The sequence below is a fragment of the Lissotriton vulgaris genome, chromosome 5 (assembly GCF_964263255.1).
Source record: "Lissotriton vulgaris chromosome 5, aLisVul1.2, whole genome shotgun sequence".
NCBI lineage: Eukaryota > Metazoa > Chordata > Amphibia > Caudata > Salamandridae > Lissotriton > Lissotriton vulgaris.
Window position 1 is genome coordinate 1,048,114,766 of NC_141693.1, and position 144,179 is coordinate 1,048,258,944.

General features: G+C 45.2%; 2 protein-coding genes across 2 annotated transcripts; one reads left to right on the forward strand and one right to left on the reverse strand.

The window, feature by feature from the left end:
* Window positions 1–7,706: 7,706 nt before the first annotated feature.
* On the reverse strand, window positions 7,707–64,741 carry LOC147711973 (uncharacterized). Its single transcript, XM_086919571.1, has 5 exons — window positions 64,694–64,741; window positions 22,671–22,817; window positions 13,758–13,934; window positions 11,807–12,935; window positions 7,707–8,308 (listed from the first exon to the last, which is right to left on the reverse strand). The coding sequence occupies exons 1-5, from the start codon at window positions 64,739–64,741 to the stop codon at window positions 7,707–7,709; spliced, it is 2,103 nt and encodes a 700-aa protein (XP_086775697.1).
* Window positions 64,742–101,388: 36,647 nt separating this feature from the next.
* LOC147711974 (uncharacterized) lies at window positions 101,389–104,362 on the forward strand. The gene is made up of 3 exons (XM_086920271.1): window positions 101,389–101,826; window positions 102,177–102,392; window positions 104,078–104,362. Exons 1-3 carry the CDS (start codon window positions 101,389–101,391, stop codon window positions 104,360–104,362), a joined length of 939 nt encoding a protein of 312 aa, XP_086776397.1.
* The last annotated feature ends 39,817 nt before the right edge of the window (window positions 104,363–144,179 follow it).

Consider the following 144,179-nt stretch of genomic DNA (forward strand, 5'->3'; position numbering starts at 1 on the left):
TTTAAGCTATGTTTCTGTATGAAGAACTTCTATCTCGGTGGTCGTTCACATTCAGGCTAAGCACTGAACAGTATGCGTGCGGAGGGAACAAGGACTAAATATTGTAGCCATAATGATGGATGTGGGAAGCATGGAAAAGGAGATGCAGGAATGGAGGCTTGCCATGGTGTCTGCAGACGGCAGTGTGAGTGACAGGAATTCCCTAAAGCAGGAGATATGGCATGAGGAACAAGAAGTCTTCAAGTGAAGTTAGCTTATCCAGCTAATCCCACCAGGTATGCAGCCTGGGAGCAGACTTTCTGGCACTCCACTGGTATAAGCCCACTGTGCGGCCCTACCAAACGTGCCATACAAAAGCCCCATGGGTTGCTTTCCTGGCCTTTTTATCAATTTTAGCAGTTTAATATGCCTGTATCATTAGATACTTTGCTCCTCCCTCCTGTCAATCTTTTTTAATGTTGCGTTGTTTATGTTTATGGTTGCTGTATATTTTTAATATGATTTTACTTTATTCAGTTGTGTTTCTTCTTTTATGTAGTTGTGTTTTGTTTCCCAGTACCCGCATGGTGCTGAAGGAGTTTTTGGGCTCTTTTTTAGGTCTCGGCTGGTAAAAGCAACGCGCATGCGCTGGTCTCGTCATACGAGAGATTCTTGGAATCAATACAGATTCCAAAGCTCTTGGAGGCGGAGTTTAAGCCCCGCCCATCTTTTTATTTGACTTGCGTGATCTTGCATGCAAAACGCTGGCTTCTGATTGGAAAGGAGGCTTCTTAGTCCCTCCTTGTTGCCGCCTGGTCTCCGTTTGACCCCGCCCACCCGGATTGGATCATTTACCTGCGGCGCGACACTCTCTCCTTCATTAGTCCCCACACACTTTTTTCTTCTCACTCAGCTTTAGCAAAGTCAGCCACGTGTTTATTTTCGCATTGCGCTTTCACTTAAAGTGAAAGTGGGATGCGAAAATAAACACGTGGCTGACTTTGCTTTACCGCGCTCATGCAAAGGATTGTGAAACATATTTATAGTCTCAGGTTTAGTTCCTCTCCCAGACAATCATAACCTTGATGTTTCATTTACTTTCACTTGTCATTTTTATTCTGAATTTCTGAATGTGGCTTCAGTACTTTCTTAGTCTTATCATAAAATTATTCGAAACATTTTATACTGAGCCGATTTGCTGTCATAATGCTATATAATGTTTCTAACGTAATCAGAACCCTTCTCAAAAGATTACCAATGAGGATAAATCCTGGCTTAGTGGCCACATTATGCCATAGCAACAACATACCAGGGTCAAATGTAAGTGCCCCCTTCTAGCTCCTTCTCTCCCCCACAATCAAGCACACACAATCAAGCAGTCACAGGCATCCTGTTCCCCAGTCCAGTCTGTGCATCAGTTACATACAGGGCTGCAGCTTTGATCCTGGCTCCTTACTTGGCATTGTTTGTGGGTTCCAAAAATGTCTCTGCTAGGTATGCAGTGCAGGCAGCAACAGGAGGGAGCTGCGGGCCCTCGCTCCAGGCAGCCATGTAGTGATAAGACTCAGAATGGCCCAGGAGCCTGATCTGCAAGAGGTAAGTCTCTGCTCTCTGCCTAGCACCCACATGGAGTATAGAATACTTGTGCTTAATTTGTAAAAGCATAAGTGCTGAGGTCCATGGTTTTGCTCAGAAGCACCTGACTGGAGCTATTGAATTTGAGTGTGTCACATTCCAATGCTGTGCAGCCTCGATTCCACCTCATGCCTCATACATCCACCACCAGACACCCCCTGCCCTCTATCCCAGTCTTGCTTTTTCATTCCTGACGTCATGGTTTTCCATCTTTCTCTTCCTCCTTCTTTCCCCTGTTTGTTTTTTCTCTCCCTCTTGTTGTAGGACAAGTTAATGAGGAACAAAAGTGGGCCACCATGTGGGTGAAAAAGAGAGGAAGGAGGCTTGGGAGAGAGGCCACAAATCGACATGTGCAGGTGTTTTGAAGCAGAATATGACCACCTGCTCCTTGAAGCCATATAATCAATGCCCATGGAAGGGTGGTCTCGGAACTTCTCAGCAACTCCTTGTTTCAGCAGACTCGCTGACTACACCCCAGCTTGTCACAAGCCAGAATAGGTGGAAGCAAGGCAGGGACCACTGGCTTGCTTCCTCCTTCAAGAATGGCTGCAAATCCCGATATACGATGTAGAACTGTAATCGTCAGTCTTGTCTTTGCAGGGATTCAGTGGGGATCTCTTCACAAGTCTGTGCACTGTTCGACCCCCACATGTGCCATGGGCCTCTCTGCTCTTGTGCAATGCAGGCTGGCAGCTGTTGCAGGTGGAAGTAACAGACAGTCTCATGATGTTCACTGTACTTAACAGTAATTGTCTGTTGAACAAACAGTAGGAAAGCGCCTAAACACCCATATGGAGAAACCTTCACTGAAAGAGTCTTTAAATGCACTGAGCAAGTCTGGTTGTTTCTTTTTCACAGCGATTTGTACAGAACTTTGTACAAGTTTCTGAATTGGATTTTGTATGTATGTATGTATGTATGTATGTATGTATGTATGTATGTATGTATGTACGCAGTACTTTTATAGCGCGGACTGTCACCCCAAGGGTATCCTGACGCTGCAACTTAGCATGTGACAACAGCAGGCAATGAGCCAGACTATCAGTGGAAGGTATTGCTTTCATTCTTGGGGAAAAGCCAGGTTTTCAGACTCTTTCTGAAACATAGCAGGGAGGTCACCTGTCTAATACTCAGGGGAAGATCGTCCCAGAGGCGTGAAGCCGCTATGCCAAAGGCCCTACCGCCCATCCTGGATTTCTTGAATTTAGCAGTTGTTACCAGATAGGCGCTCGAAGAGCGGAGATGTCTTACAGGCTTGTACCAAGTAAATCTCTCCTGCATTGAGATTGGGCCAGTGCCATGTACCGCTCTGAACACAATACACAGAGATTTAAAACAGAGCCTCTCCTTGATGGGGAGCCAATGAAGGTCTCTTAGAGCCAGAGTGTTGGAAGATCTGCGTTGCCTGTTTAGTGCCAGCTTTGCCGCTATAGACTGGACTCTCTGCAACCCCTGCAAGATGTATTGGGGGGCTCCCAAATATAAGGAGTTGCAGTAGTCCAGTCTAGATAGAATTATACTCCTCACTACCAGGGGTCTTGTCTCCTCAGGCCACAGTGGAAGTATCTGTGGCAATGCCTTCAAAAGAGCAAAGCAGACTCTGATCGTTTTATTGGCCTGTGACGCCATTTGAAGGTTGTCATCAATCAAGATGCCCAGGTTACGCACGGTCTTCACTGGAGCCAGAGGGTCATCCCCAGGAGTGAGTTTAAACTCTAGCAGCAGATGTTGTACCCTTTTGGCAGTGGAGCAGTATACCACCTCTGTCTTTCCCCCGTTAAACTGCAAAGAATTTTCTTTAAGCCAAACTGCAATCTAGTTTATGCATTCCTGAAAGGTATCCATGGTCACTGCCTGCTTCCCTTCAAGGGAGAACACCAATTGGGTGTCGTCAGCATAGTTTATCAGGTCAATCCTGAATGATTTTATAATGGGATCAGAGGGTGTAGATATATATTAAGAATGGGGCTTATTGCCGATCCCTGTGGCACCCCGTATCGTACCACAGACTTAGCGGAGGCAAACGGGGTCATAGTTACCACCTGATGTCTCTCTGACAGGTACGATTGCAGCCACTTCAGGGCTCGGCCTTTCACACTCATTTGCTCCAGCCTACCCAGCAAAACCTCATGGTTCACTGTGTCGAATGCGGCCGACATATCTAGTAACACTAGGATAGATGAATTATCATTGTCGGCACGCATTTGCAGATTATCCAGTATGGTGGCCAAGGCTGTTTCCGTCCCATGTCCTGGGCGAAAACCGAACTGATCCCTGTCCAGCAGGTTGTTCTCTTCAAGGTAACCTGATAATGACTTGCTGACCACCTTTTCCAGTATTTTTATAGGATAGGGCAGAAGGGATATGGGCCTAAAGGTTGCCGGGTTTGTGGGATCCAGAGAGGGTTTCTTAAGCAGGGGGGTTACCACTGCCTGCTTCCAAGCCTCTGGTAACACTGCGTCTTCTGGAGATTGACAACAAATCTGTTGCATCCAAGGAAGTAGTTCTTGCCCATATTCCTTCTAGATCTTATGAGGGAGCGGGTCTAGAGGAGAACCAGATGAGACGCTTTGAGCACAGCTGTAGAACAGCTCCCTGATAAGGGGGGAAAAATGTTCCAGAGATGTTTCTGCCCTAGGTTCCTCAATCAGCATCTGGGATAACTATTAATGCTTGGATCGAAACTTCCAATAATTATGGCGATCTTATCTTCAAAGTGAGTGGCAATCTCATCGCATCATTTCTGCAATGCAACCACTTTATTGCCCAGGCAGGCAGGGCCAGAATGGTCACCTATGATGTTGAAAAGGGCTTTTGTGCTGTTTGGTGCATGTAAGATGGTTTTGGCAAAGAAAAGTGCTTTGGTCTTAGCGATAGCCTCTTTATACTGAGTCTGTGCCGCTTTCAGCACTTTCCTATCTCCTTCTGAGTGACACCTTTGCCACCTCCTCTCAGCCTGTCTACATGTAATTCGCAGACGTTTCAGCTTCTCGCTGTACCAGGGGGCTGATGGCTTCCTTTTATTCTTCATCTGTTTTATAGGGGCATATATGTTAAGCTTGTTAGTGATGTGGTTGCAGTAGGTTTGATAGTTCTTATCCACCGGGTCATCAGAAACAAAAAAAGTCTGATTTGCGTATATAGAGTCTGGTCTACTTTTTAGTAGTTTCACCCAGTCTCTTCCCCTGCGGTGGGTCACTGAGCAGTTGATGTTATTCGCTACCTTCGCTACCTTAGGCAGAGTAGTCCTAAAATGAATTAGTGAATGATCCGTCCAGCTTTGAGGCAATACACTGATCACCTCCGTCTCAATCTGATTTGCAAACAGTAAGGTCAACACATGTCCTCCTAAATGGGTAGGCTGTCGGACTAGCTGATATAGACTGAGGTTCTCACATGCTTACCTCAGGTCTCTCAGATGATTCCCTAGGGTCCCATTATCCCACAGGTTAAAATCCCCTAGGATCATCATTCTGGAATGTGTAAGGGTCAGGGCAGCGATGATATCAGCCAGATCTTGACACTGAGTATCTAGGCCAGGAGGTCTATAACAGACCATTCCAGTTAGAAGCCTTCCCCTTGTCGCTTGTAGCGAGAAGCCTAGTAGCTCAATCCCAGCAACCTCTTCAACCTGGAGTTGAACAAAATTCCATCTTTCTTTAAATATTACTTTTTTTTTTCTTTAAATATTACCCAACTCCCCCACCTCTTCCAGAGGCCCTGGGTTTGTGAAAGATCTTATAGCCGTCTGGACAAGCAAGGCCTATCTCGACCATGGAGTCATTGCTAGTCCATGTCTCTGTGAGAAATAATGCATCCAGATCTATGTCTTCTAGCATGTTTGACACCTCCTGGTAGTGTTTTATCAGGGACCTGCAGTTAATCAATCCACACTCTAATGCAATACTGACTGCCTGTGGCTGGGCTACTTGATGTTCCCCTCCGCAGCCCTCTCACTGATGTTGAGCAGTTCTTCCCTGTAGTAGTTTAGCATACCGTAGCTGGCGCAGGCAGCGTGGCTGGCGCTGAGCGCGGGCAGAGCGCAGACAGGCGCAGACGGGCTTGCCTCTGGCGCGACTGTGGCGCATCATCGGCGTGCCCGCTGCGTGCTTGCATTGCCCCTCCTAAAATAGGCCTGCAAATGTGGTCGTCCAAACGCTACAGAGCTACCCAAAATGGCGATCCCAAAGATGGCACTAAGGAGTATAGAGTTCCTACTTCCCGCTAAGTAGCGAGATGGAGTGACACATTTTTAGCGTGCGGGTAAGCTTGGTCTAACAGATTTATTAATTTCAGTAATAAAAACAAATGTCATAAGTTAAAAAATTGTGGCGAGCCCCCCTGTCCCTGATCTCTCAAGCAGCGGCGGTGCAGGCAGCTTGTTAAAAGATTTATTTTGAATGCGAAATATCAGCCGAGACAATCAGCGCGTAGAATGCAGTGTGTGTCAGAATCTAAGTTTAGCTCAAGTAAGACGCGCTTGCATTGCCCCTCCTAAAAAGGCTGGCAAATGCAGTCGTCCAAACGCTACAGCGCTACCCAAAACGGTGCTGCCCAAGATGGCACTAAGGAGTATAGAGTTCCTATTTGGGAGGGAGGGCGAGGGGTGGGAGAAAAGTAGACCAAAATTGTTTGTGTGTGTAAAAGGCCGCTTTATTAGGAAACAGGTGCACATTACAAATACAAACCTTGGCAACGCCTTACAAAACTAAACCTCACTAAATAAATAAATAACTGCAAACTCAGGCCCCCAACCCCCACCCCTAAAATATTTGGGCCCTCCCAACAATACATCAATAAACATTATAACAGCATTATAACATTACGTCATCAATAAAACATTACGTCATCAATAAAACATTTCGTCATTGATCAAACATACGTCATCATTAAAACTTTATTCGTCAAACCACAAATGAAATAACAACGGTCATGTCCTCCATAGCCATAGACCCTGCCTGACCCTGCACTCCTGCAGATACCCCCCTCCCAAAACTGAACGGTCAAACCATGACCAACATACCCCAGCACCTGTCAAAGAAATACTCGATCGAATACTCAACCAACAATCTGCCTAAAACCGTACTGATACACAAAAACACCGCACAGCACCTGTTCCTAGCGACAAATACAATTACAAGAAAAAACCCCTGCACACCGGTAACCCACAAAACAGCCTTTTGAAAGAAAAATGTGACAAAAACCCAAAAATGGGGAAAAAACGGGGGAGCGAGGGGAAGAAAAAGCTAATGAAAAAACGGGAGGGAGGGTGGGACAAAAAAGCTAAAAGCCCTCCTAGCCACCAGGTCACCAAACCTAAAATGGTGGCGGGTAGGCGGGAATGGGCAATTTATACTTGGGCTGGCTGGTCCTACTAGACCAGCCCAAAACTAGAACGTTCTGGCAACTTCTGGAAAGAACCCCTCGCAGCCCTCCCAAACCGCCCGGGGGAGGAGACCTCCCGGCGGTCGGCTCCCTCCCCCAAGCCCCCCTTGGGAGGGAGGGCGAGGGGTGGGAGAAAAGTAGACCAAAATTGTTTGTGTGTGTAAAAGGCCGCTTTATTAGGAAACAGGTGCACATTACAAATACAAACCTTGGCAACGCCTTACAAAACTAAACCTCACTAAATAAATAAATAACTGCAAACTCAGGCCCCCAACCCCCACCCCTAAAATATTTGGGCCCTCCCAACAATACATCAATAAACATTATAACAGCATTATAACATTACGTCATCAATAAAACATTACGTCATCAATAAAACATTTCGTCATTGATCAAACATACATCATCATTAAAACTTTATTCGTCAAACCACAAATGAAATAACAACGGTCATGTCCTCCATAGCCATAGACCCCGCCTGACCCTGCACTCCTGCAGATACACCCCTCCCAAAACTGAACGGTCAAACCATGACCAACATACCCCAGCACCTGTCAAAGAAATACTCGATCGAATACTCAACCAACAATCTGCCTAAAACCGTACTGATACACAAAAACACAGCCACCCAGAAAGGTAGGCGGGGGAGACACTCCACGCCTCCCTTTCTGCCCCCCAACACGCGAAGCGAAAAAGAAATGAGAAAATCAACGCTGCATAGCCAATGCCCGCGCTAACACCTCGCGAAGCTCCAACAAGTAAAGATCCATGCCCACACGGGACAAATGAACCCCATCATCCCTAAAAAACTCAACTGACTCAAACTTAATGTCCCTGTGTGAGATCCTGCTGAAACCAAGGCTCCTACAGCAACGAGACACCTCTGAATTCACTTTCTTCCTGGCCCGGTCAACAGCCCTGGCGTTCACAGCTCCTCTCCATATCCTGCGCGGTATCAACTCCGTCCAAAAAACATGACACCCAGCCCAAAGATCCTTGATGAGGCCTAAATCTCGTTTCATAGCTCGCAGCAAAACCACACTTTTTGTAGCACAGAGATCATTTTCTCCCAAATGAATAACTAAAATATCCGGGCATAAACCGCCCACCATGTTGTTGTTCAAACAAGGGATTAACTCTCTCCAGAGCATCCCACCTTTACCCTTCCAAATAACATTAAACATTCGATCATTAAAACCAAGTAGTTCTCCAAAGTAACTTCGTGCTGCCTGGACTCTGGCCCACTTCACGAAGGAATGCCCCACTATCCAGACCGTTACCACCGAGGAGCGAGGCCCAGCAACAGATCCTGAAAAAGAAAAGAAAATTAGAAATCATGTGAAGGAGGACGACGCATGCGCCTCCTCTGCCGAGCTCCTCACATAACGCTGGAAACAATTGGAAGACCAACGCCCCAATCGCATAATATCCCTCTCAGTCCAACCTCTGTTAAAGGCCTCAGTGGCTGCACCTATTCGAAAAGAGTGAGTCCCATAGAGATTGCTATCAAGACCAATGTGCTGCAGAGCTTTGCGCAAAACCATTCGTAACTGATAAGTTGTTACAGGGGTGCCATTGATATGTTGGAAAACAAGAACCTCATCACCACCCCCGCATAATGAACGCCAGCGCCGCGCCAGCAGTAAAGGGCAAGTAAGCTTTGGAGCACGCGCCTGTAACCACACACCTTTTCCCTTACCCGTCTGATCAGTTTTGGAGCTGGCCAACCAGACATGCACTCCCTCATCATAACAAAAAACGTCTTTCCAATACAATCCACACTTATATTTCGACCCCAACAACTCCGAGACCCTGAAAGCTCCAAAAAACATGAACGCCATGAGCATAGAGAACACACTTGCCTCAAAATCATCCGAACAAACCAAAGGCAGAACTGTGATTAGTCTGGCAAGAACTTGCCAAGATAGGGGAGCCCTGGATCTACCAACGTGCCCTTGCTCCCTGGCCCAACCCTCAAGCATCCTCCTGCCAATTTCCCCCGCTGACGGAGTATAACCCCACAACAACTTCCCCATGAAAGCAATCCCCGCTAGTTTCCCAGCAATGGTTACTTTGGTTAGACCCTTATCCATGAGGTCCAATATAAAATTGACCACATCGTCCGACCGACGCGACAGATCCTCCCTTCTGACAGCACCAGATTCCAGGAATTCCCTCCAGGCCAGGGAATATGCAGAACGCGTAGACACAGACAAAGAACCTACCACCAATTGTACGACCCGACCTCGCCGACGTGCCACAGATGAATCGGCATCGGAGTCGGGGATCTGTCTGCGTTCCTCGCCAGTCCACGGAATCTCCCCCACTGTGAACGAGACAGAGCATCCGCAATGTCATTGTCCACGCCAGGAATGTGTAAGGCACGAAAATGAATGTCGTGTTTCAAACAACCCAGAACGAAAACTCTCATAAGTTTTAACACCTGTTCGTCCCTGGCAGACTGTCGGTTCACTATCTCTACAACAGCCATGTTATCCACACGAAACAGCACTTTCTTGTGTGCCAATTCCTCCCCCCACAGGGTCAAAGCGACCAATAAAGGGAACAATTCCAAAAAAGTGATGCTGCGACCACCATTCAACCATTCATCAGGCCAACGTTCCGCACACCATTTGCCATTCCAAAAGAGCCCAAAACCATCACTGCCGGCAGCATCCGAAAACATTTGGACATCCCACTGAAAGTCAACATCTCTTACCAAGGGGACACCATTGAAAGAATTCAGGAAAAACTTCCACATTCTCAAATCCTCCTTAACACCAGCAGACAGAGGAACACGATGGTGGGGCAAGTGATGACCTGCCAAAGCCCTGCCCAGTCTTCTACAAAAAGTTCTGCCCGCTCTCACCACTCTGCAAGCAAAATTCAAATGGCCCAAAAGCACTTGAATCTCTTTCACCAGCACTTTCCTTTTTGCCAACATTACCTCCAGCAGTTCCACCATGTTGACCCTTTTGTCCTCGGGCAGGCGAGCAGACATAAGTACAGAATCTATTTCAATACCCAAAAATGAGAGGATAGTGGCAGGGCCCATTGTTTTTTCGGGAGCCAGAGGAACTCCCAGATCCTCCATGAGCCCTTGGAATGTGTCCAGAGCCTTCTGGCACTCTGCGGAGCCCGGGGATCCGACAAAGAAAAAGTCATCAAGGTAGTGTGTTACCAGTGAATGACCGGACTGATGGGAAAAATACCATTGCAGAAAAGTACTAAAACACTCAAACAGAGCACATGATATGGAGCAGCCCATCGGCAGAGCCTTGTCCACGTACCATTTACCTGCGAATTGTATACCTAAAAGGCACCAATCGTCCGGGTGGACAGGCAACAGCCGGAAAGCAGACTTGATATCACACTTGGCCATCTCAGCGGCTGCGCCCGCGGTCACAACAAGTGACATGGCCACGTCAACCGAAGAGTAAGATACTGACACTGCCCCTGGGTCAATGAAATCATTCACCGATGACCTTTCAGGCCACGACAAGTGTTGAATAAGTCTAAACTGTCCCGGCTCTTTCTTCGGGACCACTCCCACCGGTGACACAATCAAATTAAGGATCGGCCAATCCTGAAACGGGCCAGCCATCCTTCCTTCATGTACCTCTTTATTAAGTTTGTCTTGTACCACTGTGGCATGTTCCGAAGCCGATTTTAAATTGGCAGACCACCTCCTTTCCCGAGAGCCTAGGTAACCTAGCCGGAAACCAAACTGAAAACCCTCCAACAGTTTTAATTTTGCTGACTCATCTTCGTAACCGTGTAAAGCAATGCGCAGCCTCTCAAACTTAACTGGTGTACGAGCCCTTGGACCCAGCACCCTTAGCACCTCTGGATCCCCTTCCCCCTGAAAACTGTGAGGGCGTACTGGCATTACCTGAACCTGTTTGCTTACCCTGTTGGCTCCCCGATGGCTGGTTGTCCCAGCATTTGGACAACGGGTGTTTCCTTCCACAACCAGAGCATTCATGTTTAAATTTACAATACTCTCTGGTACAGGAGCCCCTGTTAAATTCCCAACAGAACCCAGACCCTGATTGCATGGTTGTAGTTGCCCCCACCCCTCCCCGGGTGGGCTTCCCCTGAAAGGGCCGGTAAACTAATGGGAAACCACTGGCCGTAAAAATGGTTTTCCCCCCTGACGCTGACCCCATTGTATGTTGCCATAAATCCAAATCAAGCTCCCCCCACTTAGCCTCGGGATCCCAAGCCACCCTGGCCCTAAATTCCTCATCATATTGAGACCAGGCAAAACCACCCCCGGTGATCTGCGCCTTGCGAATGACGTCCATGTATTTAAAAAGGGACACGCTGCGCTCAGGGAACTTCTCACAATATACACTAGCATAAATCAGAAACACAGCTGTCCAGTTTTCAATATTCAAAGGCACTTTAGGGCGTTTAGCCAGCTCAAACTCCTCCTCCTTAGACCCTTCCTTAGACCGGACTTCCCGGTGCAGTAGCTTAAGGAGTTCTACATACTCACCATTCCAAATACGTTCCTTGGTACTTAACATCAAATGAGCACCTAAAGGTTTCGTAACCCCCATGTAAGGCAACTTTTTGATTTTTAACTCCTTACTGGCCACTGGCTCTTTAACATTGCTGGAAGCACCAGCCATAACACCACTTTCCACTTTATTAATTAATTCTACCACATCATCGGTACCAACTGCAGTGTCTCTTACGTATCGTCCTTTGACCAGACGGCCATCACCAATAACCACATCGGTTTCACCACCTGTACCCACAGACACCATAATAGGTTTGGCCTGTGTGGCTGATTGCTCACCTGGCAACAGAGAGACCACTCTCGATGGCTCCGCCCGTGGCGCCGAGGTCAATGCATCCGGTCGGCGAGGCGCCCTACCCGATGGGCCGTGCTCTCTTCTCCCTTGCACTTGACTCTGGACCACTGGAGCCTGTAAAACACTACGGGAAGCATGAGAGGGCACCCCCCCTTCAGGATCCCGCACTTCACCTTCTTCAGGACTCTCTTCATCGTAGTCCAACACCACTGAATCAACACTGGTATGCAACAAATCACCACGGGTCTTACCCAACCCGGTATCAACAACTGTGCATTTTAATGATTTTGAAACTCCAGGAGGGGGAGCAGACTGTACACGCCTGTACCTCCCTGCGCGTTGACTCTGCAGCTCCATAGCCGCCGGTAAGGCCTGCCACCTATACCTGCTACTCGTTGGGGTCAGCGGGGTCACGCCAGACCCTCGTGTGCTGGCCGCGGCGGGATCCCTCGGAGGAACAGAGAGGGCCGCGCTAGGCACTCTCCTCACTTCCCCTTGGCGAAATGGGACTGGACCGCGCCCTGCCAAGTCTGGAACTCCGCGCCTAACCTCTTCCTGCAAAGAAAAAGTTTGGACTGGTGTGCTAGGATTCCTACCATCCACAATCCAACCAGACACATTCCCCCTCCAATTTGAACCAACATCCATTCTCCGACCCCGCTCCAAAGAACGACCACGTACATCCGACCTTAACTGCACCTCCCGCACCGGGGATCCACCTACAACCTCCTCATCTCCACTGTGATCCAAATTATCACATGCCAATGCCGTAGAAGAAGATTGCCGATAGGCCCTCGCTAGTGACTCCTGGCCTGAAACCTCCGTCTGGAAACTACGCTGCGCAAGCCCCGCTGCGCCAAAATGCTCCCACCCCGGGGAACCACACATAAAATAAGGACCCCCCCCAGAAGCCCCAGACAAGCGAGGAGCTGTACTCCTGGGCCCTTGCGCTGGCCCGCCGCTCACCTGGCCGAAGCCCTTATCCGGACCCAACAACGTGCCCTGGAAGCCTACACCCCCCGCACTCAATGCCCCGGGAGCATGGAACCTTCCCGAACCCATAACTGAAGCGCCAAATGCCGCAGAACCCAAACCAAAAGCTGGCTGACGAACCTGCAAACCAGCGTGAAAAGATCCACCATCATCATGGCCCAGAGAAACACCACCACTAAAACTCCCCGAGCGCGGATCTTCAAAAGCCGTATTCGCGCCACAAAACGAACCTCCTTCGCCCATTTGGGCCCATTCGCCCTCGCCTCTAGAGCCACCTCCCACAGATACAACTTCACCCGCCGACGAGCCCGGCGTCGAAAACAGTAACGGGCTCCCTACATTACCCCCAACATCACCCACACCCGCAACAGCATCCCGACCAACAACCTCCTGACCACCCATCGGAAGGAAACCAGAAGACAAACCAGCCCGAGGCCTGACCACATTACCATCACGACCCTCCCCTGATTGAACCTCGTAAGAAAGCTGTCTTGAAGGGGTTAACAACATCCGCTGAGCAGCCTCAGGTACAAACTGAGTTTCTTCAACGACCAACATGGCGTCATGGGCACCATGATCCACCTGTTCCCGCTCCGTATCTTACAACACAAATTGAACCGATCCCCTAAGCCCACCGTGCACAGGGGCCCCGTCCGAAGACTGCCCCCGCCGCTCAACCAGCGGGTCCGAAGCAGAGCGTTTCTTGCTTCCGCCCCGACCACCCCTACCCCTCTTCCCTGACACCTGCACCTGACTTACCATAACCGGAAATCCCCCCGCCCCAGAAACAACTCCCAACTGAGGAGCCGGAGCTAGGGAAGACTCACCCCCCCCCACACTCAAAGCCCCTTGAGTTTCTGGCGCCTCCGCTGTACCGGGCTCCCCTCGAACCATCCTTTGAGAGGCCGGCTTCCTAGACCGGGAACGGCCCCTCTCGCTTACCTGACTCGAGCGTCTCTTCTTCGGCGACGAACATGCCATCACCGCGGCCACCACACCAGCTGAAGCCTGGCGTTGGGGCCTAGCCTGCCCACCTCCTGCGAGCAAATCCAAACGGCCGGCATCCGCCAACAGACGCATCGCCTCAATGACTCGTGCATCTTCCATTATATCTAAGCTCTAAGCAATAAGCACAACCACTAAAGACCGAAAAAGAGTCTCACAGCCACACAAGACACTCTCTCACAAAAAAGCTAAAAGCCCTCCTAGCCACCAGGTCACCAAACCTAAAATGGTGGCGGGTAGGCGGGAATGGGCAATTTATACTTGGGCTGGCTGGTCCTACTAGACCAGCCCAAAACTAGAACGTTCTGGCAACTTCTGGAAAGAACCCCTCGCAGCCCTCCCAAACCGCCCGGGGGAGGAGACCTCCCGGCGGTCGGCTCCCTCCCCCAAGCCCCCCTTCCCGCCACGTAGCGAGATGGAGTGACACATTTTTAACGTGCGGGTAAGCCTGGTCTAACAGATTTATTAATTTCAGCAATAAAAACAAATTTCATAAGTTAAAAAATTGCGGCGAGCCCCCCCCCCCCCCTCCCCCCTGTACCTGATCTCTCGGGCAGCGGCGGTGCAGGCAGCTTGTTAAAAGATTTATTTTGAATGCGAAATATCATCCGAGTCAATCAGCGCGTAGCATGCAGTGTCAGAATCTAAGTTTAGCTCAAGAGGGGTGTCTGGATGGGTCTTTCTTAGTAGAGGGGTGTCTGGATGGGTCTTTCTTTGTAGAGGGGTGTCTGGATGGGTCTTTCTTTGTAGAGGGGTGTCTGGATGGGTCTTTCTTTGAAGAGGGATGTCTGGATGGGTCTTTCTTTGTAGAGTCTGGCTGAGGAACTTTCATACTGGTGGTTATAGGGTCTCCTTTCCTGTCGATGCTCTGTACTCTCTGGTCAGCAGTGCAGCCAAGCTTACCCTAAAGTTCACCTGCACCCACATGGGGCTGCTCCGCATCAGTGATTTTGTGACTGGGTCTTGCTGACACCAGGAGTTACTGTGACTAAATGTGATGCTACATATGCACACAGGTGTAGATTTACGAGCATTTCTTGCACCCAGAAAGTTTGTTTTTAGGTCTCGTGCCTAGCGTTGCACAGCTAGTGATTCATGTGGGCCGCGTTTCACTAATGAAAGCGGAGAAGTGTCCTTTTAAGCATACGTTTAACATGTTCATGTGAATGGAGAAAAGTGTGGTGGAGCTGCAGAATTCATAGCTGTCAGGCGACACCAGGTCATGAGTGTGACTCTCAGCCAGCCCTGGTTTTTGAGCCCACAGCTCTATGCATGCTGGGACTTGTAGATTCACATTGCCGATTAAAGATAGGGCCTAACACGAGTTAATGAAAAATGAGGGGGGGGACACTGTGTTGCACTCCGGATAAGACCAATTCTGTCAGCAAGTGGCTAATTCCTTGACGAGTTTATTGTATAAAAGTTAAACGGTGAACGTATGCTCATATGTGTCCCACCGCTGTATTCTTCAATCTGCCCTTAACTGTAACTGACTTTCCATTCCATAGTCTAGTATAACGGAATTATGCGGCAAGACAGCACAGAATTATGCAGCAGTTTTGGCTAAATTATGGGGAAAGAAAAGGCCAAATATGCAGCATAATGCAGCACATTTTTTAATAGTATTTTTTCGTTACTTTGACAGTTTTAAACACGGTGATACTGTCTGAGCAAATATCTCACCCCAACTCAACAACCAAATGCATAAATAAGCAACAGAAAAATGACTAGTTAACCTTTACAAAGGCCCTTCCAACACGAGGCGAGCACATAGCGCCACGTTCCTATCGTTTGAGCAAGATATATATATATTTTTAATTATTTTTATTGAGAGTTCATAAAGACAAGATCAGCATTACAAAATACATTTGTAAAAAGCTTTAGTACATTACATGGCATATGAATATGAATAAATAATGGACGATCAGGTGTCCACGACATGATTATAAAGTGCAAAGAATAATTATAAAGTGCAAAAAGTGCATAAAAGTGCAAAAGGTGCATAAAAGTGCATATAGGCAGACTGGTGATTATGAAGGTATCTTTTACAATTCAAACACACTCCAAAACTTTTCATATTTTTTGAACGCCCCTGATCTAAGCGCATATTTTCTTTCCCTGCCTTTGATTCGTAATAATTTAGCCTTCCATGCCTGAAAGGTCGGTACTTGGTTTGTTTTCCAGGACTGCAGTATAAGTGATTTAGCTATTAGAGAAGCTATGAAAAGAACTTTGTCATATTGAGTGTTGGTCGCTGAACAGCCTAGAACAGGGACTAGGGGCCCGATGTAGGTAAACGGGATTTTCCGATTTCAAAATACCGAGGCGGGCCGAATCGGTATTCTGAAATCGGAAAACGAGATGTAGGAAAAAAATACCGAATGAAAACCGATTCGGTCGGCATCGGTAATGAGATTCGGTACGTTCCGATTCAGCTCGGTCCGAATCGGAAATTACCGAATCGGCCAACAACGAATCGGAAAACACCGAATCGGCTACCACCGAATCGGATATTTCCGATTCGGCGAATACCGATTCGGTAAAAGCCGATTCGGTAAAAACCGAATCGGCAATCATAGACCCATGGCGAAAAAGCCCATAGGAATGCATTGCATGAACCGATTCGGCTTTTACCGAATCGGATAATACCGAATCGGATTTTACCGATTCGGATTTTACCGAATCGGTAAAAGCCGACTCGGCAATAGGCGATTCAGCCAATGAGGTGGCTCCCCCTCCCCCACCCAAACAGGGAGTGGCAACCCTGGCAGGTGCAGCCAATTAAGAAGTTTCTAGAAGTTTCTGGAAAGCCTGCCTGAGCCCAACACACAGTTAGCAGCAGTGGGAGAAGGAGGTTGCAGACTGAGCAGGAGCTGGAGAAAATGGCAGATCAGGCAGGAAGCCAGAAGTCCTCCCAAAAGAGGAAGCCCAAATTCACCACCACAGAACTTCAGGTGCTGGTTGAGGAGGTGGTGAGGGTGCACCGCCAGCTCTTTGGCAAGCTGTCCCTCAACGTGCCAGACAGCACCAAGAGGAGATTGTGGGCCGACATCGCCCAGAAGGTCAATGCTGCTGGAGTCACCCCCAGGTCCATTGAGGAACTTAAGAAAAGGTTTTATGACCTCCGCAGCCTCACGAAGAGGAAGCTGGCCGACCTCCAAAGGCAGGCTGGACACACCGGAGGAGGCAAGAACCCGGCGCCACCCCTCACCGAGCTGGAGGAAATTGTCTCCAGCACCATCGAGAGGGAGAGCATCGTAGGGATCGGGACCCTGGACAGCACTGCGATGGCCACAGCTACAGGTAAGAAGCATGCGCATCATGACACACCCTACCAGACACCTCCCCATTAGACACAATGCATAGGCAAACACCAGCACTGTACTGTCACCAACATACAAGAGACAAGCATCATGGTACATGTAGTCAGCAGAAGTTAGCCAAATATGTCAGTGCAGAATCACAAGACAGGAAACAGTGTGACACGGTGTAAGGAGATGCAAGGACATGTGGAATGCCATAATTGTACTGACTGTAATACATCGGCACTCAGTTTACAAATGCTTCTTTGTACCTAGGGGCACCATCAGCCGGCACCACTGTGGCAGCAGAGGGAGCTTCAACATCAAATACTGCAGTGGCAGGGCCGAGCACCAGCCAGCCTGGCCAGGAGGAGGAGGATGAGGATGAGGAAGGAGACACCCCAGGGCTTGGAATGGAGGGAGTCCTGGTGATTGATTACCAAGCAGTGCACTCCCCAGTACTGGCCAGCACACCCCCCTTGCAATTTTCACCTGAAAACTCCCCTACAAGGCAGACCATTCCGCCGACAACAGCACCTGCCACAACCGTGGCCTTGCCACCCGTCCTACCTGTCCTGGGAGCAGGGGCTCCGGGACCGGCCAGCACCACACCCCCACCAGTGGCACCCCTGCCCACTCAGCAGGCCGGAGGCAGCAGTGCCAGACGCCGTGCCACCACCACCACCACCACCACTGCTGCACCAGCACGGGAGGGCAGTGTGTTCCTGGGCCTGGAGGGCCAGATGGTCAAAATCCAGCGCCAACAGGCCAGATCCACCATGGCCTGCCAACGCCAGCTCCTGCAGCACAACCTGCAGATGGGGGAGTTGGTGAAGGGCTTCCAGGCTGTTGTGGACAGCAACAAGGAGGTGGCAGCAGGGTTGGGCAGGCTGACCACTGCCATCACCCACTCCTCTGCCAGGCAGGAGGAGCATGAGGTTGCGCGCAGGAGGGATGCCCGGGTGCTCAACCGGGCCATGGCCCGCCTTGCAGCGGCGACCGCGCAGCTGTGCCATCGAAGCTCAAATCAGGAGTCGGTGCTCAGTCAGCATACGGCTGAGCTGACCAGGGGGATGGCCAGGATCACCACGGCCATGGAGGCCATGTTAATATCAAACGCCGCCTCCAATCCTGCCCTGGACCTGGGTGATGCTGGAGACAGCAGCAGCCGCAGCAGCCCGGCCAGCGCTGCATCAGAGCCAAGGAGGAGCACCAGGCGATCCGCTGATGCTGCAGGCCATTCGGAGGGGGCCGAGGGACACCCCAGTGGGTCTGGAAAGCGGGCCAAAAAATAGGCTGGCAAGGGGGGATGTGCAAACCAGTGCCCTGGACTTTATTTGTTTTTACAGACTCCATTTTTTGATGCACTTCAGTGATGTAACTGTGGTGCATCACTATTAAAAATTTTATTTTCCAAGCAACATTTAGCTGTCTTTGCATCTGTACTCAGTCAGAAATAGTTCTCAGTGATCTCCTCACGTCTGTATCTGCCATCACATGGCGTACACACCCCAGCTGGCTGTGTCAGTGGCACAGCTTCGTCGTCGTCATAGTCCTCGTAGTCAGACAACTCCACCTCAGTGCCCTTCTTGACCGCAAGGTTGTGTAACATTGCACATACAGCTATGATCTTGCAGCAGGTGATGGGGGTATACTGCCTTGCACCTCCACTCTTGTGCAGGCATCTGAATCTACTTTTCCAGATGCCAAAGGTCCGTTCAACAACATTCCTGGTGCGTATGTGGGCCCGGTTATACCTCCTTTGGCTGGGTGTGGAGGGGTTGAGGTAGGGGGTGAGTATGAATGAGCGGAGGGCATATGCACTGTCGCCTGGAAGAGAAAGGGGTCACATTAGACACATGCATACATGTATTACACCTACCTACTATGTGTTATGGGGGTCTGATGATGTGGCTCACCTAGGAGGTATCCTTCTCCAAAATCGCCTGCCATCAGCCGTGCATATATGCCGCTCTGTTGGAATATATAGGAGTCATGGGTACTCCCTGGAAATTTTGCTACCAGGTCTGTGATGGTGCACTTGGCATTGCAGATCACCTGCACGTTGATGGTGTGTGTCGATTTCCGATTGCGGTATATGTATTCGGTGTCCGCTGGTGGGCAAATCGGAATATGCGTGCCATCTATGCAACCGATGATTTGGGGAAAGTGCGCCATCTGGTAGAAGTCTGCTTTGGTTTGTAGCAGTTCTGCGTGGGTTGCAGGGAATGAGATGTATTGGTCCATCCTGTCTATCATGGCGTCAAGGAATATGTGGAAGAACCTTGACAGGCTGCTCTGGCTCACCCCTCCTGCTGCTGCTACTCCACTTTGATAGCTGCCAGACGCTACCAGGTGTAGGCTGCATAGCACCTGGACGTGCGCAGGGATGGCGTGTGCCCTTGGGGTGTGGTGGTCCAAGTATGGCTTAAGGTCCCTGATGAGCTCAAGTATGGTGTCAGAGTCCAGCCTGTATCTCTGTAGGATCTCAGCCTCAGTGAGCATGAACAGGGTTATCCTCTGTCTGTAGACCTGTTCATTTCTTAGCCATTCCCTCTGTCCTTCCTGCTGTAGCCGTAGCCGCCTCGCAATGACATAGAAAGCTGCCATCCTGCAAGTTGCAATGCATTTTGGGACTGTTTATATGGGTTGGAGTTGGTTACCACCTGATTGCAATCCATGGTAAATACCGAGTGAATTCTACCGATTTTGAGCCGATTTCGGTGTTTCTGTGCCTCCCTACATCTCCCCAACTGTCGGAATCGGGGAATTTCCCGATCGGTGAATCATACGAATCGGCATGATTTCCGATTCGGCTCATGTCCGAATCGGTATTTTTTCCGAATCGGTATTTTTTCCGATTCGGTACATGGACCGAATCGGTGATTTTCCGATTCGGTGTCACTAACGAATCGGTAGTAGGACCGAATCGGCGATTTTCCGATTCGGTGTCACTAACGAATCGGTAGTAGGACCGAATCGGTAATTTTCCGATTCGGTGTCACTAACGAATCGGTAGTAGGACCGAATCGGTGATTTTCCGATTCGGTGTCACTAACGAATCGGTACATGGACCGATTCGGTCTTTGTAACCGAATCGGTGTTTTTCCGATTCGTTACATATCCGATTTTCGGTATGTACGTATCGGATTCTTTCCCATTCGGTACTCATTCCGAATCGGTTTTCTGTCCGATTCGTTCTGTTTTTGGTTCCCTACATCGCGATGGCTGTTTACCGATCGGTAAGGGCCAAAAATCGGTATTTTCGGCCGATACCGATCGGTAATGCCCTACCTACATCGGGCCCTAGATCATTGAATATTATAGGAGCTTTAAGCTCAAAGGAGAGGTATTTTACAATTTCATTCCAGAGTGGTTGAATTTTAGGACATTCCCAGACAATGATTTTTTTTTTAACTGATGCTTATGCAGCCGATTATGGATTATGTGGCAAACGCGGCAAACCCTTAATAATGCGAAAAAATCCTTGGCCGTAGAATCTCATAATTCCAGTGGCCCTGAGCATAGATGAAACATTCTGATACATGCCAACATTTTGAAAATTATGAGAGAGTTCAAAAAAAAATTACGGGCAATTGAAGTCCTCCACTGGTTTACATTTAAGAGGAGATTTGAGGTAAGAGACACAAAATACATCCTCAGGAGTCTCTCGCCAGAATCGAGTCGGTTGGCATTTCTCCATTCTACTCTCAATGCGTGCGCCGCGTGGCCGGCCACACGCACGCGCTCACTTACATCACCACACACAACATTAAAGATTCCTTCTTTCGTCTGTGAAGAGCACAACATGCACAGCACATATCCGCACATGCGCTGAAGAGCTGTACGGCTTGCATGTTAACTTGCTATTCTGGAATAATGTGCTATTTGTGATACTTTGCTGCTTATCGTCTGCTCAGCTGCTCTTCAGTGCTTTATTTGTGACGGTGCGTGCAGGTGGTCCTCAATTTTCTGGACTGTGACTTGTGTATCCTCATCAGACTTGGTCCGAGAGCAAGAGAGGAAGAGAAAGCTAAGAAAACTGTGAAAAATAGAGAAAGACAAGGTGAATATGAACCAGCAAGAGTGGGATAGACCGGAAGTGTAGGGTGGCGGAAGAAAGAAGAGGTGGAATCAAGACCAGGCAGCCCTGGGGTGAAAGTAAGAAAAGCTTTGGGCCTCTGCACTGCTCACATGTTCCCTGCTTTCATGATGATGGTTTGCATGGCTCTGTCAACAGTCATAACTTTTATCTTGTGTTGAGTTTAAACAGTGCTAGGTATGTTGAGCGGGAGCATTGGCATAATAATGTTCCTTCAGTGGTCTGTGTGCTGTTCACTAACCCTCCCCCAACTTTGGAGATAAGAGGTGGGAACGGGTCGGGCTTGTTTTTCATTGAACCTCGGATGTTGAACATACAGAAAAGCTGTTGGTTTTGATTTTTAATTGTGCCCCTCTTGCTGCACTTACGCATTTTATAATCACTGTAAATTGCGGGTGTTAATGTTCACCAATTTAATGGTACTCATTTTATCGACCTCGGGAGGATGGAAAGGTGACTAGACCTCTTCGACAGTCTGTCTACCTGCAAAGGGGTCTGCCTTAATCAAGCGTCTCCATTAGGGCGAAGGGAGCAGCTAGGGTCACAGCAAAACATGAGCAGTTAAGAGCTGGGGAGGTTAGGGCATGTCAAAGTATTAATAATTGTCTACAGCACGCTCTAGGCTCTCCATTACCTTAGCAGTAACCGATATTCAGTTCTGGATAAAATGTGGTGTCTACATATCCTGATAAACTGATCCTTATAAAGGGTGCAGCATGAGTTTTTTTTGTTTCTGCCGTTTTTTTCCATTGTAAACATGTTCCCTGCTTTTGTGATGGTGGTTTGCACGGCTCTGTCGACAGTCATGACTTTAAAGATACAAGTTTTTTTTTACCTCAAAATTAAAAGACCTGATCGTTTGCATCGCCGAGCCTCCAAAGAAAAGACCTAAACATATAAAACATTTATGCAGTTTTGTAAAAGTCTCGTTTTTCAAACTGAATACAACCTGCCTGGCTGGAAAGTTTGCAATCAGGTGAGTTGTAATGGAACACTGAGCTTGGTATGTCACAACAATGGCAAAATAAGCTGAAGAAGAATTTGCAATGCGATATGTCTCGCATTTACGAGAGTTTAATCTATTGGTATTGTAAATGTTTTAAAAAACAACACGTAAATAAAAGGCATTGCCATTTACAATGCCAATAGCTTAAACTCTCGTTTTTTCTTCTTTTATGCACCCCAGCTCCCAAGGTACAACGCAGACCACAGCATGTATACATAAAAATGTATGTAAAAGGATAAAATAATACCATGTGATGTTTATGAATCTAAAGCCATAGACTTCTTCTACCAGTGGCATCTTAAGAATTGCAATTCTCCTATTAACATGACCAGAGTATCTGGATTTCATTAAAGACACGGAGGCTGACATTATGCATTATCCTTTAATGCAACTCACAAGCAGCCGTACTACATCACAAAGGATAAAGTTCTAGAGTTTACATAACACAGGATAAAGGATGTAACCAGGAAACGTTCAGCAAATGGCGAGATCCAACTTGAACTTGCAAATGGAGAAGAACTCAGAAGGGAAGGAGCAAAGCGATGAGCCTTATAAGGAGACAGGATCAGACCATTAAACGGAATTACCTGTAAAGGAGACAAAACAGGTTAAGGAACCATTTTAAGGAAAAAAGGTACAAGAGAAAAAACAAGCCGAGAGAGAAAATTCACATGCGGCATTGATGATGACAATACATTTCTCAACAATTGATGTTGATCCAGCGCCCCTATAGACAATCTGTCTCAACAACACTACCCAACACCATGATACTCACCATTAATCATAAACTCTCACAAGGCCCATAAGTAACCGAGACATATATTGGGCAACTGAATCATGTGACCTAATTAACCAGAACTGTTCACAAACTATTTACACATTATTTACAACTGCAGTTTGTCATCATCATAATCATGAAAATATAAAGGAACATTTAATTAAGTCACTTAGGTAAATGGATCAACTGATGGTAACTAGACTAAGAATAAACAAGACCAGCTTGTCATTTCAAAATCTATTTTATTAATTTTATTATCAGACAAAGAGCATTTTAAGAATATGAAATCTTTTTTATTAGCAATTTTGAAAGCATAATTTAATCAAATAAAGGCATATTAGACTGACACTTTAAACAGATCAGCCTGCAAAGAATTAAAGCAGTAAAGGTCTCATCCCCTAAATTCTGTTTCCCTAACTAAACTTATTTAAACCTAAAAGGAAAAGTCATTAAATCAGCTATCCTTACGTGTGTGTCAAAAGTCCGACAGCACTTCACGCTCTTCAGGAATCAGGAACAAGCCATCCGACCTCCTCTCATGAGGTCAGGTTTTATACCTTTTCTCTATCTAAAACTTACTAATTCACACTAAAAGAATACTTTTCCTCCGTCATTCAGCATTTCTATTGGCTGACAGCCGTCAGTCCATATGAGATCATAACCTTTTCAATCCAAAGTTGTGCCTTTCTAAAACATCTTTGTCCTTTATCCACAGGCGACATTAGTTTCAGAGAATTTTGCAATATCTTATTAAATAACAGTTCGCTGCTTCCTCAGCTTGGCTGATCTGCCGCTTCCTGTCCTTGAAGTTATTCAACCCAGAGCACATCTTGCACAGTTCCATTTATTTATTTTTCTGATGAACGTCATTGTGGCAAAACTTTTCCACTTTCTTAGCTGTGCTCGGCTCATCACGACAGGATTCCAAAAACCCTTTTAAAAAGCTAGGCCTCAGGCCTCTTTCTTGAAGGCTAGTATTCAAAGAAACACAAAACATTAAATTCAAATCAAATTTATTTATTATGTTTTGGCTCTCAAAGAGGGCCACATAAACATATACAATACTCAGCAACACAAACACAGAAAATACAAGAGTTTAAAAAAACACAAGATTCGATCCGCAATAGCTATACCACAGACAATCAATCTAACAAGGCCGGCCAGACAAAGTTTCTCCAGTGATATTAATAAATAGCTAAAAATCCTTTAAAAAAGTTAAAAATATAAGAACAAAACATTTCGTTCGGAGGGCAATAAAGTGCATGAAGAAAATCCTTTAAAGTGACAATGCCAAGGCGGAGACAGATTACTTTTAGCCATCGATTGCGCAAATTACGTAACATAGGACAAATCAATAATACATGCATACAGTCCTGGTTGTTCAGTTTACATAAATTGCACAAAGCAGAAGTGCCATACCATTTGGATAGCAGTAGATTAAGTGGAATTAAATCATAGCGTAATAAAAACCAAAACCTACGTATCCCATGTGGTAGATTCCATAGGGCATAGGGTTGTGGCTGTTTCAACCTATAGGAGGAGATGAGAGGTTCCACGTTCCTTTTATCACCAACTGATTTTTTATCGGAAAGGAAACAAAACTCCCACGAGGCCTCCTTAAGGACATGTTTTAACTGCGTGGGGGAGTAGGAGAAAAGAACACTTTCATCAAGTTTAAGTATCTTCACAGCCCTTCTAAAGTTGCTTACGAGTTTAGAGAACTCCTTAAAATTGCCCAATAGTTCGTTTTTGAGGAGAACTCGCAGGGTGCCAACTCCCGCTCTAGCCAAACTGGCCACCCATCTTATTAGGGCGCATTGACCCTGAACCCAGGAACTCCTGAGTCCAAAGTCCAGCCTACAGGCGGCCAGTGGGCAAGCATTGTTAAGAGTCGAGAGGGATCTTAAGAGTTTCCCCTCAATCTTATGGCAGAAGTCCCAGTTTTTCACCTCTATTAATTCAATACCATACAAGATAGTTGCGGGGATTTTTGCTCTAAAAACTTCTAGAAGACTAGAAAAATGTCTTTTCCCCGTTGCCTGGTATAGGGACTTTAACCCATTGCCATGGGCGAGAGCTTTGCGGGAGCAGTGCTCTATATGGAGTTTCTCACTCATATTGGCCAAAAATATTTTTCCCAAAAAGGTATAGGAAGTTACGACCTCCAATCTATGCCCTCCAATAGCCCAACCATAATTTGTCGAGCGGCACTTCTTCTTACCAGCTATACACATCACTTTGCTTTTAGTAATATTAATCTTCATGAAATGCTCACCAGCGAAGGCCTGGAGAGCCTGTAGCCGATTTGCAAGACCAGTTGGAGTCAAGTCAAGAATCAGAACATCGTCGGCATACATCAGGCAGGATATTGGAGTCCCTCCTATCATCGGTGCAATCCCCTCACTGGCAGACACGGCAGCAGGGAGGTCAGCCGTATATAAGGAGAACAAAAGGGGTGCCAATAAGCAGCCTTGTTTAAGGCCATTCCGAGATGGTATTTTGGCCGAGAGCCCCCTTTCGCCCCCCATTAAGACCCTGCACCAGGTCTCAGTGTGCAGAGCCCGGACCAGTTCCAACAGGGGAGTAGGGGCACCCAGCGTCGCCAATTTTCTCCACAGCGTTCCACGATCTACTTTATCGAACGCTGTGGAGAAATCAATGAAGGCGGCGTATACCACTCCTCCTCTCACCTGGACATATTTATCTGTGATCACCTGAAGGGCAGTCATGTTGTCTAGCGTGCCATGCTCCCTTCGGAAACCAGTCTGTTCAAACGGCAGAATATTGCCGTCCTCGACCCAATCAGAAAGAGCACTAAGGAGACATTTCGCAAAGACCTTTCCGATGGAGTCGAGGAGAGCAATTAGGCGGTAATTACTAGGGCTATCCCTTGTACCCTTTTTAAAGATAGGGACCAAAATACTTCCTCTCCAGGAAGCAGGAACAAATTTGGAGAGGTGGCACGCCTTAAACAAGGGGTACAAAATTTTACTCCAACATAAGGGATCTTGTTTAAGGACCGTCATCGGAAGCTCATCCGGTCCCATGGCCCCAGAGGGTCGCATATTTTTTATAGCCGTCTCGATTTCGTTCTCAGAGGGATGGAAAACCAGGTCTTCAGGGGCAACATACATAAAATTATCAACCCCTGTGGTCCCGTTCCCTGCATAGAGCTCTCGGATATGAGAGGACCATACCTCTTCTGGTATAGGAATGGGAATAGGGGAATGGCGTGTACCACATCCCTTCCCAATTATTGCCCAAAAGTCTTTAATGTTACCATGTGCAGCAGATTCCCTCAGTTTAATCCATACTTCATCCTCCCTATCCTTTTTAATTTTTTGCTTAAGTCTGCTTCTCTTTCTTTTTAACCTGGCGATTTCTTTCCCACGTTCCAGGACCCTTTCAACATACTGTTCGCGAATTAGTTTATTTAATTCCCTATTCAAAGTACGCAATGTATTGGGAACTACCTCTCCTTTCCTAGGGGGAACAGTTTTTTTTGCGTACAATAAAATCTTTCGCATAAATTCTTCAAAATAGACTAATTCGCTACCATTCCACTCGTTTATTACCATAAGGGTATCGGCCAATAGGTCCTGCACCCCATTAATGGCGGCACAGTTCCAGAAGCACCTTCCAGAAGAGGCATGGAAGGTAGCCTCATTGCCATTAAGCGACCAAGACGCCGTATTTAAAGAATTTAAAGACACTGTTAAAAACAGTATACTATGATCGCTGAGTGACGTAGGTATAATCTTTAGGTCCAGAATGTGGGGAAACAGGCCATAGTCTGCAATAGCATAGTCCAAAATTGACGACCCAAAGGGGGATTTGTGAGTATAATTAGCGGGGACGTCAGATGGAAATCTTCCATTTAAGATAATACCACCCCCAATCGCTAGTTCTTTTAACAAAATCTTCCCTCTTTTATTTGTCATCAGGTTCTCCGGAAAAAGCGTCTGGGGAATAAAATGTACCTCTTCCTTAACTTTGTTCCTGAAGAGTTTCAGACTAGCATTTGAAATTTTGCAATTCAGATCACCTACAAGCAAAATTACAGGGGAGGATGGGGAATTTTTTATCTGTTCCATACATTGGAGAACCCGCTGCAAACTATCATTAAAACACTCCTCAGGGGGTATATACACATTAACAATTACCATGAGATATTGTTTACCATTATGGAACAGATTTTTTAGAGTTATTGTGTGGAAAAGTCTACTGGGATCAATATAATGGGAGAATCTCCATTGCAATTTATTTGACAATAAGCAGGCAATCCCCCCCCTGGCATGCCCTTTCTTTGAGGGCGCAGCTGGTACTTCCAGGACGTAAAAATCTTTTGGTGGAGTTAGCATATCAATGCACCATGTTTCCTGAATGCATAATATATCAGCACCCAGGGTAGATAAAAAAGCAAGTTTCTCTGGGCTGCTGTGGAATCCAGCCGCATTCCAGGAGATTATATTTAATACGGTGTTAAAGATGGTGAAACAATTTGGGGTTATCCTTTGTTTTTGTTGATAATGCACTATGGAGCCAATTCCACCGGTTATTATCATCTATGAGTGAGGAGTTCTCAATTAGTGGAAGTGGCTTCACATGCGAAACTGAGCGTTTTCCCCTAGAAACCCAAATTTTCAGGTCTCTCAGGGGAGAGGTTACCCCGTTTTGCTCACCACCCCCAAACCCCTGATGACATAAAAGATTTGGCTTGCCTGGGTTGGAGATCGGGAGAATGTCAATACCTAAGCGCTGGAAGTTTTCGGCTTGTTCTAGTATCAAGTTTGTTATAATAGGCGAATACAATTTCACCCGTATACTCAATACCCTACTTCCACCCAACAGAGACACCAATTCTATGTCTCTAGATTGAATATGGTAGAGACTTTCAACCTCACTAAAACGTTTGAGAAGCCAAGCTCTATTTAACAAAAGGTCAGTATCAAATAAAGGTACAAAATCTAATACACGCACATCCACCGGGGCCTTAGTAATATTTACAGAACGGGCCGGAGGACAATAATTTTCCGATTCAAGTGTTACAGCAAAGGGGGGGGCCAAAGGGTTAAGAGCCCCAGATGGATAAGAAATTGGCGCTCCTAGTGTGCTCCGTGAAGGAGAGCATGGGAGAGAGCCCCCTATTTGTGGTGTAGCTTCCTGCGTAAACAGACTACGTTGTTTATTTTCCCCCTCTACAGAGGTTAAAGTAGTTAAGTTCTAGTCAATGTCCACCTTTAAGGAAGTAGAAGAGGGCTCCACATTCATTTCATCATTCTCCCTTGCCGCTGTAATATTTTGGAAAATAATCCTCCGCTGCTTTTTCTTTCTGTATTTTCGAATTGGTTTCCTCTTGTTGCCTTTGTTAATTTTTTGTTTACCATTTTTTCCCCTTTCTTCTTTTACCTCCGGTTTATCGTCCTGGGGTTCTTTTCCGCACTCAGGTACGAAGATAGGAAATAACTACTGGACCGTTTTAGGGCCAGGCAAGGCTTTATCCTCCTCCTCTATCTCCAGAACTATGTTTTTGATACAGTTGGGAGCTGCAGTAAGGGGCATATCCTTGTGAGGATCCAGAGTAGGCGATTCAATTTTCCTATCCAGTTCTCCTCTAGTATCTCTGGTTTTCCCCTCAGACAAGCAATGCTCAGACTTGGGGGGAGAGGCCTTCCTCATATCCGGCGATTTCTGCAGCAATGTCTTTAAAATTTGAGTGACTGATTCAAGGATACAGTCCGAGCTGCCTACAAATTTCCCTAGAAGCAGTAAGATTGAGGCTAGGAGTTGTTCCAGCGCGATCATGGACTCAGAGATCGGCTTTTCTCGTGCTTCCACAATGCCACCATTATCCAAGAGATTAAGATCGGGGCTCCTGGAAATATTTAACAAGTCAGATATTTCATGGCCATTTAAAGAAGGGGTGCTACTATACAGCAGTAGCCCAGAAGGGGTGGCACCCCCTGGAGCTTTAAACTGCTCCAAAGATTCCACTTTAGCTGGGCTTACGTAGCGTCCCCAAAGTTCCAGGTCAATAGATAGTGCAGACAAGTCCCCCCCCGGCCTGTCATTCATAGGTGACTGAGGGATCGGTGGTATATGCACTGGATCACCTACAGTCGTCAACTTCCCCTCTGTGGAGTCCCGCAAGGGAGACCCCTCTACCATTGATTGTGGGGCCCCATGCTGTACCAGAGGTGGTTGGGGGTCTATGGTAGCTGGTGAATGTGATTCCAGAGCTTTAGTATCTGGTCTTTCTGGCGTAGCAAGTTTGGATTTTTTTAGACCAGATAGATCCCAAAGTTCAGATAGTTGGCATTGACCTTTCAACGGTGGGTTATTCACTGATTTGTTTCTTGTGCGGGTGGTAGTTAATTTTCGGCCAGGTTTTTCTCCCACTACCCTTCCTGAGCGTAGAGTTTTAGACATTTTCCACACTATTTTCCACAGTGATAAACTTAATCAAGGAATGTAAAAAAGTAAAAAGAATAAAAGTCTGGAGTGACGTCAGCCCCTGACAGGCCAAGTAGGACCGAGATACAGTATAGCTATAACAGTACACGAATCATTCACACACCTACTCAAGTGGACACAAGTTCAATCAGGAGATAACAAAATGTAGATGACCGGGCCCAGCCCAGCCTACCTCGGCCACTGAGGGCCCGCCCTTTGCCCGGGCTTAGCCCGGCGTCGCCCGCGCGCGTCCCGCGATGCGCGGTCTCCCAGCGCTAATGAAGGCAGGTGAGGGGGGCGTGGCGGCGAGATGTAGCTGGCCCCGCTGACTTGTGGGCGATGTGGTTTTCCTCCCACTCGAGCCGCCAACAGCCTCACCCAGCGAGTGTTTCCCGCGGAGCGGGAAACGCGAGCAGTAACTCCCTATGCGCTGCCAGATAGCGCTTGCAGGTTAAAGGCGCTTAAAGTTCTTTCCAGAGCGCTATTTCTTTTCTGTAGCAACGAACACGCTCTCAGCAAACACAGCAGCACTTGGTAAGTGATTCTCCGCTCCACAGCGGTCTCCCAGCGCTAATGAAGGCAGGTGAGGGGGGCGTGGCGGCGAGATGTAGCTGGCCCCGCTGACTTGTGGGCGATGTGGTTTTCCTCCCACTCGAGCCGCCAACAGCCTCACCCAGCGAGTGTTTCCCGCGGAGCGGGAAACGCGAGCAGTAACTCCCTATGCGCTGCCAGATAGCGCTTGCAGGTTAAAGGCGCTTAAAGTTCTTTCCAGAGCGCTATTTCTTTTCTGTAGCAACGAACACGCTCTCAGCAAACACAGCAGCACTTGGTAAGTGATTCTCCAAAACATTAATTAATTCAAGTAATGAAGATTATTCTGTTACCCACTCCCTCGCTAAAAATTAACCCGGTTAATTATGTTACCTAGCCATAGCACAAAAAGCAGCATAATAAAAACCTTCTTCTTATAGGCCTCCAGGATTCTCCACGAGCCTATGCCACATATAAGACACGACATAGACAAAAGCACATTTAAAATAAGCACATGCCATTAATTAAACAGCCGCAATTAATGTTGACAAAATCAATAGACAAGGTTAGTTCATTATTTTTCAACGTACTTGCAAGTGCAACATAGAGCATATGAATTAGTCCAGTGTGTCATGTATGTATTTTATTCTAGGTTGATTAGTACATTTTCGTGCATAAACTCATTAATACAATTAGTCATTATGGAAGTTTAACTTTGTGAGACAAAACATAATTCATTTCTGAAACTCGCTTCATCAACTCCCTCATCTGGTGATTTCAAAATCACCAAACAATACCCAAAATTTTACCAAAATGTTTACTTTTGAAGACAACATGTTTTGAACACTCTTATTGTGCTTTACGAACCTCTTCCAATTCTTTCTCCTTCTCCTGTTCTTTTCTGAGTTTATAAATCCTTCTCTTTTCCCTCACATACTTCTTTCTCTTGTGTATCATGCAACTAATTTTTAACAAATGTGTCCCTATGACTATGATTATTACAGGATAAAGTATTTTTCCAATGATTGAACTGCCAATCTCTCGAAACCAGTTTCCAATTGCTGCAAATCTTTTGCTCAAACATTCTGAAAAATTGTCATCTTCTAGGGGTCCTATTTCTGAATGAAATTTAGTGATGTTTTTAATAAGCATTTCTATATTCTGGCTCTTATTTGGGATATAAGTACAGCAATGCTGGACATGTAAAATCCCACAAACTCCTCCTTCTTTTGCTAGCAGAATGTCTAATGCAAGATGGTTCTGCATTACCATACTTCTCATGGCAACAATTTCTGTATTAACTAATTGGAAACCACTTGCAGTGTCCGTGGACAATCTATCTACAATTGTGGAAACTTTTCTGATTTTGATTGCATTCAGGGTTATTCCCACCATAGGAATTATTGCACCAAATAGATCACCCATGATTTCTGAAAAACTTTCCCTCCTGTACCTGTTCAGATGTTTGCCAATTTCAAATGAACCTTCTGCATTTCTGTCCACATGAATTTTGTTTTGGAAAAACCAAACCAAGATAACACGTCCCATACCAATGGTCTGGGAGGTTAAAGTAAGCTTTGTTCCCACAGACAAAATAAATTCCAGGAAAAATTGGGTCTTTGCCACCTTTAAATCCCCATCCCCCTATGATACGATAAGTATCCTCACATTGACTTGCACCCACAAAGAAATTATCATACAAAGTATTGTCTCTCCTAATAGAGAATTTTCCACTAACAGGTTCATCTATGTGAATAGCAGCGTATCCATTTCTACCATTGAGCTTTTCATCCTCAATTTGCCAAAACTTTGATTTAGTTTGTTTCAGCATCTCATTTCTCTTGTAAATCGCCCTTCTCTCTTCAACCAAATTTAGAAATGATTTTTCTTCAGCTCTCATTTTGCAAGTTAAATTGTTTTTAAAAGCGTACTCATAGGTAAGTTCATTAGTTACTAAAAAGAATTCCCTCATCTGTTTAGCAGGTCTTACTTTGTTCAAGCTATTTACAACTTTCAAATTTGCAAACATTTCGTCATAATCTGAGTAATAGTACTCCAGACGACCTGTTTGATAGAACAAACTAGCTATAACACTGCATGTAATGCCATAAGTAAGGGGAAGCATGTTATATGTAACCCCCTCTGAAACAGAAGCAGGAAGCTTCACACAGACGTAACAGTCCTTCACATCCATAACTTTTACATATTCTGACAAGAGTCTTGAAAAAGAATTACTAGAAAAATCCCCAACAGATCTATCTTGGTGGATCTCTGGTTTATGCTCAATAACTTTGTTAGTTTTGCCATTTTTGCCATTATGTTTAACTTGTTTAGTTACTACTTTACTTGTCATGTTAGCTTTGTATTCTTCTTTATCTATCCCAAAAGGAAAGATGACTGCCAAAATCAACCAAACCACATTTTTTTTACTAGAGTTTTTTACTTAAATCAAAAGCAAAAATTCTAAAACAAAAATTAAAAATACTTTTTATATACACCTCCCCTTTTTAAATTATTATTTGTTTTTTAATCTTAGAAACCCTCTAACAGCTTTTCTTCGACCTTGCGTCTTACACCAATGTGTTTTTCCAGCTAACACAATTTCTTCGACCTTATGTCACCTAACACAATTTCTTTAGCCTTATGCCAAAAATAAACCTCAGCCTAAAAGAAAACAACTTCAATCATTGTCACTCGTTTCTTCTAAATCCTCCTGACTACTGCTACTGATTTCCGCTACTGGTGGAATTATTATATAAGTCCACTCAGGGGACTCATACTTTTGGTTTGGCTTTAATGGTCTTTTTCCCCTACTGCTAATCACTTCTATTTTCTTTCCTGCTTGGTCTTTCTTATCAGAGTCACCCTTCTGACTTGATATCTTATTAACTTGCTCTTTTGACTTGTTCACCAATTTGAATTTAAAATTTTCTTTTGGCCAATTATCTCCTTTTCTTATGAATTTCTTCTTTGGCTCAGTTTCGTTACATTCAGCTTTCCAAGTTCTTTTTCTGAATATTCTTATTTCAGAATCTTCATCACTTTCATCTGAATCAGTCTCAGAGACTTCGAATTTATATCTAGGATCTTCTCTTCTTTACTCAGCAGTTTCACTCCATTAGGAACATCATCCTTATAACTGGTACTCGGTAATTCGTTTTCTTCTTCTTCCGTAATTACTTCAAACTTCCCAGTTTCAGAATTCTTGTTCTTTTATTCTGATTTTCAATACTCTCCTAATCTTGATTCTCTTTTGACTCAGATTCTTTTTCTGCTTCTTTTTCTAGCAAATCTTCATCATTTTCTGAATCTAGAATGACAATCTCTAGATCTTTTTCATTCAATGCCTGACTCGCATCTGAATCTTCCAGATGTCGACCCTCTTGTCGATCTTCAGAATCTAGATTCTCTTCAGGTTCTTCTTCAGAGTCTGAATCAGTTGTCGTGTCACTATCCTCATCAGGATTATCAGGAGGTGGTACACGAATGGTGTGACTCGCATGCACCCACGTTTTCAAACCTTTACATTTAACTGCATTTGTTGTGACTAATATCACCTGTCTTGCTTTTTGCCACCTGGGTACTAAACAGTTTCTTCTCCTGTGTACTTTTGTTCTCACCCAGTCTCCTGGCAACAGATCATGAGCTTGCTCCTTTTCTTTTGAAATCACATCAGTTCCCACCTGATGGAATACAGAAGTCACCACATCAGACAAGTTCTTGCAATATTCCATAATTGCACTTTCATTAATACTTAATAGCTTCTTAACTGAAACAAATGCTTGTCTCATGACTCTGCCCATGAGGATCTCATGAGGGCTTAGACCTGTCTTTTTATCCGGTGTAGTTCTCAAAGACATTAGAACAAGTGAAAGTGCATCTGTCCACTTCATTCCAGTAGCTAGGCACATCTTGGCAATTCTATGTTTTATTGTCCCATTAATTTGTTCAACAACACCTGACGCTTCTGGTCTGTATGCACAGTGTAGCTTTTGTTTTATATTCAGGGTTTCACAAATCATTTGTAACAATCTGTTTTCAAAATGTGTGCCACGATCACTTTCAACTGTAACTGGAAATCCATACCTAGGTATGATTTCTCTCAAAAGCAATTTTGCCACAGTAACTGAGTCATTGTGACGTGTTGGGAACGCTTCCACCCATCTTGAAAACAGACAGACAATCACTAGGACATATCTTAATCTGTTGTGGATTGGCATGTCAATGAAATCCATTTGCAACCTGGTAAAAGAACCACCCTCCCGTCCTATGGTTCCCATGCTCACAACTGTTTTTCTGTTTGGATTAATTTGTTGGCAGATCAAACATCTCTGGCAAAGTGATTCTGCAATAATCCTAAATTTTGGATTAAACCATGTTTGCTTAAACAACCTGATCATAGAGTCTCTTCCTAAATGTCCTGGACCATGGTACATCCGTGCCATGCCAGCAATCATGCAATTTGGCATTACTGGTCTGTCATCTTTATAAACCCAAACCTCATCTTCTTCCCGCTGTCTGCAACCTGCTTTTAGCGATGTGTCTTTTACTTCATCATCTGCCTCATCTTGTAGATCTTTTACTCCTTGCCATGTCTCAACTACAGATATTAGCATAAGTGAGTTCAAAACATGTTCATTGTCTTTTTCCAGATTAATTGAAAAATTGTTTTTCGCACAGTATCTTGCAATTTCCTCAGCAAAGGAATTACCTTTAGTAATATAGTCCTCGCCCTTTTTATGAGCTGCACATTTTACAACAGCAATTTTCTCTGGTAACTGAATGCCATCAATCAATCTCTTGATCAATTTTGCATTCCTGATCGGTGTTCCCGCAGAAGTCAAATAACCTATTTGAGACCAAAGCTGGCCATAGTCATGGACTACGCCATATCCATACTGACTATCAGTCACTATGGTAATCTTTTTTCCTTTTGCTCTTTCACATGCTTGAATTAAAGCAATTCATTCTGCCACTTGAGCTGAACGAATTCCCTCAAGAGAGGAACCCTCAACTTCTCCTGCAACTGTACAGACAGAATATGCTGCTCTCAGAATGCCCTCATCTGTTCTCAGGCAGGAGCCATCAACAAAGTAAACAAAGTCGGATTCTGGCAAGGGTACATCTTTTATATCTTGCCTGGGTTTAGTGCAGTAATCTAAAACATCCAAGCACTCGTGGTCAACATCAGTCTCGTTTTTGATTTCAGTAACAGTACCATCAGGCAACAATGTGGAAGGATTTAAATTCACACATCTTGCAATTGAGACATTATCTGATCCCAGAATAACTTTTTCATATTTGGTCAACCTGTTACTCGTCAGATGCTGTGTCTTGCTTCTGGTAAGAAGAATTTCAACTGAATGAGGTACATACACTTTTACAGGAAACCCCATTATGATTCCTTCACTCTGCTCAAGGCTTACACTTGTTGCAGCCACTACTTTTAAGCAACATGGCAATGCTTTTGCAACAGGATCAAGAACAGCTGAGAAATAAGCTATTGGCTTTCTCAGTTTTCCATGTCTCTGAATCAGAACAGATAATGCACAACCTTCCCTTTCACTGCAGTACAGCTCAAATTCTTTGTCATAGTTTGGCATTTCCAATGCTGGAGCTTCACACAAACTCTTTTTTTAACTGCTCAAAAGCCTCTAACTCAGATTTTGTTAGGGTAATTGCGTCTTTTATGTCTGCTTTTGTCAGTCTCTGCAGTGGTTTTGGAATTACTGAAAATCCACTAATCCATTGACGACAATAACCTACCATTCCTAGAAACATTCTGACTTGTCTCTGTATTGTTGGAGGTTGTATTGCTCGAATCATTTTTATTCTCTCAACTGTCACTTGTCTGATTCCCTTTGCAATCCTGTGACCAAGATATTTTACTTCTTGTTTGCAAAACTGTAATTTTGCTGGTGACACTTTATGTCCCTCATCTGCTAAACGATTCAAAAGCGTAATGGTGTCTGTTACACAATTTTCTCGTGTTTTTGCAGCCACTAGAAGATGGTCATTATACTGCACCAATGTTAATCTACCAGGCAAATCTAGATCTTCCAAAGATTTCTTTAGCAACTGATTAAAAATAGATGGACTCTCAGTATACCCTTGAGGGATACGACACCATGCTAAGATGCGATCTTGGAATCTGAACGCAAAAATGTGTTGGCTCTCTGGATGCAGTGGAACTGTAAAGAAAGCATTACATAGGTCTATGACCGTGTACCATTCTGCATCATGCAGAATCTGATATAGAATTACCGCTGGGTTTGGTACGACTGAACAACATGGAACAACTATCTGATTAACCTTTCTCAGGTCCTGAACTATTCTGTAAGTTCAGTTTGGGTTTTTGATCCCCATAATCGGTGAATTACATGGGCTGCTCTCAATTTCTTTTAAAACACCTTGTTTTATACATTTTTCAATTACAGGAATTACTCCCTCAATTGTCTCAGCTTTCATTTTATACTGAGGAATATTCGGATAATCTGCTCCTTGTTTTACTGTAATTTGCACTGGGTCTACATGTTTCATTAAACCCATTTCATCTCCAGTTAAATCCCAGATGTTTGCATTAACTGTCTCTTTCAGTTCTTCAGGTAAATTATTTTTATCAAAAGCAGGAAATAGTTTATTTTCTTCTTCAACCATTAGCATTGTTAGCTTGTACAGACCATCCTCTTCTAAAATTTGAAGCTCAATACCATCCGGTGAGCAATATATTTTGCAATACATTTTGCATAAAATGTCCCTCCCTAATAGGTTTACAGGACTGCTGTTACAGACTACAAATCTATGTTTATCTTTAAATTTTCCAATTTTGACTTTAAATGGATCAGTTAAATCTGTTTTAATCTGTTGATTTGCTACGCCAACTACTTGGATGGTATCACCAGAGAGAGGAAGGTTTTCTATTTCCACTGATCTAACAGTAGAACGGGTAGCACCAGTGTCCACAAGAAAAGTGATTTCTACATCATTCACTTTACCATTAATAAATGGACCGGACTGATCTACCTCAGGAGTGGCTCCAAGCACACACTCTTCTTCCTCTCTCAGGCACCCTCATGAGTAATCTTCTGAATCACTTCCTTCATTTTCTTTTAACCAAAATTGTTGAGAAACATTTGACACATTCACTCTTGGCGGTCTGTTTACCTGTTCACCTCCGCAGAATCCTGTTTCAGGACTGAATCTTTGCCCATTCACACAGTTTGGAAGTGGTGGTTGTGGAATTTGACTTTGCTGATTCACTAACTGTCGCTTTAGCTGTTTCTGCTGACTTATTTCATTTAACTGTTGCTGCAGCTGTTGCTGCTGATTTATCTCACTCTGCATCTATGGATTTAATGATGTATTTTTTTAATTTCTGGGCGGATTCTTACATTCACGCTTCCAGTGTCCAATTTCGCCGCAATTAAAACATGGGAGCTTCTGCTTGAGCTCTTCAATATTCACATTAAATTTCGGTTTATTGAAATTTCCTTTAAATTTGCCTTTATTCTGGTGAACATTTTCATTTTCTAAGGTCGATATTTGCTGTTCAGCTACCTTTACCTGTGCCCACATTGCTTTTTCCTTAAGCTTCTTTTGCTTAGCATCTATCTCGTCACTGCAATATTTTGCTTTTCTCAGAATGTCGTCTACTGTTAGTGATTGCAAGCCAACAATTCCATTTCTAATCATTTCACCAATTTCAGGTCTCAAGCCATAAACAAACCTGTCTATGAAGTGGCTCATGTCTTTCTCACTTAATTTTTCATAGCCACTGTTTTGTTTAAATACCAGCAGTAATCTTTCATAAAATGAATGCACTGACTCTTTTGGTTCTTGATTTGTTCTGTCAATTTTGACCCAATCTACTTCTTTTGGGGCAATTTTATTTTTCAACCACACAATTACTTTGTCCTACAAATCCATGACATCTGCTGAAGGAGCACCTGTTATTTTATCTCTAGTTGGTTCTTCTTTGGGCCAACTTACAGAAATGTTACATTCTATCCAAAGATCTGATGGGACAACAATGTCAAAGAATCCATCAAGATCAATCCAAAGAACTTTTGAAACCTTAATGAATCTGTCTACCTGGCAATACCATTCTACTGGCTTTTCTCTCAGCCGAGGAAAATCATTTGTAAAAAGTAAAATGTCCTGTCTTGTCCAAGGGACATGAACATACCCTCTACCAGCTATTTCTCTCATAGGAAACTCATTTGCAACTTCCCCTCTTTCTCTTTTTTCTTCTTCTCGTTTCTTTGTCCATTTCACTCTCCATTTACTTAATTCACCTAATCTTTTCAGAAACGCAATTAATTCTTTTACATGAGTTATCCTACCTGTGGTGTTCAAATTTTCAATATCTTTTTCAGAAAAATCCACTCTGTAATGTTTTTGCAATTGTTTCTGTCTACTCAAATCTATTTCTAGTTCAGCAGCCATTTCCTCTAATTGATCATACTTATTTTTTTGTTTTCCATTGTATGCTTTTACAAATAAACAATAATTCATCATCCTGATATTGCTTTAAACTGTCAGTTCCAATTGTGCCAATAATTCATTCTTCCAAATCTGCTTTCAATTTTGCAACATAAAGTAGTTTAAAATCAGGGGTCTGTAGGGTCTGTGGAATCTGTGTTAAATCTATTTTATTCATGCTTTTTTCTGGAGATCCAGAATCAGATCCTGCAACAGATGGTGTCTGATCATTTGACAAACTTCGATTAAAAGTTAAATCCGGCATTGTTTTTTCTCGATGTATTTCTGATAAATCTGAATAAAATTTTTCAGCCACTTTCTGAATTTCCGCATTTAATGGAACAGTCAGAGCTGAGTGTCTATTTTCTCTTTGGTCAAAAACCGGTACAAGAGGACCAATTGTTACTGGTACTGTTAATGCATCCATCCCTTTAGTTAATTGCTGTATTAATTCCTCTTTTGCTCTTAAATATTCTGAAATTTCTGGTATATTCCCAAGTTTCTCTGTTCTTATTACATTCCTTGAGAATTCATTTCTCTGCTCTGGAATCTCAGGATAATTTTTGTTCTCTTCTGATAAACTAGAATTACTTCTTGTCCCTACTCTTTCAGGTAATTTTTCGTTATTCTGATTTAAACTGGATGAATTTTCATCAATTTCTCCAGGAGGTGCACTTGGAGAGGTTCCTGAAGAAATTCTCGGGGTAGACCATGAACAATCTGGTTGATAAAGTGGCGGTTTGAGTTTTGTAGTATAAATTTCTTCTAAAACCGCATCATCTAATTCTTCATCAATATTATTTTTCTTTTGAGTATTCTTTTGACCTGGTGTTTCAGTGATCATCACTCTTACTGGGTACAAACCATCACACATGTCTGCTTTTCTCCAACGTCGTACTCTATCTTCATAAGTTTCCCTATTAATGTATAATTTTGGGCCTCTTGTTATACCTCTAGTCTCTCGTTCAAGCTCAAACATTTCAACCTCCCATTCAACTAAAGCCTCAAATTGAGTAGGTCTAGGTTTTGGCACAAGAGCCGTCATTTTTTCTCTCAAGTTTTTCAAAACTTTAATATTAAATGACCCATCTTCTGGCCATGCCAATACACCATCATCTTTGGTATATTGCATCCAATTTTCAAACCAAAGGACAGTATGATAACCATATTCACCTTCCAGATACGCTGCAGGTGTTTTGTACTTATGAAGTAATTTTCCACCACGCGTTTCAATTTTCTTATCGGGGCTGAATATATTTTTCAATTTCTGAAACCATGTAGGCTTCTTTTCCTCTTTTCTGTACCAATAACTCATGTCTTAAAACTATTCCGCTTAATTTGGAAAAGATCGTAAGTATTTCTTTGTCGTTCCGCTACTCTAGCCAATCCGTGCGCGAAACTTACCAACAAGCCAATCAGGTTAAGCCACGTCACTACCTTGCTCAACCAATGGAAGTACTGTTTTCAGAAAGGACCAATCAGCTATCAGCTCGATTTGGTCACGTGAACCAATCAGTGCGCTTGCTGTGACGTATGTTAACCAATCACAGTGCGAACCTTGTGACGAATACTGCCGCTGCAGCTTCGCTGTCTCCACTCCGTAAACTCACCCCTCCTTTACAAAATATTTTCACAGCGCCATTTTGACAATTCTTTCGATGAAATTCAATTAGTAACTACAGAAAAACAAACCATTTGTCTGTTTCACTAAATAAAGCAATAGTTTTCTCAATCATTCGAGTATTCTTTCTCGTGAAATAGGCAACACTATTCTCACAAAATCATTTATACACATTCAAACAGAAAACCCTAACCATGTATGCGTGGTTATCTTTGGTAGGACTTTAACCTGCCAATAGAAAATCCTCATTCGCCAGTAAGAATAGACGACGCTTCCTTACCCTTCACTCAAGCTTGGATAAATCCTATTACTCTTTTCACAGCGAGTTTTAAAACAGGCTCTTAGTCCCTATACTCAAAGATACGATTTCATAGGCAATCCTCACTATACATTTTACCTATCACACCTAAAATCCCTAAAACTTGTATTGTACGTCCACCGATATGTCAATATCACTATTTTGAAACAGAACAAATGCACTGTGTAACTTCACCTGTTACACTACTCTTTTGCCGGCAACCAGGAATTTTCACACTGCTGGAAAAACTTTTTGACTACATATAACAAGAGAACAAACTTAACATGTTTTAGACAAGGATCCTATGTTACTACCATGTAGCATGTCCGTTACCATAGTAACCATAACTCTGCTACCAAGGAATTGATCCAGCGCCCCTATAGAAAATCTGACTCAACAACACTACCCAACACCATGATACTCACCATTAATCATAAACTCTCACAAGGCCCATAAGTAACCGAGACATATATTGGGCAACTGAATCATGTGACCTAATTAACCAGAACTATTCACAAACTATTTACACATTATTTACAACTGCAGTTTGTCATCATCATAATCATGAAAATACAACGGAACATTTAATTAAGTCACTTAGGTAAATGGATCAACTGATGGTAACTAGACTAAGAATAAACAAGACCAGCTTGTCATTTCAAAATCTATTTTATTAATTTTATTATCAGACAAAGAGCATTTTTAGAATATGAAATATTTTTATTCGCAATCCTGAAAGCATAATTTAATCAAATAAAGGCATATTAGACTGACACTTTAAACAGATCATCCTGCAAAGAATTAAAGCAGTAAAGGTCTCATCTCCTAAATTCTATTTCCCTGACTAAACTTATTTAAACCTAAAAGGAAAAGTCATTAAATCAGCTATCCTTACGTGTGTGTCAAAAGTCCGACAGCACTTCACGCCCTTCAGGAATCAGGAACAAGCCATCCGACCTCCTCTCATGAGGTCAGGTTTTATACCTTTTCTCTATCTAAAACTTACTAATTCACACTAAAAGAATACTTTTCCTCCGTCATTCAGCATTTCTATTGGCTGACAGCCGTCAGTCCATATGAGATCATAACCTTTTCAATCCAAAGTTGTGCCTTTCTAAAACGTCTTTGTCCTTTATCCACAGGCGACATTAGCTTCCGAGGATTTTGCAACATCTTATTAAATAACAGTTCGCTGCTTCCTCAGCTTGGCTGATCTGCCGCTTCCTGTCCTTGAAGTTATTCAACCCAGAGCACATCTTGCACAGTTCCATTTATTTATTTTTCTGATGAACGTCATTGTGGCAAAACTTTTCCACTTTCTTAGCTGTGCTCGGCTCATCACGACAGGATTCCAAACACCCTTTTAAAAAGCTAGGCCTCAGGCCTCTTTCTTGAAGGCTAGTATTCAAAGAAATACAAAACATTAATTAATTCAAGTAATGAAGATTATTCTGTTACCCACCCCCTCGCTAAATATTAACCCGGTTAATTATGTTACCTAGCCATAGCACAAAAAGCAGCATAATAAAAACCTTCTTCTTATAGGCCTCCAGGATTCTCCACGAGCCTTTGCCACATATAAGACACAACATAGACAAAAGCACATTTAAAATAAGCACATGCCATTAATTAAACAGCCGCAATTAATGTTGACAAAATCAATAGACAAGGGTAGTTCATTATTTTTCAACGTACTTGCAAGTGCAACATAGAGCATATGAATTAGTCCTGTGTGTCATGTATGTATTTTATTCTAGGTTGATTAGTACATTTTCGTGCATAAACTCATTAATACAATTAGTCATTAGGGAAGTTTAACTTCGCGAGACAAAACATAATTCCTTTCTGAAACTCGATTCATCAATGTTAACAATAAACTTATCAGCAATTTAAAAATTGAAACTTTGAAAAAGGGAGGAGAGGGTGGGATAATGTCAGCCTCCGTGTCTTTAATGAAATCCAGATTCTCTGGTCATGTTAATAGGAGAATCGCAATTTCATTACAAGACCGATGCTACATTATGCATGTTCGTAGCCCCGAAGGACAACATCAGACATATGCTCGATAGGCTTGTAATAATGACGAGCAAAGGTGTTAGCATTTGACTAGTCAGCAAACTTCAGGATATCGTCCAATTTACCACCAGACCAAAAGGACTTACTGGCCATAGCTCCTCTAATAGAATGTGCCTGAAATCTGAAGAGATCAATATCAGGTAGACTCATAGTTGACTTGACCCATCTAGCTATGGAGGAAGAGGCAACAGGTTTAAAAGGCTCAACAAAGGAAATCAGAAGTTGATTAGCATCGCTAGGGCGAAGGTCACTCATTCTAGAGTCATACTCTTTCATACAAGCCACCACACATAGCTTAGGGAAAAGGTCAAAACGAGGGTAAAAGATAAAATCTGACATGGTTTTAGTTCTCCTTAGAATCTCAAACTTAACGCCAAACATATCATAGCACCTATTTGAAATATCTAAGCTTTTGATGTCAGAGACTCTTCTACAGGAGATTAAACATAAAAGAGTAGCAAGTTTGAAGGAGAGAAATTTCCTGTTAAGTGAGGAGTTATCGGGCCAGGAGGAGAAAAGGTCTAGAATAGCTTTGACATCCCAAAGAGTTTGGTACTTAGGTCTAGGGGGTCTCCTTAGCCTAATACTCTTGAGGACCCTACAAATAATAGCATTCTTACCTACCGATTTACCGTTGATGGGTGAATGGCCCGCAGAAATTGCGGATCTAAAACAATTATTTGAACGATAAGAGAGACCTCTGTCAAATTGTTCGACAAGAAAGTTCACGATATTGACAACAGGAGTCTCCACGGGATCCAGACTCCTTTCCAAGCACCAACAAAACCATTTTCTCCAAATGCTGTTGTACCTAAGGTGTGTTCCCGGGGCCCAGGATTCCCCGAGAAGAGAGAGAGCTGACAACGAAAGTCCAGACAATTCGTTAGATTGCCTGACACTTTCCAGGCAAGAAGGTTCAAATTTCCCGAGAGGTAAAAGGCTAAAATAATACCATGTGATGTTTATGAATCTAAAGCCATAGGCTTCTTCTACCAGTGGCATCTTAAGAATTTTGGGGACCCTGGGCAAGAAATATTTTCAAGCCCTTGTTTGAAACAGCTTTTAATTTTATTACAGATTTTACAGTTATTCATGGCACATGATGACGAATAATCTTAACTTAAATGTCAAAGGATGCAGTATAGAAACAAACAGAAGTGAAGTGGTGAGAAAGTTTAGCTTCCCAGGGCACACCCCTCGGAAGGTGGAGGGTGGGGCAACTGTGCAAATTATGTTTTGGTGAATTGTGATTACGTTTTTTTTTAAAGCTGGTAGGCAGATAGTATGTTATTGGGAACCTTAGACTAGAATAGTAGTAGACAAGTACTAGGCTGCAAAAAAACCCCAACATCATTTAAAACGCCAATAGCTCTAACTTTCACAAATGTGAGACCTATTGAATTGCAAATGCTTGTTATAGTAACTGACCTGCAAATTCTAGATAGGAGAAAGCAGCCCTTGCAGCACAGGCTCAGCAGTATGGCACCACAAACTTCTTTCTAGTCATTCACAATTTAGGTGGTGATTATAATGGCGGGCGGATCACCACTGCCTGGCGGCGGTGGCGATCTGCCTGCCATCCCAACTTGATTTACCCCGCCATATTATCATGGTGGGGGGTACCATGGTGGACAGAAAGTTCATCCGCTGCTTTTCCGCTGGTCGGCGATTGTTACGATTGCCGGCCGGGCAGAGCTGGGGCATAATATGGTGGCAGTGCCTGGAAGGCACCGCCATCCATATTATTATGGAAGTGCTGGCGGGAATGTGCTTTGGGGGTCTGTTGCGGGCCCCCAAGGGGTTGGGGGGTACCCATGGTACTCCTCTGCATTCCCATGCACAACGTGGCAGGCACCGCGTGGTGCCTGCCACGTTGTGCATGTCAATGCGCAACATGCCATTTCACCATTTCGGCGTGTGCTGCTCACAGCAGCACCCGCCGCAATGTTAGAAATGCGGAATGCGACTGCCAGGGTGGCAGTCGCATCCTAATTAGAGGAACAGGACCACCGCATGTACGGCATACGGTCCCAGTACCATTAGGATCGCGGGCAGACTGAAGTCCGCCCGCCATCCTAATGGGCCCCTTAGGGTTCTGAATTTAAGGCACTGACATTTGTCGGATCAATGACACATTAAGTATTTGGGAACATTCTTTTCCTGGTCTTAGACAAATATGTGAGCCTTGAATACCACATTACTTTCAGTGGAGGCTGGTATGGAGCGGTGGTGAGGGAGGGTGGTTGGCGAATGGCGGGGTAATTAGGATAAACATTTTTTTTTAATTACCTGCTGGTGGCGTCGCCAGCCGCTGCCTCTCCTGAAGCAGGAACAGGCAGCCCCAGGCTTCCAGACTTCCCTAACTAATCAGGACCCTGCTGACTACAGCATTGTGATTGGTCTGAGCGCTGTGGTTTTGATACTCAGAGAGGGAGTGGTAGCCTGGGCATGTTGTCCACCCAGGCTGTAATGCAGCCCGCATTGAGAACATGAGAAGTGCGCACGGCAGTTGGCCTGCCTGAGATGGCCCACCAAACAGCCAAGTACACTTTAGGTGCAGCATCAGCCACTCTTCCTCTGCCTTTGTACACACTGCTACAGTAGACAGGGTGTTGTGCCAGTGATTTCTTGAAAAGATATTTATGCAGTGACAGCAATTCACGTACTGTGTCAAATATTTCCTCGGTAAGCCTAAATACATGCTCTTATAGCAGTGCCCTCTCAATAATTCCCTGGGAAGGCCTGTTTACGTGCTATTATCAGTGACGTAATGCAAAATGATGCCCCCCCCCCTCCCCTGCACAACGTAATGAGGGGCCCCTGAGTCTCTCATATAACTCAGATATTCATTGACCTTGACCTGAATGGCCCCCCCTGAATTGCTGGGGGGGGGGGAAGAAGGGGTGGGAGCCGGAGGGGCTGTAGGGACTTGTGTTACGCCCCTGGCTACTATACAGTCTTAGTGCTGCAGCAATGATTTCTGATGAGGCTAGCATACACACTGCTCCCCTAGCCAAGTTGTAGTGTGAATTATTTTTGGCGAGCCCTGATCTCATGCTGTTATTACAGTAGTCCAGGTGTGCCAACATGCACGCCTTAGTTATAGGCTTTTATGAAGCTAGCAAGGGAGACATCAATACTGAAGACTCAGTCAAGATCCTGTTTCTGATTTCATGACCAGTATCATCGAATTGGCCAGTATTTAATGTATTGTTAGTCATTCATTTAAGTTGTTCTATAGTAGCTTCATATTCCTACTGTATGTTAGGCCACTATAGAGGATGTGACCAGAGTACATTATAAGGCATACAATAAATAAATGCTATAAAACAAGGACGAACTGTGCAAGTGTATGACAATTTGTCAAATTAGAAGACTGAGACACTGTAATTTCCCTGTACAGGTATAAGAGGCCGGGGTCTGGTATCTAGCCAATAGATGCGCATTGAGATATGTTATGCATAGTAGATTGTCGAGCAGGGATAGCAAGGATTTATTTTGAAAGTTCTCCCGCCTGAAATTGCATTTCCTACAATAGAAGTCAATGGGGAATTTTATTCTCCCGATTTTTTTTTCACTTGGGTTATGACAACTTGGGTCTTGCTTGACGCTTAGTCGCATGCATTCCAGATCTTTGGACCAAAACTCACAGGAAGCGGGCGGAGGTTTAGTTCCTACAAATTATTTCAAGGTGGAGAATGTTGGTTCTGCCGGAGTAGCAAAATGTGTTTGTTTTTCAGATACGGTTTCAGTTTCAGAGCTTTGGCAAGAAGGCGGCTCTGAAAGTGCAAAGTACTGATAATCTATGTTCCTTGTAGGCTACACGCATGCGCAGTCTACCTTTCTCCAGCGCCCATTGTCTCTCCATAAGCGCCACAATAGCCTGCATCGAGAGAGTGTGAGAGCTGATCAGCCACTTGTTCAAAAGAGGAGCGGCCTTTCAATAATATTATTTTCTTTTTTTAGTTCAGCCTGAAGCATTTTTAAGTTATGGCACGATTTATTTCGTGCACAGCTTAACTGAGAGCACTTAAAAATGTCAAATTGACAAGGCGCAGTCAGACCACAAGCAGCGGCGGTGGAGCTGGGGCGGGTGGGGAGGTAAGTGGACAGACGATGGGATAGGGAAAGTAAATTAAAACAAGCATTGGCATAGCCAATAGGTCTCGCTTTGGAACCTTCTAAGTATTTAGTTATGCAGCACAATATCCTTGGTGCAACAACATCAAGTGTTGCGTGGTTAAACACTTATAAGGTCCCAAAGGTGAGATCTATTGGCTATGCCATTGTTTGTTATTTTTTATTCTTGGGCGAAACCGGGCTAGTGCCAGGAGGGTCAAGGGTGAGTGGCAGGGAGGTGAGGAGTGAATGCCAGGAGGGACAAGGGTGACTGTCAGACCATGGGGGTGAGTGCCAGAGAGGTGAGGAGTGAGTGCCAGGGAGATGAGACGTAAGAGTCAGGAGGGTCAAGGGTGAGTGCCAGGGAGGGGAAGGGTGAGTGCAGAGAAGGGGGAAGTATGAGTGCAGAGAAGGGGGAAGTATGAGTGCCAGGGGTGAGGGTTAGCTGCCAGGCCAGGGGGGTGAAGGGCTAGTACCAAGGAGGTGAAGGTTGAGTGCCAGGTCAGGGGGATGAAGGGTGAGTGCCAGGGAGATGAAGGTTGAGTGCCATGGAGGTGAGACGTAAGAGTCAGGAGGGTCAAGGGTGAGTGCCAGGGAGGGGAAGGGTGAGTGCAAGGGGTGAAGGGTAGCTGTCTGGCCAGGGGGATGAAGGGCTCGTGCCATGGAGGTGAAGGGTGAGTGCCAAGGGGGCGAGTAGTGAATGCCAGGAGGGACATGGGTGAGTATCAGGGAGGTGACAGTTGAGTGTCACGTAGTCAATGCTGAGTTCCAGAGAGGGAGATGGGTGAGTGCCAGGTGCGAGGAGTGACTGCAAGCCTGAGGGGTGAAGGGTGAGTTCCAGGGAGGTGAGTGGTGAGTGACAGACTGCAAACAGTAGTGAACTGGGGTCTAGAAGGAGGTGCGGAGATCATCACCCGGTGTGTGCCAGGCTGGGACGCACCAGTGCAAGGCCAGGCTTGGGTGGATGCAAGAACCTCTGAAAGGCAGGTGGCAGGTCACTAGTAGCCATGGTTTAGGAGTGGGGTGAACAGGAGAGAGTAACATCTTAAACCAAGAAACTATTCAAAATCCTGAATACTCATCTTCATGGTCTTGCAACCTTATGTGGAAAATAATTAGCAAATGAACGGGCTTCCGTAGCGGACATGCAGCTTGTTACAGCAACGTATTGAGATAAAGTTTGCGTTGCAAATAAGCCAAAGCTAACACAATTTGAATTAGTAACAGTAAGATTCGCAATGAACTACAGTTAAAAATGCACCCCAGAATTGAACCGAGGATACAGAATAATAAAAATGGAGGCAATATTGGTCTCCTTTTCACAGCTGACAGCCAAAAAAACAGGGTGTTGTGGAGGACTCGGATTCTGGATGAATCAGAATTTTGAAAAGAGTCAATTTTTCATAAAACTTTTTGTTGCGGTTGTGTGTGTGGTTGTGGTTGTGTGTGTTTGTGGGTGGTTGTGTGTGTGTGTGTGTGTGCAGGTGTGTGTGTGGTTGTGTGTGTGGTTCTGTGTGGTTGTGTGTGTGGTGGTGTGTGTGGTTGTGTGTGTGGGTGTGGGTGTGGTTGTGATTGTGATTGTGTGTGTGATTGTGTGTGTGGTTGTGGTTGTGTGTGTGTGGTTGTGTGGTTGTGTGTGTGTGGTTGTGTGTAGTTGTGGTTGTATGTGTGTGGGGTTGTGTGTATGGTTGTGGTTGTGTGTGATTGTGTGTGTGGTTGTGTGTGTGGTTGTGTGTGTGTGTGGTTGTATGGTTGTGTGTGTGTGATTGTGTGTGTAGTTGTGGTTGTGTGTGTGTGTGTGGTTGTGTGTATGGTTGTGGTTGTGTGTGGTTGTGTGTGTGGTTGTGTGGGTGTGGTTGTGTGTGTGATTGTGTGTGTGTGGTTGTGTGTGTGGTTGTGTGTGTGTGATTGTATGGTTGTGTGTGGTTGTGTGTGCAGTTGTGGTTGTGTGTGGTTGTGTGTGTGGTTGTGTTTGTGCTTGTGTGTGTGGTTGTGTGTGTGGCTGTGTGTGTGGTTGTGTGTGTGTGGTTGTGTGTGTGTGTGGTTGTGTATATGGTTGTGGTTGTGTGTGTGTTTTTGTGTGTGTAGTTGTGTGTGTGTGGTTATGTGTGTGTGTGGTTGCGTGTGTGTTGAAGAACCGGGTTTTAGAACCCAGCGGCGCCAGGGGAAACGCCCGAAGTCTTCGAGTTCACCTGTCTTAGAATACAGAGACACGGGATACTTCTTGGTGGCGTCAAAGATCAAATTTATTGGCTGCAACCAGGAACAGAAGTCCACGAAGTACGACACGGGTAGTTCGCTAGAGACTGCTCAATTTTCGTATTGCGAGACATCGTCTTTTATGCTAAAAATCACATTCCTGACAAACACCAATTATTTACAAACTATCCAATCACAAATGACATTGCAATAGGTATCACATAACGATAAGCCCATTTTTCAGTTGTCCAGCCCACCATCAATTACACGGGAAAACCCAACATTCTTGCTCGGACAGGCCGGACGAACCCATAATAAAAGACCACAACCCAAACCATAAACATGCCATAAAAGAAGGAACAGAAACAGATTGAAGCAAGATAGAAGGGTGTGTGCGTGTACCATAAACTCAGCAATGTCCTGCTCTTTTATCTCTATCTTGACCAGCTTTCGGACAAGGAACTGGCTCAGCAAGGTTAGCTTCAGGCAACAGAGTCAGTTCACTCAGGTCATTCAAAAGTCAACTAAAGGTGTACGTGTCCCAAAGACTCGTTCGGCCGTAGTCATCGGCCTATGTGAGGGCAACCACAAAATGGCTGCCGCACACAAAATGGAACCCAAAGGTTCAGAACGAAATCTCTAATTTCATAGTGAATCCATCAATCGAACATGACGAAAACACTTGTACTTGCCGCACTCGTCATTTGCGGTTCGCTACTACCAAAATCGTAACGATATCATGACCTTTATGAAACGAGTTCAGAATCACGGAACCTCAGACCCTCCTTTTGCCCTTACATAGGCAATAACCTAAACTCACGTCAGTCTGAATCCAGGTCTATACTCATCAGATCATCAAGGTGCTGTTGTAGCATCATCCTATTACTTAGTAGCTCTCTCTGGACAGGTCTCCTTGCACACGAAGTAGCACAAAGGCCACACATAGCAGGAGCACACTGTACGCAAAGACAGAACAGGAAAAGGATAGCTAAAACCATCCCAATGATCATCAGAATCTTCCATCCCCAAGTGGTTAACAATCCTCAAAACCATCCCATTAGTGACCAATCTCCTTCGTCCACATGTATAGACTCGGAGATCTTATGTAGCTTGGAAATGGCTTGGTACACTGTCGGAGCGTTGTCTGGAATGAAAACGCAGCAGCTCGATTGAATCAATTTGCATACCCCTCCTCTATCTGCAAGTATAACATCTAATGCAACTCTGTTCTGAAGAGTCATAAGACGATCTGAATGGAGCTCAGCAGTCAAGCTACTAAGGGCACCGGAAGTCTCAACTATGGTGGACTCAACCACTCTCGTCAATTGCTGTATGATCCTGCTGTTAACCATAGGTCCCCAAAACGGCAGAAAACTCTTCAGAAAATCTCCCAATTCTTGTCCTGAAGTATCTTCCTTACTGAAGACACCTCTAACAACTCTAGTTCTATGGTAATCTGCCGCAGCAGTATACGTAGGAGGCAACAGGAACAAGACATAACATGTGCCCGAAAAATCAGGGGGCAACCATGTATATGCTCTATCGTAACAGACAAAATAGGTACCCTTAGCTGCTAAAAACGATGGGGAAGTCTGGGACGCAAAAACATACGTCTCAGTGCAAACACTCTTCCCTAACTGAGCTCTCGGATTCTTGCCACTACCTTGCAGACAAAAATGACTACGATGGGGTACGATTCCACTCAGACTAACACCATATCCAGTCACGTTCCATCCAATATACGCTAGTGTCTCATCTCTCGGGATAGTCTCATAGGAGTCAATTCCTCTAATCATGTCTACTATACCCTTAACTAGAACACTATTCTTTGGATTGTCTTTCACAGAACGCAGGGGGTAAACTTCACAAGCATAAATGAACATTGTTCTGTATGCCCACACAGAACCATTGTAGCTGAAAGGCAGGACCAGGTAAGGAATACCTTTATCAGTAGTATGAGGCCTAAGGCCACACACCCAACAATTAGTGGTGTTCACTACTAGCTGGTGTTGGTGCAAAAGTTGAACAAAGGAGTTATTAATAAATTCCAATCTTCTAGTGGACTCATGTTCAGTAGAAGAAGATATGGGTTGTGTAGTGGGTGCAAACGTCACTTGAAAAGGGAAAATAATATATCCCACCAAAAACATCATTATGCTAAGTAGCATAAAAAGACACATTATCAGAAAACATTTCCTACTCATTATTTTACACAATGTTGTCTTAAAATTAATTTCCTCAACAGTTCTCTCCATCTCGAAAAACTCCATCCTCTAACCGTGCTGTTCGCGGCAGTTGGTTCGATTCGCTCAGTGTAGCTCTGAATGTTCCAGGGAACGCCCTAGAACAAACCAGAACCGTCGACCTTGTGTCTACACGGCCGTACGCTCTGAGTCTTTATGCCGCGACCCTACAGCTGAACCCGGATGGCGGTTCGAAAAACAAAAATCGATCAAAACAGTTTCTCGGAGGAGAGAGCATAGATTCAAAAATAGCAAGAAAATAATTATTTGTTTATTTGTCCATCGACTCTCGGTCGTAAATTATAGCAGCCTTTACCAGGCAATGTCTGTTCACGAAACAATAGTTCAGGTTCAGTGGTGTCCAGTCGAACTGATGGAGGCACAGCTTCTTGCAGAATATCGTCGTTCTTACGCTCAGAACTTGTCCCAATTAAACATGCATCGCTGAACGGCACATAACGCAGCACGGTCTCAGTTTCTGCATCGCCTACACCCTCCTGGACCCACTGGTCGTACGGCAGAGGCAAAGGAGCCCTCTTACAATGTACGCCGTGGATCCAGTTCTTTTTACCGTGCACTCTCACTGAAGTACGCGTCGCCAACAGAACTTGAAATGGGCCGGTCCAGCGGGGCTGATTATTCTTTGTCCGCTGAAAGTTTCGGACCAAAACCCAAGAGCCAGGATCAATGGCGTGTCCTGGATCTACAGATGCTTGGGGCAATGTTTTGTGAACCTGTTGGTGTAAAACACGCAATTTAGCCGTCCATTCATACAGATAGTCAAGCAATACAGGATGTTCGATCTCACTAAACTTTGTCGGCCTCAGCACTCCCCATATATTTGCCGGGCGGCCCAACACAATCTCATACGGACTAAGGCCCACTCGAGAATGTACCGTCATCCTAGTTGACAAAAGTGCCAATGGCAAAGCATCAAGCCATTGGAGACCAGAGCTCGCCTGAATCTTGGCTAACTTCAGCTTTAACGTGCCATTATAGCATTCAACTAGATCAGCTGATTGGGGATGATTTGCAGCGTGAAACTTCTGTCTGATTCCTAAACCATCACATACTCTCTTCATCACTTGACCCACAAATTCACTCCCATTATCACTCCAGACAATTCTCGGCAAACCATACCTAGGGAAAAATTCCTTGACTAGGACTTTAGCTGTGGACAAAGCAGTATTATCTTTCAGGGGATATGCTTCTACCCATCTCGAAAAGGCACAAACAACCACAAGGACGTACTTCAGGTTGTTACATCTTTCCATATGAATGAAATCTAATTGTAAAACCTCGAACGGATACATCGGAGGCGCAAAATGACCAGCTGGAGTTGGAGTTCCCTTGCCAGGATTATACATCAGACAAACCATACAATTCTTGACCAAGTTCTCTGCACACTTAGGAATTCCAGCATTCTGCCATACTGGAGCCAACAACTTACAAATCCCTTTCGCACTAATGTGAGCCATTCCATGAGCCATTGTAACCACTGCAAGCACATACGCATCAGGTAACAACCATCGCTGATGCTCTGACAACTCAATCCAACAACCATTCGAATCCAATTTACCCGTACTCTCTCTCCATACACTCAATTCTTTCTCTGTAGCTTCAGCCTGAATTGACTTAACGCTCTCTATCCTATCTTCACACATTCCTCTATCCGGAACCCATCTCGCCGGACCCGCAACATACATTCGACTCATCACATCTTTCGCCGTCTCTTTCGCAACTTCGTCTGCAAACGCATTACCACGACCAACGTCATCGGTAACGTTCTTGTGTGCACTGCATTTCACAATCGCAACTTGCATCGGTAATGTAAGCGACTCAAGAAGTTCATTCACCAACTGACCATGCTGGATTTTCGTTCCATGAGACGTGAGGAACCCACGTTCCTTCCACAAGCGACCAAAACTGTGAGCCACACCAAACGCATACTGATTATCGGTATACACAGTCACTCGTTTCCCTTTCGACAACACACAGGCTCTTGTCAATGCAATCAACTCTGCTGCCTGAGCTGAATTGTGTGGGATACGTGCAGCTTCAACAATCGTATGCAAAGTCGTAACAGCATATGCCGCAGTCGTATCACCATTCGGAAGCTTGAAGCATGAACCATCTACCCATAGGGTACCATCACACTTCGCAAGAGGAGTGTCCCTAAGGTCTATTCTACCTTTCGTTTCCTCCTCTGTCCTAAGAAAGCAATCATGCTGTTCAGAAACATCCGTCTCTACAGAAATCGGCAACAACGTAGCTGGATTCAACGTGTTGCATCTCTTTATATGCACATGACTCGCTAAAAGTATCAACTCATAACCTGACAATCGAGCACTAGTTAAGTGCTGTGTCTTAATCCTGTTTAACAAGGTATCCACTGCATGTGGGACCATCACAATCAACATATTATCCATCACCAAACCAGCAGACTGTCGGATAGAAACAGCTGCTGCTGCTGTAGCTCTCAAACAACTCGGCAATGCTGTAGCTACCGGATCCAAAGACAACGAGAAATACGCACATGGACGTTGTTTATCGCCGAACTGCTGTGCCAAGACTGACAATGCACATTCCTCTCTCTCGTGAACATAGAGTGTAAAAGGCTTACTGTAGTCGGGAGTACCCAACACAGGAGCCGAACACAACGCATCACGCAATTCAGAAAAACTTTTCTGACATTCGTCAGTCCAAGGAAGAGGATTCGGAGTATCCTTAACAGTAAGTGCTAACAATGGTTTCGCAAGAAGCGAAAAATTCGGAATCCATTGCCTACAGTATGAGGTAATACCCAAGAAAGCACACACTTCTCTCTGTGTGGTTGGCACATTCATTCTCGCAATTGCTTGAATTAGTTCTGGGGTCAATCTTCTTCCCTCCTTCGATAAGAGATGACCCAAGTAGGTCACTTCTTGTCGACAATACTGCAACTTCGAAAGAGACACTTTATAATGGAGGTCAGACAAATGTCGCAACAACGACAAAGTAGCTCCCTTACAAATCTCCTCATCATCAGCAGCAACTAACAAATCATCAACATACTGAATAAGAGCAGCACCATCAGGTATGACAATCGTATCAAGCTGTGTTTTCAAAGCCTGACTGTAGATGGATGGACTCTCACAATAGCCTTGAGGAGCGCGCTTGAACCGGAAACTACGGCCTCCTAAAGAGAAGCCAAAAATATCTCTACTCTCCTCGGCAATCGGGATGCTGAAGAAAGCATTCTTCAGATCAATCACCGAAAACCAGGTAGCAGAAGCAGGAATCATAGTTAGCAAAGCAGTTATATCCGGAACAACAGGAAATTGCGGTACTACAATCTTGTTCACCTCGCGGAGATCGATCACAAACCTATACACAGGCGGTTGCGAAGAATCAGTACGCTTCAGAACAGGCAAAACCGGACTATTGCACACATTACCTCTCATTTCTTCAATCACACCCTTATCAATTAGATCATGGATGATCGCTAAAAGCGCTCTTTCACCATCACTAGAGATTCGAGATTGAGGAATACGTGGCAGTCGAACATTCGCCTTCAACGTCACAAAATATGGTGGAATCTCCAAAAGACCCACATCATTAGGACCAGTAGCCCAAAGAGTATCAGGGAGAGAACGCAATTCCAATGGAAGTCGATCCTTAGACAAATACATCGGAGAGATCACTCTCTTACCCAATGTAAGCTGTATTCCTGAAGGAGAACAATGTAGTGTTGCATACAATCTTTTCAACAAATCCAATCCCAACAAATTCTCACCACAACCTGTTGTTAAAATAAGGGGTGCTTCAAATTCACTAGGTCCAACAGAAAGAGACAAAGGACTAGAAACCGGATTACAAACTGGTGCGCCAGAAAAACCTACTGAGACATTCGTCAAGCCAGACAAAGGTGTGCCAGGGAGTTTAGAGTGCATGATAGAAATCTTTGCAGCACCAGTATCCAACAGAAAAGGCTATGACACACCTGATGTAATCACTTCAACATAAGGTCCACTCTGATCTACTGGAACTGACACAACTCCCTCTCTTTGTCTATGGCTGTCCTAGCAATCATTACCATCGATACTCTCACCCTCGACATAGTAGTCGTCAGCATAGTACTGAGTCGTCCTACCAGACGCACCATTCTGTTGATCAAAACAGTTCATCGAATTCTGAGGGGGAAAGGATCGTGCATTCTGGGGGAACACACCACATCCTCTACCTCTAGGAGCTTGCTGAACACCTCGACCTCTCACACCAGAAGCACCATTCGTGCGCTGTAACAGAACCGGACAACTATTCTTAAAGTGACCCTCTTCTTTACAATATGCACACTGATTAGGGCCTATAGGAAAACGCTGTTGAGAAGACTCAAACCTTTGCGAATTTCTCTGAAACTGCTGAGGTTGCTGATAGTCACGCTGATTATTACGAGGCGGATACGCTTGCTGCAAAAGAACCTTCGTCTTCAGATCTTTAGTCTTTCTATCTGCTTTCTCTTTCTCATCCTTATCTCTATTCTCGTAATACTGTGCAGTAGCCAATATCTGCGCCGACGAAGAAACAGCCCATGAACTCTCTGATTCCTTCAACTTAGTACACAACTCGGGAAGAAAGTTATGCACAAACTTATCTACGAACAACCGTTGGCCACCTTCCGTACTCATGTCTTGGCCACTATGGTCGATAAACGTCTCTTCAAACCTAGTGAGGAAATCAGACACACTTTCGTCTTTCTTCTGCTTGCATGCAGACAACTTTTCCCAATTCACTCGCATAGCAGGCATCAAAGTCTTCATATAAGTAATGATCCTACCAGGAAGTTCTGCAACTAAAGGCTCAGGTTTAGCACCACCACCTTTCGACCATATGCAGCAGTAATATTATTCCATGTATCATTTAACTCCTGCGCATGATCCACATGACGAATAATTCCCCATAAGGGCTGAAGAACCACATTCCCAAACAACATATCTATATCGGCTAGATTCATAATGCACGCGTCAGCTGTCTGTGACAACTCTTTATAGTACCCTGCAGGATTTTTACGGGGGTCAGGTAAAGTCTGCTTAAGAGCCAAAATGTCAGCTCGCTTCCACGGAACATGTACCCAAACACGCTGAAAATGAGCCGGTACAGCTTGAATACCCTGGTTAACATCGGCCTGAATTGCATCTTTCCATACCGGAGGAACCTCTCTCATTGGATATTGTCACACTTTTCTCCTAACAGAAGAATCAGGCTCAAACAACGGCTGGGAAGGAGATGCATTTCTAAACGACAGCAATGTCGCAACTGCTTTTTCAACTTCGAGACCCACTATAGTACCTTTCGCGAACTCGGACTGTACACGGAACAACTCAGACGGAGTATGTCTCAACTCACCATCTTCCCATTCTTCACGAAGGAAAGTACACATCATGTCGAAGACATACTTCTGCTTTGGTGTTTCCCATTGACGGAAGACATCAATTACCGACCCTAAATCATATCTCGAAGGAATAGTAATCCACTTTCGAGCCATATAATCCAATACTACCCGCTCTTCGGGACCAGGCAAGTGGCTACGCAACTGTTTACGTGCTGAAACAGGGGTCATACTCAAAGACCCAAATAAAGGAGACAAAAGACCAGTAACAGTATCAGTCATTCTTTGTCGAACAGAAGGAGAAGTTGCCATAAGGACAGGAGGCAAGGCAGGTTGAGAAAAAGCATACGTATAAGTAGTATCAGAAGGAGTATCAGAGGAAGCAGGAAATACAGGAGACACAGTTGTAGGAATTGGAGGCGGAACAGATAGCAAAGTCGGCGGCCATTGAGAAGGCTGCGCCAAAGGAACAGGAGCCAACTGAAGAGGAGCTGGCGGTTGAACAATAACAGGAGGCAAAGCAACCGGAGGTTGCGGAGGTGCTGTAGCATTCTGCACATAAGGGGGTGGAGAACTCAACAAATGTGCCATCAAAGGATCTTTTTCAAGGTCCTTCGTTGCACCCTGCTGAAGAGGTGACAAAGCTGGATAACATTTATCGATAGCCATTTTACGTTGCCTGTGCAATTGCTCACTCTCTTGTTCTTCTTCATTATCTCTAAACTGTATAGCAGCCTGCATTATCGATATACCCTTCTCTCTTTTATTTCTCTTCACTAATTTAATTTCTTTCTGTGTGGCTTCCTTTCGCCAGAGGCGGAAAGAGTCAAACATCGCCGGCCGGGCTTTCTTCTTGAAAAGTTTAACTTCCAGATTATCTAAAATCTCTGTGTCATAGCTACCATGTTGGGTCCATTTTAAAACACCATCTTTTCTAGTGTAGCAAATCTACACTTCATAATATGTAATGGGGCCAACACCATGTTTCGAATAGAGCTCATAGGTCGGAGTTCCAACCGGAGGTATCGGACACGAATCTTCCAATCGGGAACCCCTATTACAACCACAACAAAAAATCTTTCCAAGTCTGCTAAGACCAGGCATCTTTGCTCACTAGTCTAGCTTCAAACTTGAAGGGATTATCAAACTCGATAGTCTCGCAAATACACGAGTCCCTCTGCTTTTGCACTTGCAAGTTCCAAATCAAAGATCCCGAAGGATACCCAAAAACTAAGGATTGGGAGACGCTCCACTCATACTTAACTGAGGTATCGATCACGTCACCAGAAGACCCGTCTATCGTCTCGCTTTACAAATCGTCAAAGGGTCCAAGACAGGGCGACAGTCAGGGCCGCAGTCCTTCGTAGCCGTCGGAAAGCGGGGAACCTCGCAGCAAAGACTTTCGGACCACGACGACATGCAGGGGTCGATGAAGTGGTTGGCCTTCCTCTAGAATTTTCTCACGAAGCTCCTCACGATCCTCAGGCTTGGACCGGTACCACTGAAGTCGCCCCACGTTGGGCGCCAACTGAGGAACCGGGTTTTAGAACCCAGCGGCGCCAGGGGAAACGCCCGAAGTCTTCGAGTTCACCTGTCTTAGAATACAGAGACACAGGATACTTCTTGGTGGCGTCAAAGATCAAAGTTATTGGCTGCAACCAGGAACAGAAGTCTACGAAGTACGACACGGGTAGTTCGCTAGAGACTGCTCAATTTTCGTATTGCGAGACATAGTCTTTTATGCTAAAAATCACATTCCTGACAAACACCAATTATTTACAAACTATCCAATCACAAATGACATTGCAATAGGTATCACATAACGACAAGCCCATTTTTCAGTTGTCCAGCTCACCATCAATTACAAGGGAAAACCCAACATGCTTGCTCGGACAGGCCGGACGAGCCCATAATAAAAGACCACAACCCAAACCATAAACAAACCATAAAAGAAGGAACAGAAACAGATGTGAAGCAAGATAGAAGGGTGTGTGCATGTACCATAAACTCAGCAATGTCCTGCTCTTTGATCTCTATCTTGACCAGCTGTCGGACAAGGAACTGGCTCAGCAAGGTTAGCTTCAGGCAACAGAGTCAGTTCACTCAGGTCATTCAAAAGTCAACTAAAGGTGTACGTGTCCCAAAGACTCGTTCGGCCGTAGTCATCGGCCTATGTGAGGGCAACCACAAAATGGCTGCCGCACACAAAATGGAACCCAAAGGTTCAGAACGAAATCTCTAATTTCATAGTGAATCCATCAATCGAACATGAGGAAAACACTCGTACTTGCCGCACTCATCATTTGCGGTCCGCTACTACCAAAATCGTAACGATATCATGACCTTTATAAAACGGGTTCAGAATCCTGAACCTCAGTGTTTGGATATGTGTGTGTGGTTGTGTTTGTGTGTGTGTGTGGTTGTGTGGATGTGTGTGTGGTTGTGTGTGTGTGTGGTTGTGTGTGGTTGTTTGTGTGTGTGGTTGTATGTGTGGTTTTTTGTGTGGTTGTGGTTGTGTGTGTGTGTAGTTGTGTGTGTGTGGTTGTGTGTGTGGTTGTGTGTGTCTGGTTGCGTGTGTGTGTGGAGGGTTGGGTGTGTTGGGGTGGGTGGTTGTGTGTGTGGTTGTGTGTGTGTGGTTGTGTGTGTGTGGTTGTGTGTGCGGTTGGGTGTAGTTGTATGTGTGGTTGTGTGTTGTGGTTGTGTGTTGTGGTTGTGTGTGTGGTTGTGTGTGTGTGGTTGGGCGTGGTTGTGTGTGGTTGTGTGTGGTTGTGGTGTTGTGTGGTTGTGTGTGTGTGGTTGTGTGTATGTGGTTGTGTGTGTGTGGTTGTGTGGTTGTGTGTGGTTGTGTATGTGTGGTTGTGTGTGTGTGTGGTTAGGTGTGTGTGGTTGTATGTGTGCGTACTGTAATCCATGCAAGTTGCGTGTTGGGCGCAATCAAATTAGGCTCGATACCAATTTGTATCGTTGGTAGGCATTGACGAGCAGAGTGAATACGTGGTCGTGCACAGAAGAGGCTACAAAGTTTGAGACCAATACGTTTATTCATAAGACTAATAATATTAAGACTATTTTGATGCAACTCGAAAAAGTTGGCACACCATAGTAATTTGCATTTGGATTCAAACGAAAGTGAAAGTGATCGGATGGAGGCAGAGGGGAAAGCACGGGAAATAAAAACAAACAATTTCATGACCCGTGACGGCGGAGACAGATGGCGGCTGTGCCTGTGCACGCTCGCGTGAACGCAAGCATGTAGCACGGCAGTAGCACTTTGAAAACTCACCTACTAAATGTCTTGGCCTGTGCAGCGCATGCGCTGGATCAGGCGAGACCTAAAAATGAATAAAGCCACTTGCCTTGCGCTCTCCGCATTACCGAGTCAGCAGTGTGTGGAGTGCAAGGTGAGTGGTTTTCTTTTTTTAAATCTTCGCAATTCCATTGTCTGTCGACTCCCCCACTCCAGCCCCGCGCCGCCACACCGCTCTTACCTGCAACAGCCAATACTGTGTTTACAAACATCCATTTTACATTTGTAGCTTGTGGCCGCTCGCCACACAAGCAGCAATTGTAAACTGGATGTTTCTGACTACCCATAAGGCGGTCACATCCAAATTCTGTGGGGTACTGCCAACCTATAGCCGGGCGGTTCCATTTCGCAATGGTGCCAGACAGCCAACATCGTGATAAGGCTCTAAATCAGCTGCTTGTTTTAGGGAATTGGGTGTTCATTAGCGTTACTTTTAGAAAATAATTAAGCCTGATTCCATGCACTACTAACAGCTCAATTGAAGGAAAATCAAAACATTATTAAAATGACGCCAGTGGGTATTCTCCCTCTGGCAGTGACTGATGAACTGTCAAAACAACTTAAAAAACCAAAGGAGCAGTGTCTCTCCTTACTCATACGGGTGTATTCGCCAGTTGTCGGTTAATGCTTGTGTTTACCGTTTACCATTTCACTTCGTTGCTGGGTGTAGTTAGAGTGTACATGCAGCTTGCCGATCCCAGCTCTACTTTCGGACCACGACGACATGCAGGGGTCGATGAAGTGGTTGGCCTCCCTCCAGAATTTTCTCACGAAGCTCCTCACGATCCTCAGGCTTGGACCGGTACCACTGAAGTCGCCCCACGTTGGGCGCCAACTGAAGAACCGGGTTTTAGAACCCAGCGGCGCCAGGGGAAACGCCGAAGTCTTCGAGTTCACCTGTCTTAGAATACAGAGACACAGGATACTTCTTGGTGGCGTCAAAGATCAAAGTTATTGGCTGCAACCAGGAACAGAAGTCTACGAAGTACGACACGGGTAGTTCGCTAGAGACTGCTCAATTTTCGTATTGCGAGACATCATCTTTTATGCTAAAAATCACATTCCTGACAAACACCAATTATTTACAAACTATCCAATCACAAATGACATTGCACTAGGTATCACATAACGACAAGCCCATTTTTCAGTTGTCCAGCCCACCATCAATTACAAGGGAAAACCCAACATTCTTGCTCGGACAGGCCGGACGAACCCATAATAAAAGACCACAACCCAAACCATAAACAAGCCATAAAAGAAGGAACAGAAACAGATGTGAAGCAAGATAGAAGGGTGTGTGCATGTACCATAAACTCAGCAATGTCCTGCTCTTTGATCTCTATCTTGACCAGCTGTCGGACAAGGAACTGGCTCAGCAAGGTTAGCTTTAGGCAACAGAGTCAGTTCACTCAGGTCATTCAAAAGTCAACTAAAGGTGTACGTGTCCCAAAGACTCGTTCGGCCGTAGTCATCGGCCCATGTGAGGGCAACCACAAAATGGCTGCCGCACACAAAATGGAACCCAAAGGTTCAGAACGAAATCTCTAATTTCATAGTGAATCCATCAATCGAACATGAGGAAAACACTCGTACTTGCCGCACTCATCATTTGCGGTCCGCTACTACCAAAATCGTAACGATATCATGACCTTTATAAAACGGGTTCAGAATCCCGAACCTCAGTGTTTGGATATGTGTGTGTGGTTGTGTTTGTGTGTGTGTGTGGTTGTGTGGATGTGTGTGTGTGGTTGTGTGTGTGTGTGGTTGTGTGTGGTTGTTTGTGTGTGTGGTTGTATGTGTGGTTTTGTGTGTGGTTGTGGTTGTGTGTGTGTGTAGTTGTGTGTGTGGTTGTGTGTGTGTGTGGTTGTGTGTGGTTGTGTGTGTCTGGTTACGTGTGTGTGTGGGGGGTTGGGTGTGTTGGGGTAGGTGGTTGTGTGTGTGGTTGTGTGTGTGTGGTTGTGTGTGTGGTTGTGTGTGCGGTTGGGTGTAGTTGTATGTGTGGTGTGTTGTGGTTGTGTGTTGTGGTTGTGTGTGTGTGTGTGGTTGTGTGTGTGTGGTTGGGCGTGGTTGTGTGTGGTTGTGTGTGGTTGTGGTGTTGTGTGGTTGTGTGTGTGTGGTTGTGTGTATGTTATGTTGTTATGTTATGTTATGTTATGCGTTTTTATTTGGCGCACAGATGCTCCAGCTAAGGAGCGTCCTGGCGCCCGACAAGGCAGCAGCACAACACAACGAAACAATAATCAAACAATAGACAAACTAAGGAAATAAGAAAGTTTTCACCGCACGGCGAAAGGAGAGCAGGTCCCTCTCGGCACGAATCACCGGGGGCAGGGAGTTCCACAGAACCGCCGCGCGAACTTGAAACGAGCGCCCTCCTGCCCTACTCCGCTTAAAGCGTGGCACAACAGCCAATTCCAAGTCAGCGGATCTTAAGGCTCGGGTTGGGGTGTAATGAGCTAGGAGAGCCATAAGAATCGTTGCTGGGGACCCCTTCAGAATCTTGTACGCGACACAGAGGACCTTAAACTGGATCCGCTGGGCCACCGGGAGCCAGTGCAGTGAACGCAGAGTGCTAGTGGTAGGGCAGAATCTTGGTAGGCCTACCACCGCTCTAGCTGCGGCGTTCTGAATCCGTTGTAAACGCCCAATCTCTGCTTGATTCAGTCCAACCAGAAGGGAGCTCGCATAATCCAGCCTAGAGATGACAGTGGCTTGAATCATGAGCTGCCTCGTGGGGGCATCGAAGAACCTAAGCACTGGACGAAGCCCACGCAAGATACCAAAGCAGCAGGCGGCCGTCCGTTTGGTATGACACACAAACGTAAGGGTAGGGTCCAGCCAGACCCCGAGGTTCTTAAGCTCGGCGACTGGGATGGGAGCAGGACCCAACTCCCCTGGCCACCATCTCTCTCCCCAAAGATCCGGTTGTCTGCCAAAGACCATGACCTCGGTCTTACTAGCGTTCAGCTGGAGACAGTTGGACGTCATCCAGCTGGCGACCGCCCGCAGTCCTTGTTGAAACCTGGGGGCATCGACTTCGGCATCCCCGCTGATCGTGACCGCTAGCTGGGTGTCATCGGCGTATGACACCATCGTCATACCCCATTGCCTGACAACCTCAGCTAGCGGCCTTACGTAAAGATTGAACAACGTAGGACTCAGCGAGGAGCCTTGGGGGACCCCCAGGTTCAAAGGATGGAATTTGGACTGGTAGGGTGGGACGGTCACGCTAAAGGCCCGATTGGCTAAAAACGACCGGAACCACTGGAGAGCAATGCCGGTGACACCAGCCTCCTCTAAGCGCCGCAGAAGGATCGGGTGCGAGACGGTGTCAAAGGCAGCGCTCAGGTCTAGTAGCACCAGCACTGCCGTTTGTCCCGCGTCAAGCACGGAGCGAAGATGCTCCACCATATAAAGCAGAGCCGTCTCCGTGCTATGACCGGCCCTGAACCCATTCTGCGTAGCATCGAGGATATCTGCATGGCGGAGATGTTCCGAGAGGACTGCGTTGACATGTATGTGGTTGTGTGTGTGTGGTTGTGTGGTTGTGTGTGGTTGTGTATGTGTGGTTGTGTGTGTGTGTGGTTAGGTGTGTGTGGTTGTGTGTGTGCGTACTGTAATCCATGCAAGTTGCGTGTTGGGCGCAATCAAATTAGGCCAGATACTAATTTGTATTGTTGGTAGGCATTGACAAGCAGAGTGAATACGTGGTCGTGCACAGAAGAGGCTACAAAGTTTGAGACCAATACGTTTATTCATAAGACTAATAATATTAAGACTATTTTGATGCAACTCGAAAAAGTTGGCACACCATAGTAATTTGCATTTGGATTCAAACGAAAGTGAAAGTGATCGGATGGAGGCAGAGGGGAAAACCCGGGAAATAAAAACAAACAATTTCATGACCCGTGACGGAGGAGACAGATGGCGGCTGTGCCTGTGCACGCTCGCGTGAACGCAAGCATGTAGCACGCCAGTAGCACTTTGAAAACTCACCTACTAAATGTCTTGGCCTGTGCAGCACATGCGCTGGATCAGGCGAGACCTAAAAATGAATAAAGCCACTTGCCTTGCGCTCTCCGCATTGCCGAGTCAGCAGTGTGTGGAGTGCAAGGTGAGTGGTTTTCTTTTTTTAAATCTTCGCAATTCCATTGTCTGTCGACTCCCCCTCTCCAGCCCCGCGCCGCCACACCGCTCTTACCTGCAACAGCCAATACTGTGTTTACAAACATCCATTTTACATTTGTAGCTTGTGGCCGCTCACCACACAAGCAGCAATTGTAAACTGGATGTTTCTGACTACCCATAAGGCGGTCACATCCAAATTCTGTGGGGTACTGCCAACCTATAGTCGGGCGGTTCCATTTCGCAACGGTGCCAGACAGCCAACATCGTGATAAGGCTCTAAATCAGCTGCTTGTTTTAGGGAATTGGATGTTCATTAGCGTTACTTTTAGAAAATAATGAAGCCTGATTCCATGCACTACTAACAGCTCAATTGAAGTATAATCAAAACATTATTAAAATAACGCCAGTGGGTATTCTCCCTCTGGCAGTGACTGATGAACTGTCGAAACAACTTAAAAAAACCAAGGAGCAGTGTCTCTCCTTACTCATACGGGTGTATTCGCCTGTTGTCGGTTAATGCTTGTGTTTACCGTTTACCATTTCACTTCGTTGCGGGGTGTAGTTAGAGTGTACATGCAGCTTGCAGATCTCAGCTCTACTACTTCCTTCTGACCAGTTGGTCTCTGAGTGCTGGTGGCAATTTCAGAGTGGGAAGGGTGCAGCCAGGACTTCTAGACAGGGTGGGCGTAGACCCAAACCATATCTCCCTCAGTATGTGTGTAGGGCGAGTGTGTTGTCTCCATAATATATGTATGTTTTACCTCCTTCAACATGAATCTGGCCGCAGCCGACATTACGTGCAGAAGTATCAATATATATAACATCTGTATGTGCTAGTTATGTGTTATGTTGGAATCTTACCTGTTTATAAGATTCTCTGCACGCTCTGCTCTTCCAGTTCACTCGCATGCCGTTTGGCCTCGCCTCGGCTGCCAGTGTTTTTCAGCGGATGATGTCTAACATGCTTAAGGGTCTGTCTGGGGTTGTCTACTTTCAAGACGACATTCTTGTATCTGGGAAAAGTGTGAATGATCACAATTTAGCTTTGCGTCAAGACCTCTTCAAATTAGAAGACACCGGTTTAACTGTTAATAAGGATAAGTGTGTCTTTTTAACTGAAAACATTGAGTACTTAGGTTATACTATCTCCGCTGGTGGGATTGCTCCAAAAAAGAATCTTTTAGTTGCCATCAGTCAAGCCCCAGCACCTAGGGACAGAGACCAGCTTCGATCCTTCTTGGGGTTAGTCGAATATTATTCGAAATTTGTTAAAAGTTTTGCATGTTTGTCTGAACCTTTGAGATTGTTATTGAGAAAGGGCAACAAGTTTATTTGGGAAAAAGCCCAAGAGGACTCCTTTCAACAGATCAAGGAAAATATCTGCAACGCAGGTATTCTAGCCCCCTTTGATCCTGGGTGCAAATCCCTCCTGACTGTAGATGCCAGTCTAACTGGAATTGGAGTAGTGTTTTCACAACTTCAACATGGTCTTGAAAAAACCATCGCCTTTGCTTCTAGAACCCTAACCCAGGCTGAGAGGAATTACTCGGTCATTGAACGAGAAGCTTTGGCTGCTGCATGGAGTGTGGAGTATTTTCGGGTATATTTGTGGGGTGTGAGGTTCGTTTTGCGAACCGACCACAAGCCATTACTGAAGATTTTATCGGGCGGTGGTGCTGGCAAAGGTTCTGCTCGTCTTGCAAGATTTGCAGCCAGATTACAGGAGTACTCATACGAAATTGTTTTTATCCAAGGTTGGAAAAACGTCCAGGCAGATTGTCTATCTCGTTTGTCTGTTGATTGGAAGTTAGTTGATCAGGATCTTGAAAAGTGCAGTGTGGATGAGGCTGTTGCTGTTGTTGGGGATGTGTGTGAATCTTCGGTGGGTGCCTTTTCTCAGGACCAGTGGTTGTCTGAAATGAAGAAGGATTCTACCCTGCAAGAAGTAATTCTACTTATTAGGAGAGGTGCTCCCAGGGAAAGTATGCTGCCTGTTGCGGTCAGGCCCTTTTGGAAACTCTTAGATGAATTGTCTCTTTCAGGTTCTGAGATCATAATGAGGGGTGACCGTTTTGTGCCACCTGTTGGCCTCAGATTACATATTTTCAAGCTAGCCCACTTGGGACATCCGGGCCAGGGCATGACTATCAGGAGGATAAAGCAAGAGTTTTGGTGGCCAGGCATGGATGATGTGATCCGTGGTTGGGTGGAAAATTGTTCCTATTGCAAGGAGAGCGAAAAGAGGTTGAACATTGGTCTTCAAGCCAATCAAGGGCATATTTCGGATCCTGGGAAACCCTGGTATAATCTGTGTTTGGATTTCATTGGCCCTCTTTCTGGCCTACCTTTTGACGTGCGTTTTGCTGCTGTGGTCGTTGATGTTCACTCCAAGTGGCTTTATGTGGAGTTTCTTAGAGATATCACCACTAGGTCTACCATTGAAGTGCTTGAGAATCTGTTTTCCTTAGAGGGTTTCCCTAATATGGTTTTGACTGACAACGGCACCCAGTTAACCTCTAATGAAATGAGGTGTTTCTTTGAGAAATGTGGTGTCAAACACTCTCGCACTTCTTTATACAACCCCATGGGAAATGGTATGGTCGAGAGGTCCAACCGTCTCATAAAAGGTACCATTCAACTTGCTTTAGCCAACAACTTAGTCCCAGACGGTTGGTTCAGGACATGGTTTGGTCATACCGGACTACCCTTCACAGTGTCACTCATCTGTCTCCTTTCCAAGTCATGCGTGGGCGATCCCCAGGTTCTAGAACAGTTCCTGCTTGGTTAAAGGATTGGGTACTGTCCGATGGTGAGAGTTTTCTTGTGGTTGTCACTGGGAAGATTGCTGTTGGTGATTGGGTCAAAGTTAAATCTGGCAGAACTAAGGCTGGTCTGCATAAGTTTAAGGGGCCTTTCCGTGTTGTTTCCCTCAACAAGTTTTCTCTTGTTCTGGAAGGTGGTGACAGGTGGAACCTCAGAAATGTCGCACTTTATCAGAAGGGTGGTTCGTTTCATATCCCTGCTTCTAAGGGTGAGGGTTGCTCTGGTGCTATGTTCATGCCTGATTCTGATTTCAGAGACTCTGGTACTCAAGAGTCGGTTTGTGATTATGGCTCCTGTGTTTCTGGTGCCCGTGAGTCTGCGTGTGATCCCCTCGCTCTCCCTTCTCCAAGTGTGAGTTTGCCTCTTGGGCGTAGAGTGCATAAGTCTCCTGCCTATCTCAATGATTATGTCACTTCTTAACTTGTTTTTTTTTTCCAGCGAAGTGGGATGGATTCTGTATGTTTTCATGTTAACGTTTATCTCTGTTTGTGTTTTTTTTTAGTTTCTTTCTATCCTAGGAAATAGGATGTGTTTTGTTGGAATCTTACCTGTTTATAAGATTCTCTGCACGCTCTGCTCTTTCCCTGTGTTCCGTGTGGAACATCTGGTACACGACACTCGATAGTTGACAGTTGTCCTGCGCTTTCGAGGTGGTCGGATGCCAGGTTGCTTTCTTCCATTAAACTTACCTGAACAAGGCCTACGTCTCCTGAGTTGTGCTTTCCCCGCCGTAAGAAGCATCACAACATTATGCAACAAAGGCGTGCAGCCACAGTTATGCAGACACAAACATGTAGGTCTTTGAAATGACACTGCTAGGAATTAGGGCCCTGACAGACAGGTTTGTGTCAGCCCTCGTGGCATTAAAGTTTCTTTGGTATTACCAAGAGATTTTAGATGAATGAATACCAGAAGAGGGTGTGTGTGCGAAAACAAGATGCACAACGGAAAACTTGGTCATAAGGAGAACTAGAGTTACACATTTGCTTTGTAAGACACAAATCAACTGTATCCTTCCTGCACTGTATTTTTCCTCACTCTGTTTCTAAGAACTCTGGCTCTAGATCTACTCTTCTGCCTCAGCTGGTGCAAAACCAGCTCTGGTGATTGACAGGCAGCCTATAGCTGCAACCTAACCTCTTGTCATGTGTAACACTCTCAGCCAATCCTGAGCTCTCATCCAGCAGCACTGTGTGTACTAGGACATTTGGAACTAGACTGAAAAGGGTCAAACAAAGCTAAGAACTCCAGAGTTCTGTTGTGCTACAAATCCAGAAGTGCCTCAAAGTGGCACACATTTAATAGACTCTCTTGGCATTAGCTGCATTCGCCTTGCCTTTCTTGGCAGTGTTTCTCATATGTCTTTTTCAGCTTTTATTCAGTCATCCACTGTGGTTGTCTTATCCACACCACCATTTCAGTGAAAATATATTTTCTAATTTTAATTATGAGTTTCCTCATCCAGATTTACAATCGTAATCTCTAGTTCTTGGATGGAATATTAAATCGGAGACCCTTCTGACAATCAGCGCATGACTGCTGAGAAACCAGATCATAGCTAGCCCTGTGACCTCAGAAGGGCACTGCAGAGAAAGCAAATGTGTCTCTTCGCCCGTGATGTCAGCTGGGGTTTTGCGGTCTTTTGTGACATCATTACTGGCTGGTCCTTCAACTTTACAGGGTCACAGAGCCCTGTTCTAGAAGTGGTGTTCAAGCTTTTTGGAGCTAACATAGTGGGCAGTTTTACAAAGGTCAAACAAGTTTCCATTTATTTTTCGTCGAAAAATCATCTTGGCGGCATAATTTCTTGCACCCCCTTTACAGCGGTACTAGTAAACATTTTGATTTATCATTCTGTGTGCCTTGATTTTCCATGCGAAGGTTACAGCAGAATTATTCCACACATTCAGCCTGCACCGCTGCCAAGGTGCCCTTTATTGACAATAATAAAACATACACGACTGGTACTACATTGGGAAGTGGCAGTGGCTAGTAGTCCAGGACTGGTTAGAATTGTTGTACGTGTCAACAGTGACTATCACTATGGGAACAGATGTGCCATGCCTGTTGCTGATGGTATATGGTCTTCCATTTTTCCATGGTAACAGGAGTTGCCAGATAAATTGTCATTACAAATAGTGCTCAAAATATGGCACATTGTGCATGGGGGAAGGAGACCTGTATATGGCACATTGTGCATTGGGGAAGGAGACCTGTATGGAGGAAAATCATGTGGGATTCTGGGAGCAGTCCCCGATTCATGCAGTTTCATCCGCTCCCTCAGGATTGCTTTGCAATGGCTGCTAATACTAAACCTGGGATTACTGCACCAGAGTGTTTGACAGGAGCGATAGGAGTAAGGGGGTGCAGGAGGTGCTGCAGCACCCCAATAGCATTTGTTTTGGTGAGTTTAGCTGAATAATTGAACATGAGGAGTCTATTGATTGATGTGTTTTTCTTGTAACACTTTCTGTTTGTTCCAAGGCTATGGGTCAAGTGTCAGCCAGCTTCTTATCAAAAAATGCTTCCAATTCGTCTAATACTTTTGAGTCCCCTGGCTACAAGATGAGCGAATTGTATTCAAGGGCACTTGTCTGATAAAGGACAGTGTGAAATGGAATGGTTACAGTGTGGAATGCGCGCATGTAAATAAAACCATTGGCTCAGGTTTGCATACTTCAAAATATATCAGCGGCGTGGAAAGTACAAGGGACACATATGGTAACATCAAATCACAGCAAGCAAAAACGCTGCCACCTAATCATCAGCAGTCTCCTGGGGCAAGCTGCACAGGTCTCAATGTGCAAACCCAGTCCTCAAAAGTGGCAGCATATGTTGTGCCCCATGTTATCTCATAAACGCTAAATCTCTCCATTAGTGTCCAAGGGGACAGTTACTTCTTCTACTGGGTCACACCTCCTAATTTAGCCAGGGGTATAACTGAGCACCATTGTGTCTCTTTTACGTTTGCCATCCAGGCCCTTTTATGCAATTTCTTTGAATGCGTTTATTTCATCTAAGGTTTCATTCATCTTTCATTCTGTGTTGACAATATTGCTTGGTGCATGCGACAGGCGCATTAACTGATGACACACCTGTACTATTAGGTGGCCCTCAACTCACTCAGAAAGGGGATGTTTCGGTGGGTTAGTGAGTGGCAGGATGGGTGAAGGTTCTGTGTCAATCACATCACCCTTCCACACCTGCTTTAGCAATATATTGTGAAAATCCACCACAAAATGCATCACACACTGCCCTTCTCCCAGACTCACTCTCTCGCGGCTAGGCTTTGGATTATTTGGTACACTCTCTCTTTAAGGAAGCACTAGGATTATTCGCTAGTTTAGCGAGCTCGTGTCGATAACCAGCAATCCCTATTCGCAAACATTTTCCGGCACAGCTGGGATCTGTAGTTTGGGGGGTTGAACCTCCACTCAAGAAGATACAAGAACCGCCCCGAAAAGCACCTGAGCTGCAGAACGATCCTTACTTTTTCTAGAAATAGGTTACTTGGTAATCCGTAACTGTCCACATGGTGGTGCTAGAGGAACGCGTTTTTTTCTAGTTTATTCCGTTGCAACTGCCCCGTTCCAACATTAGCACCTTTATTTATGAAGCTTCTTTTTTAGGAAGCATGGTGACGACAGGTGTCAAAAGAATAACCATATAGTACGGTGATAACAGAGAAACCTTAATAATTCTGCTAGCTCTTTGTTTCTAGTCGTGTGAAGTTGAATAGAAAAGGAGGTTGTGGGAGGGAAGAACTCAAAACACAGAAGAAATATCAATGAAAGAACGGAATGCATTACTAGCTACCAGTATTCGCTGCTTAATTTGTGCCGGTGTTTGCAAGTGTAGGCTCGGGCTATCGCTGTTAGAGATCAGAATATATATTTCAACATTACACTTTCACTTACATGAAGCGAGAGAAAGGGAAGGAACGAGATAAGTAAAGACTAAGAGAAAGAAAGCAGGAATGAAAACGAAGCTGTAAGAGTGGACTACAGGCAGGAAGCGTAGGCCGTGGGAGAAAGTGGCTTGTGCCGGAATCAAGACCAACCTTGGTGTTTAAATCTAAGTATTCGACGGCGCCAGCAGTGGCCTTCCTAGAATAACGTTCGTCTGTTACAATTATTGATTTTTTTTTAATCTTATTTACAAATTGATCCCCGTGAGTTATAATATTGTCAGTCTATGTACTAAAAAAGAGTTCACGCTGACAGCTACAAGAAACAAAACAATAGTCTCATTTCTGCAGTGAAACACAAATGTGACAACAGGTCTGGGAACGGCAGGTGTCAGGACATGACAGAGACAAGGAAGGGTTAATCTGTAGGGATTCACCAGCAGAACAAGCTTCAGGCACATTTCAAGATGTCATTTAAAACTCAGTGGGTCATTTCGTTCCAGGAAGAAATGCTGCAGAGTAAAGATGCACGTTTTAGGTCTCGCCTGTCGATGCGCATGCGCATCGAGCTTGCGAGACTATGGGGGCTTATCCACTCTTTAACCAACTTGCAAGGAATCGTGGCGATTCCTTGCAGTGCACGAGAAATTTAAGGTCAATGCGCATGCGCAATGAGCTTCAAAGCGCGTGCACATGGCCCCAGCCGCCTGCCTTGCCTGCTTTCTCTGTCACAGCCTCCCCCAGCTCCGCCCCCTCACTTCTTGATTGCACGGCCGCTAGGCCGTGCCTCCCCTACTCTCCTCCCCCCTCCTCCTCCTCCTACTCTCCTCTCCCCTCCTCCTCCTACTCTCCTCCCCTGCCTGCCGTGTCGCACCTCTCCCCGCTGCTAACAAAGACACATACCATTCACGAAAAATTGGACCCCGAAATCAAAATTCGGAAGTTTTTTTTATGTAGTAACAGTATAAGAGTAATATTATGTATTTAGTGTTTAAAGGCAAAGTTATGTTGCATAAAAAACGTTTTGGAAATAAATGCCCGCCTGCAGCCGCCTGCCTTGCATGTTTTTCACTTCAGGCGCATCCCTCCCACACACCCGCTCCGCCCCCTCCCCTGCCTGCCGTGTCGCATTTCTTCTACAGCCTTCGACATCTGTTCCCCAACCCACAAACGCCAGCACCTCCCCTCTCTCTTCCCGGACACAGCCAGGCTCGCAATTCCACTCCCCCTCACGACGCACCTCCGGATCCGCCCCCTCCCCACTCTCTCTACCACCACTCTAGCACTGCTTGTCTTCCGTGAAACTGTCTGGCACACGAAAGTCTTACCATTAACAAGAACTATTGCCCAGCAGAAATGATTTTCGTCTTGAACTCTAACTTGCAAAAATCTCTATTTTGGGACCATGAAACATACTTATTTGTTAACAAACTTTTCTACAGCCTTCGACATCTCTTCCCCAACCCACAAACGCCAGCACCTCCCCCCTCTGTTCCCGGACACAGCCAGGCTCGCAATTCAACTCCCCCTCCCCAGACGCCAGCACCTCCCCTCTCTGTCCCTGCACACAGCCAGGCTCTCACAACACAATAAACGAAAGACTTGAAACTGAAATCGTCGACAAAAAGAAATAATGACAGACGCATTACAAACTACATCGCCGTGTACATTCCCCAATCAGCAGGCCTACTATTCCCACCCCTCTCTCTACAGCGTGCTACGCAAAAAATAGCGATTGTATGTATAGCATTGCACCTAAAAAACATTTAATATTTTGACATTATAAACGAAAAAAAAAAACACAGACTCACTCCATTAACAAGAACTATTGCCCAGCAGAAATGATTTTCGTCTTGAACTCTAACTTGCACAAATCTCTATTTTGGGACCATGAAACATACTTATTTGTTAACAAACTTTTCTACAGCCTTCGACATCTCTTCCCCAACCCACAAACGCCAGCACCTCCCCCCTCTGTTCCCGGACACAGCCAGGCTCGCAATTCAACTCCCCCTCCCCAGACGCCAGCACCTCCCCTCTCTGTCCCTGCACACAACCAGGCTCTCACAACACAATAAACGAAAGACTTGAAACTGAAATCGTCGACAAAAAGAAATAATGACAGACGCATTACAAACTTCATCGCCGTGTACATTCCCCAATCAGCAGGCCTACTATTCCCACCCCTCTCTCTACAGCGTGCTACGCAAAAAATAGCGATTGTATGTATAGCATTGCACCTAAAAAACATTTAATATTTTGACATTATAAACGAAAAAAAAAAACACAGACTCACTCCCAGTCAGCGGGCTTACTATTTCTCCCCCCTACCTCTACAGCGTGCTACGCAAAAATTAGCGATTGTATCTATAGCATTGCACCTAAAAAACATTTAATATGTTGACATGATTATAAACGAAATAAAAGACACAGACTCAGTCCCATTCAGCGGGCCTACTATTTCCCTCCCCCGACACAGCGTGACATCACAGAGCCTCTACCACATCCACGTGACTAAACAGTCCTCGCAACCCGCCCTAACCCCCAACAATATGTCGGACCTGCTCGGACCACTCTTCAATACCATTTACATGAACACACAGGCAGGCCACAGACTCCAAGGCTTTCGTCAACAAAACTACAGGATGCTAGAGTACTTTAAGCGCCGTCGTCAAGATTGTAATCACTTGTGAAGTTCCTTTGGGGATGTGCTAATTTAGAACAGCAGGATGCGAGCCGGGTGTTAGCCCGAGAACAACAAGAAACCCAAAAAAACAAAAATCCCACGGAAAGAAAATACTAACACTCGAAACGTGATGCTTTTTTAACAAAACTCATTTACTTTACATACCATGCCTACTATTTCACAGCCTCCCTCTAGAGCGTGGTATGTAAAATCGGGGGATTCTACGTCGACGCTTGTACAGACTAAAGATTTCCTATGTTGCCTTCAGTGAAAGATTTCCGATGTTGCCTTCCTTTGGATAACCACCATCTTTCTCATACACACACATTAAGGGACGCATCCGCAGCAAAGTTCTGTATTTACAAAACGTACACACACAGCAACAACAATTCAAGCATTTAAAACTACCCACAGACACATTCAAGGGCCTCATTCTCAGCAATGTTCACGATTTTCCTAATAAAAATAACGACACCACTTTAAGGGAAAATATTGCATCGAGCCTCTGTCCCATTCAGCACCATACATAAGCTCATACCATTTCGCCACATCTGTCTCTACATTTATGTATTGCCAGACAAATCAGCCACCATATTTCGCATTCTACAACCGTACCCACACACCAAAAACAAGGAAAACAGGATTTAAAAGTAGCCACACACACATTAAGGGACGCATCCTCAGCAAAGTTCTGTATTTTCCTAATAAACATAACGTCACAAGTTTGAGAATGGATATTACAAGAGTGGTACTTTTAAAAGGTAAACTTTTTATACTTTGACAGCTTTATATATGCCATTTGTAAGGGTAACTTGGAGCAGACAGTTCAAGTCGAATTACAGGAAGGGGAAAAAAATGGCGTTTGCTTTGTCAGTTGAGAGCGAACTCTTATGTGCGATTAAGGGAGTTGCCCAGGGAAGTCTACTGTCGCGCCAATGTCGAAACTTCATCTGCATACACATTCAAACATTCCCACTTCCAAGTCGCGCACATCAGCTAGTGTGACTTTTCCTTGGGGCAAGGGAAGGATTAAAACCTTTGATCCTAGAAACGCAACAAAAACACAGAGCATGCTCGTTGTGCACATTTAGCCGTTATGCACCCACAACGGCTCTTTTCACTACATGCTTGTTCCGAAACATACACTAATTATTATAAAGGCCAGCAACACGTACACACACAACAGCATTAACTCACATAAGCACATACTACAGCGCACAAACACAAACACAAAAGTGAAAGAAAGTGCCAGTCACAAGAGGGATGGATACTTTTAATTAAAAAATACTTGTGTACTACATTCATAAAAACAACAGGCTCATCCCCATTCACCTTGACTCCTATTTTATAGCCTCCCTCTGGAGCGCCCTATGGAAAAATGGTGAATTTTACGTCTACGCATGCACATACTAAAAATGTAATCCGTTGTCTTCATTGGCATAAACTTATTACAACTATTCCAATGCTTGCAACACACCATTAACAACGATTACAGGATTTACAAGTAGCCACACACACATTAAGGGACGCATCCGCAGCAAAGTTCTGTATTTACAACACGTACACACACAGCAAAAACAATTCCAGCATTTAAAACTACCCACAGACACATTTAAGGGCTGCATCCTCAGCAATGCTCACGATGTTCGGCCAGCAACACGTACACACACAACAGCATTAACTCACATAAGCACATACTACAGCGCACAAACACAAACACAAAAGTGAAAGAAAGTGCCAGTCACAAGAGGGATGGATACTTTATTAAAAAATACTTGTGTACTACATTCATAAAAACAACAGGCTCATCCCCATTCACCTTGACTCCTATTTTATAGCCTCCCTCTACAGCGCCCTATGGAAAAATGGTGAATTTTACGTCTACGCTTGCACATACTAAAAATTTAATCCGTTGTCTTCATTCGCATAAACTTATTACAACTATTCCAATGCTTGCAACACACCATTAACAACGATTACAGGATTTACAAGTAGTCACACACACATTAAGGGACGCATCCGCAGCAAAGTTCTGTATTTACAACACGTACACACACAGCAAAAACAATTCCAGCATTTAAAAATACCCACAGACACATTTAAGGGCCGCATCCTCTGCAATGCTCACGATGTTCATAATAAAAATAACGACAACACTTTAAGGGTGTCGTTCATTTTGCACCCTCACCCTCACCCTCACTCACCCTCAACCCCTCACCTACCCTCACCCTCACTCACCCTCAACCCCTCACCCTCACTCACCCTCAACCCCTCACCCACACCCTCAACCCTTCACCCTCAACCCCTCACTTACCCTCACTCACTCACCCTCAACACCTCAGCCTCACCCTCACTCACCCTCAACACCTCACAATCACTCACCCTCACTCACCCTCAACCCCTCACCCTCCCTCACCCTCACTCACCCTCACCCACACTCACCCTCACCCACACTCACCCTCACTCACCCTCAACACCTCACCCTCACTCACCCTCACCCACACTCACCCTCACGCTCACTCCCCCTCAACGCCTCATCCTCACTCACCCTCAACACCTCACACTCACTCACCCTCACCCTCTCTCACCCTCAACCCCTCACCCTCACTCACCCTCACCCACACTCACCCTCACTCACCCTCAACCCCTCACCCTCACTCACCCTCACCCACACTCACCCTCATCCTCACTCACCCTCAACGCCTCACCCTCACTCACTCACCCTCAACACCTAAGCCTCACCCTCACTCACCCTCACTCACCCTCACTCACCCTCAACCCCTCACCCTCACTCACCCTCAACTCCTCACCCTCAACACTTCACCCTCAACCCCTCACTCACTCTCAATCGCACTCACCCTCAACCTCTCCCCCTCACCCTCACTCACCCTCATCCTCACTCACCCTCAACACCTCACACTCACTAACCCTCAACCCCTCACCCTCACCCTCACACCCTCAACTCTTCACCCTCAACCCCTCACTCTCACTCACCCTTAACACCTCAGCCTCACCCTCACTCACCCTCACCCTCACTCACCCTCAACTCCTCACACTCACTCACCCTCAATCCCTCACCCACACCCTCAACTCTTCACCCTCAACCCCACACTCACCCTCACTCACCCTCACTCTCACTCACCCTCAACACCTCAGCCTAACCCTCACTCACCCTCACTCACCCTCAACACCTCACAAACACTCACCCTCACTCACCCTCAACCCCTCACTCACCCTCACCCTCACTCACCCTCACCCACACTCACCCTCACTCACCCTCAACACCTCACCCTCACTCACCCTCACCCACCCTCACCCTCACTCACCCTCAACGCCTCACCCTCAACGCCTCACCCTCACTCACCCTCAACACCTCACATTCACTCACCCTCACCCTCTCTCACCCTCAACCCCTCACCCTCTCACCCTCACTCACCCTCACCCACACTCACCCTCACTCACCCTCAAACCCTCACCCTCACTCACCCTCACCCACACTCACCCTCATCCTCACTCACCCTCAACGCCTCACCTTCACTCACCCTCAACCCCTCACTCACCCTCAACGCCTCACCCTCACTCACCCTCAACACCTCACCCTCACCCTCACTCACCCTCACTCACCCTCAACCCCTCACCCTCACTCACCCTCACTCTCACTCACCCTCACTCACCCTCAACCCCTCCCCCTCCCCCTCACTCACCCTCACCCTCACTCACCCGCAACACCTCACCCTCACTAACCCTCAACCCCTCACCCTCACACACTCAACCCTTCACCCTCACTAACCCTCAACCCCTCAATCACCCTCACCCTCACTCACCCTCAACACCTCACCCTCACTCACCCTCAACCCCTCACTCATCCTCACCCTCACTCACCCTCAACACCTCAGCCTCACCCTCACTCACCCTCACCGTCACCCTCACCCTCACTCACCCTCAACCCCTCATGGCATTTTGAAGGGTAACTTGGAGCAGACAGTTGAAGTCGAATTACAGTAAGGGAGAAAATGAGCCTCTGACCCATTCAGCACCATACATCAGCTCATAACATTTTGCCACACCTGTCTCTACATTTATGTATTGCCAAACAAAATCATCGACCATCTTTCTCATTCGCCCACTGGATTTTAACGTTGCCACACACACATTAATGGACGCATCCGCAGCAATGCTCAGTATTTTCATACTAAACATAAACGCCACAACTTTGAGCCTGTATATTACAAGACTTACATTAAGGGACGCATCCGCAGCAAAGTTCTGTATTTACAACACGTACACACACAGCAAAAACTATTCCAGCATTTAAAACTCCCCACAGACACATTTAAGGCCCGCATCAGCAGCAATGCTCACGATTTTCATAATAAAAAAAACAACACAACTTTGATGGGAAATATTGCATCCGGCCTCTGACCCATTCAGCACCATACATCAGCTCATAACATTTCGCCACATCTAACCCTCAACCCCTCAATAACCCTTACCCTCACTCACCCTCAACACCTCACCCTCACTAACCCTCAACCCCTCACTCACCCTCACTCTCACTCACCCTCACTCACCCTCAACACCTCAGCCTCACCCTCATTCACCCTCACCCTCACCCTCACTCACCCTCAACCCCTCATGCCATTTTTAAGGGTAACTTGGAGCAGACAGTTGAAGTCGAATTACAGTAATGGAGAAAATGGCGTCTGGAAACGTGATGTTTTTTTAACAAAACTCCTATAGTTTACATACCATGCCGTACACACACACCAACAACAATTCCAGCATTTAAAACTACCCACAGACACATTCAAGGGCCGCATCCTCAGCAATGCTCACGATTTTCATAATAGAAATAACAACACAACTTTGATGGCAAATATTGCATCCAGCCTCTGACCCATTCAGCACCATACATCAGCTCATAACATTTTGCCACACCTGTCTCTACATTTATGTATTTCCAAACAAAATCATCGACCATCTTTCTCATTCGCCCACTGGATTTTAACGTTGCCACACACACATTAATGGACGCATCCGCAGCAATGTTCAGTATTTTCATACTAAACATAAACGCCACAACTTCGAGCCTGTATATTACAAGAGTTACATTAAGGGACGCATCCGCAGAAAAGTTCTGTATTTACAACACGTACACACACAGCAAAAACTATTCCTGCATTTAAAACTCCCCACAGACACATTTAAGGCCCGCACCCGCAGCAATGCTCACGATTTTCATAATAAAAAAAACAACACAACTTTGATGGCAAATATTGCATCCGGCCTCTGACCCATTCAGCACCATACATCAGCTCATAACATTTCGCCACATCTAACCCTCAACCCCTCAATCACCCTTACCCTCACTCACCCTCACACCTCACCCTCACTAACCCTCAACCCCTCACTCACCCTCACTCACCCTCAACACCTCAGCCTCACCCTCACTCACCCTCACCCTCACCCTCACTCACCCTCAATCCCTCATGCCATTATGAAGGGTAACTTGGAGCAGACAGTTGAAGTCAAATTACAGTAAGGGAGAAAATGGCGTCTGGAAACGTGATGTTTTTTAACAAAACTCCTATAGTTTACATACCATGCCGTACACACACACCAACAACAATCCCAGCATTTAAAACTACCCACAGACACATTCAATGGCCGCATCCTCAGCAATGCTCACGATTTTCATAATAAAAATAACAACACAACTTTGATGGCAAATATTGCATCCAGCCTCTGACCCATTCAGCACCATACATCAGCTCATAACATTTCGCCACACCTGTCTCTACATTTATGTATTGCCAAACAAAATCATCGACCATCTTTCTCATTCGCCCACTGGATTTTAACGTTGCCACACACACATTAATGGACGCATCCGCAGCAATGTTCAGTATTTTCATACTAAACATAAACGCCACAACTTTGAGCCTGTATATTACAAGAGTTGTAGGTTTAAAAGTGAAACTTTGTATACTTTGGAAGCTTTATATATGCCATTTTTAAGGGTAACTTGGAGCAGACAGTTGAAGTCGAATTACACTAAGGAAAAAAAAAGAATGCCCTTTGCTTTGTCAGTTGCGAGCGAACTCTTATGTGCGATTAAGGGAGTTGCCCAGGGAAGTCTACTGTCGCGCCAATGTCGAAACTCCATCTGCATACACATTCAAACATTCACACTTCCAAGTCGCGCACATCAGCTAGTGTGACTTTTCCTTGGGGCAAGGGAAGGACTAAAAGCTTTGATCCTTTCTTAAACTAAAAACAAAAAAAAAAGTTTCTTGCATCGTTACCCCCTATTTAAGCAGAGCGACGGGTCACTTTAAGTCATACTCTGTTTTTACCTGCGAGGACAGAACTCGGACTTACAGAACGACGCTGTACTTGCTGCTATCGACCAACAGCCACTGAAAAACGACGCCATTCAATCTTAGAAAGTAAGTGCATGGAACTTTTATTTCTATACATCTAAGGGACAGCATTGATAAATTTACTTCCGTTTATTACAACGGTTACTATATCAACATTGCACCTGTGTTAAATTATTGTGCAACATCTTCTTTGGGAAAACTAAATTTTCTATGGTAATACTTAGCAAAGGACTCAAGCAGGTCATACCTTTGTTTAAACCTACCGATACATATGTCTTTTTTTTTTATCGTTATATCTTGTAGGTTATTCGTACGCATTCAACATTTCCTTGCTAGGGGGAAAGAAACGGCGCACCAACATATATCATGTAAGTACAGCCAACTGTTCACTCTGCTACACATTTTGGCCTTTCGTTCATAACACTTCGACTCGCCACACAGAACATTTCTTCCAATAATTCAAGGCACAACCTAAGACTGACACACACCCTCTCGTACATCTCCTTGTGTTACCTTTTCACGCACACACAACTAACAAGACTTACTAAATTACAAGCACGACATATTGATTGCAAGCACAACTTCAGGTTACTTGACACTATCAACAAGATCAACAGTACCCACAGCTTCAGCTTGCACCTAACACACAAAAACGCACACACATTATCACATTCACATGCATAGGAACAAACATCCCCGTTACACCATGCGAACAACATTCAATACTTTTTTTCATAAAACAAACACTCGACACACACTTTCGGAACATTCGGCCGCAATCTCATATCATAACAGTTCGCCACACTCCCATGAACATTTCGTTCCCAACTTCAACTACATACATTACTTGCACACCAACTGGGTACACTTTCAATATTACACGCAAACCGCATTCATTCTCAGATTTAATGCAACACAGTAACCACACCTAGTTACAAGATGACACATACACACCTTTTTTTACGTCTGTTACTATTACCTTTTCACGCACACACGGGTAAGAACACATACTATATAACACGCACGCCGAATTGAGTGCGACCACAACAGAACACTCATTACGCTTTTATTCAGAGCTTCACAGCAAGACAGTAAACAGGATGATCGGACTCAAGAGTGAACAGAGCTGCAGCTTACACTAATCACACACACCCTGTCACATTAGGCAAAACACTAACTGCCACCCTTATACAGCACGGGCGACTCCAACGCAATCTAAGATCATACCACTTCGCCACTACAGCACCAAAGTTTCAGTCAGAACTTCTAATTGCACATTTATTTGCACGCAAACAGGCTACACTTTACAACAGTCACGCGGAATGCATTCATTCGCAGCTTCACTGCAACACACTAACTAATCCAAGTTACAAGCTGACACACACAAACAGCCGCTCGTACAACTACTAGTATTACCTTTTCACAAACACACATCCAATAACACATTAGCCAGGATTAGCTGCCTACAAAAATAAACACTTGACCTTACACTTACTACACTATTCACAGGCACACTGTAACATTAGGGGGAATAGTACAGCCACACTCCGTTCGCAACACTTCGCCACACCACAACAAACTTTTCATACACACATTCCACGATCAAGGGGACTTTCACACACACCCTCTATTACATGGCTACTCACAATCTTTCTCTCAGGGGCCAAATTTACTGTTTGGTTTGTGTCCAAGGGCCGCATCGGTGGGGGCAGGGTCAGTGGGTAAGGGTCGGGGCTACAGCAACAACATAAAACTGACCATGAGCTTGATCACAGGACCCTGCAGCCGAAGGCTTCGTCCACTGAGCCCTCCCGGCATACACACAATTTTCTCTCTCTCTTTCTCTCTCGGTCTCCCTCCCTCTCTATAGCTCTCTCTCCCTCTCTCTAGCTCTCCCTCCCTCTCTCCTGTCTTCCGCTGTCTCACTCTAACTGTGTTACTCCCTCTGTCTCACTCCCTCTCTCTCCCTCCCCCTCTCTCTCCCTCCCCCTCTCTCTCCCTCCCTCTCCTTCTCCCTCCCTATCACTCTCCGTCTCACTCCCTTTCCCTTCCTCTCCCTCCCTCTCTGTCTTTGTACATTACTTGCACACTAACTGGGTACACTTTCAATATTACACGCACACCGCATTCATCTTCAGATTCAATGCAATACAGTAACTAATCCAAGTTACAAGATGACACACACACACCTTTTTTTACGTCTCTCACTATTAACTTTTCACGCACACACTCACTCCCTCTCCGTCCACAACAACAATTCCAGCATTTAAAACTACCCACAGACACATTCAAGGCCCGCATCCTCAGCAATGATCACGATTTTCCTAATAAAAATAACGACACTACTTTAAGGGTGTCGTTATTTTTGCACCCTCACCCACACTCACCCTCACCCTCACTTACCCTCAACGCCTCACCCTCACTCACCCTCAACACCTCACCCTCACTCACCCTCACTCACCCTCAACCCCTAACCCTCACTCACCCTCACCCACACTCACCCTCACCCTCACTTACCCTCAACGCCTCACCCTCACTCACCCTCAACACCTCACCCTCACTCACCCTCACCCTCAACCCCTCACCCTCCCTCACCCTCACCCACACTCACCCTCACTCACCCTCAACGCCTCACCCTCACTCACCCTCACCCACACTCACCCTCATCCTCACTCACCCTCAACGCCTCAACCCCTCACCCTCACTCACCCTCACTCACCCTCAACCCCTCGCCCTCCCTCACCCTCACTCACCCTCACCCACACTCACCCTCACTCACCCTCAACCCCTCACCCTCACTCACCCTCATCCTCACTCACCCTCAATGCCTCACCCTCACTCACCCTCAACCCCTCACTCACCCTCACTCACCCTCAACCCCTCACCCTCACTCACCCTCAACCCCTCACCCTCAACCCTTCACCCTCAACCCCTCACTCACCCTCAATCTCACTCACCCTCACTCACCCTCAACCCCTCCCCCTCACCCTCACTCACCCTCACTCACCCTCAACACTTCACCCTCACTAGCCCTCAACTCCTCACCCTCACACCCTCAACCCTTCTCCCTCAACCCCTCACTCACCCTCACTCTCACTCAACACCTCAACACCTCAGCCTCACCCTCACCCTCACCCTCACTCACCCTCAACCCCTCACCCTCACTCACCCTCAACCCCTCACTCACCCACACTCACCCTCATCCTTACTCACCCTCAACGCCTCACCCTCACTCACCCTCAATCCCTCACCCTCACCCTCACTCACCCTCACTCACTCTCAACCCCTCACCCTCACTCACCCTCAACCCCTCACCATCAACCCTTCACCCTCAACACCTCACTCACCCTCAATCTCACTCACCCTCACTCACCCTCACCCTCACTCACCCTCTCACCCTCACACCCTCAACCCTTCACCCTCAACACCTCACTCACCCTCACTCTCACTCACCCTCACTCACCCTCAACACCTCAGCCTCACCCTCACTCACCCTCACCCTCACTCACCCTCAACGCCTCACCCTCACTCACCCTCAACCCCTCACCCTCACTCACCCTCATCCACACTCACTCTCATCCTCACTCACCCTCAACGCCTCACCCTCACTCACCCTCAACACCTCACCCTCACTCACCCTCAACCCCTCACCCTCAACCCTTCATCCTCAACCCCTCACTCACCCTCAATCTCACTCACCCTCACTCCCCCTCAACCCCTCCCCCTCACCCTCACTCACACTCACCCTCACCCTCAACACCTCACCCTCAATAACCCTCAACCCCACACCCTCACACCCTCAACACTTCACCCTCACTCACCCTTAACACCTCACCCTCACTCACCCTCACCCTCACTCTCACTCTCAGTCACCCTCAACCCCTCACACTCACTCACCCTGACCCTCACTCACCCTCAACACCTCACCCTCCCTCACCCTCACACACACTCACCCTCTCTATCCCTCTCTCTAGCTGCCCCTCCCTCTCTCCTGCCTTCCTCTTTCTCACTCTAACTGTGTTACTCCCTCCGTCTCCCTCCCCCTCTCTCTCCCTCCCTCTCTCTCTCCATCTCCCTCCCTATCACTCTCCGTCTCACTCCCTTTCCCTTCTTCTCACTCCATTTCCCTTCCTTTCCCACACTTTCCCTCCCTCTCCCTCCCTCTCCATCTCCCTCACTCTCCCTCCCATTTACTCCCTCTCCATTTCCCTCCCCTTCACTCCCTTTCTGTCTCTGTACATTACTTGCACACTAACTGGGTACACTTTCAATATTACACGCACACCGCATTCATTCTCAGATTCAATGCAACACAGTAACCAGTCCAAGTTACAAGATGACACACACACACCTTTTTTTACGTCTCTCAGTATTAACTTTTCCCGCACACACTCACTCCCTCTCCGTCCCCCTCCCCCTCCCTTTTCCTCCCACTCCCTCTCTCTCCCTCTATCATCTCACCCTGCCTGTGTGCCAGCCGTGGCGCATACACTCACAGCAGCACCAGAGCTCTTAACAGGTCTTTAAAAGACCATTTACATGCTAATGTGGCCTTTACGGGAAAAATTAGAAAAGATATATTATAACCATCATTTTTTTTTCTCCTTTCAGATTATTAAAACAACAACAAAAGAAACACAAGTTAAGGTAAATACTACTTTGCCAGTTAGAGGAAAAATTGTCAAAAGTTCATACCTTACAGTCCCCCAAAAAATTAGGTACTTGGGAAAGGTTATTAATTTACATTTGTTGCTAAGAACATTTTAGTATAACATATAAGATGCAGAGATGCTTTAAAGCAAGTTACCATCAAGGGAATAGCAAATTTAATAGCAAATCACAAGGTAAGCAATGCTTACCAAATAGTGTTTTTGCTGTCTTGCACAATTTATGCAAACCAGTAACTACTTGGAACTCTAATGATCTGCATTATATTGTGGTAAATTTAAATTACCTATACTTAATTTATGCGGTAAAGTTCAATAAGAATAACTCAGAAAAAATAAGAGGCAAAATCCATGATATTTGAGGTTTTCAAAAGGGGTTTTATTCCTTAAAAAGGAATGGGTATTTGGTTCGAACCAAAGGTGGCATACCATTCCGTCACCACGTAGGTTCGGGAAGGGACTGACAGACAATACTTTATTGACAATCATTCATATATATAGTCAATGCATTACAGTAAAGGCATATGCAGAAGGCGTAACAGCTGAGAGGAGAGATAAGAATACACATACGTAATGAAAAGGCGTTACAATAGGCGTGCATGAAGGTGTGTACTAGAAACGTCATTAAGAAGATGTCACAAGTGGGTGGATCCATAAGAGAATCCTGCAGTGTCAGCAGAAATACATGGCAGAGATGCGCGCGCAGGCAGCATGACGTGTGATTGACGTGTAACTAGAGGGTGAAGGGGACTTGACATTTAGCCCTACATGAGGAGACAGAAGTCTGGGATGTCAGAACAACCTAATCCCAAATCGTATCTAATATCTGGTGTTTAAGGAACTATATTATCTGGAAGGAAAGGTCTCTCGGACAGAGGCTACTCTATACTAACTGTGAGTGCGTGTATAAGCGTCTAAGTGTCTGCATGAGATGCGAGGGGGCATGGGCCTACCATGGTAACAGGAGCTATGAATTACTTGCACGGAGACAGTGAGGCCGGGCCCTTTGCTCTGCAGCTGGAAGGATGTTTACTTGAACTACTAGACAGGAATGTATTTTTCGAGGAGCGGAGCAGATAACTTGAAGGCTGAATACAGTCTTGGCAGGCAACAGGCTGAACCAAGCACTGTTAGCCGCGCAGGGAGTAAGGCAGAGGTCACGGGTACAGATGCAGGCCCAGGCTGAGGCATTCAGAGTCAGAAGGCAGGAAAAGGCTCGATGGCAGAATTCAGGGCCTACTTCGCCAGAGCTGAAAAACGTGTAAAGTACACCACATAAAGACGTTGTCAAGGCATACTTAGGAACGGAATATTCGACCCATTCATGGTGGATCTGATAGAGGACATGTTAACGTTGGACGCAAATGTATTTGCGTCTTCATAACTGAAAGTGGAGGGAACATACATGTACTTGTAACGCGTACACGGAGTCGTTGGGGTCTAAGATAGGGGACACAATTGATCATAAAAATTCATATTTCCTCATTCCCTCCTTGTCCCCTACGGACCCTTCATGATATATCGATCCTCATGAATCGATCAATCTGTTCACGTAACATCATTTGCTCTTCTTTCTTCTTATGGCATTTTGAATGGGAACTTGAATGTGGAATACATGATATGGCACACAGGCCACAAATCGCTGGCCCACATTGCAGACATAGGCAGCAACTAAATACTATAAGAAGGGCAATGCCTAGGAAGGATGGGATCTTCCATCCCCAGGCGGTCAACGTTGTCCAGAACCAACCGGACCAAGTCCAGGTGCCTGGATTCTGATGTATTAAACTTGCAATCTTATGAAGACGTGTTATAGCTTTATATACTGTTGGCGCGTTTTCTGGAATGAAAACAGAGCAGCTCGACCCGATGACCTTACAGGCTCCGCCCCTATCTGCTAGGATGACGTCAATGACAAGACGATTTTGAAGAACAACAACCCGCATAGCAGACTGCTCCTCTGTCAAGTTGCCTAGGGCGGAAGTAGTTTCATTCACTACTGCTTCGAGGGTTCTAGTTAATTTACGTATCAGTTTACTATTAAAGACAGCACCTAAGTAGGGAAAGAAACCTTTATTGAAGTCTGTGTATTGCTCCCATGCCGTTTCAGTGTAGTCGGCAATCGGGAGATCTCTTCGAAGTCTATTGTTTACTAGATTGGTATTTCTGTGATAATCAGAAGGGGCTAGGAAAACAGGTGGCAGAAGGAATGCAATACAACAGGTACCATCCCAATCTAGAGGTAAGCGTATGTATGCGGTATGACCACAAACGAAGTAGGAATGACGAGTAGCTCTGAATGTAGACTTGCCTTGATCACTGAATTCGATCACAGTAGAACATTTACTATGACCTAAGTGTACTGAACCATTCTTTCTGATACATAATTCACCTGTGACTGGTAATACTGACATAGCAGGCAATACTGGTGCAGCTTCGGATTCAACCGTTAAAATCATGAGGTTAATTGTATAATTACCTAATCCATATACTTCATTTTCTAGATCAGTTCCTGTCCTGGTGGGAAGTCCCTCCTTGTTAGGGTAACAGGCTTTAAGCAGAACTAAGTTCAGTTTTCCCCAAACCCAATTTCCTTCATAAACTATAGTATCAGAATCTAAAGAATTAATCAGTCTAAACCATGCACCACATGAGCCATTGTGAGTGAACGGGTACGGAAAAAGGGGCAGAACTCCCTTGTATTTCTGGTAGGGAGGGAGTCGGCCACATATCCAACAATTTGTAGCGTTGTTGGTCTGATGGGAGTGATGTAACATACTAATGAATGTGTTGTTGCGCAGCGCAAGTCTGTAAGACAATTCGTGTGGAGGTAGTTCGCTAAAAGAATGTTCGGCAGTGACGTTGTAAGCAGATGGTGCACGCTTGAAAATAGGGTAATAGATATGTAGTAATATACTGGCAGCAATAATCAGAAGACTTAGGAAAAACATAATCAATAATGTCACTATACAGTGACTTCGAAGTGATTTACAATATGCACGTTTCTTGAGTTGTTTCTGTCTATCTCTCTCTCTATCTCGGTCTAGGGGATACATGTCAGAAACTAATTTAACCGATTCACCTAGGGGAGGACTTAAACAATTAAACTGTCTGACTTGCTAGACCGTAGTTTCAGTCTATATTCTTCAGAGGTGGTTTTCTCAACCAGGGGGAGTTTTGAATCAGTCTGTGGAGGAGGGCAGGGCTTAGAGTCCAAGTCCGAAGGGAGTCCGTGAAACTTCTTAACGTGGCTTGAGTGCAGCCACCCTTTTCTGCCCTCAACCTTCACAGCGGTCCTCGTCGTCAGAAGAACCAATTTCGGGGTTTGCCAGCGGGGCTCCAACGGACTTCTCCGGTCGAAGTTACGAGCGAAGACAAAGTCGCCGGGGACCACTTCATGGGGCTTCACCTCGGTGTTGTCGGGAAAGGCTGCAGCTACCTGTGAACGACAAGATTGTAGTGCAGACATCAAGGAGGCAAGGTAATCTGTCAGCATAATACAGTCAACATCTGTAATTTTACGAGGTATAGGCGTCCCCCACATATTTGGTGGCCTACCAAAGACCACTTCATACGGGGATAGCCCGGTTCGAGAATGCGCTACCATCCTCATATAGAAAAGGGCAACTGGCAAGGCTACTATCCAGTCAACGCCTTTCTCTCTGCAGATTTTAGAAAGTCGGATTTTCAGAGTCTGATTATGACGCTCCACGAGACCTGCTGCCTCGGGATGCCGGACACAGTGGAATTTCCACTGATAGCCTAACAGAAGTGTAATATGTTTCACAAGCTCGGATGAGAATGGCTGAACGTTATCTGAGTACACGATACGGGGCAAACCATACCGTGGGAAAAATTCACGAACCAGCTGCTTGGCAGCGGTCGGAGCAGTGTAATCTGGGACTGGATATGCTTCTGTCCATCGGAAAAGTGCACATACGACTATGAGGACATATTTGAATCCTCGACAACGTTCCATCTGGATATAATCCATCTGGAGGACTTCAAAAGGGTGATCGGGAGGCTGAAATCCACCTTGCTCTACGGGAATGCTTTTTCCTGGATTGAACTGACAACATATCATGCAAGTACGCACTTTTTGTTTGGCTGCAGCTCGTAAGTTTTTATTGAACCATATATGTTGAATACTGTCTAGCATGGCTTTTTCTCCTAGGTTTGCTGGGCTATGTATCGTGTTAATGATGACTTGAACCATAGAGTCGGGGAGAAACCATGTAGATTTTCCCTTCGTCATCCATCCCTGATCTGTTTGGATCCCTCCTAGTTCAGTCCATTTCTTGATTTCATCTGGTGTAGCATGTGTCTGTATGTCAATTACATCATGTGCGGGATCCCTAACTGTCATGCAGTGTGTCAATGTCGGAACTATTGTCTTTGTCAAGTTAGTTACATGAGTTCGATTCTGAGCAGTTTGCTTAGCTGTTCGATCTGCCAGGTCGTTACCCTGGGAAATGATATCGGTGACTTTTGTATGTGCTTTACACTTCATAATAGATATTGCAGTAGGCAGATGTATTGCATCTAACAGGGCTTGAATGAGGGGACCGTGTTGAATGTTGGCACCGTGAGAAGTTAAGTAACCTCTCTCTCGCCAGAGGACTCCGAAGTCGTGAACAACTCCGAATGCATAACGTGAATCAGTGTATATGTTAACTTTCTTATTTTTGGCTTGAATACAGGCTTGTGTCAGAGCGATGAGCTCTGCTGCTTGAGCTGACAGGGTGTCGATACAATTGGTTTCAATAACTTCGGTGTCTGCCGTGACTGCGTAGGCGGCCACTAATTCACCTGTACCTGTTCTCATACATGAACCATCCACATAAAGTGTCAGGTCTGGGTCTGGTAATGGAACGTCTGTCAAGTCTTGTCTGGGTTTGGTCGTAATAGTAATGACTTCAATACAATCATGTGACAATGGGTCTACGCCACTTAATGGCAAAAGTGTTGTAGGATTTAACGTACTACAGCGTCTGATTTCTATGTGTGGCTGAAACAATGTCAATTCATAACCTGTCAGTCTTGCTATAGTCAAGTGTTGGGTCTGTGTACGGTTTAAAAGAACTTCCACGGAATGTGGAACTTGTACTGTCAATTGATGTCCTAGTACTATGGAATCGCTTTGTCTGATTGCTAAAGCTGTCGCTGCAACTGATTTCAAGCACGCAGGCAGAGCCTGGGCTACTGGATCTAATGTGCTAGAGAAGTAAGCACACGGTTTGTGTGAACCTGCTTGTTCCTGAGTGAGTACTGACAAAGCAGTGCCTTCACGTTCTGTGACAAAAAGTGTAAAAGGCTTACTGTAACATGGTGTTGCTAAAACTGGTGCTTGACATAAGGCTTTCTTTAAGTCTTCAAAAGCTTGTGTATGTTCTTGAGTCCAAGGGAGGACAGTCGATGTCGCTGCCTCCTGAGTTGTCAGTTGAATAAGTGGTTTTGCTAGGAATGCGTATTGGGGAATCCATTGTCTACAGTACGAAGTGAGGCCTATAAAGGCCCGCACCTCCTTTTGTGTCTTGGGTGGTGACATGTTTACAATTAACTGGATGCGATCAGGTGTGAGCTGTCTCCCCACTTTGGACAGCAAGTGACCAAGGTACACAACTTGCTGAACACAGAATTGCAGCTTCGAAGGGGATACCTTGTGCCCCTTGTCAGCCAGAAAATGTAAAACCGTCAGTGATGCTTTCTCACATTCGGGTTCGCTTCGGGCGGTGATCAACAGATCATCGACATACTGAAGTAGGGCGGTGTTAACAGGCATGTGGATACTGTCGAGTTGTCTTTTCAGTGCTTGGCTATAGATGCTGGGGCTTTCTGTGAATCCTTGAGGTGCGCGTGCAAATTTGAAACTTCGTCCATTTAAACAGAATCCGAACAAGTATTGGCTTTCCGGATCGATTGGGACGCTAAAGAAGGCATTCTTAAGGTCAATTACAGTAAAGAACGTTGCTTCTGAATCAATAGCTGTCAGTAATGAAGAGATATCTGGAACCACGGGATACTGTGGTACAATGCATTTATTCAATTCGCGCAGATCAATAACTAATCGATAAACTGGTGGTGCATTTGGATCAGTACGTTTAAGGACTGGAATGATAGGAGAATTACATACATTGGAGTCGGTTTCCACAACCACTCCTTGTGCAATGAGCTCGTCAATGATTTTCAGCAAAGCCACTACAGCATCTGGGGGTAACTTGTATTGTCTAATTCGTGGTAATACCACTCCTGCTTTGAGTGTGACTCGATATGGTGTAATGTGCATACAACCTACATCAGTGGGGCCTTGTGCCCACAAATGTGCAGGGACATTCTGTAATCGGTGATCCATGTCTCTCAATACATAGTGACCTTTAAAATCTCGCAAGAATAATCGTACTCCTTCCGGAGAACAGCATATTATAGCTCCTAGAGCTTTCAGTGTCTTTATACCTAGCAAGTTCTCTGGGCATGACTTTGTAAGCAATAAATCTGTAGTCCGTGTCAGAGGACCGACTGCAAGAGGAAGGGGTTGTGATACTTCGTTAATAATAGGTTTTCCTGAAAAACCAAGGGAAACATTCTGTGAGCCTGAGAGGGGTGCCCCTGGAACCTCATCATGACTAATCGTTGTACGGCTTGCCCCTGTATCAATTAGAAACTTTTTGTCTTTCCCTAATACTTGACTGTGTACATAAGGACCCTCTTGATCTACAGGAACCTCAATAAGAGGCAAGCCAACCTCCCTCTCTAGGCTGTTTCATGTGTATCGCTGGTAATCGGGGTAGTCGTTTTGTGCATACTGGTACATCTGTTGTGTCGTGTTTTGTGTTGCGGCAATAGGCTGTTGCTGTGGTACTGCTACGGTCTGCTGTGAAGCTGGCATAGGTGGTATATGCTGTATATTCTGGGGTACTTGCTGTTGGGCTTGATCTTGTCTAGGTGGACGTGGTCTCTCCTTGGTCTTACCTGTGGAGATATTGTGTTTCAGAACTGCACAATCGTTTATATAATGTCCTGGCTGTTTACAATAGTTACATACCCCTTTAACAGGGGCCGTTGAATTACTGGGCTGGGTCGTACCCTTTTTATGACCGGCAGCTGGAACTGACTGAGCAACTAACATTTTCATTTTCGTGTCTTTCATACGTCTTTGTTCGTGTTCTTGTTCTTCTCTAATTCTATTCTGGTGGTACTGTAACATTTGTAACATTTGTGAAGGAGTATTAGCTTGCCAAGTGCTTTCGACTTTCAGTACTCTGTTCTTAACCTGGGGCAGGGAATTCTCGACTAATTTCGTTACAAAAAGATGTGGGTACGACTCGCTACTTGCTTTCAGGCCGCTATTAATACCAAAACATTTTTCAAATCGGGAATAAAAATCACTGGTGTCTTCATCGGGTTTCTGTTTACAGGCTGAGATTGCACCCCAGTCTTCCTTTTTCGTACTTAATAAACGTGGCAATACTTGTACTAACAATCCTGGTAACGCTTTAACTTTGTCCCCAAGCCCTAGGCCTGGAACTCGGGTATTTTCTTCGTTTTCTAATGCAGTCCAATCAATCTTTGCATTTCCCACTTCCCATTCTTTTTCTTTGAGTTTCTCGTAAATACCAGCAGGCAGTAGTACTTTCAATATTTTCATAAGGTCTGGATAAGTGTAATCACCCATGAGTAACATGTCTTTTATTTCACGGTGAAAACCTGCGGGATCTTTGTCATGGCTAGGTACTAATTTTTTCATTTCCAATAATTCTATTTTAGTTATGGGCGTGTACACAAACACACGTCTAAGCGTATTATCAGCATTCTGGACTGGGTGCACCTCTCGTAACGGATTCTGTCTGTCTATGTAATACATGTTTCTTTCCATGGAGTGTGCTGAATCAGATTGTGGACATAGGAAGGCACTATATCTGTGCCGATGTTCTAGAATTACTTTAATTAGATCGGTACCTAGACCTCTCCATTTATTCATAAGTAGTTCTGCTAATATATCAGGCAGGGGACCTGGATCAGAGTGTTGGCTTCTATATAATAAGAGCAGGTGTTGTATCATGTATGTACCAGCTAAACGCTGTTCGCTTGGTGTCATATTCAAAAATGTGTGTGCTAACGCATCATCACTATATTTCTCAGGGTTGTCAGCCCATTGTACTGCTGACCTAGCTAATTCTTGTTCGTCCATAGAATCGAGTACATGGTACCCCATTCGTTCTCGAAGTCTGTTATCAGTGGCTTGGAATAGGTGTTCAGGCGTTCGCGGATTAGACATGGCTTCCTGAAAAATTCTTTTACTTTCTGGACGTACTGGACGCATTGAATTATTAAAGGGTCTTCCTTTACCTACATAAGCTATCGTTTCTCTAACTGGTAATTGTGCTTGTCCTGTCGCCGTTTCTGGTGGGTCCTCCTCCCCTGAGGATTCAAACTTGTCTGATTCTATTTCTGGTTCTAACTGTCTTTTTTCATGTATTTTTATTACTGCACTTCTGATTCTTTGATACAGGTTTTTTATACAACTCTGTTTATCGTGGTTCCCGTCTGCTATATTCTGACCCCATCTATGAAGTGCTTTCATTTCCTCCGGGTCTACACCCGGCCTATCTTGTTCTCTTATTAGGCAGTTTATAAGAAACCGTAATATCTTGGCTTGAGTGTCAACTTTCTGGTGAGCCATGGCCTGGCCAATACTTTCAGGGCCTTCCCCTGTTTGAACAAAATGATATATTCTGTCTAGATGATCAATCATTCCAGGTAGTGTCAATAAAAAGTTGGTTACCCGTCTTAGTCGCACTGATGCGAGTATTAATCTGTCGTCATTTCTACCGGGTACTGGATCATATCTACAGTCCGCAAGACGTTCTTTATATATGTCAAAATCGGCTGCTTGAGGTGTACGTTGTAGTGCTAAATCCCTATAAGTCCACCTATGTGTTGGTGGTGGGGTTTGAAAACCTACCGCCCCTCCGGACGCACCTCCTGAGGCGCCGGCTCCGAAGGGATTCGTTGGGTGCAAAGTAGGAAGAATAGTTGCAGGAAGAGGTGGAAGAACGGCTGGAAGGGTTGGGACGGGAGGAGGAGTAGCTTGTCGCGGAGGTGGGGGCTGACTATCTCGGGGTCGAGCGCCGCCAGTAGGGGGTGTGCGCGGCGGTACGGGGCCTGCAGTATTAACATATTCGGGGGCTACATCGTCTAGATAGGAAGAAAGGAAAATGTCCTTTGCGGTTTTCTGATGCATTTTAGTCGGGAGCAATGGAGGTGGCAGATCTTTTGGTACTTCCGGGGTGGCCTTAGGTAAACCCTCGGCCAGAAGAGGATACATACCATTCATAAGGGTGTTTCGTTGCCTATCTACTTGCTCTGTTTTTACTCGGATACCTTCCTCAACTAATACATTTTCTCGGGCCTTTTCTGAATCCTCTCTACTTTTCTCTTCTTTTCTGTGTGCTTTTTCTGTTCGCCTATGCGATTCTTTACGCCATAATTCAATGGCATCTTTCTGTGACTGTCTGGCTTTCTTTTTCCATAATGCTTCTTCTACTCTCATGATGCAATCTGCATCCCATGTCCCAGCAGCGGGCCATCTCTGATTCTCTGCTAGATCCTTGGTGTAGTCCACCCATAAATCGAGATATAAAACGGCATCTAGGCCGTGTTTGTGGTACATAAAGTACCCTGGAGTGTCCCTAGATGGAATGGGAACAGCTTCCTCGAGTATCCCTTTTCTAGTTTTTATCTGTCTTAATTTGGAGAATAACGGCATCTTAAAAATCAGGCTACTTACTTAGATATGAACACAATGAACACAATAATCACAATAATGAAGATCGAACAATCACTCATACCACGACATTTTGAAAACACATTAAAACATTTTAAAACGAACAACAATGATTAGAATAAAACTAGCTAACTGCATGATACTGGATGTACTGCTAAACAGTACAGATACACTGCTAAACAGTGCAAACCGGATATACTGCTAAACAGTACAGATACACTGCTAAACAGTGCAGACCAGGTCTGTGTACCCAAACCCGTCTTGACCGGCACAAATTAATGCGCACGTCTAGATGCGTCCCCAGCAATGGTACTCACCGGGAAGCACGGAACGGAAGGCCTCGGAAACTGGACTGGACCGGACTCGACTCGTGACGCAGATACTTCGGAACTTCGGAACTTCGGAACCTGGTGGGCCTCTGTATACCTCGGATCTTGCTCTCTCAGCTAGGCTCTGGTCGGGATCCTCCGCACTCCTCACCGCCTCGTCTGGGTGTTGATCGCAGCCTCAGTCACCTCCGTTGGCCTGAGGGAGATACAGGAAATCCTGCGGGTACGCGTAGTTGTCCGTCCGGCTGTGGCAGGGGGCTAGGCCTGCAACGCACCTCCGGCGCGTGAGATGGGGGAGGGGTCCCTGTTCGGGCGCCAATTGCTGACAGACAATACTTTATTGACAATCATTCATATATATAGTCAATGGTTTACAGTAAAGGCATATGCAGAAGGCGTAACAGCTGAGAGGAGAGATAAGAATACACATACGTAATGAAAAGGCGTTACAATAGGCGTGCATGAAGGTGTGTACTAGAAACGTCATTAAGAAGATGTCACAAGTGGGTGGATCCATAAGAGAATCCTGCAGTGTCAGCAGAAATACATGGCAGAGATGCGCGCGCAGGCAGCATGACGTGTGATTGACGTGTAACTAGAGGGTGCCCTACATGAGGAGACAGAAGTCTGGGATGTCAGAACAACCTAATCCCAAATCGTATCTAATATCTGGTGTTTAAGGAACTATATTATCTGGAAGGAAAGGTCTCTCGGACAGAGGCTATTCTATACTAACTGTGAGTGCGTGTATAAGCGTCTAAGTGTCTGCATGAGATGCGAGGGGGCATGGGCCTACCATGGTAACAGGAGCTATGAATTACTTTCACGGAGACAGTGAGGCCGGGCCTCACAAGAAATGTAAGATATTAATTTACATTTGTTGCTAAGAACATTTTAGTATAACATATAAGATGCAGAGATGCTTGAAAGCAAGTTACCATCAAGGGAATAGCAAATTTAATAGCAAATCACAAGGTAAGCAATGCTTACCAAATAGTGTTTTTGCTGTCTTGCACAATTTATGCAAGCCAGTAACTACTTGGAACTCTAATGATCTGCATTATATAATGGACCATGGGGATGCTTTATATCTACAAATGCATTCTATTAACAAAGAAACACTTATGCATCCAGATGACCTGCCAAGGTATATAGACCACAATCAAGAGATATATTCACTTTTGCTACGGAACGCTTACTACGGTGATGTCCTTAAACGTTTTGATAAAGCCTACCCAGATATTAGCACAGCATTAAATGTTACTCTTAATAAGCACTGTGGTGTTATACTTTGTATGAATGTTTATGTTATAGCTATTTTCAAACATATGCAATCATACTTTGTATTTGATTCACATAGTAGGGACCATGAAGGCATGCCTCATTCAAACGGAACATGTGTTACAATTGCATTTCATTCTTTTGAAGGGCTGATTCAATATGTTGTGAAACTAGCATATAACTTTACACATCAGGCTGAGCAATGTGTCCAATTTGAATTAACACCAATAGATATAAAAGTCATTAAGAGGAAATCATTTACAAAAGCACTTACAGTGCACAAGAAAAATAGTCACCTACCGCAAGAAAGAAAAATTTGGGTACATACTACTGAATGTACTCCTAATCAGACTATAACATCAACAACAATATCTTCAGATGATTTACAGAATCAAAGTAAGGGAGGGAATAGCAATACTAATCATTTAGCACAATTACCAGGGAATAGTAAATCTATACAGGGAACAAATAAACAGTCTCTGAAAAGAAAAAGGGATTCAAGTACATGTCCAACTAAAGTTGTACAAAGAAAAAAAGTTAATGCAGCTGAAGACATTACCAACAGTCAACTAATTGGTATTGATAAAAACAGACCAAGATTAACGCAGGGCCAAAGCCAGAAACGAGGTAAACAAATCCATACAATCATTCGCAAATTCCACCGTGAAATATTGCATGGCCCGGAATACATTTGTACTCTTTGCAATCAATTGTGGCATAAACAAACGGTGAAAAATATACGCAGTGTTAGCCAATCCGAAATTTTCAAAAAGTGTAACATTAGTAACAAGAAAACAAATTTTATTTGTAGGACTTGCTATTATTACATTCGCAAAAATAAAATACCACCATGTTCTATTGTAAATGGCATGGGGTTCCCAAATGTACCAGTTGAATTAGAATTATATGATTTAGAAGAAAGATTAGTTTCACCTAGGATACCATTCTTACAAATTCGGACTCTGCCACGCGGTTTTCAAAAATCATTATCAGGTGCAGTAGTTAATGTACCTGCAGATGTTATGACAACTGTTACTATTTTACCAAGGCAAATTAATGACGCCATGACAATCCCAGTGAAATTAAAAAGGAAATTAGTCTATAAATCATATACACATTATGAGAATATTAGACCAAATACAGTAAAAAAGGCAGCTACATGGCTAGCTAAAAATAGTACAATGTTTAATGAATATGGTGTTACTATTAACCCTGACTGGGAGTATATACCTCCAGAAATAGAATCTCACAATGAGACTTCGGAGACAAACAATTCATCTGATAGTTCAGACAACATAGAAGCTGGGAATTTGGATACTATGTTAACAAATGAAACAATTACTAGTAATTCGGTGAATGTGTTAAGTTTAGCTCCAGCTGAACATAACACGCCAAGAGGTTTATATGAGGATAAAGATTCAGAGTTTTTGGCTTTCCCTACTATTTTTTGTGGTGGACGAAGGCCTAACAATAAGGAAAGACACATACCGGTACATTATAGTACTATTTGCCAAGCTGAGTTAAGGAGTTATGATAGAAGAGTCGCTAAATCTATTACTAATGTGTTTTTTAAACTGAAGAAATTACATATTAAGCAGATCCAGGGTAAAATCAACATTTCCATCAGGAAACATTTTACAGATGGGAATAAAATAACTGCTAAAGACATTAAATATAATATTGGCAATGTTTTACAGTTTAATGAGGGTTACAAAGTATTAAAAACTATACGCAGTTCACCTCCATATTGGGATGGTTGCAAAAAAGATATTTTTGCAAGGATAAGGCAACTTGGCATACCCACTTTCTTTTTGACTTTATCTGCTGCCGAAACAAAATGGCACCATTTAATAAATATACTATTGAGAGTTAGAAACTTAAAGGAATGTACAGAGGAAGAATTCTTAAACATGTCTTGGGAAACTAAAAGTAAATTAATACAAGAAGATCCAATAACATGTGCAAGACAGTTTGACTATCAAGTTAGGAAATTCTTTAATTGTGTTTTGCTGAATGGCACTAATCCAATTGGGGAAATAGTAGACTACTTTTACAGAGTCGAATTCCAACAAAGAGGTTCTCCACATATACATGCATTACTCTGGATAAACAAAGCACCACTGTATGGTGTTTCACCAGTGGAAGAAGTCAATAGCTTCATTGACAAATATATCACTTGTCATAAGTCTGAGAACTCTGTTTTACAACCGTTAATAAATCTACAAAGGCATGGTCACACAAAAAATTGCAGACGTAAACAGCAACGGACATGCAAATATCAATATCCAAAATATCCAATGTCAAGAACGCTCATATTAGAGCCATTAACACTTGAGGAGACAAATAAGCAATGGGAAGATAATATTAAAATAATACATGAAGCTATGAATAATACTACTTTTAATACACTTTCTTTTGAGGAATTTTTAGACTTCATTAAAATGGATGATAAAGAATATATTACTTCAATACAAACTAGCTTACAAAAAACAACAATTTTTTTGAAAAGAACACCAGGCGAATGCTTCATCAATAACTACAATAGTACTCTTTTAGAAGCTTGGCGAGCAAACATAGACTTGCAGTTTATACTGGACCCTTATGCTTGTGCTGTCTACATTATCTCATATATCAGTAAATCGCAAAGAGGAATTAGCAAACTTCTAGCGCAAGCTGCTAAAGAGGTAACAAGCAATAGTAATATCAAAGATCAACTTAAACACATAGGAAACAAATTCCTCAACTGCACAGAAATTAGTGCTCAAGAAGCAGCATATCTAATTCTTCAAATACCATTACGGAAAAGCTCACGATCATTTGTATTTATTAATACTAGCCGTCCAGAGAAAAGAACTTATTTAATGCGTGATATCGAAACGATTAATAACTTGCCAGAAAATTCAACTGACATTCAATGTGAAAATATTATTATTAAGTACTGCAAACGGCCACAATCATTAGAGATGTGCACGTTAGCAGACTATGCTGCTAATTTCAACTATGTGAAGAAAAAAACACATGGAAGAGAAATCAATGATTGCGAAGATTTACTTGCAGAACAAAACTTTTACAGCTCAGATGAGGAAGAATTAGAAATAGAATGTAGTAACGGAAATAAAGAACAACAGAAACAGAATTATGATTATGCTTTAAATAAGCGCAGACAGGGGAAAATAATACGCTTTTGCAGATTTAGCAAAAATAATGAACCAGAAGATTATTATAGAGAAATATTAATGTTGCACTATCCATGGAGGGAAGAACAGAAAATACTAATCAACAAGGAAACTTACTATGATAGGTATCTGGAAGTTAAAACATTTGTTGACACACAACTAAAAATCTATAACAAACAGCATGGTGAAGTTACTAACATTATTCATGAACAGTGTCATGAAAATTTAATTTCACCTCCTCTATCACCAACTGTTAATATACAGACAGAAGACCAAAATCCTGAAAATAATAATAGATATGATTTGGCTCTAGATTTAGGAATTAGAACTACAACCGAAGAACAAAGCTCAACTAACGTTATTTTACCCAATGATAAATACCAACAACTTATGCAAAACTTAACGGAAGAACAACTTAAATTTGTTTACCATCACTTGCATTGGTTTAAAACTACAAGCACTCCATGCTATACTTTTTGCACCGGAGGGGCTGGTGTTGGGAAAAGTTTTGTAATATCTGCACTATATCAAACTTTACTACGGTACTATAACACTAAGGCAGGTGAAAATCCTGATAATGTTTATATCTTACTTACTGCTCCAACAGGAAAGGCTGCCCATAATATTAATGGCAAAACACTGCATAGCACTTTCAAAATACCTGTGTCGCAAAGTTTGACTTATAAACAACTGAGTCATGAACATAGAACTGCTCTACAAATGGAAATGATGCATGTTAGAGCTGTTATTATTGATGAAATTTCAATGGTAGGACACAATATGTTAAATTTTATACATAACAGGCTTCAAGAAATAAAATCATCTAATGAACCATTTGGAGGAATTTCAATTTTAGCCATTGGTGACTTTTACCAATTAAAACCTGTATTTGACAGATACATTTTTCAGGATTCTACACAGTTGTATGGTCCTTTAAGTGCTAACTTATGGAAAGAACATTTTAAAATTTTTGAATTAACAAAAATTATGCGCCAAAAAGAAGATCTTCAATTTGCTCAATTACTTAACCGGTTGAGAGAAGGCAAGCATACTGAAGAAGATATTTCACAAATTAAGCAAAGGGAAATACAACCTGATGAGAGTTTATTAGAAACAATTCCATATATCATGTCAACTAATATAGAAGTTAATGAAATTAACAAAAAGGTTTTGGAAAAACATTGCAAAGATTATCCAGTCTACATAACAGTAGCAAGCGATACCGTCAGTTCTGATTTGTCTGAAAATGTGAAAAAAACTATTCTTAAGCAACTGCCCAAAGATCCACAGAACACAATGGGCCTTTCACATACATTACACATTGCCTTACAACTTCGTTATGATTTAAGTTGCAATGTGGATTTCAATGATGGTTTAACAAATGGCGCAACTGGTGTGGCACAATTAGTTGAATTGATTAACAATACACCTATTATTGTTTGGTTGTTATTTGACAATCAGAGTATAGGACAAACAACCAGACAACAATATAAACACTTCTATCATTCACAAATACAAAATACATGGACACCAATACATGCTATAGCTAGACATTTTCAATACACTAAGAAATTTATTACCATTATACGGAAGCAATTTCCTTTACGCCAAGCATCAGCACGCACTATACATCGCACACAAGGTGCAACTCTCGAACCACTTTATATACACTTTAATAACAGCAAGATTCATCATTTGCATTATGTTGCTATTAGCAGGGCAAAATCAATACAAAATGTATATGTACACAATTTTGATGAAGGTAAAATTTTAGTACATCCACAAGTTAATGAGGAAATGCACAGATTAAGGACAGAAATGCCACTTGAAATACATATCCCATGGTTACATACATACAGTGCACATTTCAATATCATTGCACACAATATAAGATCACTACAGAACAATTTTACATCTATGATAGCGGATAGGAATATATTAGAAGCAGACATTATTTGCTTAACTGAGATCAACACTACAAGAAAGGCTACAGCTACTGATTTTACGATAGAACAATACCATCACATTATATTTGATAAATTTCATACATACAACACAAACCATGGAATGATTATGTACTACAAAAAAGATTTATTTATATTGCCTATTTATGAGACACATGAAGGGATAGACATTTTACATTTTACTCTACATATTTATAACACGGATTACCTTATTATTATTTTATACAAACCACCCCAAAAAAGTATAACTTCTCTTTTGGATTTTATCACAAATATTACGGATTTTTACCCCACACACAAATTGATCATTACAGGGGATTTCAATGTGGATGTATCTCAACAAAATGCAAACACCAAGCAATTACTTGGATTCTTTGAAGCAAAATTACAATGTCAACAACTCATTAACAGTTACACAACTAACTACCAATCCATTTTAGATCATATATATACAAATGAACAACGACACAACTATGGTACTTTAGAATGCTATTACAGTGATCATAAAGCAATATGGGTTTGTATTTAACATGTTATAACACATTTTCTATTTCAGATGATGTCTATTGAAGAAATCATGAACATTAATACCGATGACAACAAACCATATCAGAAACCCATACGAGTTAATGTCATCAACTGCTCTGGAAAAACTACTTACAAAAATGCAAAACAAGAACAGAAAATTCTATTTCATTTGGCTCTAGCAGATAAAACTGGAACAATGAAATGTACTTGTTATCAAGAAAATTTATATGAGCAAACTAAAAGTAACTGTGGACTACTAATACGCAACTTTATCATCAAAAACAAAACAATTTTAATTACTAAGCAAACTAAAGTAACAAAATTTCCCGCTATGAAAATTGAGGAGGGCCTGATCCAACAAGCAAAGAACATTTTGCATCCGCCTGCACCATCGGCTTCTCCCATTAAGGAAATAAAACGTGCAAGTCTAAAAAGTCTTATGACCGTTTCAGGGACAATAATTGCCGTAAGTATGAACGCAAACATGTCATCATGTCAACTACAAAAAAACATTAGCAATGCAATAGGTCTCGCATTAGAAAAGTTGGACTTATTGGTATTGTAAATGACATATCTTTTTTATTTGTTTGTTTTTAAAATTGCAAGTCTAAAAAGTCTTATGACTGTTTCAGGGACAATATGTGCCGGAAGTATGTACAAGTACAAAGCCATTTTTAGAAATAAATAATGCAATCTTTTAGAAAGGATGTTCATTTGGGTCCTTAAATATGATAGATTATATTGCCATTCATACAACGCACTAGTACTATGTGTTTTTACAGTCACTATTTAATACAATGCTTACTTTTTGTGTAGGAAGAGGACGCAAAGACTGTCTTTATCAATGGGCAAGATACCCCACTGAAATCGATTACTTTAAAAGATGCAACAGATGACATAAAAGTGACACTGTGGAGAGAAGCATCACTATTTAAAATACATCTTGGAGAATATGTTACCCTCACTCACGTAACTGTCCATGAATTCAATGCACAGAAAATATTGAATACAACGCGCCATAGCAAAATGGAGGTAAGCACAACAAACCAAACATTTTGGGAATATCTCTTTCAGCCACTCTGGGCCTTTCACCCACTCTGGGCCTTGCACCCACTCTGGGCCTTGCACCCACTCTGGGCCTTGCACCCACTCTGGGCCTTGCACCCACTCTGGCCCTTTCACCCACTCTGGCCCTTTCACCCACTCTGGCCCTTTCACCCACTCTGGCCCTTTCACCCACTCTGGCCCTTTCACCCACTCTGTCCCTTTCACCCACTCTGGCCCTTTCACCCACTCTGGCCCTTTCACCCACTCTGGCCCTTTCACCCACTCTGGCCCTTTCACCCACTCTGGCCCTTTTACCAACTCTGGCCCTTTCAACAACTCTGGCCCTATCACCCACTCTGGCCCTATCACCCACTCTGGCCCTATCACCCACTCTGGCCCTTTCACCCACTCTGGCCCTTTCACCCACTCAGGCCCTTTCACCCACTCTGGGCTTTTCACCCACTCTGGCCCTTTCACCCACTCTGGCCCTTTCACCCACTCTGGCCCTTTCACCCACTCTGGCCCTTTCACCCACTCTGGCCCTTTCACCCACTCTGGGCCTTTCACCCACTCTGGGCCTTGCACCCACTCTGGGCCTTTCACTCTGGACCTTTCACCCACTCTGGCCCTTTCACCCACTCTGAGCCTTTCACTCTGGACCTTTCACCCACTCTGGCCTTTTCACCCACTCTGGCCCTTTCACCCACTCTGGCCCTTTCACCTACTCTGGCCCTTTCACCCACTCTGGCCCTTTCACCCACTCTAGCCCTATCACCCACTCTGGCCCTATCACCCACTCTGGCCCTATCACCCACTCTGGCCCTATCACCCACTCTGAGCCTTTCACCCACTCTGGCCCTTTCACCCACTCTGTCTCTTTCACCCACTCTGGCCCTTTCACCCACTCTGGCCCTTTCACCCACTCTGGCCCTTTCACCCACTCTGGCCCTTTTACCAACTCTGGCCCTTTCAACAACTCTGGCCCTATCACCCACTCTGGCCCTATCACCCACTCTGGCCCTATCACCCACTCTGGCCCTTTCACCCACTCTGGCCCTTTCACCCACTCTGGCCCTTTCACCCACTCTGGGCCTTTCACCCACTCTGGGCCTTTCACCCACTCTGGCCCTTTCACCCACTCTGGCCCTATCACCCACTCTGGCCCTTTCACCCACTCTGGCCCTTTCACCCACTCTGGCCCTTTCACCCACTCTGGCCCTTTCACCCACTCTGGCCCTTTCACCCACTCTGGCCCTTTCACCCACTCTGGGCCTTGCACCCACTCTGGGCCTTGCACCCACTCTGGGCCTTTCACTCTGGACCTTTCACCCACTCTGGCCCTTTCACCCACTCTGAGCCTTTCACTCTGGACCTTTCACCCACTCTGGCCCTTTCACCCACTCTGGCCCTTTCACCCACTCTGGCCCTTTCACCTACTCTGGCCCTTTCACCCACTCTGGCCATATCACCCACTCTGGCCCTATCACCCACTCTGGCCCTATCACCCACTCTGGCCCTATCACCCACTCTGAGCCTTTCACTCACTCTGTCCCTTTCACCCACTCTGTCCCTTTCACCCACTCTGTCCCTTTCACCCACTCTGGGCCTTACACAAAACATAAAGTATAAAAATGTACTAACTAATTGTTGCATTTGTTTTCTCTCAACAGGTAACAGACCCACCACAGGAAAAGATGGACATTCAAATTTATGGCGTCGAAAGCACCGAAGATGAAACTAGTATTATCACAATTAGGGTGACAAACACAGACGAATATCAATCAATGCCCATAGACAATGAGATACTAATTAAATGGTTTATGTTAGATGATGAAGTTGACAACATCGGAGATGCCCTAGTACATTTTTTGCCGCAAACTTTTGAGGTGCTCTTTTGTAATGGAAAAATCATAAATATTCTTAAAGAAAAAGACGATGACATATGTTCAGACTAAAATTCGCATGTTGGCAGGCTATCATATTTTTGTACAAAGTTAAAAAATAAATATTTGTGTGTTTTACAAAAATAAAAAGGTGTGGAATACAAATTATAAACCTCTATGGTAATTTTTTCACTACAGAAGGGAAATTATAACTACTAATACACTCAATTCATACAACATAGTCACACCCACATACAACATTCAGCCAATCCATCTCACATAAAGAAAAAAATACAAAATACACACACTCTGTAGCTTGCACGCACTGCAGTAGTATGTATGAATGAGACTGTTGGTGTGATAAATACGCCTGTGCTGGTGCAGAGTGATGCTGTGTTGTTGCTCAATGTTACTGTGGGGGTGCTGAATGATAAGGTGGTATTGCTGCGTGTTGCATTGGTGGACATCAGTGATGACGTTGTTGGGAGAAGTGCAACTGTTGTGGTCCTGAGTTATGCTGTGGTGGTAATCATTGAACAGCAACACAGCACCACTCATCATCAGCACAGAACAACACATTGCAACAACAGCATTACTAAGCACCACACTAACATCACTCAGCAACACACCAACATCACTCTACACCACCACAACAGCATCATTCAACAACAACAACATACAAAAACACAAACACACATTACATTACAATAAACATTAACACATGCAAAACACTCACATATGCCAATCACACCCTCACTCACCCTCACTCACCCTCAACCCCTCACCCTCACTCACCCTCAATCACACTCACTCACCCTCAACCCCTCACCCTCACTCTCCCTCAACCCCTCACCCTCACTCACCCTCAACACCTCACCCTCAAGCCCTCACTCACCCTCACGCTCACCCACCCTCACTCACCCTCAACACCTCACCCTCAACACCTCACCCTCACTCACCCTCAACCCCTCACCCTCAACCCCTCACTCACCCTCACTCTCACTCATCCTCAAACACCCTCAACCCCTCACCCTCACTCACCCTCAACGCCTCACCCTCACTCACCCTTAACCCCTCACTCACCCTCAGCCCCTCACCCTCACCCTCACTCACCCTCAACCCCTCACCCTCACTCACCCTCACTCACCCTCAACCCCTCACCCTCACTCATCCTCACTCACCCTCAACACCTCACCCTCACTCACCCTCAACACCTCACCCTCACCCTCACTCACCCTCAACACACTGTCACACTACAACAACACACAAACACTTACCACCACAGCACCACTCATCACCACTACAGCATTACTCAGCAGACAAAGGTCATACAATAAAAACATGAACGCTTTTAACAGGCACACACACCAACAGCTATCAATGGACGCTTTCACCAGGCATACACACACAACAGTCATCAGTACTGCAGTTGTATGTATGAATGACACTGTTGGTGTGCGAAATACAGATGTGGGGGTGCAGAGTGATGCTGTGTTGTTGCTTAATGGTACTGTGTGGGTGCAGAATGATAAAGTGGTATTGCTGCGTGTTGCATTGGTGGACATCAGTGATGACGTTGTTGGGAAAAGTGCAACTGTAGTGGTGCTGAGTTATGCTGTGGTGGTAATCATTGAACACCAACACAGCACCACTCATCACCAGCACAGAACAACACATCACAACAACAGCATTACTAAGCACCACACTAACATCACTCAGCAACACACCAACATCACTCTACAACACCACAACAGCATCATTCAACAACAACAACATACAAAAACACAAACACACATTACTTTAAAATAAACATTAACACATGCAAAACACTCACATATGCCAATCACACCCTCACTCACCCTCACTCACCCTTACTCACCCTCTACCCCTCACACTGACTCACCCTTACTCACCCTCTACCCCTCACCCTGACTCACCCTCACTCACACTCACTACCTCACCCTCACTCACCCTCAATGCCTCACCCTCAACCCCTCACTCACCCTCAACACCTCACCCTCACTCACCCTCAACACCTCAGCCTCACTCACCTCAACTCCTCACCCTCAACACCTCACCCTCAACACCTCACTCACCCTCACTCTCACTCATCCTCACTCACCCTCAACTCCTCACCCTCACTCACCCTCAACCCCTCACCCTCACTCACCCTCAATGCCTCACTCACCCTCAGCCCCTCACCCTCAACACCTCACCCTCACTCACCCTCAACCTCACTCACCCTCAACACCTCACCCTCACTCACCCTCACTCACCCTCAACACCTCACCCTCACCCTCACTCACCCTCACTCACCCTCAACCCCTCACCCTCACTCACCCTCACTCACCATCAACACACTATCACACTACAACCACACACAAACACTTACCACCACAGCACCACTCATCACCACTACAGCATTACTCAGCAGACAAAGGTCATACAATCAAAACATGTACGCTTTTAACAGGCACACACACCAACAGCTATCAATGGACGCTTTCACCAGGCGTACATACACAACAGTCATCAGTACTGCAGTAGTATGTATGAATAAGACTGTTGGTGTGCAAAATACGGCTGTGGTGGTGCAGAGTGATGCTGTGTTGTTGCTCAATGGTACTGTGGGGGTGCAGAATGATAAAGTGGTATTGCTGCGTGTTGCATTCATGGACATCAGTGATGCCGTTGTTGGGAGAAGTGCAACTGTTGTGGTGCTGAGTTATGCTGTGGTGGTAATTATTGAACACCAACACAGCACCACTCATCACTAGCACAGAACAACACATTACAACAACAGCATTACTAAGCACCACACTAACATCACTCAGCAACACACCAACATCACTCTGCACCACCACAACAGCATCATTCAACAACAACACACTATCACACTACAACTACACACAAACACTTACCACAACAGCACCACTCATCACCACTACAGCATTACTCAGCAGACAAACGTCATACAATCAAAACATGTACGCTTTTAACAGGCACACACACCCACAGCTATCAATGGACGCTTTCACCAGGCGTACATACACAACAGTCATCAGTACTGCAGTAGTATGTATGAATGAGACTGTTGGTGTGCTAAATACGGCTGTGGTGGTGCAGAGTGATGCTGTGTTGTTGCTCAATGGTACTGTGGGGGTGCAGAATGATAAAGTGGTATTGCTGCGTGTTGCATTCGTGGACATCAGTGATGCCGTTGTTGGGAGAAGTGCAACTGTTGTGGTGCTGAGTTATGCTATGGTGGTAATTATTGAACACCAACACAGCACCACTCATCACTACCACAGAACAACACATCACAACAACAGCATTACTAAGCACCACACTAACATCACTCAGCAACACACCAACATCACTCTGCACCACCACAACAGCATCATTCAACAACAACACACTATCACACTACAACCACACACAAACACTTACCACCACAGCACCACTCATCACCACTACAGCATTACTCAGCAGACAAACGTCATACAATCCAAACATGTACGCTTTTAACAGGCACACACACCAACATCTAGCAATGGACGCTTTCACCAGGCGTACACACACAACAGTCATCAGTGCATCCTTTCACCATGCATACACCCACACAAACAGGCATCAGTCCACGCTTTCAACAGTCACACACACCACCGGCTGTAAGTGCACGCTTTCTAACCACTTTTTTTACGTAGCACACACAATTACAGCTATACAAGCATGCTTTAGTGCTGTACAGTACTGCAGTATTATGTATAAATGAGACTGTGGGTGTGCTAAATACGGCTCTAGTGGGACAGAGTGATGATCTGATGTTGCTCAATGGTACAGTGGGGGTGCAGAATGATAATGTGCTATTGCTGCATGCTGCATAAATGGACATCAGTGATGCCGTTGTTAGGATCAGTGCTACTGTTGTGGTGCAGAGTTATACTGTGGTGGTAATCATTGGACAACACTCTACAACGACACTGCAACACTCATCCCCAACACTCATCAGCACTACAACATTACTCACCAGACAAACGTCACAAAAAAATAACTTAAACAGTGCATACATACTACCAATAAAAATACTTCAATGTGAACAACAAAAGGACAATGCAAAGCTGCGAAACAAAACACGTACGGCGAAACGCAAAACAAAAATAGCTAACAGCAATCTAAAACTTTTTTGGGTACAGGAGGCGAGTTCAGACGGAAGTACACTACAGGAACCGCATACCAAAACGACACGCGCAAACATAACTCAATGAATGGCAAAAAAACAAACTAAATAGCAGCCATTGGTAACATCAAAAAACAAACTCTAAAGAAAGGAGCCGGACAGAACCAAAGTGCGAGCAAAGCAAGACCCCAAACAATAATTAGATTCATATCACAAAAAGCAAATTCATAAACAAAAGTGTAACAACTCACAAAGGCACTCTTTAATAATATAAAAATAAAATAGTAATTACCTGTCGATCGTAGCAGCTCATTCACTGAAATGTAAAGAACAAAAAAAAACACACAAAGAGAACATAAAAAGTGCATACATCATACCTTTAACTAAAACTATAGAAAAAAAAAAGGCCATAGCATAGCAGCGAAACAAGTCACATACGGGTCAAAACCACACAAAAAAAGCCAAGTCAGAGAAAAAATAAACATCAGAGTGCGAGCTCAGGCGAAACGAAACTACAGGAACTGCATACCAGGAAGACACTAGCAAACATTAGTCAATGCATGGCGAACAATCAACTTAAAGACGAGCCACTAATAGCATAAATAACAAGAAAAATACCAGACACAAGGCAAGTGCGACCGAAAAACACGTACGGCAAAACAGAACTCAATCCATGGCAAAAAATAAAACTAAATAGCAGCCATTGATAACATACAAAACACACTCTAAAGAAAGGAGCCGGACAGAAACTAAGTGCGAGCAAAGCAAGACCGAAAACAATAATTAGATTAACATCACAAAAAGGAAATGCATAAACAAAAGTGTAACAACTCACAAAGGCACTCTTTAATAATATGAAAATAAAATAGTAATTACCTGTCGATCGTAGCAGCTCATTCACTGAAATATAGAAAATAAAAAAAAAACACACACACAAAGAGAACATAAACAGTGCATACATAATACTTTTAACTACAACAATCAACAAAGAAAATAAACAAAGCATAGCGGCGAAACAAGTCACATACGGGTCCAAACCACACAAAAAAAAGCCACGTCGGAGAAAAAATAAACATCAGAGTGCGACCTCAGGCGAAACGAAACTACAGGAACTACATACCAGGAAGACACTAGCAAAGATTAGTCAATGCATGGCGAACAATAAACTTAAAGACGAGCCAGCATTCGCATAAACAACAAGAAAAATGCCAAACACAAGGCAAGTGCGAGCGAAATAATTTGAAAATCCAAAAACACATTACATTCACAGAAATAAAACCTTACACAATTTTGAGGACCAAATTACAAAGTCACTCTTTATATATATTTTTACTAAAAAGGGAATTAGCTGGCGCGCGTACCACATCAGTGACTAAAGTATAGAAATCCGACAAACTACACACAAACCGCCACAGTGCATACAGAATACGTTGAAAACAAAACGTAGCACTGAAATTTGGCTACATAGTAAAAGCGAGACAACATTTTCAGCAAAAAAAATTTAAAAAATATATATATATAAGAAATAAAATTCGCAAATAAAACAGTACATAAACAAACAATATTTTGTCTTACCTGCAAATACACACGGAAGATATACGTAACTGACTTTAGCGTCAAAAACGTGCCACAAGAATGACGTATTACATTAAAATATTCGACGATAACAATTTGTGTTTAAGCACTTTCGACAAATAATATATTTAATAAATTCATTTCAAATGGATATTAATAAAAAAACATAAAGGAAAATAACAATTAAAATATACAATACACTCAAAAGCTATACAATAATGCATTTTAGCCAATAAATACAGTATGTTGCACCAACTCGCACATATGCAAAACATAAAAAAGCAATACATACAAAAAATACTTAATAAAAGGAATAATCATACAAATAGACTACTTATATACATTATAAAAACTTTCCCAAACAAAACATTATATGATTGCCAAATATAATAAACAAGTACATACCAAAAATCTTACAACGTTCGCAATTTAAAACACATAACACATACAAAAATATACATTGCTTTATGTAACATTTATAAACATTCCCATTATTACAGCATCGATCTTTTACAACAGTACAAAAGTATATTCTAAGTCAACGGTCGAAAATACACAAGTCGCAATACAAATAAAACACTCATACATCCTAATAAAACATTACTACTAATAATTAGATACACACAAGTAATAATACATTCAAATTCATGTACTCAATGTTAAAAAATTTACATCTTACCTGTCAAACGACGCAGCAACAACCACGGAGGAATAACACACCTTTACCGCACGAACATTCACACCAATCTAGAAAACGCCCCGTTGACGCACGTCAAACGCAAAGCTACGTCACACAACGTAGCGCTGCGATTGGCTAAAAATTACGTCACGCTAAACATTACATCACCATCACAAAAAAAACTAGAACGCTAACATCCCTTACATAACAAACGTAAAGGGAATACATAGCGTACTACACTTTAACAGAACACAAATAAAAACACAGTTTAATAAAATGCACTAAACACTTATAAAACCAATACACATACAAAAACACAAAGACACATTACATTACAATAAACATTAACACATGCTAAAGACTCACATATGCCAATCACACCCTCACTCACCCTCACTCACCTTCACTCATCCTCACTCACCCTCAACACCTCACCCTCACTCACCCTCAACCCCTCACCCTCACTCACCCTCAACCCCTCACCCTCACTCACCCTCAATACCTCACCCACCCTCAACACCTCACTCACCCTCAGCCCCTCACCCTCAACACCTCACCCTCAACACCTCAGCCTCACTCACCCTCACTCACCCTCAACAACTCACCCTCAATAACCCTCACCCTCACTCACACTCAACTCCTCACCCTCAATCACCCGCAACACCTCACCCTCACTCACCGCTTCACCCTCAATCACACTCACGCACCCTCACCCACCCCCACCCACACACACCTTCACACCCTCAAACTCACACATCCTCACTCACCCTCACACCCTCACACACCCTCACTCACCCTCATGACCTCAACCACACCCTCACATGCCCCCACCCTCACACACCCCCACCCTCACACACACCCGCCCTCACACACTCACACACATCCTCACACACCCACACACATTCTCAATAAGCCTCACACCCTCACCCTCGCTCACCCTCGCTCACCCTCACCCTCACACCGTCACCCTCACACCATCATCCCCTCACCCTCAATCACCCTCAACCTCACTCACCATCAACACCTCACCCTCAATAACTCTCCCTCACTCACCCTCACCATCACTCACCCTCATTCACCCTCAACACCTCACCCTCACCCTCACTCACCCTCAACACCTCACCCTCACCTTGACTCAATCTCACCCTCACTCACCCTCAACCCCTCACCCTCACTCACCCTCACCCTCACTCACCTACACTCACCCACACTCACCCACACTCACCCTCACTCACCCACACTCACCCTCAACCCCTCACCCTCACCCTCACTCACCCACAATCACCCTCAAACACTCACCCTCACTCACCCTCACTCACCCTCAACACCTCACCCTCACTCACCCTCACTCACCCACAACACCTTACCCTCACTCACCCACAACACCTTACCCTCACACTCACTCACCCTCACTCACCCGCACTCACCCTCAACACCTCACCCTCACCTTCACTCACCCTCACTCACCCTCAACATCTCACCCTCAACCCCTCACTCACACTCACTCTCACTCATCCTCACTCACCCTCAACACCTCACCCTCACTCACCCTCAACACCTCACCCTCACTCACCCTCAACACCTCACCCTCATTCACCCTCAGCCCCTCACCCTCAACACCTCACCCTCACTCACCCTCACCCTCAACACCTCACCCACAATCACCTTCCCTCACTCACCCTCACCATCACTCACCCTCACTCACCCTCAACACCTCACCCTCACTCACCCTCACTCACCCTCAACACCTCACTCTCACCTTCACTCAACCTCACCCTCACTCACCCTCAACCCCTCACCCTCAGTCAGCCACACTCACCCTCAAACTCTCACCCGCACTCACCCTCACCCTCACTCACCCTCACCCTCACTCACCCGCAACACCTCACCCTCACTCACCCTCAACCCCTCACCCTCACTCACCCACAACACCTTACCCTCACCCTCACTCACCCTCACTCACCCTCAACACCTCACCCTCACCTTCACTCACCCTCACCCTCACTCACCCTCACTCACCCTCAACACCTCACCCTCATTCACCCTCACCCACACTCACCCACACTCACCTTCATGACCTCAGCAACACACCCTCACATGCCCCCACACTCACACACCCCCACCCTCACACACACACGCCCTCACAAACTCTCACATATCCTCACACACCCACACACATTCTCAATAAGCCTCACACCCTCACCCTCGCCCACCCTCACTCACCCTCACCCTCACACCGTCACCCTCACACCATCATCCCCTCACCCTCACTCACCCTCAACCTCACTCACCCTCAACAACTCACTCACCCTCACCCACTAACGCTCACCCACCCTCACCTTCACTCACCCTCAACACCTCACCCTCAACCCTTCACCCTCACTCACCCTCAACACCTCACCCTCAACCCCTCACTCACTCTCACTCTCACTCATCCTCACTCACCCTCAACACCTAACCCACACTCACCTTCAACACCTCACCCTCACCACCTCACCCTCACTCACCCTCAGCCACTCACCCCCAACACCTCACCCACACTCACCCTCACTCACCCTCAACACCTCACCCTCAATCACCCTCCCTCACTCACCCTCACCATCACTCACCCTCACTCACCCTCAACACCTCACCCTCACCCTCACTCACCCTCAACACCTCACCCTCATCTTAACTCAACCTCACCCTCACTCACCCTCACTCACCCTCAACCCCAAACGCTCACCCTCACTCACCCTCACTCACCCACACTCACCCTCACTCACCCTCAGTCACCCTCAACCCCTCTCCCTCACTCACCCTCACTCACCCTCACTCACCCACAATCACCTACAATCACCCTCAAACACTCACCCTCACCTTCACTCACCCTCACTCACCCTCAACACCTCACCCTCACTCACCCTCAACACCTTACCCTCAGTCACCCACAACACCATACCCTCACCCTCACTTACCCTCAATCACCCTCAACACCTCACCCTCACCTTCACTCACCCTCACCCTCACTCACCCTCAACACCTCATCCTCAACCCCTCACTCACCCTCACTCTCACTCATCCTCACTCACCCTCAACACCTCACCCTCACTCACCCTCAACACCTCACCCTCACTCACCCTCAACACCTCACCCTCACCCCCTCACCCTCAACACCTTACCCTCACTCACCCTCACCCTCAACACCTCACCCTCAATCAACCTCCCTCACTCACCCTCACCATCACTCACCCTCAACACCTCACCCTCACCCTCACTCACCCTCAACACCTCACCCTCACCTTCACCTTCACTCAACCTCACCCTCACTCACCCTCACTCACCCTCAACGCCTCACCCTCAGTCACCCACACTCACCCTCAAAACATCACCCGCACTCACCCTCATCCTCACTCACCCTCACCCTCAGTCACCCTCAACACCTCACCCTCACTCACCCTCAACCCCTCACCCTTACCCTCACTCACCCTCACCCTCAACACCTCACCCTCAACCCCTCCCCCTCAACGCCTCACCCTCACTCAGCCTCACTCACACTCACTCACCCTCAACACCTCACCCTCACTCACCCTCAACACATCACCCTCACTCACCCGCAACACCTCACCCTCACTCACCCTCAACCCCTCACCCTCACTCACCCACAACACCTTACCCTCACCCTCACTCACTCTCACTCACCCTCAACACCTCACCCTCACCTTCACTCACCCTCACCCTCCTTCACCCTCACTCACCCTCAACACCTCACCCTCATTCACCCTCACCCACACTCACCCACACTCACCTTCATGACCTCAGCAACACACCCTCACATGCCCCCACACTCACACACCCCCACCCTCACACACACACGCCCTCACAAACTCTCACACATCCTCACACACCCACATACATTCTCAATAAGCCTCACACCCTCACCCTCGCCCACCCTCACTCACCCTCACCCTCACACTGTCACCCTCACACCATCATCCCCTCACCCTCACTCACCCTCAACCTCACTCACCCTCAACACCTCACCCTCAACAACTCACTCACCCTCACTCACTAACGCTCACCCACCCTCACCTTCACTCACCCTCAACACCTCACCCTCAACCCTTCACCCTCACTCACCCTCAACACCTCACCCTCAACCCCTCACTCACTCTCACTCTCACTCATCCTCACTCACCCTCAACACCTAACCCACACTCACCTTCAACACCTCACCCTCACTCACCCTCAACACCTCACCCTCACTCACCCTCAGCCACTCACCCCCAACACCTCACCCACACTCACCCTCACTCACCCTCAACACCTCACCCTCAATCACCCTCCCTCACTCACCCTCACCATCACTCACCCTCACTCACCCTCAACACCTCACCCTCACCCTCACTCACCCTCAACACCTCACCCTCATCTTAACTCAACCTCACCCTCACTCAACCTCACTCACCCTCAACCCCAAACGCTCACCCTCACTCACCCTCACGCTCACTCACCCACACTCACCCTCACTCACCCTCAGTCACCCTCAACCCCTCACCCTCACTCACCCTCACTCACCCACAATCACCCACAATCACCCTCAAACACTCACCCTCACTCACCCTCACCCTCACTCACCCTCAACACCTCACCCTCACTTACCCTCAACACCTTACCCTCACTCACCCACAACACCATACCCTCACCCTCACTTACCCTCACTCACCCTCAACACCTCACCCTCACCTTCACTCACCCTCACCCTCACTCACCCTCAACACCTCATCCTCAACCCCTCACTCACCCTCACTCTCACTCATCCTCACTCACCCTCAACACCTCACCCTCACTCACCCTCAACACCTCACCCTCACTCACCCTCAACACCTCACCCTCACCCCCTCACCCTCAACACCTCACCCTCACTCACCCTCAACACCTCGCCCTCAATCAGCCTCCCTCACTCACCCTCACCATCACTCACCCTCACTCACCCTCAACACCTCACCCTCACCCTCACTCACCCTCAACACCTCACCCTCACCTTCACTCAACCTCACCCTCACTCACCCTCACTCACCCTCAACGCCTCACCCTCAGTCACCCACACTTACCCTCAAAACATCACCCGCACTCACCCTCATCCTCACTCACCCTCACCCTCAGTCACCCTCAACACCTCACCCTCACTCACCCTCAACCCCTCACCCTTACCCTCACTCACCCTCACCCTCAACACCTCACCCTCCACCCCTCCCCCTCAACGCCTCACCCTCACTCAGCCTCACTCACACTCACTCACCCTCAACACCTCACCCTCACTCACCCTCAACACATCACCCTCACTCACCCTCAACAACTCACCCTCAACCCCTCACCCTCCCCCTCACTCACCCTCACAACACATATTATGTTACAATTGGTGTCACATTAGCAAAAGAAAAAACTATTGCCATTGTAAATAACAAACATATTAATTCGCTATTTTCAAAACAAGCACATAAATAAAAAAGCTGTCCTTTACAATACCAATAGCTCAAACTTTCCTAATGCAAGACCTATTGCAACACACATCCACAAGCGGCAGTCACCCACTCTGCTTCATTCACCCACTCTGCTTCAATCACCCACTCTGCTTCAGTCACCCACTCTGCTTCAGTCACCCACTCTCCATCATTCACCCACTCTGCATCATTCACCCACTATGTATCATTCACCCACTCTGCAAATTGATGAATGTTATGCCATTTTCATACACAAAAACAACTTTTAGGACAGAAAAAAAAGGGAGTCTACGGAGTAGTGCATCAGATACGTTATACACAAAATATACTTCCCAAAAGTGAGCTACAGCATGCAAGGATGTTGATCAGGCTTCGGGCCAAAAAGCAAAAAACATTCGTACAATATTACACCAATATTACACCAACAAAACAAATAGAAATATGTGGCAGGAAGCGAGGACGAGGATGTACAAAGACACAAGTGAAACAGCCAACTTTTTATTGGGGCAATAAACAACCACTATTCATCCGGAGAATGGGACGGATTAAATACAATGGTCAAGAGTTACACAAAAGGCCGTACGCATAGAACAATAGCAGTTATTCACACGGAATTACATCTAATATAAGAAACATATTACGAAAATAAAACTATTCTTTCACAAAACGCCAAAAAAAAAAACATTACATCACTAGACATTCTCTTAATACATTGCTAGGGATAATAAAGTCAGCAAATACACAAAGTTTCCTTTCATACATCAAGTACGTCAATAAAATATAATCCGGCTACTTCAGCATCACAAGAAAAAAAAATGCAAACACAACTTACATCAATATATTAAAAAATAAACAGCACTTCAAAGTTCGAATAACAGCTCTTGTACGTCAAATAACACAAAACAGCAAAAAATACATTACATTACAGTTTAAGAAAACATATGCATTACATATCAACAATTAAAAACAAAACTTTAATTTACATTACATAACAAACATTTACAAATATTACGATCGAAAAAAATACATTTCTCAAGTCTTTAACTTAAACATAGTATATATACTACATTACATTACATTAAAAAAAAATTTGGAATACATTCTTACCTGTCAAACGACGCAGCAACAGCACAGGAACAAGAACATGCCTTCCGCGCACCAACATTCTCGATCTATGGGGAATTCCACCGTCGACGTAAGCAAATCGGAACGCAACGTCAAAAACGTCGCGCTCCGATTGGCTAGAAATAAACGTCAAAAAACGTAAACACTCACAACACAAAAAAACTAGACCGCTAAACGTAGCCTACGTCAAGGTGACGCATTGCGTCGGCCATTTTTAAAAAATACAAAAATAATACGGGAAAACACAAACACGTTAAACACATAACACCACACAGTTAGTACAAAACAGAAAAAGTTACATTACATACAAATATACACATAACACAGGAGAAATACAAAGGGGACATCTAACACATTTTTTAAACACAACACAGATTACATAATTAATATTAACATACCCACACTCATAACATCACCCTCACACACCAAAACTATCACACTCCTTCACACACCCTCAATAACCCTAACACAACATCTCCCTCATACACCATCACACACCTTCAGCCTCACACCCACTTACTCACACTCACACTCACACTCACACACACTCACACCCCCTCACACTCACACACACTCACACACCCTCACTCCCCTAAAAAAAAAAACACCCCTCACAACAAGCTCACACTCACTACACCGGACAGCCGCACCCACTCACACCCCTCACACTCTATCACCATCAACACCCCTCCGCCTCACACAGCCTTAGCCTCATCCCCTCACCCTCACACACGCACAATAACCCTCACACCATTACCCTCAAACACGCTAACTCTCACCCGCAAAAACTCACTCACACTCACACTCCCTCGCTCACCCTCACACTCACACACACACACCCCCTCACCCTCACACCCCATCACCCTCACACCCCCTCACTCACACTCACTCACACTCACTCACAATAACTCACACTCAGCCTCACACACCCTCACACACCGTCACACACCCTGTGCCTAACAACACCTCTCACACCCTCAATCACCCTCACATACACTCACACTCACACACCGTCACATACCCGAAACGTCACACCCCCTCACTCACCCTCACACACACACCCCCTCAACCTCAAACACCTTACACTCACACACACACGCTCCCCTAAAACTCATCACAACACTCTCAAACTCACTACACCTCACACAATCTCAGACGCAAACAACATCACTCATCCTCATCCTCATACACACTCACACCCCCTCACCCTCACACCCCATCACACTCCCACACGCTCACTCCCCTCACACTCACAACAACACCCTCACACCCCCTCACTCACACTCACTCACACTCACTCCCAATGACTCACACTCACCCTCACACACCCTCACCCTCACACACCGTCACACACCCTCTGCTTAACAACACCTCACACACCCTCACTCACCCTCACACACACACACCCTCATCCTCAAACACCTTACCCTCACACACACACGCTCCCCTAAAACTCATCACAACACTCTCACACTCACTACACCTCACACACTCTCAGACGCAAACAACATCACTCATCCTCACACTCACACACACTCACACCCCCTCACCTTCACACCCCATCACACTCACACACGCTCACTCACCTCACACTCACAACAACACCCTCACACCCCCTCACTTACACTCACTCCCAATGACTCACACTCACCCTCACACACCCTCACCCTCACACACCATCACACACCCTCTGTGTAACAACACCTCGCACACCCTCACTCACCCTCACACACACTCACGCACCGTCACACACCCGAAAACTCACACCCCCTCACTCACCCTCACCCTCACACACCCTAACAATAACACCCCCTAACGCTCACACCCCCTAACACTCACACCCGCCTAACAGTCACCCCCTAACACTCACCCCCTCACCCTCACCCCCTCACCCTCACCCCTCACACCCTCACACTCACCCCCTCAACACCCCACCCTCACCCCCCTCACACACCCTCATTCACCCTCATTCACCCTAACACACCCTCACCCTCTCACACACCCTCTCACACACCCCTCACACACCCCCTCACTCACGCTCTCACACACCCCCTCACACACCCCCTCACTCACCCACTCACACACCCCCTCAATGACCCTCTCACACCCGATCACCCTCACCCTCTCTCTCCCTCACACTCCCTCACCCCCTCACCCTCCATCACCCCCTCACCCTCCCTCACCCTCCCTCCCCTCCCCTCACCCTCACCCTCACCCCCCTCACCCTCATCTCCCTCACACTCACCACCCTCACCCTCACCCCCCTCACCCCACTCACCCTCACCCTCACCCCCCTCACAGTCACCCTCACCCTCCCCCCCTCACCCGCACACCCCTCACCCTCACACCCCTCACCCTCACACCCCTCACCCCCCTCACCCTCACCCCCCTCACCCTCACCCTCACCCCCCTCACACCCCTCACACCCCTCACCCTCACCCCCCTCACCCTCACACCCCTCACCCTCACACCCCTCACCCTCACACCCTTCACCCTCACACCACTCACCCTCACACCACTCAGTGCTACAACACATTTTGTTTTACAATAAGGGTCACATTTGCGAAACATAAAACTATTGGCATTGTAAATAACAAAGAAATTATTTTCGCAATTTAAAAAAAAAAACATCCTCACCCTCAAACAATCACCCTCAACTCCTCACTCACCCTCACTCTCACTCACCCTCACTCAGCCTCAACTACTCCCCCTCACCCTCACTCACCCTCAACCCCTCACCCTAACTCACCCTCACCCTCAACCCCTCACCCTAACTCACCCTCACCCTCACTCACCCTCAACACCTCACTCGCCCTCACCCTCACTCACCCTCAACACCTCACCCTCAACACCTCACCCTCACCCTCACTCACCCTCACCCTCACTCACCCTCACTCACCCTCACTCTCACTCACCCTCAACCCCTCGCCATCACTCACCCTCACCCACCCTCACGCTCACCCTCACTCACCCTCAACACCTCACCCTCACACAGTGCAATAAGTCTCAGACCATTTCAGTTAGAGCTTTTAGAAATGTTTATGGCTTTTTTTATTTGTAATTCTTTAGCATTGGCTACAGGAAACAAAAATGCTCAACATTTACAAAAAAAACCCATAAACAATTCTAAAAGCACTAACTCTAATGGTGCGAGACCTATTGCATTTCCAATGCTTGTTTTTCAAGACAGGAGTTCACGTGTTTATGGAGCTGCGTTTCCTGGATTAGCAGCTACGTGTGAATTTGAGGGCTTGGTAGGCCAAATGCCGGAAGGCCAATTCACGCGCTATACACACAACACAAAGGTGGCAGACTGTGGATCAGTAAAATACAAACTATAGGCGAGGCAAATGTGATAATACAATGAGCTGAGCAGTCTGTGGCCAGTGAAGAAGAAGCTTCTGATGAGAGCCAAAATGAAGCACGTGGAATGTCAGGCAAGAGTAAATATACGGTGAATCAAAATAATACGAGAAAGAGACATAACATAGTGCTGTTGGATGTGGCAGTATTACCCCATAGCGAATAATAAAAGATGTTCAGGAACTGTAAAGCTCGACAAAGGGTTTGAAAAAAAACGAGTACTAAGTATAACTATACAAAATAAAAAACAAAAAAGCAGGAAGCAAAAAAAAAAACCAATGAGCAAAAGCGACTGGAGATTCTGTTGGTAAAGAAACAGTGGAAATGGGGCACTATCTGGTACTGGAAGCCAACGACTAAAAAACATGATGAATGTAAAGATAAACCCCCTTATGATATTCCCGTGTAAGTGTAGGCAAATGAGAGTGATGGGTGACTCAGGATCAAACTACAACCTCTTACCAGAAGCAGTATTTAATTGTAGTTTAGAAATAAAAATAGAACAATGACATGTCAGGTAAATCGTCAGGAAAATGTGGGAGCTCAAGCATGACAGTGCAGAACACATGAAACCTTTATACTAAAAAAGATCTGCTGTGAACGCATTTGTAGATTAAAAATAGATTCCGTTAAGGCTATAGATTTTTTTCTGTAAGATTCTTGGCTGGAAATGGTAGCAGGGAAATCAGTCTGTAGTTGGTGAGCACTGAAGGGTCCGCAGAGGGTTTCTTCAGCAATGGGAGGACAGGTATGTGTTTCCAAGCATCTGGGAAGGGTGCAGGCCTCTGGTCAATTGGGTGATGACTGGCCATGTGGTTACCATTGGTTCTTTGATGGCACTTCCTGTGCAGATGGAAGCTGAGAAATCCAGTGATGTCACTACCTGTGTAGGTGGATACTCAGAATCCATGTGTGCACGAAGAACTGTATCAGATGAGAGAGGTGAATCATAACAAAGTAACACACATGCTAGAAACATATTTTTCGTATGCTTTCAGAGAAATAGCAAGTCTGATAAAAAAGGTTTCCTACGCAATATTAAGATGAAATCGTATGCATTTCAAATACAAAATAAGGTAAACAAAGATCTCCTTGTTAGAAGAAATTGAAGCAGTTTTTCATAAGAAGCTGGTTGAACTTGACAAGAAAAACACATTAACAACCTCTTTATAGCTGATTATCCAAAGAAACACTTCTCATGAGCAGCACCTCCAATACCCCTAGTTGCAACACCCTTGTTGAGTACTCCTCGTAATTGCCTGATGAAAGGGTGACTACTCCCTGTAACCACGGTGCCCCCTTAACCATAATATTACATGTGAAGTATGTCAAGTGGCTCCTTAAGAGGATCCCAATTAGGTGGAAAAACACAAATAGTAAAAAAAACTCTTTAGGCAATCTTGAAACTCTTGATTGAAAAGGAAGTACTGGTATAATCTAAAATGCACTAACTAACCTGTCCATTGACATCAGGAAGGAGAAGAGATACATGCACATCTAGCAGTTGTTTCCAGAAATGATACAAAACACTAAAAAAAATCAGGGACAAAAATAGAACCAAGGGGCTGAGATCACAATAATAATAGAGGGAACGACCGTGCTTCAATGCATCTTTCTCTTGTAACATCATCTTTTATATATTCTTGAAACAGGGGTCTATATCACAGGAAAAGACTCTTTGGTATTGGGCTCAGGCATCAGACATCCCCCTAGATCCTGACCACCATCTTGCAAAAGGCTGCTTATAAGGTTTTACCAGTTTTCTTTTCAGAAACTCTTTGTGTTCGTTGAATGAATGAAGAAGAAGACAGGTTTGACATCTTTCACACCACACTGACTTCAGAAGCCCTGTCACCACCGAACCTGTTCTAAGCGAGATGTGGTTCAAAGAAAACCCCTCTGGGTAACCATGGGCGTGGAGACACCTGTACACTCCAGGAAGCGAGCGCATGCTGAGTTGAGTTTATTACGTCATCTATCGACGTGCTTATAGACAGTACATGTTATGCTGCTTTTTTCTCTTAGTACAATTGTTCTCTGGTAAGCCACTGGCAGTGTTATTATCTCCGATCTCAGCACAGCTATAACAGGCAGCCATCTTGCAATGATGAAACAATTATACACTATATAATATCATTACAAGTTACCCACATATGATGTGGCGCACTGCAGATAAAATGAGTGGCAAGCTACCTGGTAGCACTTTCTGAGGAGCTCCAGCATTGTCTAAAAAAATAAAAATAATAATGGATAAGAAAATAAGTGAAAGGGGACCTAGAAAAAGATAAGACGGAAAACTAAAGGCCTGGCCATCCAGCCCTGGCATTGACACACACTAATTTTCAGGCAGATGTGCACATGTGATCAGCCAAAACGCCATCATTCCAAGAGGAATAGAGTAAATTGTTGAAATTTGCAGACCTTTTGTGCGTTTATATATCCAGTCATAGGTAGATGAATGTGAATGAGCTTCATCGCATTTTTGCACTTTCCGGTGGGACCACAGCCCCCACCAGGGATTGCGTCAGGCGCAGCCAACGTCCAATGTTTGCGCCAGGAGGTGCATAAAGGCTGCTTGGGGCTCCTGCTGCACGGAAGCCCTCCATCACTTTTTGGCACTTTCAGGGGGGCCACAGCCCCCACCTGGCATTGCAGCAGGCATCGCCACCATCTATACTATGCGCCAGGAGGCGCATGAAGACGGCTCAGGGCTTCTTCACATTTTGACAATTTTCTGGGGACCACAGCCCCCCCTGTCATCGAGGCTGGTGCCGCCAAACTCCATCGTTCGCGCCAGGAGGCGAATAAAGGCTGCTCAGGGTCCTGGGGTGTGGTACACGCCTGGGCAAAGCCCATCAGAGCCCGGAAGAGACTGGGTTGGGCCCTCTCTCTAACATCTTGAACTCTCATCACTTTAGTCGAGTCAAGACCCAGACCCGGACCTGCAGATGGGGTAAAAGAAGTCCACCGAAAACGGAGGTGAGCAACCAAATACCTTAGATGCTTTCCTCACGAGGGCCTCTGATGCACTGAATAAAGAAATACAGATTGCGAAACGCAGACTGATCCAGCGCTGCTCTCAAACAACCCTCCAAACCATCACGGAATACTCAGGAGCTGACACACTTCGCTCGTCGGTGGGGCCCATAGCACAGCGAGTCACTCATTCACACAATTCACACTGTTCCCAAGATCAGTGAAACCTAGAGGACGAGCTGCTGCACAGTGGAGCACCCTAATTCATCTACAAGTTTAAATTCTATAAATCATATACATATGCATTTTATGGACATCACCATGGTATTTTAAATTCACAAAAAAGCAACCTTAAGGCACCCTATTATTTTGGTCGATGGACCAGCTAGTAAAAGTTAGTTAATGGAAATCAAGACCAGCTTAATTCACCATAATATTTAACTTTATTTCTCTTTGATTATTCTGTCATGACCTTAAGTTTTTTAAGCTTCTAATCTTTATTCAGAAAATCTATTATAACATTTCTTTAATTATTCAAGAAAGAGAAAAAGTAAATTAAATAAGTTCACATTTATTAGTAAAACAGTTTAGAAATAAGAAAATTCAAAGCCATACTACCAGTCCTCTTTATCACGAAGAAAAGAACAGGATGAAACAGCACAGGTTCCCAAAAACAGCCTCTCTATCTTCCTCGATGTCTACCTCCCATCAGGACTCCGACCCCATCAAAAGTTAAAGTCAAGAAAATTTCAAAGTCTTTTGCACCCAAAAATCGTTCAGTCCGACAGCATGTCGTGGTGCGAACTAAATTCAAAAGCAAGCTTTTTTGTCTCTTCCAAACGGTCTCTTTTATACCCTTTTTCACTAACTATCTATCTAAAACTTGAAACTTTAGGGTCCACATTCATTTCTCATTGGTCTATTCGACGGGTGGTGAAGATCACCTCATCTCCTCATTGTCCAAATTTTGCAAAGTCACTTCCATAATTCTCATGTGGTCATAATTGTTAGTTTTTGTAACATATTCATCCTGTCCTTAATGTCGATACTTCACTCAATTTTCCCAGGCTCACAACTCGAGCATCTCATTTGGCACCATTCTGCTTTTCTGGGCCACGCTGACCTTGACATAAGTAGCCCAGGCACAGGCTGCTCGTACATCTCGCAAGCACAGTCACGCATGCGTAGAGTCACACTCTCTCGGAGTCTCGCAAAACCTCCATTTTGTACTAGGCCCCACGGGTTATAATGGGAACTATTATAGAAACAAACACAATTAAACGTTAGATTTTGAAGTAAAGCCCTTCTGTTTACCTCCCACTATTCTAAGTTTTATCCTGTTAGTGGTTACCTAGCAACAAGCGACGAAAATGCATTGTTTACTTACCAATCTTCTTCGTTTTGCCACAAAAATACTTATAATAAGCATACATGCATAGCTCTGCTTACTTAAAAGTATTATTGCACTATATTAGTATGACGATTTCACATGATTAAGGTATTACGATTTGCAACGCAAGCCAATTAGTATCCCATGTGTACTTTTCTGTGTGTGTTTTTCTTTTAGTTTGTTAGTATAACAATCCACTCGATTAATACATGTTATAGTTATGAGAAGTCGATTTTACGAGGGGCACACAACATTTTTTGTCACTCCCTCGCTCTATCAAGACTATCTTTGGGTGACCACATGGCTCCTGAATGCCTGAAAGAGTGTGCCACTATTGAGCCCCCAGGGCGCAGGAGGATGCTCCCTCATAATTACCTAAGGCAGTTCCTACTTGCTCAAAACACTCAATCTCCTGTACCAATATCACAGCTGACTTGCCACCAGTGCATGCTGAGCTGCCCTTAAAGAAGAAAAAAGGGGGTGGAAGATCAACCATCAAGCCAACACCCGCCACTTCTCTAGGAGTTGAGTCAGTTTATCCAACCCTACCAGTGGATATACTTTTTAAGATTGAACAGTCATTCACTCGCATGCTCCAACATATTTTAGAAAGACTATCAAGAATCGAGACATGCTTAGAATCCCTACTAGAACTGACCAAACTAACGTTAATCAGGCAGGGGCGAGGGCAACGGAGCCCCTGGCACAACCCTTGAAATCTGTTTTGCCCGCGACACTTCAGTGTACCTCTACTAACTTCAGTGACAACATTCTTTGGTAGGAGGGGGCCGTAAGCTAAGAGGCTCCTAAACCAAATGGCTCGATAGTAGTGGGCGAGCTGACCAACAGTTCTAAACCCTTAACTTTGCAAGATTCTCAACCCCCACCCCAACTCTGTAATAACATACCGAACCCACAGAGAGCTTACAACTCCCATATATGATCCATTGTGCCGGCCACCAGAGGCCACAAATATGAACTGGCAAATAGGGCTCAAGGAACTTGTGATCAAAGGCTAGACCCCCCTCCAGCTGCATGTCCCTATGTGATAATTTTGTCGAACGTTCCAAAACTGGACCCAAACCATAAAGAAACCATGGAGCAGCTTATCACAAAGGCATGCTGCTGGATCAGCAAACAAGGAGGGGTTGGGGGGAGCTATTACCTTGTATTTTAATGGCAAGAAGGGTGGCCTGGGTGGGGAACACCATTAAATCAATTCAGGGGGATTGTGTGGCAGTTAGTTTTAATTCATACCATCTGGTTCAGTTACTATTTGGCTGCCTACCTGACTGCTCTTCAAAACATTCCCAAATGTATACACTGCCACTTGGTTATTTTTACAAACCGTATAACCCTTCCACCAGGCCTGAAGTCCTTATGCATAAGGCCAGTCCCAAATACTATGAGCCCCTTCTTCCCTCATTGGCTCGACCCTTCGCCCTTTTCCAAGTCAACAACCGTTTTAGCGTCCTAACTGATCTGGATGGGTACGATTGACAGACTCTGTCCAAACTTCAGGTAAACGGGGCTCTGAACTTTTTACAGCCCCATAGGTAGTCACTATCAACCACCGAATCAGAATGACCATGTAAAATTCATTACCTGGAACATCGCCGGCCTAAGATCCAAAGTGTCTAAGCCAGACTGGCTAGCAATTGTTGATAATTATGATTTGGTATGCTTCCAGGAAACAAGGGATATGGGACCAACTGACTTAGATGGACACCGTTCTTTTAACACTCCTGCTCGCCCGTCTGTCTCGGGCCGTGCTAGAGGGGGATCCTAACCCTGCTGAAAAAAACCTTAAAATTATCACCTTTATCATTTTTTAATGACTCTCCTTATTTTCATGTCCTTTACCTAAAAGCCCCGAAGGGAGCTAACATTGTATTAATTACCTTTTATAACAACAATTTTAAAGACAACAAGAAGCAGGTTGTAGACATACTGTAACGGGATATCAATATCTGTTTAAATAACTTTAATCAACCTCAAAAAAAATTTGGGTGGGGGATTTTAATGCTCATAGTTGCCTTTCCTCAACCAAAATAGTATGTGGCATTTTCAATGAGTCAGGTGAGCCCACGCCGCAGTTTGCCCATTGCCCCTATGGCAATGCCTTGAATAGATTGTTTTTCAGTCATGACATGAAATTATGAATCCTGTAGACTCTAGCACTGGCACCCTACAAAATACATTTGGCACCACTGGTCGGAGTTCCACTCTGGATTAAATACTAATATCCTCGTCCCTTAACACATTTTTTTCAAAGACAGTAATTATGCCTTTCGGGTTTAGCGATCATGACGCTATAACTAGTAATTTGGAATGGGGAGGAATTCGCAAAGAGCAGACAATGTATGCCAGACAATCGATAGCTAGAAAGAATGAGATCATCTTAAAATGGGCAATAGCTGATAAAGCAACAATTATCACAGACATGATTGGCAAAAGATATAATGATATCATGACCTGCCTGGCAATAAATCCCAGCTCAAGTCTGATTACTGAGGCCATTGACTGGATACTGCTAGAGACAAAACAAGCCCTAACTAGGGCTAGCCCAAACGTAAATAAACCAGGTCACAAATAGTTTGATCAGCCATACACTTAGTCTGTATCTGCTTTACATCAGGCTCTTAAATCCAGCCCTAGAGACGTGGAATTAGTCAAGACATCGCTATTCAGAGGCAAGGAAGCTGAGAATCAAAACACTCAAGGAAGAGGCGTGGGAGCAGTTGTATCTAACGACCCTTTTGAACAGTGGCAGGGATTTTTGGAAAGTCACTAACGCCCCTTTTCTTAAACCCCCAGAGGACCCGAGCATAGATTGCCACGTAGATGAGAAAGCTTGGATTGCACATTTCTTTCCCATTTTTAACCCACCTGTGGAGGGATTGGTTAGTCAACAGGCTCCTATTATCCCCCTAACTAAGTCTCCGCTATTTTTTAACTTACATGAAATTAGAGAGGTCCTTTCTCAGTGTTCGACCAACAGAGCTGCTGGCCGGACCTTACACCATACTACTATATACTGATGAAGCAGTGCTAATTGCTCGCACTGGTCAAGCCTTGCAGCTTCTGCTAAAAACTTACATTAAATACATGAGCAGCCTAGATCTGAAGACTAATGAGGTGAAGCCCTGTGTCTCAATATCTTGGAACAAACTAAAGAGGGACCCAAATTCCCACATAGCAGGATGCAGAATAGCACATACAGATACATTTTTCTACCTGGGAATAACTTTTGATAGACAATTAACTTGGTCTCACATGATTACTAATAGGGTATGGAGCAGCCAGATCTTTGGGGTCCGGTTCTGACTAATGATTTTAATATAATTGCAATTGTGGCCCCCCGGACTCATGGAAGAGGTCAATCATAATTCCAGTTCACAAAAAAGGAAATAAATCTGAGCCTAAAAATGACAGGCCCATATCCCTACTTGACAGCACTGTTAAGCTGATGGGCCGAGTCCTATTGAATCGTTGAGAGGAGTGGGCCACTAACAATGACGCTCTGAACCCGGTGCAATACTGGTTCAAAAAGGGGAGTGGTACTCAGGATCAATGCCTTAATCTAAGTTTACTAATGGTCAAGTACACCCAAGTAAAGCGAGGGAGGTTATATTTGGCATTTATGGATCTGTTAGCCTCATCTGACTGCGTTACCCATCACCATCTGTGGGAAATAATTACAGAAATGGGCTTTGAGGAGGAGATAATTCATTTCATCAGACAGCTTTACTCTTCAGCCTCAGCAAGACTCCGCTATGGGAAACAGGGTGAGTGCTCTAGGTAATTCCCAATTAACAGGGGAGTGCGCCAGGGTTGTGTTCTTGCCCCATTCCTCTTTTCAATCTATACAAATGGGGTGGAATCACCCCTGCTGAACTCCACACAGGATGTCCCGATGAGTAATAAAATGCGCACCCCAATACTACTATAAGCTGATGAAGCAGTGCTAATTGTTCGCTTTGGTCAAGCCTTGCAGCAGCTACTAAAAACTTACATTAAATAGATGAGCAGCCTAGATCAGAAGACTAATGAGGTGAAGACCTTTGTCTTAATATCTGGGAGCAAACTAAAGAGGGGCCCACATTTCCACATAGCTGAATGTAGAATAGCACATACAGATTCATTTTCCTACCTCTTAATAACTTTTGATAGACAATTAACTTGGTCTCACATGATTACTAGACATCCCTTACATCACTGATACTATTAGGTTGGCAACAATACTTTTATGGCATTCGGTCTGGAGGAGAGAATCTCTGAATATTAAACAGAGGCTGATAGAAGATTGCCTCTCCCTTGACCATGCCCACAGGATCCCGTGGCTAACATATATAAAAAATAGCCTCTTCTCCCTTGGCCTCAGACATCTGTTCACATCGCCATTAAACTGCATCACAATATCAAAAAAAGAAATTAAGATATTATATCTTAACCGAAGTACAGCTGAGCGATGTAAGATGAACAGTACAAAGGTGTCTGTAAAATTATATTTGGAAGGCCCAATAGACCAGGAAGACGAGCCTCTTACTTATCTTTTGTAACGAATCGACGCCATAGATTTATATTAGTGAGGTTCAGAATTAATTTAATTCCCTGCATGTTCTCCTGTCCAGCCGGAACATACTCCATCTCTGACCTCCCCCCTTGTCCGTACAATGGAATCTCTACCCAATCAAATTTACATATTTTTTTCTTTTGTAAATTTTGCAAGGATCATCGCACTACATGTATCCGGCCTCTTATGCGTAAATATTGTTATAGCCAATGTCGCCCTGGGTTGTACTTTTTACAGTCACTGCCTAATCAATTAGTATGTTATTTTGTGGCCTCATTCTTACTCCTTTCATAGAAGACCAGAAGATAATGAAATCTCACTTAATGAACTGTGCTTTGCTATTTTGATTGCAAACAGCTGTTTTTAACGCTTATATTATGAAAATGTGTACTTTTAAAGCCTATTTTATAATGTGTACTTTTGGACTTTTTTATTAGCTTAAATTTGAAGCATCGAATAAAGTGATTTGACTGACTGATACATGAACAGCTCAGTGGCAAAAGAGGGCTGACCTAAAAAAAAAACCTCTATGTATGTATATATGTATAGTTCTTTTTAATTTTATTATAAGAGCCTTACAGAAAATGGTACCTAAGCAGATTTGGCAAGGATTATCACAGTGCAAATCTTCTACCCCTAGGGTTTGTTAAAGGGGGTACCAATACCAACATCATTGCTTACCATAGTAATCTTGTAGAATCCATGTAACGAAACACCAATGTATACGTTTTACCTACAGTGCAAGAAACAGCCACCCTTAAATGTCTTTTGGTTTTATAATATACTTTCAACAAAACCTAAGTGAGGCCTCCTGCATTTGTCATAACTTTTCATAATAAACCTGCCCAGCCTGTCCATTCTAGTAACTTACTCTGGCTCCAGCAGATCTATGGGTTTGCATCGTTATACGTTGATGTTTTTAACACATGAATATATTGTACATGTGGAATAATTCTTCCCTGCTTGACCACTCATACATGGACTGGTTGACATAATAGTTACTCTTGTACTGAGACTTGCTGGAACCATAACCTCTTCTATCCTCCACTGAGTGTCTTGACTTAGACAGGTGCCCTGATAATGACAGGGTGGAGATTGTAAAGAATGTTACAACTGTACTGTCTCGGTAAGCATAAGCTTGAAAACAAATAAAAATGTGTTAAAAAAGGGCGGCCTGCAGGCCTCAACGGATCATGAGGGGGAGGTGTGAGGCCCCCTGGAGGCTATTCAACCTCCAGGCCGGTGGGGCAGCGAGTGAATTGGAAGCGGCAGGGGACCGACGGGCCCGGTGGTGACATCTACCCCCGCATACGGGCATGGGGAAAAAAAGGCCCCTGTTCACCCAGGAGAACACAATGGATAACTACACGGCGGAGCAGGGGGCAGGCTCTGGGCCACACGCCGAGACTTTGGAAGGGCAGCGTAAGCCTTCCTTAACTTCCATCATGCAGGCCATACAATTACTGGGTATCACACTGGAGTCCAAAATGGACCAAATGGCTATAGAACTGTCATTGCAGCGAGCGGACCTGAACAAGACCTCCGAAAACGCCACCCAAAATGCTGCTGCTATCACAGACCTCCATGGGGCTACCAAGCAGCTCCAGAAACAGGTCCAGCGGCTCACACACCAACAGAAGCAGATGGCGATGCGGCTGGAGGACCAGGAAGGGAGGGCCCGGGTGGTAGGTGTTCCGGAGAAAATGGAGGGGGCCAGCATGGAGCTCTTTCTAAAAGACCTTATTTTGAATCGCCTGAAGCCGAAACGCCTGTCCAAATTCTTCGTGGTGGAAAGGGCGCACAGAGCACCGATCCCGCCGCCACGTCCGGGGGTCCCACCGCGCACCATCATCGCGCGGATTCTCAATTACAGGGACAGGGATGCCATCCTGCAGGCTGCCAGGCAGCATGGGGACCTCAGAATGGAAGACGCTACGATACGCTTCTTCCCAGACTTCACACTTAAGGTCCAGCAGGAGCGCCGCTCCTTTGATGCTGTTAAGAAGACTCTCTGTGAACGCAGTTTTAAATACATGATGTTCTTCCCGGCACGGCTAAAGGTCCTGGCGGATGGGAGATCCTTCTTCTTCACCACCCCGGAGGAGGCGCATGCATGGCTGGAAGAGCGAGATCAGCGACGTGGGGGCCCGGAGCATGGGGACAGTTGGAAGAGTGCGGCGCCCCAGTCTCCGACCTCCTCCGTGCCATCAGTGGGGGGTGCACGACTGAGACAAGACAGCCCACGACCAGAGAGCGGACGGCGGACAAGGAGCCTGTCGCTGTCACCAGATCTGGGATGAGTCGGAGACCTGTATTGGCTTGCACTGCCTAGACTTCCTGGTCACGTAATGTATTTAGGGACCTACTGACATTGCATTCTGCTATGACTTTTGTGGGTTGGTGGGTTTTAGAGTGGCCGGGACACCTTGTAAGGCACGCCTTGGACATCCCTGTATGAAGGGACTAGTTGCTGTGGCTGCCCTGATAAGATGGAGGGGTCGCTGGTCCTGCCGCCTGGGAGGACATTTTTTGAGGGTGAGAGGCTGTTCTAAGACTATAACATTTGATGGAGTGATGAGATGATTGTCAAGTGAGGGTCGGAGACGAGCCCCGGAGGCTGGATGTGGTTGCACCGCTACCCCTGAGTTTTTTGTTTCTTGGGTTACAGGCGCTCTGCTTGTTGGGGAGGTCTGGCATGGTTGGCCGGAGTGGCAGGGTTGCAGGGTGGGGGGTTGCAGAGGGGGGGGTTGGGATGTTTTGTTCTTCTTTGTTTATTGTTATGCTTCCATCAACACACTCATGGGGCGGGGGAGAGCGGGGGGTGGGAAGGGATGGTTCTTTCCCCTTAGCGTTGACGGAATAAATGGCTGATGCACGCACATTTAAAACACAACACATAGACATTTTATCCTGGAACGTGAACGGCCTGCAGAATAAGATCAAGCGGACAGTCGTGTTGCAATATCTCCGTAGGCATACCCCGGATGTGGTCCTCCTACAGGAGACCCATTTACTGGGCAACCACTGTAAGGTCTTAGACAGGTTTGGATATACGTTACGTGCACACTTGGGCTTTACGGCTCTAGGGGTGTGGGCATACTCGTTAAAAATTCACTACCATTGGTCCTGGGGCGGAGTTGGTCTGATCCCCTGGGTCGCTATGCGGCCCTGTCTGCGCAGTGGGAGGGTCGCACATTGAACTTTTGCTCGCTATACATACCCCCGAAACTACACACGTCCACCCTTCCTGATGTGGGGAAGTTGCTGCTGGAACTGCCTCTGGGTACATTGGTCCTGGGTGGGGACATGAATGATGTGATGGCCAGAGAGTTTGATAGATCACCATCTCAGCTGGGGGGAGGGGGGTGCACCACCTCCGGGACTTTACGCTCGTGTTGGGCCTGACCGATTTATGGAGGGCCCACACCCACTCCTGCGACAGTACACGCACATTTCAGCTGCCCATGGGTCCTCTTCTAGGATTGATTATATTTTCACACATACAGAATGCATGTCTATATTTCGGGATGTGCACCTCAAGGCTAGAGGGATTTCTGACCACGACCCGGTGGGGGTTCAGTTGGTGGGTCCCACCCGAGAATGGGGCGTGCCCCCTGACTGGACTCCTTTCTATTCAAGGATAGGGATTTTCAGGAGCGCTTTCAGGAGAGGGTGGGGTTATACTTTGTTGAAAATGTGGGTTCGGTGGATTCCCCGGGGGTAGTGTGGGAGGCGTATAAGACGGTGGCCCGGGATTTTGTACAAGCTGAGGTGGTTCGAAGGCGTAAGGAGCAACACGCTCAGGTGGAGCGACTGGAGTCGGAGCTTCATGCGTTGGACACTGAAGCGGGGCTCACCCCAGAGCAGTACAGGGCCAGACTGCACAAGGCGTGCCTTCTCAGTAAAGACATCAGGGATCTCCTGACGGAACAGGCGCGGTGCCACGCGTTGGCTACCCAACGAAGGGTGTACGACCTTGGTGATAAGGCGAACAAAATGATCGCCTGGGTGGAAAGGAGAGACCGGGACCGCAGCTGGGTGCCGAGGATAGAGCACCCGGACGGGTTGGTTAGTACGACAAGCGTGGCCATTGCGGAGGACTTCGCGAGATACTATATACTCGCACACACTCAGGGATGATCTGGAGTGTCAAGCTTTCCTGGCCCCCCTGCAGCTCCCTGTGCTGGAGGCTGCGGACAGAGACGCACTGGATGCAGATATAACGGCCCAGGAGGTGGGGGAGGCCATGGGGGACCTACAGACGGGGAAGGCCCCTGGACCCAACACGTTCCCGGCGGAAGCATTTGGCTGCGTGGCTAGCCGCACAGCACCCCATATGTGCAGTATGTTCCTTGAGGCGCGGGACGCGGGGCAACTTCCGAGAGATCTGCGGATGGCCACGATTGTGGTGATCCACAAAGCGGGGAAACTGCAGGGAGAGTGCAGCTCATACAGGCCTATCTCTCTCCTTAACTATGAGACGAAGGTCCTTGCCACACGCCTGGGTTCGGTGATTCAATCGCTGGTCCACCCGGACCAATCGGGTTTTATGCCACACCGTAGCACGAGGCTTAATCTGCGTCGCCTGTTTGGGGTTCTACAGACGGCTACCACACGCCGGGAGCTACCGGCTTCATTGCCCTCCCTTGACGCCCATATGGCTTGTGATAGTCTCGAATGGTGCTATATCTATGCCGTACTGGAGAAGTTGGGCTTTGGGAACAGATTCTGCTCCTGGGTAAAACTCTTGTATGCTGGGCCTCTGGCGCGGGTCCGGGTTAATGGGGCTATGTCACGGGAGTTCATACTGGAAAGCGGCACGAGACAGGGCTGCCGCCTGTCCCCTACCCTCTTTGCGCTGGCCTTGGAGCCCCTGGTGTACTGGGTCAGAACGGACCCTGGGGTGTGGGGGATAGACATAGGGGGTGTATGGGAGGAAGGCATATCACTTTATGCTGACAACATCTTGCTATACGGCCAGCGAACGGCGGAGTCCATACCGCGACTAATGGCCATGCTGCGTACCTTCGGGGAATACTCCGGATACAGTGTTAACGGGAACAAATCCTTGGGCTACGTTTTGACGGGACCCCAGCCGCCCACTGTGATTGGCTGTGAGGGCCTGGTGTGGCGGACAATGTTCCGCTACTTGGGGATCTGGATCTCACCGTCCGATACCGAATTTTTTCAACTTAATGTGCAGACGTAACTTGATCGCTTGCGTAGCGATGTGCAACACTGGTAGACCCTCCCGGTCTCCCTTATGGGTAGAGCCGTCTTATTTAAAATGATGGCCTTGCCCCGTTTACTATATGTACTGCAGAGCTCCCCCTTTCCGATCCCAGACCATGTCTTTAAGACGGTGGAGGCAGAGCAGCGCTCCCTTTTATGGAGCGGAAGCTGTCCGCGGATCGCTCTTCGAAAACTGCAGGGAGGCCCCTATGAGGGGGGACTGGCTTTACCAGATATCCGTCTTTATTATTGGGCGACGCAATTGGTCAACATTAACGGCTGGGTGTTCGCCCCGCAGGAGAAACCTGCGTATCGGGTGGATCGTATGGTCCTTGGAGTGGACTCCTATTTGGCGGCTCTCTACTCTAGACCGCGGCGCAATCTGTCCTTACCCCCCCAGACCGCGGAGGTGGTGGGGATATGGAAGCGGGCAACGAAGCTGCTTGGGTGGGAAATGAAGCTCACGGCCACGCGCCGTTGTGGAAGGATGACTTTCTAAGAGAGTTTGTGAAGCTCCGTGACCTCCGCCAGTGGAGCCTGAGAAGTATAGACCTCCTGGGAGATGTTTGGAAGAAAGGTCAGGTGGTGGAGTTTGCGGCTCTTCAGTCGGACTTCCACATGGGCGATGGGGAATTCCTCCACTACCGACAGTTCAAACATGCTATTTATTCCATTTGGTGTAGGGGGAGCAACTACCTGAATACGCCCCACCAGAAGACAGGCTTCTGATGGACCCAATGATTGACAAAGCCATATCGCTTACATACAAAAAACTTGTTAATAATGTTCTGGATACTCTCGGAACATTGCGGGAGAAATGGGAATCTGACCTAGGTTTATTAGAAGATGACGACTGGAATGAGGCCCTGCAGTGTCCTAGAGAATGTGCGATTCGGGCTCGATTCTGATTGGTGCAGCTTCGTATCCTTCATAGGTCCTACACCTCTCGCCCTGTGCAATTCAGGATGGGATATGCGACATCGCGCTTTTGTCTGAGGGGCTGTGGGGAAGAGGGCACTTTCTTCCATATCCTTTGGGATTTCCCCAAAATTCGGGCCTACTGGGTTGGACTACAGGAAATAATGGTGGAGGTGGTGGGGGCGGAGGTACTGCTGGAGGCTAGTTGGCACGTTCTGGGAGTCACAGGGGAGGTCACCTGGCCCAAGGGGGACAAGATGTGGTTGGCCCTAGCAAGCATGGTGGCGAAAAGGAATATTGCCCGTCTCTGAGGGAGTGACTTGGTGCCAACGATAGAGGGGTGGGAGCACGATATGGACTGGTGCCAGAGGGTGGAGAAAGTCATTTACAATAGCCGGGGATGCCCCCAAAAATGGGAAAAGGTATGGCAGGCATGGAGAAGGTACAGAGGGGAGTGGTTGGATACCCAGGAAGGTACTCAGTAGGAGTTTCCCACACTGATGGTCACTCACTATATGCGTAGGACATGCTCCCTCCTCAGCGACGTCCAGCCCAGGTTTACTCTTCATTTTGTTTATTTGCAGGGGAGGGTTGGGGTGGTGGGAGGACGGGTGGAAACTTCGATCCTAGGGAGGGGGGACTGTGAGGGGGTGGGCTCACGGGTTGGGAGAGGACCGTCACCATTCCGTTGACATCTGATTTCCTATGATTACTTTGATGTATGAGATATACCGTCCTCTCACTGCTACCTGATGTGTTTTCATGATGGAATTATTTTCTTTCATTAAAAAGACTTGAAAAAAGTGTTAAAAAATAGAGAAATAATCCATCCGGCCTGTAGCCTTGATCATTTGTTTGTCGCCATAACCAACTCAGTATGTATTGAGCATGTTATCTCACAAGGCAAAAGGGCAATACAGGCACTCTTTTTGAGTTGAAGCACACAATATCTACCCAATAAAATTCTGCACCCAAAGGCATCAGCAAATGGGCAGAGACCAGCCCCTCTCACAGAAGTGCCTCATAAAGGTCTTGTTCTGTTGATCACATAAGGCTTGCCAGACATAAAAACGTGGTACTATACTCTTAGCAAAGACTGCATGTGGTAGTAGTGGACCAAAATGGGCAAATTACTGCACCTCACAAATTGATTTTATATAAATCACTTAGTTAGTGAGAAACATTCCCAGAAGAATTGTAAATACAGAGGTGCTATCTCAGTTCTGACACCCTACTACCAAAGGTGGCTCTTGTACATTAGATACCTAATGCCAAACCAATCCAAATTCAATGGAACTGATCAGAGATATAGAACTGCCTTGAAAAAGACTCTTAAGACGAAACACGTGTTGGCTGATCTTTGCTAGAAGTGTTAGTTCAGTTCAAAATAACTTTATTCGGATTCCAAGAATCCATAAAAGCAATCTACAGAATACAGAATAAATCAACAGTGAAAAGCTTGGAGTGACAATTGGATTTTGTGTTATTTTTGCTCGATAGGGAAAATGTATTTGTATGTTCTTGTACAAGGATCAATGAATACTGTATTCCTGTTTATAAATATCCATGACTTTTTATGGTTGTACCACTGGGAGAGTGCTGAATGCAGTTCAATTGAATGTGTACTATACTTCTAGGTTCACATTCTGATTTGAATCACTAATGTACAGTCTTATACGAAAACACTGAAAAGAGTTTTTAAACAAAATATAGTTTGTGAAGTAATATTAAAATGCAAATTTGTGAAGAAAGAGGTAGATTATTAGAGTAAGTGTCAAGGGCATAATATTATTAATGCAATTACTTAAATTATACACCTGATCGTGGAAACTAAGAACAGTGTTTTAAGTGTTTATTTATTTATTTATTTTTAATATTTCTAAAGCGCTGCTTATACCCGTAGGCGTCTTGGCGCTATGAACCGGTTATTTGTGAATGACTCTGAGCAGAAGTGATTATTGGGTGAACAACCAGGTTTTCAAGAGTTTACGGAATTGAAGAAGAGTGGGGCTTAGTTTGATATTGAGTGGCAGGGTGTTCCATAGCTTGGGGGCAGCTACCAGGAAGCGCCGATCGCCCCAGGTGACAGTTTTGGTGCGGGGGTGACTAATTGATTGAGAGTGGCTGACCTTAGGGTTCTGGAGGGTTTGTGCATTTGTAATTGATCTTTTAGAAACTGGGGGCCTTGATTGTTGAGTGCCTTGAATACAATACAGAGGGATTTGAATTGGATTCTTTTCTGCACAGTGAGCCAGTGAAAGTCTTTTATGCTGTTGGAGATGGATTCGAATTTGGTTTTGCCAGCGAGCAGGCGGGCTGCCGCGTTTTGAATAGTCTGCAGTTTGGTGATGACTCTAGATTGAGCGTTTAGAAAGAGACCATTGCAGTAGTCCAGGGAGGACAAGACTAGAGAGGTGACCAGTGTCTTGATGGCCGAGTCAGGAAGGAAAGGATGTATTTTCCTGATCATCTTGAGTTTCAGGTGTGCGGAAGACACTGTTTTATTGGCATGGTCCATGAAATTTAGGGCATCATCGAAGATGATGCCAAGGTTCCTGACTTTGGTGGCAGGGGTGGGAGGCGTGCCGAAGGTCTCAGGCCACCAGCTTGAAGGCCAGGCTGGCAGAAGTGTTCCAAAAATGAGTACCTCGGTCTTGTCAGAATTCAACTTTAAACAGTTGGTAGACATCCAGTCTCCTATATCTAAGAGTCCTTACTTGAATTGTTCGGCCACTTGATCTCCATCCCCTTTGATTGCCAACACTAGTTGGGTATCATCGGCGTAGGAGGTTAGGCTCATCCCATGAGCTTTGATGGTTTTAGCAAGGTCCGACACGTAGATATTAACAGTGTCGGACTCAGGGATGAGCCTTGAGGAACGCCGCATGGGGCTGAGAGTTGGGCCGATTGAAAGGGTCCTAGGATGACAGCCTGCGTTCTTTTGGCAAGGAAGGACGCAATTAGGTTTTTGGCGGTGTGACAAATCCCAAAACCCTCGACCCGGTCGACCAAGATGGTGTGGTCAACCGTGTCGAAGGCTGCAGATAGGTCTAGCAAAACTAGAATGGCTGTGCCTCCCTGGTCCCTAATTACCCTGATGTCGTCCGCAGCCTTGATCAGGGCTGTCTCTGTCCCATGGAATTTCCTAAATCCGAACTGGGTGTTATCCAAGAGATGATGTTTTTCTATAAAGTCGGAGATCTGGGAATTCATTGTTTTTTCAATCACCTTCGCCATGAAAGGGAGGCTTGCGATGGGACGATAGTTTTTTAGCTCACTTTTATCAAGGGATGGTTTTTTTAACAGGGGTTTTAGTAACGTATTTTTAAGGGAATCTGGGTAGTTGCCTGATAGGAGAATGGAGTTGCAGACCTGGATAAGTACTGGTATGATGGCCTCCATTACCGGTCGAAGTACTGAGAGTGGGCAGGGGTCCAGAGGTGATCCTGATTTGATGGAGGACAATGTGGCTTTTATTTGATCTGGGGGGACTGGTTGAAAGCTAGGAAATATGTTGGCTGGGGACGGGATAGGGAAATTGACTGTACGCGAGGGTGAATTAGCAGCAAAAGCCTGATAAATATCGTCTACTTTGGTGTAGAAAAAGGAAGCAAGAGCATCACATAAAGATTGTGATGGAGGAGGGGTAAGATCAGGAGCGTTACCTGATAGTACTTTGGTAATTTGGAACAGTTTTCTGCTGGAATTTTTGGCGTTTTCGATTTGGTTACTGTAATAATCTTTTTTTGCTTTTGTTATCATGGCTTTATAGAGAGCCAATGCTTCTTTGTAGGTAATTATACTGACTATATCATAATCCTTTCTCCATTGTCGTTCCTTATTGCGATTTATTTGTTTTTGTGCCCTTAATTTATCGTTGTACCAGGGGGCAGTTGGTTTGGATCTGTTTCTGGACAGTTCTTTGGTAGGGGCTGATTGGTTTGTAGCCTGGCCCACCCAGGTGTAAAACTGCTGGAGAGCTAAATTGGGCTCTGGAGACAGTGTGGGACGGGTGTGTTCCAGTGTTAGTTTTAATTGGTCATGGTTCATGTTTTTCCAATCTTTAAAGGATTGTTTAGGCGTAGGGAGTGGTCTGTTACCGCACTGCTTGTGCGTAATTATTTTTGCAAAGATTGCGTAGTGGTCCGTCCAGGGCATGGGCAAGATGTTTGTTATTTGCATGCCTTCTAGATTAGAGAAAATGGGGTCCAAAATGTGGCCTGCTTGGTGGGTGGGGGACATGACATGTTGTTTCAGTCCTAGAGTTTCAAGATCAGAAATAAGGGTAGCAGAGTCAGTTAGGTGAATAAGGTCCAGATGAAAATTTAAGTCGCCTAGGATTGTGAAAGCACTTTCTGTGGCTACAGATTCCATCATGGAATTGATACTGGATAGGAACGCCGCTTTGGATCCTGGGGGTCGATATATCAGAATCCCCTTAAAATTAAACTGGGGGGAAGAATTAATGGCAAATTGCATAGCTTCACACGAGTTAGATGGAATAGGGGTTATTCTGACAGGATAGGAATCTCTGGTTATTACAGCCAGTCCACCTCCTCTTTGTTTGGGCCTATCCTGACAGTAGGATTTGTATCCATCTGGTACTGCGATGGCCAGATCAGGCTGTGAGGTATCGTCAGTCCAGGTTTCTGTGAGAAATAATACATCTAATTTGAAATCGGTGATGAGATCAAAGACCTCCTGCCTATGCTTTCCAAGAGAGCGTGCATTAATGAGGGCTATAGATATGCTGACTCCTTCCTCCTGAATATTGGTTGCAGAATTGGGGTTAGAAAGAGGAGGAATGGTATAATTACAGTGAGGACATGGGGTGACGAGATTCTTATGGATCTCTGAGAGATTAATATCTAAGCAGCTAGAACTTATGGGTGGCCTGAGAGCAAGGAGATTTTGGCTGGAGTACTTTATGCCGGCTTCTGACCTTTGTGGGGCAGGGGTTGTGGCCCTAGGCCCGGTCCCGGCGCGGACGGGCGCAGACGGGCTTGCCTCTGGCGCGCCTCCTCTGTGTTTGTGCCAACATTCCACAAAATGTATAATTTATAGTCTCTTGGAGAAAAATATCCAAAAAGCTTTGGATAAAGAATAGCGAAATGAGTATTTAACTGGGAAGAACCTCGATGTTGGGCTGAACTGTGTGGCAGGCAGAGGTGTTTTGCCGAGCGTGGAGCAAACACCTCCGGTGTCTTCTGAAAACCAAAGCGAGAGCTTTGGAAAGCAGCAAATGAACCATGTGTGTCCTTCAGAGTAACTGAGATGCACCTGGAAGGCACAGTTCCTGGAAGACGTATTCAAGGAGCTACAGTAAAGTAAAAGTCAAAACATTCAATGTAGTCAGAGCTACTGAAATAGCAGGAAAAAATACTGCCAAGAGATAACTCCTTCAGGACTTGACTTTGCTTTGTCAATATTTGTCTCTTAGCCAAGGTCGTTAAACGTCACACAAGTGTGCATATACCAATCCTAAAACCAGGGGTGGCCTTAGGCATGTGCAAGCTGTGCACTTGCACAGGGCTGCCAAACCCCAGGGGCCGCCACGCCAATATATATCCTTAATATATTAATCCTCTGAGGATGGATACATATTTGCGTGGCTGCCCCTGGCAGAGATTTGGCGGCCTCCGGCTCTGTTCCACTTCCAAGTTCCAAACACCCTGACTCCCCCCCTCTTCACTGGCCTCCGCGCTCCGGCCCGCCCGGACCCCCTCTTCCGGGGCCCCCTACCTACGCTCCCTGCCCAGGGCCGCCATGAGCCTAGAGCCGCCCCTGCTAAAACCGTGATAACTTTTTCCCAGCTTCAACAGACGGATTGAACAGATCACAGAGAGCTTATTTCTAAACAGTCATTCGAAGACTGAAACAAGCTTCAGCAACATTAAAATTGTAATCCTATATCTGAAAGGCACTATTTTATATGTTTCTTATATGTTTACTTTACCCCATGATTAATGTTGTATGTAGACAGTATGTGGTGTATGTATGATAATCAAGGTAAAGAATAGTTTTTGGTCCTTCATTCTCCTTGTCTGGGACTCCACATATGTAAGCAAAATTGATTGTTGTTTTAAAAGAACAGGTGAGTGTCAGTGCTCCTGGGGTTACTTGCCATCAAATCTGATGTAAAGGTTGTTTTATGTGAGGCGAGGTACGAAGGTTTACATATTTTCATTAAATCACTGCTGATGCTATGTAATTGTAATTGTAGTTGCATAGAGCTTACTACCCCGGAAGAGGTGTTGAAGCGCTTACGCCGGCAGCATGCGGTTCCAGAACTGGAGGTAGTCGTTATTGTGTGTTATTCCAATCAATATTGTGCTGTCAAGGAAACCATTCCATGCATTTACTTAAGTTTCTTTGTGGTGGATGAAAATAAAAGGACCTGGCTGTAATCATTAATAGGAGGTATGGGAGTTCATGCAGGTGGTTGATGGGATTAATATAAGAGCGATAAAGAGGACTAAGGGATATTACTAGTAAAGTAGTTTGTTATGATCTTTGAAAGGAGGTGTGAGCAATTTACAGAAATGTAATAATGGAGATTACGGTAAACAGGTGTCAGAGTAGGCTTTGTTCAGAGAAAAAAGGGGTGCACATATGGAAAGTATGAATGTGTCATTTAAGGAAAATGGGAGTGATGATAATCAGAAGTTTTGAGAAAATGTTGGTGTTCCTGCAAGTGTTAGGTCTACAGAGGTCGCTCTTTCAGATGATGCAACGCCGTAAGACGAAACATTATTTGCATGTGATATAGCGCTGTATTAAATAATTGTGACTGGCACTAGATAAGATGGGCAGTATGTCTACTGCTCAAATACCACTAGACCACTGCGTAAGCAAGAGCTGGTTTGAAAGTGTAATGTAACAAATCTTTTACTTACCGGTAATCTTCAATACCCTTAGGAGTCCTCTTCGTTATAGTACTCTCGAACTGAGGCTTCCCCTGCCTCTGACAGGCACAACTTAATCATTTCTTTATGTCTACACAAAATGTGTAGCATCATACTAAAGGCCCCTTCCTCCTCCTGCACTTCCTCTAAGTACAAAACAGATAATTATGTAGGAAGGGAGGGAGCGAGGGAGGGAACTTACTATAACAAGGAGGACTCCGAGGGGTAATGAACATTACTGGTAAGTAAAAGATGTATTGCCATCCCCTCAGTCTTCCTTATTATAGTACTCACAAACTAAGGATATACCCAAGGAATAATCGACGAGACACCATTATATGGTGTATCATCTGCATAATCCTATTATTTCATAACTGTTTCGAGAAGAGAAAAAACAAAACTGTCATTACAATTGGAAAACAAGTCCAACCTATAATAGGAAAGAAATGTATGAGAACTGGCCCATGTTGAGGCTCGATAATTACCAGGAACCATCATGCACACTGAATCATAAGCTTGGGAAAAAGCGTCCTAGAGCCACTGGCTAAGAATAGGAATAGAAACCTTCTTACCCTTATTGGTTGGGGGGGGGGCGATCAATAGCCCACGGCAAGATGGCCGCACCTTAGTGCAGATCTGCCAGCCAGAAGACTACTTCAGTCAAATATCCTGCCCTCTGGCTTTTATCTGCCCAGAAACAGGGGGACTTGAGAAGTTGGAAAGGGCTGGTGGTCCATCTACCCTAACAAGCATTAGGAAAGTTTGAGCTAATGGTATTGTAAATGACAAATTTTGTATTTCTGTGTTGGTTTTGAAAATAGCTAAATTAATAGCTTTGTCATTTACAATGCCAATAGTTATAACTTTCGCAAATGTGACACCTACAGCATTTGTGATGCAATATATGTTGCATTTACGTGACTTAGATGTATTTATATTACAAATAACAATGGCTTTTAATTTTTTTAATAATTAATACTTAGATAAAAGTTATTGTAATTTATAATGGCAATAGCTTAAACTTTTGTAAATAACTTTTGTGAAGATTATGTTCAGTGTATTTTATTGTGACGAAAATCCAAGAATAGAAGTGAAATATTACCATCTTTTTGTGACATTTGTAATAAAGCTTGAAACATTGAGAGAACATATTTGAACCAGTTGTTGTTGAATGGTTGCACAGATTGATGCTGTGGTGGCGCTGAGTGATGCTGTGGCGTTCAGTGATGCTGTGGTAGCGCATAGTGATGTTGTGGTGCCCCTTAGTGATGCTGTGGTGGTGCTGAGTGATGCTGAGGTGATGCGATAGATAGATAGAGTGAGTGCAATAGATAGATAGAGTGAGTGCAATAGATAGATAGAGTGAGGGCGATAGATAGATAGAGGGAGGGTGATAGATAGATAGAGGGAGGGCAATAGATAGAGTGAGGGCGATAGATAGATAGAGTGAGGGTGATAGATATATAGAGTTAGGGCGATAGATAGAT

Bases quoted from the DNA above. Each gene is read 5' to 3' on its own strand.
- LOC147711973 (XM_086919571.1), bottom strand. From the start codon at position 64,741: ATGCGAGTGAACTGGAAGAGCAGAGCGTGCAGAGAATCTTATAAACAG. The intron at 13,935-22,670 runs GTAAACTCTAGA...CTTATTGCTTAG, and splicing joins CATCCTTTATCCTGTGTTAT to AGCTTAGATATAATGGAAGA. The intron at 8,309-11,806 runs GTGAGCAATCAG...TTTCTTTTTCAG, and splicing joins AGTGGTCTCTCTGTTGCCAG to GATCTGTTGCTGGGCCTCGC.
- LOC147711974 (XM_086920271.1), top strand. From the start codon at position 101,389: ATGATGTCTATTGAAGAAATCATGAACATTAATACCGATGACAACAAA. The intron at 101,827-102,176 runs GTAAGTATGAAC...CTTTTTGTGTAG, and splicing joins TTTCAGGGACAATAATTGCC to GAAGAGGACGCAAAGACTGT. The intron at 102,393-104,077 runs GTAAGCACAACA...TTCTCTCAACAG, and splicing joins CGCGCCATAGCAAAATGGAG to GTAACAGACCCACCACAGGA.